The following is a 144179-nucleotide window of genomic DNA, read 5'->3' as shown; positions in this document are numbered from 1 at the left end:
AGAAAGAAAGAGCAAGAGGACGTGAGAGACAGAGGGAAGAGAAAGAGGGAGAGAGACAGAGTTAGGGCATGAAAGGTTAGGTAAACAGTACATGGATGACAGTGTCATGCCCTGACTGAGGCCCATCAATCAGGGTGCATTCCAGAAAACACACCATCCATACACCATCTGGTTTTGCAGCACACACACACACACATACATACATATACACTCTCTCTCTCTCTCTCTCTCTCTCTCGCTCTCTCTCTCTCTCTCTCTCTCTCTTGGAAAGATGTCTGGTTTCACTGACTTACATTAAAAGTAAAGTAAAAGTAAAGTAAAAGTATTTTCCTTCTCCTGTAAAGTTATCATTTTTAAGATACAAGGTTTTAATCTATATATATATATATATATATATATATATATATATATATACACACACACACAGTTCTTTCCTCAAGCCTAACAATCAAAAACCCATGAACATTCTATATTTGTGTCTAAGAACCAGGTGCTGGATTCACAAAAGTGTCTTAAGACAAAAAAAAGTTATGAAAAATTATTATTCTTTAAATTACTTCTTAAGCATTATCTTCTTAGTATTCTTGACAATATTATGTTCTTAAATGTTTTCTTATGATAGCCTCACACTTGTCTTAGGCTATAAGTCTTTAGAAGGTGAGCATCTAAATTCATCATGGACGCTGCCTCTGCTACTCCTGCCCATCCTATTCTATCTCCCCACAATTATCATATTTCCAAGGAGGATTTTTTTCCTGTTGGCAGTTTCTTTCATCATTACCTGTAATTTGTATTTGCTCAATTTTTTAAACACTTGTTTTGATGTTTTTTCTCCATTTTGCTGTCCTCTGAGAGGATTAAACTAATTAACAGACATAACAGTTAATAGTGTATCTTGCATCTTTTATGGTACAGGGTAAAAGGCAACGTAGCATACATAAGAAAACAATGAAGATTTAAAAAAAATTAAGATCATCTCGTGAAAATTTTTGAGAACTTCTTAAGTTTTTCATGAGAATTGCATTTAAAAACATTGGTCATGACTGCACTGTCTGATGGCTGAAACATTAATTTACAATGATTTTGAGAAGGTTTTCTCCTAAAACATATTAGTTTAAATGCATGGAGAGGTGGAGAGGTACATGAAGGGTGTAGTAAGGAAAACAGTCCCCAAAGAAAACCACCATTTTTCCATTATCAACATTACATATAAAACACAGAAGACACATGTTGGCTCACTGGTAGACTCATTGTAGACATCACAAACCCTGGCTCCTCTCACTACCATTGAAAAGAGTCAGTAGGTCTCTCTACAATGCACATGCATTCACATCAGGATTACTTAGATTATATTTCAACAGATATTTATGAAGAAATTGTAAAAATGGTGGAATTCTCCTCAGAACTCAGAGGTTTAGTCCTTGATGGTGTATGTGGACTACAAGTGGTGAAGACAGACCACCCCCACACCATCTCTGCGCTGTAAAAACACAATCACGTGCTCATCCTGCTAATTCAAAATGGCCTTCCTACTCCCACCCGGCTCAATTCGAACCATAAAAAAAAGTTTAGAGATGCATCCATGAAAAAGAGAAAGCAATTCCCACAATCATAAAACTGATTCATTAATCATAGCATAGTTAATTATATCAGAGTGTTTGTTAAATTAATAATGGCATATTGCATCATGAAAGTGTTATGATGGAAACTAGTGAGTTTTCTTTTAATTGTTCAGTGAAAAAAAGTACAGATTTGCAACTGAGATGAAGTGTAGCACTTTAGCAGTACCATGTACAATGCAGTCATGCTGAACGAGGTAAAGCTCTTTAACCGTGCTGTTTCCATTGTCTCTAATAAGTGCTATTGATTATATTTCCTGACTGATGTGAAATAACCAGTACAGTTAATGTTGTAAGGATGATCAACAAGACAAATTGTATTTTGTATTTTGGTATTATATGCACACTGAAGAAGAGCTTGTCATAGCAGACCAAGACTTAGTACAGACTGCAGACTTTGTGTTCTAATACCCTCTGTCCTTCTCTTTACAGCCTTACTCTACCTGCAGGCCTTCAGGATAAATGTGACCATAAAATATAAAATTCCTATAGCTTTATTCTAGAAATATAGCTCTCTGCAATACTGTTGCAGCATTTATCTTTAGAAGCGGAAAATGTGGGACTGAAAAAGCAATAAAATGAGAGCAAAAAGTGAAAATAAAATGGGGTAACATTCCCTAGGTGACTATGCGAGTGCTTCGTGGAGTGGAGGCAGGAGTTTATATGCAGCTCTCATGGCACTGGCTTCAGGGAGAGATGCCTATGTAGCTACACTGAATGACTAGTTCCAACATTCAGTCGTGCCATGGAGAACCTCTAAACAGCTCTGTTTGGACTCAGGACCAAATGAACCGTGAGTGATAGGACAGAGGGACAGACAGACAGACTGACAGAGAAAGAGAGTTGTCTGAAAAAAATAAGCGAGAAGAAGATCGAAGAAAGTCCCTAAGGAACGTTTAATGCTGCAGGCCGGGGGTGTTGTCATGCCAACGGGCCTGTTGTCCTAAAGCGCATCTGCTCTTCCAAGTCTTCAGCTTCTGTCTCAGGTGTGTGTGTGTGTGTGTGTGTGTGTGATTTTGCTTACCTATGATTACCTTTTGCTGTTATGCACATATTTTTAATCAGAACAGCTGCTACTCTAACTATCTTCTGCTTTCTGGTCCACCTGAACCTGTACACTGGGCTCACTTTTTAATATTTTTAAAGTACATATGATGTGTGAAAGTCAGACCATTATTTGTTTATTTAATATCCAGTCAAAAGTGTGTTATTCAATATTCAGCATCAGAAAAAGGCAGAAAACAGAAAAAGATACAGTAGTCTCAACAACTAAGTGCAATTTAAACATTTTCAGTACACTGGCAGCTTTTTTGTTTCACAAATTTCCTTCAATTTTGTCCATTTGCTTTGCTCAGAAACAGCTTCTTGACACCCATACGTTATTTCACATCCATAGCAATGGATAAAAACAGATTTTCTCAGATCTGAAGTAAGCTTGATTTTCTCCTCTCTCTCAAAGCTACTGTTTATCTGATGGTGACAATTTTGATGGTCTACCAGGTCTTGCACTGTTGTTAGGAGCCCCATTTGCTCCATCTTTGGAAACCCCTGTTCACTTATTTTCATTTGACTTTTCTTTTCTCATGCAAATGAATGATCTAATCTCACATCTACTCAACAAACTCTCTTGAAAAATAAATGGCTTGCACTTAATGGCATTTTTGACTAGAAAATAAATAAAGTAAGGGTGGTACTATACATATTTATATTCTATTTAGCTTTGTTTTTAATGCATTCTGCTTTTATTTTCCTGTCTTTGTTCGAACACCAGAACTAATTCCTTGTCTGTGTAAACACACCTGGCTAATAAACTGATTCTGACTGTTTGTGTGAGACTGAGTGAGCAAACTTGTGTGTGTGTGTGTTTTATTTATGTGATACCGAGGGAGCATGAATATATGTGTTGCCACAGCCAAAATTCTTCCTCACCCTTCGGCAGAGATTAGGTGTTATGGGAAGCATAGTCTTCTTCAAATACTAGCAGACCACACCCACTATTGTGCTATAATTACTATGTGTCTCAGTACATGAGGAAGAGGTCATAGAGTCCTGTGATTTAGAATGAGTCACTTCTCCTGCCTCCTGACTGCCAGCCCATCGAAAGCATTCTGGCGGGGGTGACTTGAAAACACGCCCAACTGTCTGCCTCTCATCTCGAACGCACGCACACAAAGCGAGCCCCTGCATGTCTCTTCTTCACTGTGTCTGAACCCAAACCCACCCCCACTGCTATCTCTCTCCCACTGAACCATCTCTCAGCCAAACAAGAGGGATAAGCACTGAGGGATTGGGCAACCCAAACTGCCATATGCTACTGACTAACTGCACTACTGTAACAATGCACTTGTAATCACCTTGCATGTAGCAGCACGGTCTTTGTCATCACATTGACTTGCCAAGTGTGCCATTTCCATAGTTGCCGACTTTTTCTGCTGATACGAGCCGCTTGCAGTGCAGCACAAAGCGCAATTTACATAGAAATGGCTGTATTACTGTGGCCCTGTGCAAACCGAATTATGTGATTACTCAAAGAGACTACTGAATGCACACATGCTTCTGGCACATTAAGTACCTTCAACTTAGAGCATTAAGGCAGTAGCCGGCCAGCCATGATGTGTCGATTCTGTTGCTCGCCATAGCATGTCGATTCAGCAGTTCACAGGCTTTAGCTGAAAGAATACGAAATATCTTATTGTGCCTTGTCTAATCAATCAGGTCTGGATGAAACCAAGATGGAAAAAAAGTGAGGAGAGAGAGAATGGAGAGACATAGAGACACATCCGTGAAACAAGCAGAGCTTCTTCTTTACTGTCATAAGTCATGTATATTACGTTAAGAAGTGGTGAAAAAATCAAAGAAAATCACCCACACACATCATGGTGTTGGACACTTCTGAAAGGACTAAGAGCCTTTCCCTCTTTCTTTGCCCACACCAATACTGTCAAGAGCACGCATCATCATAATTGACTGCTACATGGATTCACTATTAATGTTCTACAAGTCAGTCCTTGATGGTGTATGTGGACTACAAGTGGTGAAGACAGACCACCCCCACACCATCTCTGCGCTGTAAAAACACAATCACGTGCTCATCCTGCTAATTCAAAATGGTCTTCCTACTCCCACCCGGCTCAATTCGAACCATAAATCCACGGCAGGACATTTGCATAGTAATACAAATCGGAAGCCATACTCGAGTCCAGAAAGATAGTTAGACTCATAATTCATAATGACAGATACCATCAGAATCGATTGTTCTTATCTCACTATTTTTTTCTTTTTTCCTCCTCCCACACTACACTCTTAACAAGAAATTCTCCATTTACATTTTGATGAGGCTCATGCAAATGCAGGAAAACTTGACTCATTGCTGGAGATGATTCTCTTAATTCTGTGCAGACAAACCAACAAGCTTCACCCTCAGGAATTACACAAATCCAGTGAGCATGTCAATCAACACAGTTCACTTTCCTAGTCAATCAAGCGAAAGTGAAAGCTGGGAATTCTGGAAGTGAAGATGTTTATAAGAATGATACCTACCTATTTCCAAAAGTATTTGCTTGTCTGCCTTCACACGCATATGAAATTGAGTGAGATCCCATTCTTAACCAATAGGGTTTAATATGATGTCGGCCCACCCTTTGCAGCTATAGCAGCTTCAACTCTTCTGGGAAGGCTTTCCACAAGGTTTAGGAGTGTGTTTATGGGTATTTTTGACCGTTCTTCCAGAAGTGCATTTGTGAGGTCAGACACTGATGTTGGAGGAGAAGGCCTGGATCGCAGTCTCCGCTCTAATTCATCCCAAAGATGTTTTATCGGGTTGAGGTCAGGACTGTGAAGGCCAGTCAAGTTCTTTCATACCAAACTCACTCATTCATGTCTTTATGGACCTTGCTCTGTGCACTGGTGTGCAGTCATGTTGGAACAGGAAAGGGCCATCCCCAAACCATTCCCGCAAAATCAGGAGCATGAAATTGTCCATAATCTATCCTCCCTCCACCAAACTTTATACTTGGCACAATGCAGTCAGACAAGTGCCGTTCTCCTGGCAACTGCCAAACCCAGACTCATCCATCAGATAGCTGGACAAAGAAGCATGATTCGTCACTCCAGAGAACACATCTCTACCACTCCAGAGTCCAGTGGCGGCGCTTTACACCACTGCATTTGACGCTTTGCATTGCGCTTGGTGGTGTAAAGCTTGGATGCAGCTGCTTGGCCTTGGAAACTCATTCCATGAAGTTCTCGTTGCTGTTCTGGAGCTCATCTGATGGCCACATGAAGTTTGGAGGTCTGTAGTGATTGAAAATTTCAGAAAGTTGGTGACCTCTGCACACTATGCACCTCAGCATCCACTGACCCCGCTCTGTCATTTTACATGGCCTACCACTTTGTGGCTGAGTTGATGTCATTCCCAACGCTTCCACTTTGTTATATTATGACTGACAGTTCAAATCATATCAAGTCAAATTTATTTGTATAGCACTTTTTACAACTAATGTTGTCACAAAGCAGCTTCATAGAATTCCACGAAAGACAAAGTTTTGATGTGATTGTAAAAAAAAACCCAGGTGAGCAAGCCAGGGTCTACAGTGGCAAGGAATTACTCCCTCAGAGCTGAGGAAGAAATCTTGAGAGGAACCAAGGCTCACAAAGGAGGACCTATCCTCCTCTGGTCAAACTACCTACAAAATTATTATACTACTACTAATAATAGTAGTAGTAGTATTAGTAGTAATAATAGCCAGGAGTCTATGAAAACGGTGGGCAGCTAGTCCAAGGCAAGTGGCTGTAGCTGGGGTGTGGGCAGCTGGGCTGAAGTGGGTAGCAGGAGAGTTTGACAGTCAATCGTCCCCCAGTGTCCAGCCGGACAGGTGGGAGTTCGTTTACTCTAAAAAATTAAGGGAGATGGAATTTGTTTTGTTCTGTTTGGGTGTATGTAAAACCGAGAATGTGAACATTTCCAGAGTGTGGCTAATGACTTTGGCAGATCTGACTACAACAGCTTAACTAAAAGGAGAGAACCAGAGAGACACACAGACACGGGAACACTCTGAAACAGTTTGGCATCCCTCCGCTCCACCATCCACAAACCTGAGTGACCACGTGCAAGCGGCGGGACGAGCGGCAGTTTACTATAACTTCCTGTGTCCATGGACCCCTGCATCTGCCGCCTTTATCTAAAGTGAGTTTTCAGCCTAGACTTGCGACTGAGTCGGAGTCTCAAACATTTTCTGGAAGATCATTCTGGAGTGGGGGCTTTATAAGAAAAGGCTCTTCCCCCAGCTGCAACCATATGAATTCTAGGAACTATTAAGAAGCCAGCACTCTGTGATCTGAGTAATTGTGGTGGCTCGTAATAGGAAATAATTTCTTGCAGGTACTCAGGAGCGAGCCCATGTAGGGCTTTATACGTCAACAAAAGAATTTTGCAATTGACAAGGAATTTAACAGGCAGCCAATGAAGTGACGATAGAACTGGACTGATATGATCAAATTTTCTAGTTTTAGTGAGGACACTGGCTACAGCATTTTGGACTAGCTGAAGTTTGCTTAAATTCCTGCTGGTGCATCCTGACAGTAGTGCGTTACAATAGTCTAGCCTTGAAGTAATAAAGGCATGTCCTAGTGTTTCTGCGTCACACAGGATAAAGCATTTCTTATCTTGGCAATATTGCGAAGATGTAAAAAAAGCTGTCCTAGTGATGCTGTGATGTGTTGATTGAATCATAAATCTGAATCAATTATGACACCAAGATTTTTTGCTGCTGAGCCAGGTGTAACTGGAAAGTCAGCAAGATTTCAAATTAAATCTGATCATTTATTTCTTGCCAATTTTGGACCCAGAAAGAGAACCTCTGTTTTGTTACTGTTTAGTAGGAAGAAGTTATGCAACATCCAGCCTTTCAAGTCTTTTACACAGTCCTCTATTATCTTTAATCTGTATTTGTCTTCAGGCTTGGTTAATATAATTGCGTATCGTCTGCGTAACAATGAAAGTTAATGCCATGGTTACTTATAACTGTGCCTAACAGTAACATGTATAGTGTAAATAATAATGGTCCTAAAATAGAGCCTTGCAGAATTCCAAATCTTACTTTTGAATAATTGGAAGCACGGTGGCGCGGTGGGTAGCGCTGTTGCCTCACAGCGAGGAGGGCCTGGGTCCTCCGGGTTCTCTGGTTTCCTCCCACAGTCCAAAGACATGCAGTCAGGCCAATTGGACATGTTACATTGCCCCTAGGTGTGAGTGTGTGAGTGACTGTCTGTGTCTGTCTGTCTGCCCTGCAATGGACTGGCGACCTGTCCAGGGTGTATCCTGCCTTCTGCCCGATGGGATAGGCTCCAGCATCCCCCCGCGACCCTGACGGAGAAGCGGCTTAGAAAATGGATGGATGTATAAATTGTTTACAGTGACGAACTGATAACGTTCCATTAAGTAAGATTTGAACCACATAGGGCTGTCCCTGTGACTCCAACTATGTTTTCTAACCTTTCTAGGAGAATATTGTGGTCTATTGTATCGAAAGCTGCGCTGAGGTCAAGTAGCACTAACAGGGATACGTAGCCTTGATCAGAGGCAAGAAGATCATTTGTTCTCTTACTGTGATGTGGCCTAAATCCAGATTGGAATTTTTCATGTGGTTCTTATGTAGATATGAACTAAGTTGTTGGGCCACAGCTTTTTCTAAGATCTTAGATATAAATGGTAGGTTAGAAATAGGCCTGTAATTAGACAATACACTAGATCAAGATTTGGTTTCTTGATCAGAGGTTTGATAACTGCTAGTTTAAAAGCTTTGGGTACATGGCCCAGGCTAAAGGCCAAGTTTACTATAGTTAAAAGAGGATTGATAATAACTGGTAGTCCTTCTTTGAGTAATTTTGAGGGAATTGCATCAAGTGTTCAGGTTGTACAATTTGCAGAGGAGATAATCTTCTCTAGTTCTAGTTGTGGGAGTGGGTAAAAAGTTTCCAGCCTTTCTTCTACAACTATGTTACGTTGTAGAAGCCACATCAGATGACAGCCAAGTTGAATTTAATACTGTGGATTGAATTTGTTGTCTAATATTTTCATGACAGTTGACTGGTGAATATTTAGTAGTGAGGAAATTTCACAAGTGGACTTTTTGCACGTGGCATCCTACCATGGTACCACGATGGAATTCACGGAGCTCCTGAGAGCGACCCATTCTTTCATAAATGTTTGTAGAAGCAGTCTGCATGCCTAGGTGCCTGGTTTTATACAGTTGTGGCCATGAAAGTGATTGGAACACCTGAATTCAATTATTTGAATGGGTTAGTGAATACTTCTGGAAATATAGTGTATGTATAGCATTCATGGTCAACTTGGTGGAAGAGACACCTGAGGGAGATCTAGCACGTGAACAGGAATATACATCAGACAATTTGTGTTATTCTTCTCTCCTTCTGAGGCCATATAACAAGCAAAAAAATAAACATAAGGGTTGAGTGTTGAACTGATTCAGTGTTGTGTGCATTGAGTGCATTGAGAGAGAGAGAGAGAGAGAGAGAGAGAGAGAGAGAGAGAGAGAATGATCAATAAACAAACCGAAAAATAGGTATTAGGAGTGAAGGTGAGGTTAAACTCACTCAACCTGTCAAATAAAGCTTGTGTCTGGTATTGATAAAAGGAATCTCCATGATGTTCTTACAACCCTGTAGCACTGTTTACATCTGACTTTCCAAATTACTCCTTCATCAGCTAGCTTTGCCTTAACCTTTACCAAGTCTACCCTGGCCTTGGACCCAGGACCAACACACATGCTTCGTGTAAGGGTGCTAGATACTTGATTCATAGACCCACAGCAAGTAATGGCATCCTGCCTGCCATGCCATGCTGCACTGGCTCTTGCCCACCCGAGTGTTGCTAAGTGACTTTCCCTCGGCTGTGTTTGTGCCATAATCAAATCACTCACGCATAGAAAGTTTGCAATGTGGCACCCAGAGAATGCCGAACATGCACACACACTGGCCAGGGCACAAGTCAAACACGCACTTTCCCATGGGAGTGTTCTGTACCAGCCTAATTGCTCTGTTTTGTCCTTTATGTGTGACCCCTATTAAAGAGCACTGTACAACAGCAGACAGTGACCTGGGACCTTTCATTTTTTAACAGAATTGCTTTCAATCATATTTTCTCATATTATTGTGGCTAACAATGCTTGTCATATCAGAAACAGAAATTGAATTTTTTCTTGTTCTGATAGCTTTAATACTTGCTTGAAACCTGGCAGAAGGTCTTTCATGTTAAAAAGCTAACTTTTACTATGATGTTGTGAATTGCAAATATTTTGTACTATTGTTTTATCAACCCAGGCATGTTTTGTGATTTTTTTACACTTATATGTGTTGTTGCTATAACAAAATTTTGTTTGTACAAAAATAAATTTTCAAGAGGAAAAAAAGAACATGTTAAGTTTATGAAACAATGTTACACTAAGTAATTATGGATCGCTTTATTACGAAATTTAACACAATATAAGGGCAGCTAGATTTTCAAATAGTGTAACAAAACACAAAAATTGAGTTACAAACTGAACTTAATTTAAACACTACCTTCAATACAGACAAAAACTGCAAAGCCCATGTAACATGGCCATCTGACATGTGTTTGATTAAGATTTGCTTGAACTAACCAGCAAAACTTAATCAAACCCGCACAGAGGTTTTCATACCATTAAATAACCGAAGAAGCCAGATGTGCAGTGCCCTGCTGACAGAGAAGCCCTGGAAAGCAGCTGGGTCTCTGGCACTCTGGGAATCTGTTATTCCAGGGTAAATGTATGCAGAGATCCACCCCAGCTTCCTCTGGAATGTCTGCAATGTGTGTGCCTCCCCCCGAGCCACCAGGCAACAAGAGCAGCCCCTGTGATTACCTGCAGCCTGAGCTGCATCCAGAAAGCTTCACTGATACTGCCCAACATCAGGAACAGGATAGGACAAGTCATGAAATAAGACTGGAGCTATCTGTAACATGAGGCTACCTTTTGCTGCTGACCTGAGAGCACTTTTTAAAATATTCTCAGAAAAGATTTTATGGTTGCAGCGAGGCTCAATGAAGCAGGTCCTAGATCAGTACTAAAAGGCCAGCTTCGCCCCAAGGCTATCCTTAAGCAGACCCAATCATACTGCTGACAGTATGATCAAGCAAAGAGGCCAGTGGGGCCTGCCATTAGAACACACAGCCCAGATGGATTGAATAAAAGCATTGGCCTCTGCAGTGACCGGTGGGGGTAGAATGGTAACCAGGTCATGTCGCACAGCAGGGGGCTTTGGTGAACAGGGACAGGGGGTTCTGCTTGAGGACATTTGTGTGGTTTTGTGACAGGAGGCGAGCAGTAATGAACCCCAGACATTTAGCAGGGGGCACACGTGCCATCAGCAAGACGTAAAAGCCAGAAAAGCAACTATGGCTTTGATTTCAGCCGCCACTGTTATTAAAGCTAGCACGAGAGCTTGTTAAAGGAGGCAGATTGTATTTTTTTTGAAAAGGCAAAAGCAGGGACTCATTAAGAGAGCACAGCTTTCCTTTTCCACTTCGCCAACATGGCACACACACAGGGGCTGATATGAGTGTTTATGGGATTGTGTTAGCATGCGTGTGTAGAAGTTGCTTGTATCTGGCTTAAGCAGGCAGGGCTCAGCTTTGCATTGTTTTTGTAATCCCCAGTGTCTGCAGACTCTCGTAAATCTCTCGCAGCTTCTAGCGACGACAGACGCGCCTCAGAGCGAGACGCCCAGCTGCATGCAATACCAAAGCACAATAACCCATCTTAACCCTGCTGCTGATCCGCACCCTTACTCAGTCTACACACGTATCGATTTCTCAATCCCTATTACCACAAGAGCAGAGAATACACTCCCTATAGCTGCATATACTTGAGCTGAAGCTAGGTATATCATGACACTAAGGGCTAACATAAACCAGAAGCAGAGATGATCAACCTTGAGTTAAAAACTAGCCACAGAATCTGAAGTTCCTCCTTGGCTAATCTTGAACCTTTGATATAGCAGACAGTGCACACCATACAAATCCGCATTTGGGCAGGATGGACTGATGAAAAAGCCCCAAGGGAAATCAACAAAAGGTGTGAGCGTGTCCATCATAATCTGAAACAGATGTGACTACAGACTGTAAAGCTACGCATTAGAGTAGCTTTGATCGTTGATTCCTCGACAGGTTTTGAGGAGCATCTCCCAACCCTCATCCACTAGCAGCTCTGGGTCTGAATTCACAACCCACCTCAGACGTGGGAGTGCTGATCTAGAATCAGTTTTTGGGACCATGACTGTCATAAATCCAGTCCACTAACTCAAGATGGCTTTGCAGCTACTTGAGCTCAAGCCCAAGCAAATCTATAATAAATCCTACATGGGATAAAATAAAAATTTTATTCTGATCACTGATGAGTGAACAAATACGAAAAGAGCTCCGCTTTGCTCGCAGTGTGCATCACAGGGCTTGACCCAGCAGCTAGCAACTCCAATTAACACCACACATTGAGTCATCAATTACAATGGCCTCTCATTCATAAAAACCCAGGCCTTTGAGATTCATTGACTGAAACCACTCATCACAACTTGCGAATGTAAACTTATCTAGGAGTCAGCATGTTAAGTCTCCAGCATAGTTGGTACTAGTGGCCCTGAAATAAAAGAGCACTGCGCACGCAACATCAGAACGATTTTCCAGTGAGCCTGCGCAGAGTGTGATGTGCACTGAAGAAAAGTGTCGTACGAGGTATAAAAAAAAAGCAGTGTGTAAAATGTTACCAGCTGAGAGTGTGAGTGCTTAGGCGTGGCATTCCTATGTAACAATAGCAACACTGTCTAACTCAGAATCTCTTACAGAAGATGTTTTGTTGTTCTGTGCAGGAAAGAAGACTCTAGACCAGCACCAGCACCATTTGGCTTAGTGAAACACTTCAGTTCCACTAGATTTAATGGCATGTAAAAATGACAGGTTGTTGTTGTCGTCCAATAAAAAAAAACAAACAACTGGAATGTTATCACATATTGTGACTTAAATTAGTTAAATAGAGTTCAGAATTCACAAAGCGAAATCCCACAACACATTTTCAAAATCAACAGACATCCCACCACTTCATTAAGGCTAAGAATTGAATTGTAAAGCTGTGCAGGAGTGACAACAAAAGGCGACCATCTTAATTTACTTCTGCAACAGTGTGAATGACCATTAAACTCAGCTCTACAGTGACCCACAGGTGTTCCAAAGTATTTTAAGAATAAAGCATTTGTCAAAACAACGAAGAGCTGTCAGACTCCTTTTAATTCAGCTGTAGCTTTGTTGTTTCCATCAAAAAAACAAAACAGCCTAATACATCACCAAAATGGTGGAAGCAGCAAACCACAACAACTAACCAATGCATCACTGCAGGTAGGCTTTTATTGCATTGCCTAACCGATTAACTCCATCACAAGCAATATGCTCAGTGAGTTTAAAGTTAAGACTTTTCGAAAACAAAACATGTTTTCTTGTCATGGAAACTCATACAAAACAATACGTTACTTTAGACACGTTAAAGGTCTGTCCCTACAAGAGGTAGTCCAGCCAGATGCTGAGAAGTTAAAGAGTTGAACACAGTTCATGAGCTGGATATTGGCATGGTCACCTTCACAACCAGTGGTCCATAGTCATACTCAATTTTGGAAAAGGGTCTGCACATCAGAAAAACTACAGCTGGTTGTACTTCCCTTTACAGTGCAATATGTGCCTGTAGACTCTGTCTACTCTATCCTGTAATATCCTGGCGTGCTCCTCGGACAAAAAGCCCAGCTGTGCAGCCAGGGGTTCACTGTCCCGGTACAGTTCGAAGAGGCGCGCCCGCACGTCCCGATAGCGGTGCAGACCTGCGACCCGCTGGGCCGTCCTCCTCCTGAAAATGCACACGGACCTCAGGACGGAGCTGTGGTACCTCTCCCACATGTCCAGCACGCGGTAGCCGTGCACCAGGCCCGCCTCGTTGTCTATGAAAACCAGAGTGCCATGGGGTGCCTTCAGCAGGTTACTTGTGTCCCGCTCCATGACACGCGAGTCCCACTGCAGACTGAACAGGTTGCTGACCAGCCGGTCAAAGTTGGCCGTCAGGTAGTCAAACACGACCAGGTCGCTCCACTGAGCTAGCTCCAGCAGGTCCGCCTCAGTCTGGTTGCTAAAGTCCGATGAGGGGCGCAGGCCACCGCCATCTGGCCGCAGGGGCGTGGGGGTCACCGTCCCACTCAAGTTGGCGATCCACTCGGTCATGGACACCACAGCTCGGCCAGCCCACTGCAGGCCGTCCACCCTCTTCCTCACGTGTGCCCACTGCTCTGCGCTGGGCTGTGCTAGCACGAGAGGAGGCACGTTGGAGATGCCGAGCAGCCTCGCCAAGTAATAAGCCAGAGTTTCCCCCTGCACCTGCTCGGCGTTAATGCCGTAGCGCACGCACGCTCTGCTGCCGTCCGAGAACGTGGCCAGCTGGTTGGACGTCCTGCCGCAGCCCGGCTCGAGGGAGAGCACACGCTCGGCTCGCGCACGCAGGCTCCAGGCGCGCGCGTGATCCTCGCTGAAACCGGCGGGAAGGCGAGACTCAAGGTTGCGGCTCCAAAACACGCCGTCCTCCAGCGGCTCGACAGTCCTCGGTCCGCCGTCCTCGGGCTCGCCGCTCTCGCTCACGAGCGTCTTGTTTTCATGCCCACTCCCCGTCGTGACGTTAGTCCGAGCGCGAGGAAAATAGCGGGAGGTGGTCCGCGCGGCCGGGACGGCGAGCAGGGCTCGAAAAGTTCTGGCTGTAGACGGCACGAGGTCCCGTTCCCGCCGCTCCAAGCGCTTCTCCAAGCCGCCCCACAGGTGCAGCACGCAGGCGAGAGTGCAGAGAAGCAGCAGCGCCAACGAGTTCAGCGAAACGGCCCTCATGTCCGCTTCTTCACACACTTTCACACCACTTTGTGTTCTCCATCCACGAGGCAGCTCCGCTAACACCAAACACCCACAGGAGACCGCGCGCTTCGTCCTTACCCCTAAGCCGAGGGGGGCGAACACGTTTTCATTTTGCTTTCTCAGTTTTATCTCAGACTCTCCTCTTTACTGACCTTCGTTTTCTCCTCACTCTCGCTAACATGCTCCCCGTTTCCGTCAAGACGCTGAAGCTCCTTCTCTGTCCGGTCGCTGCTCAGCTTTGAGTTGGGCTTCGCTCCGCTCTGAGGGAAAGACGAATGGCCACGTGACCGCGGCGGCGAAGCTGATAGGCTGGCGCTGTCTGTTGTTATTGTTTTCCCCACCCATTCTACGCCAGACCCCGCCCCTCCTGCGCTGTGATTGGCTAGTGGTCCACACTAACTCTGAATGGGCGGTGTGTTTGAATGTGTGAACTACTAGCTAATCATCGCGCAGGAGGAGGCGGGACTTGTATGAATACAGGTGGGAAGAAATAAGGAGCAATGGTCGAAACGGGGAACGGAGGATTAGTTAAATATTTATACATTTATTTCAGACTCATTTCGTTATTTTATTTTATTTCATTACTGGTTTGGCGATGCTGGGATCCAAACATACGTTCCCTCAAAATGCAATTGTCTGTTGTAATGTGAAAGTTTCCTTTAAAAAAGCAAAATATGGGCCAGGGTTTTCTTTCTGAAATCTTACTTACAAAAGATAGTTTTCTATTTAAATTACGTCATACTTTTTAAAAAAGATAAACCTAGTTAAATGGATTTAGGTATCTGGGCAATAAGTGTACACTGATATTAGAATGAATACAATATTCACTCTAATATTCATATATATATATACTGTATACACACACACACACACACACACACTGATCAGACATAAAATTATGACCTCCTTATTTCTACACACGTTGTCCATTTTATCAGCTCCACTTAATACACAGGTGCACTTTGAAGTTGTGATAGTGATAATTGTGTGCAGTCAAGGGTCATAGTTTTTTTTTTTTAGATTTTACACTGTATGTTTTGCAACTAAAAGTACTTTTTATTGAAGTCTTTGAAGAAAAAATTAGGCGCTGTATAAAATGCATGCGTTTTCTCATTGGGTTAGTGGGTGAGGGAGTTAGGGAGACTTTCTGGCAGGCCAAATCAAATCTTTCTCTGGCCAGGCCTGCTCTAGAAAATGCTCAGTGATGGTATAGAACCATGAGCCACCATTTTTAAGCAATCAAAAAGGCCTCTACAGCTTTCATTCTGCTGGTTCAAAGTCTGAGACGTGTTACAGCATGACTTCTCCATGTGTAACCTCGAGATGGAAATCACTGCATAATGACAAGTCTATAACTAACCTCACTTTTACAGCATGGAGAAACCTGACTGAGACCCGAGTCTGATGCCCACTGGAACCCTGATCTGACCTCATTAAAATACAACAGTACAGTTATTAAAAATACATGCAATAAAGTAAAGATGAAAGCTCCCTCGTATAAAAAGGTGCTCCCATGTGAGATGGCCATGGAGCAATGCTTTGAACTGTTATAGGTAGATTAAACACTGCAATTTCTGAAGCTCATTCCAAATCAAACGTGCTTTGAAGTAGAATGCCATCTTTCTAAATTTGGAAGCAACACAGTGTGACAGAACAACAAGAATCTTTTCTGCCTTTCACTTAGAATGTAATGTCATGTTTCAAATGTCTGTACCAAGGTCCTACAGACAAATAGCAGATAGCGCGTCTCTCTGTTGAATGTGAAGCTCATTTGAAAATACAAAGAAATATAAAAACATAAATCATAGTAGCCTGTATGGAAGGAACCAAAGTGAAATGCACAAGTGAATCCTACTTTCATGTACTTTGTCTTTGTTTAGCTAAATGAATTTGAAATAATAATGATATAGGTGCAGGCTTATGTCATCATATCTCATTATTATTTTATTTATTTATTATAACACTTTTCTCTTTCATTTAGTATCTCTTAAAGAGTACAAATGCAAAGATATAAAGATTAATGTGAGTATAAATACAAAGATTTGCAAAGAGTATTTACAGAGAAAGCATCACTATGCTTCTCTTGTCATAAATGATGTAGGACATATCATTAAGTTTATTAATGGTTTCAAGATTTCAGAAAGACAAGAAAATGTGGGTAAACAATTAAGTCCCTAAAAAAAGTAATTCCCTAGAATCAACCAGATAAATAACATTTCCAAGATTATGAAGAGCAAAAACATGACTGGAACAATCTGGAATTCCAGCATCAGGAATATTTCAGAGCTCAGAGTCAGGTAATAAAGTAAAGCGCTATGCGTAGCTACTGTATATCACATCATCATATCTGAGCCAAAGCATCCAAATGTTTTTCCCACAGTAGTCTTATCTGTAATGGTAACGCAGTAGAAGGTGTACTCTCCCAATCCATTTAGATCATTAACAGCTTTAAAAAGGCCAGAAGCTCCACTCAAAAGGATGTTATTGCCATTATTTATTTCTTTTTACAGCATTTAAAAGACCAGCCAGTTACACTGTGTGAATTTCATGGTGAATGGGCCAATAGAAATGGTGAGAAACATTCTTGCAGTAGCATTGCATTGTACTAGAATACATTAAAGCCAAGAGCACTTTTTCATTTTCATAAATTTTCCGTTTTGAAAGCATGCAAATTTTTATGACAGTAAGAAGACAGTGAATAAAAATGACAGTTTGGCAGTTTTAAGTGGTTTGTTATCGTACTGTAGCAGACTTTTACTTTGACCAAATCCTGATTTACATTTTTAGCTTTTATCCATTCTCTGCATCTACTGTACTGGATGAGGTCGGATGCAGGAATAGCTCAGCCTATTTCAACTTAATTGAAATTTGTAGGAACATATAATGAGGCTGAGCCTTCTATCTTAGGCAGCTCCCCAGTTCCATTTTAAAATTCCTGTGCCAGAGAACTGGAATTAATTAGTTCCTTAATTGGCCATTTAATGATACACACGCACACGCACATACACGCGCACACACACACACACACACACACACACACACACACACACACACACACACATTCTTTCTCTTGCTTTATGTCTCTCTGTCTCCCTCTCTCTCTCCCTCACACACAGACCTTGTCCTCTCATCAGGCTCTTCTTAATGCAAGTCTTACTCTCACAGTCAGTCAACTCTGAATTTAAGTTTTTAATCAAATTAATTAGTCCATTTTTACAGTGGAATATGTTGACTCCAGGACAAAATTCTCAATTACCAGATAGAAATAAGAGAGACACGAGACGTGCACAGAGCCTGAAGTGCCTGCAGTCAAAACATAGCCAAATGGCCATGGGGATATTAATATGCCAAACCTCATTCACCTGACCCTCATATCACATGAAGGGGAAAATCTTATAAAGTGAGCAGGGACATTGGAACAGCCTGGCACACACACACACACACACACACACACACACACACACACACACACACACACACAAAACAATGTTCAAAAGAGACCTTCAGTTCAAGTCTAGCTTGTTACATTTTGCAGTTATTAATTTATCATGAGATTAGATGTAAGATAATAAACTTGCTTAATGACGGGGAAAGTGAAAGGAAAATACGTGAAAAACAAACAAAACATCCATTTAATTATCTGGAGAAAATTCCTGAAGACCTGAAAGACCACCAAAACTGCCACCATCAGATAAACAGTTCTTAAAGCTTTTGTCTTTGAGAGAAAAAAAATAAAAAATCCACAGTTGTTTCTGTCCATCCTTCTACTGGGAGAAGACAACTCAACACTGTGAGTCTGAAAGGATGTGTGGCTGTGAAAAGGAAAACAGAAGTGTAAACATTCAAAAGAGAAAAACATTTGCAAATCAAACAAAGAACTTTTCAGAACAATGGACTCACCACCCCAGAGTCCAGGCCTCAACATCACTGAATGTGTTTGGGACTGTTTGAATTGTGAGAAGAAGAAAACGCAACCAACTTTTGAGACTGAACTTTGGAGGTGTGGAAAATATTGCAGAGCATGTCTGAGAGCATGTCTAAAAAATAGAAGCTATAGTAACAGTAAGGGTGGACAACCTGATGCTGAAAACCTTGATGTTAAAATAAGTTGTTGAGGCTTCTGTGTCATTTTTTGCTAAATATGTGTTTTCTATGGAGCCCCGCTGGTGACATCCTGTATAAATAAAAATAATGAATAGCCACGACTTAATAAGGTGTGGGAATGAGATGATTAAGCCGTGGCCACGATTAGTAAGGCATGGGAATGAGATGATTAAGTTGTGGCCACAACTTAGTAAAGCTTGGGAATGAGATCCTAATGCGTGGCCACAGCTTAGTAAGCCACGATCTAGTTCCCATGCCTTACTAAGTCACACATTATTTTTTATTTATACAGGATGTTTTCCGCAGTTTTCTGCTTTTTTCTGATTCTGAAAAATGAATAACTTACATAAGGTTCATTGTTAAATAAATGAAAAGGTGGTCGCTGATTGTACACAGACTCAAAAGCGTCAGACAGGAAACCATCAGAAAAAATCACATAAAGCAGAAAAGACTGTGTATGCCATGAACGGCAAAAAAGAAAAATGGTAAAAAGCAGCTTCTTTATTGTTAGATGCTCAAAAAAGGAACTGTTTTCATTGTGCCACAGTACAAGGATTTATCAGGCCACTTAGAGTGTATTGAAGGTAGAGTGAGTCAGACAGGATCCAACAGAGGCCACAGAGCCATTAGAGTGCATGGTTTGCTATGCTCGAGCACAAATGCTAGCTTCCTCAAATATCAAGCATATCCATTTCCGGCCATGTGTCATCTGCAGGCCATGCATGGATGGAAGTCCCAGCCACATTCTTTACTCACTTTCGCAGTAAAAATGTCACAAGACATGAAGCCATTAAGAATGCCAGCCTGCTCTACTGCCCTCTCCGTACATGATCCGGCTAATGAATGGCTTCAAAATTACTCTATGAGCCAGATCAGATGTGGTGGGGAATACCTTTAGGTTTGCAGTGGGTGCCCAGGACTGGAGTTAAGAACCACTGACTAACCAACTTAACCATATGAATAACAACACATTAATAAATTAAAGGGATAATTCAGCATTCCTCAACCCAGTCTCCATCTGCAGCATGTATAGTTTATGATCTGTTACCACAGAAATGAATTTTAAAGCATTTCCCTGCACTGAGAAAGAACAAGAAACCTACTTACTTGAAAGACACTTATAAAAGACACCAATGGGCACTTGCTGAATTTTATCAGTGAATGTTCAAAATATATGACTATATAGTGTAAAATATAGTGTAAATTTGAAATATTAACTCTCACAAAATAACAATCCAAATGTTAGGATGAGACAGACAAATGAAAAAAATGTGTTACCAAAGATGTTCTTACTGAGCTTTATGCAACTTTGGCTCTGGTATGAGTCTGTGCGAAGACTCCACACACTAGCCATGTTTACATGCAGAGTAAAATCCACTAAGAGTCCCACTAGTAGCTCAGTCAGAGCTGACGCCTTCCTCTCGTGCCATCTTTAATAAGTAAATGTGAAGTACATTTTCCTGTCTGTCATCATTTTAAAGTCATTTAAAACACAAGCACTGTGTTTATTCCTTTATAGTAGTGTTTATAAATATTGGACTGTATAGTAGTCCAAAAAATGGAGTATAGATTTTTCTGTCTGGGCCGCTGTGCTAAGTTGTTTTGTGATTGCTCCATTTCTGTCACTACGATCTGGGGCTGATATCTCCAGTGTCTGCTAAAGCCACAGATGGCCTGCTCACATTCTCTCTGGTGTCTGGGCCAGATCAGTATCCCGACCAACAGAAACCCAATCACCTTGCTCACTATGCAGAGGCTAACACTGCACTGGCTCTAAATCATACGCACACACACTTGCTGACATGCACGCACACACACACACACACACACACACACACACACACACACACACACACACACACACACACACACACACACACACACACACACACACGCATGCGCACATGCATGCACACAGATACACACTCAGCAGCCCTCATCACTAATGTTCGCCTTCACTCCTTCCCTCGCTTGCAGGTTGAATAATGGATGTTCAGGCCTACCATTAGCGCTGAAAGCTGCAATCATTTCACTTCAGCTGACAATAACTCAAACTCAGGGACGGGGGGAGCGAGAGGAGACGGGGAGAGATTCATTCAACACTTGTCCTGTTGCTTTGTGCACAATGACATTCTGGATTGAAGTTCTGTGTGTGTGTGCATGGGTGCATGAATGTGCAAAATGATTACATATCACACATTGCAATAAAGTGGCAAAAAAAAAAAAAGCGATAGTGCCACTGAAAGCTGCAGCAAAGGTTGGGTGATATGAATTCTCAACTCCACATATGGGCGAATGAGTGAGAGAAGGAGAGAGAGGAACGATTGATGTGGGTGCTGTCTGAACGACTTCTGTGCTCATCATCCAGACTGCTGGAGAATTCAAATTCCAAAATACCTGCCTCTGGCTTCATACTCATCTGAGGTGCATTTTTCTCTCCAGCCAGCCCTGCTTTTTCATTCAGACTGATTGCACTCAGCTAAACCCGCCGGAGAGCAATGGCAAATGGATCTAACACACATCTTGATAGGAAGAATATTAAGTCTTTGTCAGCCTGACCATGGCATTGGCATTCCAAACTTGAGAAGAACACTGCATTTGTCAGATTAAACCAAGTGGAAAATGACAGGGGCACCTTTCTGAACCAAGCAATATATCAGCAAGTGCAACCTTTAGACACCTTGAATGTAATGAATAGATATGCATCTGATTGAGAAATATCCAGAGAAATGTTTAGCCCGTTTTATGTCTACATTATACATGGAAATTGGACATTTTATCTACATTTTACTTTGGAAACTGGAAACAAAGGCCCCTGTGAAAGATGGGGTGAAGGTGTCGCGTGCTCTCTGTCAATCACTTTGGTAGTATTACTTATTTTAATGCACGCAGGTTAGCAGTGAAAGGCCCAATCTCCTTAAATGCGGGGCTCATTCTGAGCTGCAGAGATGCACCATTTAGTGCAAGCAGATCAGTGCCATTCTTTGTACTGACTGTCGAATCCAGCCAGCTGGCAAGCCTCATAAACCTCATCACCCCAAAAGGCCAAAGCTGCAGCCACTGTGGGCTGCTCCCTCTCGCTGCAGGGATCCTCTGTACAAACCGGCCTGTGAAATCCCACCATTTTCTATATTTAATGCAGTTTTATTAGCCTGCCTTTGCCAATTTCTCAGAAGCCCTTGGTCTTCCCTGATAAGGCTGCCTGTGCTTTTCAGAAATGATTAATACCACTCAAGCCTGGCACAGAGGCTCTCCTCAGTCAGCCTGGATAATTGTTCTTTCAGCCACAGAAAAGAAAGGTTGCAGAGAAAATGATGGAGAAAACCTGGGTCTTTGGGGCACTTGTCTTCACCTGCAGCAGCTTGTTTTATTTTTATTTTTTTTCCTTTCTCCCTAGTCACTTTCGGTCCTGCTGAACATCAGCACTTTGCGGATGCACTTACTGATCATATCTGATAGTGAGACAAGGAGGTGAATACACACTCAGCTAACCTCATTAGACTAACAAGCCTGCAATCTCCCAGATTATTGGCCATAGACCAGTAGGCCTTAATCCTCTATTAAACAATTTAAGGATCCAATCCTCCCTCACTAACTGGCTTACTGACTTCAGTGGGCTCAAGTATTTTATGAGGGGAATGCCTTCAAATTGGCTAACAAGGGGCTTAAATGAGCTGGCCAGTTTTGCACAAAAGTCAAGGCTCGTTTCAATTTATTTTCTCTCTGATGAAATGTGGCGCTCGCAAGCTGACCCAGGCAAGGCAGTATTTGGGTCACACGGCCCATTAGGATTACCGATTGTGCTCCAACATTCCTCATGTTTTCTCTGAAGATTTAACCAGTGAATGGGTGAGATGAAAGAGCAGCTCCGAGGCTACTAAGCTGCTCGTGCTCACTTGCATCACGTCACACAGGCATGATTGTGCTGTGGTGCGCCGTGGCCTGCCAACCATACGCCAAGATCCTTCAAAGCCAGTTAAGCGAGGTCTGATTAACATGGCTGCATTACAAGTGGATAGATGAGCCCAGCTGTGCCAAATCAGCAAACAGCTCCTCCCTGTAATATCGCACCCATAAAATCGGTACTTTGGGAGCAGAGGGAGTAAAACTGTAATTTCTATCAGTGTTGGGCGATCCATGGACTCAGTAATCTGATTCATCTACCGTGAAACCTCAGGTCAAGCAAAGCCATGCTCCGAGCTGTTGTGGTGAACAATAAAAAACCCACACGTGTAGTAGTCTCTGGCTACCAGTGCACTGCAGAATGGTTAGGGGTCTTTAGGGGTCTCTGAAGTAACTATTATGCTACTCCCCAGGTCAACGCAACAACTGAGCAAGCACTTAGATTAAATATACTGCAATATAAAGTGTTTTCAACTTTTATTTGTTTTATCTGAGGAGGAACTGTTATTTAAGTGATTACTAACCTGATTTTAATCTTAATTTTACAAGGCAAGTAATTGTAGAACTCAGAGTTCAGCAAATAGTAGTACAGTTTGAATGGTTCTTATAGTAATGTTATAACAGCACCAGTTATTAGACTTCATCATGCAGTGTGTCGTTAATGTTACTGTCACCCTTTGTTGTCTAACACTGATGCAAATGCCTAGGATTTTGATTTTTTGTGGGCATTTGGGAAAATTACAAAGATAAATGTCCACCCTTGTGATTTAAAGGCTCCCTTATTGATTCTTTATGCAAGATTTAAACGTCTTTGGCTTTTATCAGGCCGATTTTGACCAATCAGGCCAATTTGTTCTAATCAGCTGGTCAAATGCCTTATCAATTACAATATAAGCCTTATCTGGTAAAAATGAATTCAACTGTTGGAATTTGAAGATACTATTCTGACCCTGTTTAAAATCTGTGTGGTGTTTTTTGACAATAAGATCGATAATAAAATTATGTGGGCCATGTCCTTCCACCACTAAAGGCAGCTCAGTTCTTGCATAATCTGACCCAATCTTCTGGGTCAATGAGTCCTAAAAAGGGTTCAGTGTTAAGCACCATGGCGACCATCCCACATGTCTTAACAACACCCCCCTCATGTTAAAATGGCTAGTGAACCAGAAAGACAGGGTTCAAGTCATGATTCTACCAAATAGTAATTTAAAGGAAAAGTAAATTATATTTTGTATGGGGAGCCCATTATTTTTTTTTTTACCACTGGGGCCCATAATGTTATAACAAATCATACTGAGTCACATGAAACACATTCCACTTTCTTTTTGTAATTCAGATACATTCCGTGTTTATTCCATCATTGATCCTTATTATGTCCAAATGCACACTCAAAGCCACCAGTGTATATGAGCCAATATCATATTTTCACACATTTAGGTTGAAAATTGTCTGCTGCATTCTAACATGCTACCTTAATCATTTCCTCCCTGGCTGTTAGAAACTGTTCCGTAGCCTGTATGTTCTAAATGATAAGTGCCCTGCCAGAGGAGGCAGCATCACCACGCACTGTTCATACATGCATTATACTCTTTAAGCAAGAGTGATCGCGGCCATTAAGAACAAAGGCATCGTAACTGAATTATTTAGCAGACATGGAAAACAGAAATACATACAAGCTTGCAGAGTTATAAAGATTTGTTAGGAACACACACATACACACACATACACATACAGTGTGTTATAAGGTGTTTGTGTTAAGTGCTGTTATAAATTAAACGAGGGCATCAGCTACTTCCTGGAAAGAATGGACAAGGGTTCTAATATATTTATTCTCTTTTTGAAGCTGCCGCAGGCAGTCGTTGGTGAGTAGACGTGATATATTTGAACGGTTCGTCAGACACAACAGCCTCTCCAATCTTTATTTTCAGTTGCAGCGTTCATAGACAGCTCCAAATCCATCACCATAAGCCTATTCATTCTTTCTGTTTCATAAAGAGAAGCATAGTACTTCATATTTCATGGAGAAAGAACAATTCATGCTATGGGCACAAGAGGAACTTTTCCCACTCATTCTAATCCTGATTTTAACATTTCTTAAAGAAATGGCAAAACTGGCCTCAGGCCAGGATGAAAGGGCAAGTTCAACCCAAAAATTCTTCAGAATTTAGGTTATATCGCCCTCTAGAGGCTGTTAGCTCACAACAGCATAAGCTGCCCTTAAGCTTTTGTCTAAATAGTACATTAATCCTGAAGATTGATAAGCTCCATTTAATGAATACTAATGAATGCTTGAGCTGATAACACACACATCTATTTAAACAAGCCTGCATTAGGGCAGAACGCAGCCTCTCAGTACTATTCTTCAATCCTGACCCTGGAAGCAGGGAGAGTAATTATTCTGTAGAGCTTAGGTATACCCTTAGGCCCCTTCACAGCCACAACAACAGGATTTTTTGTGTCTCATTTGCATACTCTGCTACCATTACATTGATGTGTTACGCAAGTTTTTTTCAACTCAGCTACTTTGCTTTCTCTTGGAATGCATTTTAAAAAGGATGAAAAAATATTCAACTGTAAATCAGGTTTTGAATCCTGGGGCACAACACCGCCATAGTTACGGAAGGACATATTTAAATAGTTATCAAATTATCAGATTAAATTGAGAACTGAAATAAAAGCTGTAAACCTAAAATTTCACTAAGACTACAATGCCAAGAGGTCAGTCAGACCTCGCAATTAAATGCATAGGGTCTTGACAAGTTCCATCCAAAGGTTCAACTGACACTAGCATGCCTTAAGCCATGTCTGAATCATGGTTGGTAAGATTCACTAGAACACAGCTATAGCACAATCAGGCTGATTCTAGTTTGTTGGTGAAATAATATGGGTGCAAAAGAATGAGCTCACCTCAGGGTAAACTTCTCTAGCCCCTTTCTGCAGGCCCTCTATTGGCCATTCCACCACTGGAGTGGAAAACAACTCAATTTAAATTAGCATATATATCCTTTTGAAAAACAAGCTCACTATCCCGAGTTTTTCTTAACACAAAACACATTCTGAAAACTAAATATGTTTGTTACAAACAGCTGTTATTGTCTATTGTTTATATTGTACAGCAGAAACAGTCAAATGCCAGTGTTCTCCAGCAGAACCTGATAAATCCATTCAGCACACAGTATTCGGATTATTTGACACAACACTGTTTCAGGCAGAATCTCAAATGGCTTCCTTCTCCCTACAAGGTGCACTACATAGATCTTAAAATAATGGCTACTGCATATAAATAGTGCACAGTGTGTCTAACAAAGAGCCACTTTGGATTCAGCCATATGTGCACAATTCCATACTGGACATAAAGTGCAATATTTGGCTGTGAAACAGTGAGCCATTTAAGATTCAGCCTTAGGATTTTTTAAGGTGTGATCTTATAGATGTTTACTACTGCCTATTAATTGGCTGTTTTTTGTTTCAATTTTCAGCACTTTTTCTGTTAAATAATGCACTTAATAGAAATGTGTATCCATTAAATGGCTTTGTTTAACTCTGAAACATGAAATGAAATGACTGTTGGAATGATCTGTTTTTGCTGAAAGCAAAATGTAAATAATTGTAAATAATATATATATATAGTCGCTGTCAGAGCAAAACCTCATATGTCCATTTTTGTCATTTTTTGGTTTTTGATATCATTTGAAATTATCCATGGTCCTTCATGTTTTACGTAAATTTCACAATGAATGGACCAACAGAAATGACCCAAAATGACTTGGACAAACGTCTGGTTCCATTGACTTCCATTAAAAGTAAGGAATTTTTTTCCTTTTCCTGTAAAGAAAAAAAAAGATATATATATATACACATACATACATACAGCATTGTCTAAGAAAACAAGGTAAACGTACTAGAACACACAGTTAAAAGAGTAACATAGCAAAACGTGAAGGAATGAAATAGGCCACTAAGGAGAATGACACTGGAGGAAGATCCTTGGAGAAAGGTTTGACTGATAGGATGGCTGAAAGACTATACTGACAGCTCTGCATGGGACTTTTCATTGTGTGCTGGGTCTGAGTCATATCAAAGTCAAAGGGAAGCAGAGGTTTCAGCTCTTTTCCAGACAGTTGGACACGTAAACCAGGTTTTAAAGTCACAATTTCTCTGTCTTAAACTGTCACGGCATAGTAGTTTCACTACGCAATTACCCAGTTCTGGGTTCTTGCTGTTTAGAGATGCTTACACACGGTCTTGGTTTGATTACAGCAGTGGTAATAGTGGTTAGTATATAACCACACTATAACCACACAGTAATAGGAAAGATATAATATTAAGCACACACAGTCTTCTAACAGTGGAGGGCGCTTTGCGCTGCAAGGTCTGCTCAGTAAATTTGGAAGTATGTCAGTTTTATTGATGACTGAGTTTTAGAAGTATGTGTCTGTCCCCATACAAAAAAGTTTTGTTTTTGTATTGATGTAAGACTGGTTGTGTTGTGCAAGCTCCTTGTTCATGTGACGCTGGGTGTAGAGCATTACTCTTGATGTTTTCAGTGCTCACTACTGTCCTCACAGGACCCAATCCAAGTGCACACTGAAAAAAAGTCATGCACTGAATTTACTTAATTCACTTGTTCAGATCTTTTCTATATGAATAAATTATGACACACAAACATAACTTTGTCTTTTGGCGCTAATCTTGTTGATGCAACATATTTTATTCATGTGGAAATGATGTACATTGAATCCAGTGAGTAAAATGCATTACTTTTTCAGTGTGGGTAAACATTAACTATCACTGTGCACACCCATAGACACATGCCACAGCACACCCTTTATATCCCTAAATGAGCTTGGGCAACGTACCTGGATCCTGAGTCTTTATTTGGATGCGGGTCATCACCCGGTGCGTGTGGCATGCGCTCGTGGCCAAGTCTGACTCACCCAGTCAGCATGTACATCACATGCAGGATCACCTTCTGTTCACGCAATCAACGAGGCAAATATTTTCTGTGGAAACCACCAACAAAACATTACCAGCAGCAAAGGTATCTGGGAGAGGCGTTTCTGTACACTAAATAACAGCAGTGCAGGGTTGTTATTGTGGTGCTGTAAAAGCTGAGTTTACTCATATGGTCACAAGCCTCTGGCAATGACTCTCGTGCACTTTTACCCACTGTTAAATGTCAACTTTTTTTCCTCACCACATACACATATGCTCATATTCACACAAACACAAAAACAGTTGGAAAAGCACACCTGTACACACATATATTGCTGTAAAAAGTCCCATTTTTTACATTTATTGAATTTTCAGTCAAATTGGCCATTAAGTATAAACTGCCCATTTTTCAGTGTCAGGGAATAAAGCAGAATACATGTTTAACTGAAAATTACACAGAAGATTTTAAAGTGAAATAAAATCTCATTTTTAGTGTGTCCATTCATTGCCTTTAGTACAGCTTCCATTCTTTTCTGATTCACATTTCCATTTTTCTTGCTTAAAGCTTTTGAGTCTGTGTACAGGACTGTGAAAAGTCTGTGGCTACCCTTTCATTTATTTAATATCCAGTCAGAGCATCTGTTATGTACAGGTTGTTCAATTATTCAACATCAGTGAAAAAAAAGTAGAAAACACATACTTAACAAAGAATTACACAGAAACAAATGGAGCAACATTTTCAGTATTTAGTGTGTCCACTCGTTACCTTTATTACAGCTTCCATTCTTTTCAGGAGACTTGCTTTCAGTTTTTCAAAGAAATCTACACCTCCCAATTTCAGTCTTAGACGTTGGTTGCATTTTCTGCTTCTCACAAAGTAACGCCAAACACATTCAGTGATGTTGAGGTCTGGACTCTGAGGTGCAATATTTCCTTTTGCCAGTTGACAGTTAATCATCCTTTCTCGTGTTGAGTTGTCTTCTCACAGTGGATGGATGGACAGAAACACTTGTGGATTTTTTCCGAGCTAAAGCAAACTTGAATTTCTCCTTCTTCTTTAAGTGCTGTTTATCTGAAGGCGACGGTTTTGCTGATCTACCAGGGCCTGCATTCATAAAGTCTCTCAAATCTAATGCTGTCAATAAAGTCGAGGTAAATAAGATAGAAATCTGGTCCTGGATCCACACTCCTTTTCTAAAAGAGGTTTTGTGAACATGAGCCCAAGTCTTAAACAGTTGTTTGGAGTTTAATTCTTTTCTATATTTTATTTGTTTTTGGAACTCCTTTTTTTGGAAGCTCCTGTTTTCCTTTGGTTTCCTTCCTTCCTTACGCAAATGGAATATCCTATATCTAATCTACTTAGAAATAGCGCCTGGAAACTGAATAACTTGTACTTAATGGCCATTTTGACTGGAAATTAAATAAACGATCTTTAGTCTCTGGCTTTTGTATGGTTTTGTACGGGTTAGGTTCTGAGACACAGATTAATCCTAAACCTAGACTAAAAGCAATTTTCAAGTATGACTCACCATTGACACTACAATCTAGTCCAAGACCGGGCTTAACCCATGTTCAGGAAATCAACCCCCTCACTCTCTTTCTCTTTCTCTCTCCCTCACTCACAAGGACACAATTACTTAGGTGCCTTAATTGCAAAACCATAGATTCTGCATGTTCTTTTGCCACTCGGGATTTGCAGTCTGGAACATGGAAACTTTGTTGCTATGGGGAACCAAAACAAACTGTGAGTGTGACGTGTCTGCTTAGCTTGCCTCTGCCAATCTCCCGTGCACCGTTAAACCAACACAAACACACACACACACACACACACACACGCACACACACTCACACACACACACACACACACACACACACACACACACACACACACACACACACACACACACACACACACACACAGTGATGATAAATAAAAACAGTGATGGAGTAACTAAACCATCATAATATTGTAGCTGCTTATGTGTAAGCTGGCACTGGTCTGTTGGTAAGCAGTGGGGTCAAGGCATTTAGAGGCATTGATATGGGATTTGTGAGTGTGCTGTTTATTGTGTTTTGTGTGTACTTGTGAGCGGATTGTGGGTGCTTATGTCTGTGCGGTGGACGGAAAATCTCGAGGCAGCCGTCTGCACTGTGGGCTTTTCCTCTCTGTCTGGTTCCGCCTCTGCACTTTCCATTATCTGACCGATAGTTTCTCTCAGTGTTCCTTGGGCAATCACCAGAGCCGATGAACCTGGCGAAGATCCAATCTGGACCAGCCCCCCTGCATCTACAGCTGGCCTTGGGGTAGTGGATTTTAATAGCCTTAATGGGGGGGCCTGATTTCTTTTTAATGCAAATGGACATATTTGCATTACAGGTTAGGACTAGTGCTAGACTTGTTTTCAGTAGCATTTGTTCATCGGCATTGCTAAATATCTGTTAGACAATTAAATGAAGTACAAGAGCAGGAAATGATCACTGGGACAAGATCATTTTCACTTTCTTTTTTAGGCCAGTGGACAGCTCCTCTCAGGCTTTGTACTTCTTCAGTTTTAACCACATGCTGGTGCTTTCATGGATGTTAACCACCTCTTTCTAACCAAAGCGCAAAGGAATGAGAATCAGAGGTAGACACCAAACATGACCTAGCTGATGAACTATGTTTGGGGCAATTGCAAAATTCTGTACCCACTTAGCTTGGGAGCTAACCTAGATCATAATGTTCAGATACTATTTAGGACACTTTAGCTGTGCACCCATTTAAAAAGAGGACATTTTCATGATGAGCTTGTGAAGACTTCTCAAGACGTTAGTGTTATATTAAGAGCTGAATTAACACCAGTTAACACCAGCAAATCTTTGGGGGAGGGTGTAAATGTCTAGCCTGAAAGCAGAACTGCTCAGTGAACTTATCTTTAAGTCCTTTTAGTCACTGCCTCATTTCATCAGTGTTCCACTTAAGATTTGAGCCAGAAAACATTCCAGGCACTTGCCAGTACTTACTTCTAAGCTAAACGATGGGCTCCAAGGTTCCACAGTGTTAAATCAAAGGAACATGGCCTATTTTATGATATCACAAATTCACAAATCATATTTGGAAGGTGCTGACCAAGTGTGCAAGGTTGCATTAGATAAGGGTGATATAGCTCAGTCCTTCAGGTGATTCAAGGACCGCTCCTCTACATTTATCATGATACACCATGTAATGTGAATTATATTCTGTAATCTTTGCCATAATATGGTTATAGACTGCAGCAGTCTCCTCCATATGGAGCCTTTTAGGTGCAACAATGTTTTCCTGATTGCCATCTCTGTAACTCGAGTTCCAAGTCTTATCTTTCCAGGGACCCATCATCATAGCAGGACTGGTCTGGATGGGAAGCCTGAATGTTAGATTTATAATGTTAGACCTGCACCTTGGTGGCATGAATTATCTAATGTAGCTGAACTCAACCATATGTGTAAGACAAAACTCCATGATCTCACGTACGGGATTGCATTTGTTTTAAATTATTCTTCCTCTCCACCTATCACAGAATTATGGTTGTTGATGGTTCCTTGGCATTACTGTCAACTGGGCTAAACCTGGAGACAGAGATTGCCATCAAACACACCACAGTGTATATATATGTTACTGTCCCATGAAACTTGTGAGAGAAGGAAGCAGATTAGAATTGAAAATGCAGCAAATTCTGGAGTCGAGGTACAGGCACTGAGTTAATTCCTCTTTTGTAGTATGATACTGATATCTCCACACCCTACCATGGTCTAGTTCTCTCCAAAGGGAAGCATTTATTGTGGTGTACAGATGTCACAGGTTCCTTAGCTTAGAACACAGGGCTCAAGAACTACTTTCATAGTCTTCTGTGAGTCAGTGTGTGCAGAGCTTTGGTTTCATTGCACATAAATGTCAGTAATATAAACAAAGTAATTATATATAAAAACATGCTTCTTCAGGTTACAGACCATTTGTGCCTGCATCTGGACCTGGTCTACTTGAGGGAGGTTACACACTTTCAACTTAATTTGGCTTTAGATCAAAGAATTACTGGTACCACTTACATGTTTTAAATATAGTCTACCTTATGAGGTTTATAAGGTTTATGAACATCCAGGGAGATCACTTAAAGGACCCTTCCACACAAAAATGTGTTTTTGAAATGGATAATTCCTACTGGATGACTTAATGAGATTATACAAATTGATGGTTGGGTCAAATGTGTTACAACAATGCAGAGTTCACATTATCCCAATTGAAAACACACTTTGTCAGTACAAAAGTGATAATGATTGATAATCATACTCAGTTTTAGCTCAGTATAACAGAAGTCATTGATCTATATATATAACTGAGTTTGTTTGGCTGGCAAAAGGCAACAAGGACAAGGGAATTATGAAGTGTTGAGGACTTGGTATTGAAATTGAGTGGAACTGCTTTTTAATGAAGATATTACAACTGCTTCAGCTATGCTTTGCTGCAGGCTAGATAGAACCATAACACTGTTGTACCTCCTCTCTCACTCTCTTTTTCTCTACATACTCCTACTCACTCACTCCACCCCTTTCACATACATCACACTGATATCTTTCTTGATGTAATCGCAGCATTAATAAGCACAACTGTATTTCCAAAATAGCTGGGACACTGCAAAATATAAATAAAACCAGAATGCAATGATGTGCAAATCATTTAAACCTCAGATTTAATTGAAAATAGTACAAAAACAATATATCAAATGTGGAAATAGAAATTTTATTTATTTTTTTGAAAAATGAAGACAGGGGCAACAAAAGACTGGTAAAGTTGTGTAATCCTAAAAAACACCTGGAAGAACATCTCACAACTAATTAGGTTAAGTGGCAACAGGTCAGTAACATGGCTGAGCCATGCAGCATTCAAACAACATTTATTTCAGGTAAAGCTTTGTTCATTTCAGCAAGACAATTTCAAAACTACAACAAGTGGTCTCCTTAGTTCCTAAACACATACAGAGTGTTAAAAGAAGAGGTGATGCCATACAGTGGTAAACATGCCTCCTTCCTGGCTGTTTTGAAACGTGTTTGTGGCATCAAATTCAAAATGGGCATGTATTTTTCAAAAAACAATAAAATTTCTTAGTTTTCACACTTGATATGTTGTCTTTGTACTATTTTCAATTAAATGTGGGGTTTAAATGATTTACACTTAATTGCATTCTGTTTTATTTACATTCTGCAAAGCATCACAATTTTTTTTGAAAATGGGTTTGTAGAACTTCTACAGATTATTATGAATTATTGCTCTTACATGTACTTCCTCACCTAAAAAGAAATGTCTTAATTTCTACATCTAGCAATGCAGGAAAAGAATACAGTGTAGCAACAAGTACAACCAAAACAGCAACATAGAACAAGATAGAAGCTCTGATGCACTAACATCTGAAATAGAGTAGAACAGAGTCCCAAACAATTAAGAAACTAATAAGCATGTCCAGTCAATATAAATTAAAGTCTCTGAGCTGTGTAGACACCCGATGTTGGCGGTGAGATATACCAAGGGGGGCAGATGGTAGGCTGACAGGAGCAAAAAGCAAGCCTGGGGGCAGCAAATGACTCTTGGAGGACATTGTTTATTCGTGCAGGAAGGCTATGTAGAAAGGTGCTGGGCAAAATGGGTTGGAATGGGGCAGCTCATAAGCTACAGGTGGTCAAGTGGCTTGACAGGTGGGTCAAGACACAAGGGACAGACCAATGATGTGAGAGTAGATAGAGGATTGGGCAGTGGGAATGGTACAGCCATGCTGTGGGGGTAAGGGACAAAAGGTTTGAGGCAACTGTAATGAAGAACTTTGAGTTTAATATGGACCAGGTCACAAATTTGAAAGTCAACAGGTAAGTCAACTTGCTGATGTAACATAGCATAAGACTTCATAAGAGCCAAACCAACGCAGGGCATGGTTACTGTGTTGGGCTGGGTCATTCACCAAAACCAAGTTGCCAGGTGTATAGGGACAGTAGTAGAGAGGGCACTCATAATACTTTTGCTGGCATTTCTGGGCTTCATCCCTGAAAGCCTTAGCTGATTCATAGGGTTTCCTAGGCTGTGTGCGCATAAACGAAGCATAAGCAGCTTTAGTAGCAGCTGTACCTATTGAGGCAGAATCAGGGGTGCAGAGTAATGTATCCAAGGGACACAGGCATCCCACCAGTGGACAATAAGTAACTCTTGTATTGTCATGGACTATGGTGTCCTAGGCCATGATAACTTACTTGAGGGAGATGATCATCCCACTGTTGGCGTAAGACAAACATATTTAAAATCAAATCATCAAATCAAATTTATTTGTATAGCACTTTTTACAACAGATGTTGTCACAAAACGGCTTCAAAGAATTCCAGAAAAGACAAAGTTTTAACAAGAATGTAAAAAAATGTAAAAACCCCCTGGCGGGCAAGCCAGGGCCAACAGTTCTTCAATACAACTGTAGTGCTCCACTGTGCCATCATGTTGAGCATGGCAGGGCAATGTGTGAAGCTCATGAAGCATCATCAGACTACAAAGATGTTGACACCTGAGTCAAATTGCTATCCCTGAGTGTACTTCAACTACACTGTGCTGAGGAATGTATTGTTCAAAGATGCTGTGTGCCACTGAAACAGTTGTTTGAGTCTGCAGTGTTTAGAGGCTGACAAATTTAGTATACAGATTCATCAGAACCAATATATAATGGTTGCCTTTGGTTGAGAGGTTAAGCTCTGTGATAGCAGGACTAGCAAGGCGAAACTAGGACCAGAGGAGCATGGAGACAGGGCACTGGGCAACACAGAGACTGACAAGCAAGTCAAGTCAAGAGTCTTTTATTGTCCATCTTTTATTGTCCATCTTTATTCCATCTATGTGCAAGTACACAGTGGAGTGAAATTACGTTCCTCCAAGAACAACAAGGTGCAACATGGAACAAAAATTCCAAACGTGCAGACATAAGTGTGCAAACACAAAATTAAACTAGAAACAATACAATAAATACGATAAACAGACAGGACAGTGCAGCGCTGACATAGCACTCATTTCTGGACAGTGCAGATTCCCTTTTCAGTTAGAATGGGTGACCACACTTCTCACCCTCACTCTCAATACAGGCTGTCCACAAGACTTGGTCTTATCATCCATGCTGTACAACCTGTACACCCACAACTGCATTGCCAAACATCACTCCAAAACCATCATCAAGTTTACTGATGACATAAACAGTGGTGGAAACTCCTACCCATCTGGTATGACAGCTCCGCTGCTGCAGAACTTAAGGCTCTGTAAAGGGTGATGAAAACTGTCCAGTCAATAACTGTCCTCCCACCCATGTAAGACATTCATAATAAAAAATATCTGAGGAAAGCCAACAAAATCACCAGAGACCCCCCATCCACCAGCCACTTCCTGCTTCATCTACTGCCAGCTGGGAAGTATTTCAGAATATTCATGCCAGAACCACCAGGTTTGAAGAACAGTTTCTCTCATTAAGCTGTTAAACTGGTCACACCCACAGCAACCACCAGGTCATAAATACAAACTATTCAGACTACATGCACATTGCATTTTAATCTAATTCCATGCTCTCCATGTTACTGCTGATTGTCATCTTATATACTTGGACTAAACACTTGAACAAACATTCATAACATTGTCTGCTGAACACTTAAGTATGATTTACAGACTGGATTTACTTCTGAGAATGCTGCACATATTTTGTACATTTTGCACCTCATTGTACACACTGTCTATGCACTGCTACACTTCTGTGTCTCTAGTTTATTCTGCATTTATTGCCTATTTATTGTTTCTGTACTTATTGTCTGTTATCCCACTAGTACATGTGCACTCAGGTCCCTGTCTTAATGTTTATTCAACAGAGAAGTGGAATGAACATGTTTTGTTATTCTATATCCTGTATATGTATAATGACAGTAAAGTTTAATTAAATAATTGAATTGAACCAGTAGCTGAGGGACAACCACCTGCTCGTGTGAACTTTGCAAAGAAGGGTGTTATACCTGCCTATATAAAGAGGCCACCACATACCTTGAGGCAGATAACTGGGAATACAACTTATGAAGGAATGGGGATGCTGTCTTGAGTTTCCAAAGAGGTGGGTGTTGACCACATTCTAATCAGTCAAACACCAGTGCAATATCAGAGTCATCTTTTCTTGTGCAGGCAGGTCTGAATATGAACTAGGTTTGTAAATGTGCCACATGAGCTTTTCTGCCCTGAATGGCCATCCAGGTCCTGGGACTAGCTGTCTTGGATGATCAGTAGCTCTCCAAGTTGCAGCAAGACATGGCATCTGCACTGAGTTGTTTAGAGCCATTATGGTGCACTCATGTCCAGTTGTGCAGGTCTAGTACAACAGCCCAATGTGTACATCAACCTTGGGGATCCTGATCCAGTGGCCCAACAATGGTTTGTAGTCTGTGATGATGGTAAATGGATGAAAGCCCAAGTAAGGGTAAAAATGATGAACAGACCAAACAGTGGCATATAGTTCACAATCAAATACTGACCACTTCCTTTTCAAAACTGAGAATGTATGAGTGGCATATGTAATGACGTGTTCCTACCAGCTACCTTTTGAAACAGTACACTCCTGATGGCATGAAGGGAGGTTTCATTAGACAGCAGGAAAGGAGCCGACGGATCATTGGCATCTGGAGACCATTGAAAGGTGAAAGGTGATTGAAAGGTTCAGCAATGTGAGAGAAATGGCTAATAAATTGCCTACAATAGGAACAAAGACCTCAGAAGTTTCTCTCTTCTGAGGCTGAAGAAAGTGGAAAGAGAATGACTAGATTCCTTCTCCTGGGGATAACTGGAAGGACAGGAGCCATCTCAGCAGTCCAAGAACTGACAATGTGTGTCAAAATGATGAAGAGAGTGTCAAAGTTGTCGACGTGGGGCCAAGCTGTCATCATAGAAAGAGTAATACTGATCAGTAGAATGGATAGTCCTTTCAGATGATGGAGATCATATTGAGCTGCCACTTTCAGTGCAGCCTCCAAGCTAGCCTCCAAGTCAGGGGCAGTTGAAACATTATGAGGGACTTCAAAACATTTAATGCATAAGCTAAATGGCTGTATTCTGAAGTGAAACTTGTGAGCATGCTGTGTCAGCAGAACCTGCTTTACGCGACCTTGGGTTTGTGAAAGGCGCTATATAAATCAAACTTATTATTATTATTGCGCAATGTTCTTCATCCACAATTTCAGTGTTTAAAACAAATAAAATATAAGCCTCCATAACTCTACAGCCCAAATGTCCACAAAAAACACACAGAAATAAAACATTGCAGTTAGTGTCACCACTTGCTGCGGTCTGAGACCCGGGGCAGTGGGTTAATTTGAATGGCGAAAGGAAGCGAAGACAATGGCTACAAAGAAGGGGAGTACTCAGCATTGAAGTTCAGTGGAACCACTTTTTAATGAAGAAAACCTCTTTCTTCATATGTCTTCACCTCTTTCACATATGTCTCATGGATATCTTTCTTGATTTAACAGCAGTTATAATAACTAGAACATTTACAGATTTTCATAACAATTATTATTTAATACTTAATGTATCATGAGCCAAAAAGACATAAGCTACTGCTGCTGTAATTTAGATGTGAATATCAAAGACAAAATATTTGACATTTGGGGCAGTTGTGGGCTGCAGGTTAGGGAACTGGCCCTGTGACCAGAAGGTTGCTGGTTCGATCCCCAGTGCAGACAGTGCATGACTGAGGTGTCCTTGAGCAAGACACCTAATTGCTCTCCGAGCACCGTGGGTAGGGCTCTGGGCAAGTGTGCTCACTGCCCCCTAGTGCGTGTGTGTATTTACTAGTGTGTATGTGCTGTTTTACTTCACAGGTGGTTAAATGAGGAGGTGGAATTTCCCCGTTTGTGGGGTTAAAAAAGTATCATTTAACCTATACCATGTAAATAGCAATTTCCTCTAGCGTGCCAGAATGTGCAAACATTTGCAAATTCTAAACCCTCTTAACCCTCCTGTTATGTTCATTTGTCAGGAACAGCCATGGTGTTCCCGGGTCAATTTGACCCGGTACATGTTTAATTACCCAAAAGATGTCTGAAACCAAAAAAATCCTAACAAGCAGTGTGAATATTTAATTACTAACTCCATTACTAATTATTCTACCAATATTTAGTGCAATGGTGTTCTTTACCTGTAACAGGTAATGGTTCAATTAGGATAATTCACTCGTTTTTCATTTTAAAAAATGCATGTTCAAACTTTTTTTAATGTTTCACTACTTTATTACTTTTGAAATGCCAACATAAAAAACACAATAGTTTTACATGCATGCACTATGAACCAGAAATGTACTACTATCTACACAGCACACGAGTGACATGTCATCACACTGTGCTTTGTGCAAATGAATTTTGCACATTTCACACAGGTCATGTTTGTCTTGACATCGTCAGATGGCCTGCAGACCTGGCACCAGCCTTTCATCCACTGTGATATTAGGGCTTGGGTTGTAGAGTAGTGGACGTTGCTCTACCCACTTGTCCCACACTGTCCTAATAGCTGCCAGCTTGTCTCTCTGGTCTATCAGCCCTTGTCTCTCGATTATCAAATCGAATTACTCTGGAGAAAATATGAAAAGTCTCCATAGACATTGTGGCTCGAAATATAGCCCTGCCTGTCTCTGCATCCCACAGACCGGCTGTCAATTCATCCTTCGACTTATAGACCCCCTCCTTCCACTTCTCCCCCAAAACACGCCTCCCTTCTAGATTTGCCATTTCCAGAATGATTTTTTTGTATTGAATCTGGCATGACCAGCTCAAAGGCTGACTTGATGTCAGTCACACAACTCAGTGCCATCCTAGTGGGCCCTGGCACTGTCTTTATTATGTTTTCTGCAGACAGTTTTGCCTGACGCACATTTGGGGATGAAGACCACTGTATTTCACCATTTTTTTGACACGTATGTCTTGCTTGGAGGAATAGGAATAACAATTCCCTCATCTGGTTCAAAATCAGAATCATCAGAATCAGAATTTAGCTCAAGATAGTCATCGTCTTCAGACACATCCTCCTCTGTTTCACTGTCATGATCAATGATGACTTCCGGAGCCTCCTGGACTGTCATCCTTTTGCTTCAGCTGCTCATTTTGTAAAGGTCTGGTCTGCTTGACAGAGTGTAATGTTGGGTGTACTCCCATGCAGAGGATTTTATATTTTGCCCCTCCCCTGTTTAGTGTCCACTGAATGTGGGTGTAGTTTACCCACGAGAACATAAATGGTTTCTATAAGGTAAAAGTCATAACATCTGCACCTCTGTGTGTGTGTGTGTGTGTGTGTGTGTGATTGGGGTGAAATATGTCTCACAGTTGCAAAGAAAGAAATACTCTGACATTTTTGACACCCTATTACCTCCAGTTTGACTGCTGGGTCATATTGACCCGAACAGTATCTATGTGATATAAACATGCAGGGGGTGGTTACAAATATGTGAGATGAACCATTTTCATATTATATGTTGATTACACAATTTAAGGCAAGCAGAAGAAGTTTGATGCTGAAAAAATACTTTTAACTATTTTTCCTAGATCTTCAAACCTTGAAACGGGTCAATTTGACCCGTAACATAATAGGAGGGTTAAAAACAGCACTTATAGATCTATGCACATGTGCACATCACAATGTAAAGTTGACAAACACATGAGGGGAAATTAGTAAGTAGCTTCTAAACAGAAGAGTGTTTTCCATGAAAATGTGTTCTGGCATTGAAAATGTTGTTCACTTGGTGTTGCTTGATTTAATAGTTCTATGAACACACCACTACAGATTCCATGAATAGGAGTGTCCATTCTGATTCAGTGTTTATTTATTAAAACCATATGCTCTTACATAACCTTAGTGGCACGGTCATAAACAATCTTATTTCTTCACTGGCACTGCAGGGTTTACCCTCAAATATACACTGATTGTGACTATGTAGACATTTAAGCATAAAACCTATGTGAGCTTGCTGGACATCATATTCCAAAGCCATGGCTATTAATATGGAATTGCCCAGCCCATATCTCTGAAAAGGCTTTCCACAAGATTTTGGATTGTGTCTTTGGTGATTTGTGCCCATTTGGTCAGAACAGCATTTGTGAGGTCAGGCACCAATGTTGGATGAAATGAGCTGGCTGGTAATCAACACCCTAGTTCATCCCAAAGGTGTGTAGTGGGGTTGAAGTCAGGGCTCTGTGCCGGCCACTGGAGTTCCTCTGCACCAAACTTGTCAAAATACATCTTTATGAACCTTGATTTGTGCACAGGGGCACAGTCACGCTGGAATAAAAAAGGGCATTCCTTATACTGTTTTCATAAATGTGGAAGCATAAATTTGTCTTAAAGTACAGATCCAGAAAAAACAGCACCAGATGATTATCCTTCCTCCACCAAACTTTGATTTTGCCTTTATATTACATTTACATTCCAGTAGGTAGCATCCTCCTAGCATTTGCCAAACACACATTCATCAAACTCCGAGATAGTGAAGTGTAATTAATCCTTCCAGTGAACACATTCCCACTGCTCCAGAGTCCAGTTGTAGCACGCTTCACACTACTCCAGTTGACACTGACATTGCACATAGTTATCTTAGACTTGTGTGCAGCAGCTCGGTTATAGAAACCCAGTATATGAAGCTCCTGACACTTGTTCTTGTACTGATGCAGCTTCCAGAGGCAGTTTGAAACTCTGTAATGAGTGAAGCAAGAGAGGAGAGGAGATTTTTACATGCTATGCATTTCAGCACTCAACAGCTCTACTATGTGAGTTTTTGTGGTCTACTGCTTTATGGTGAGCTGTTGTTGCTCCTGAACTTACAGCTGACAGGGACAGACCTAGCAGAGCAGAAATTTCACAAACTGACTTGTGGAAAAGGTGTCAACCTATGACAGTGACACATTTACAGTCACTGAGCATTTAAGTAAGACCCGTTCTACTGCTAAAGTTTGTCTATGGAGACTGCATGGCTATGTGCTTGATTTTTGTAAAACTGTTAGTAATGAGTGTAGTTGAAACACCTGAACTCGATAATTAGAATGGGCATTATTCAAACACTTTTGGGCAGTGTAGCAATCAGGTGTTTGACATAGACACCTATCCAATGTATAAAGATATAGTCACTTTTGCTTAAATCTGCTCTGTAGGCGACCTGGCCTGTATTCATTTAGGGTATCATGTGCTTTCAAAGAGGGGGTATAAGACAATTATTATCGCCCACCGTTAATTCTTTGGTGATACGAAGCTGAAGTCAGCTATTCGCCAGCTTCTTGTTCAAATTTCCCCGTTCCACCTTAAATGGTGCAGCAGTTACATTCGGGCACTGCAGGTGTCAATACTGCAGGACCATTTAAGGTGGAAGGGGTAATTTAGTTAGGTAGCTACCGAGACAACTACTAGCAATTTTTATGCTTGTTTTGAAGAAAAGGACCATAATACATTAAAATGACATTAAACTAAGATAATATAGTGGTAATCGTAATGTTTAAGTATAAGAGAAAATACTTTGTGAGTTCCTTTGGACGCTTGTGCAGTCATCTTGCTGGTTTTTCTTTTTTTTCTCATAACACTCTGTTTGTTGGGCCATGTAGCCCTAAAACGTCGTCCTACCCCTCTATTTAAAAAAAAAAAAACCCTTTGGGACCCCTAACCCTAGACTTCAAGGCACAAAGTATGTGTCACAATAAAATATGCACATACTGCAAATAATATGTATAACAATCTCTTTCTGCTGGCCCTTTTGCAGACCATTCTGCTTATGAAATGGAAATTCACTTGTATATTTTTCTTAATACAAATAAATAAAAGTATTTTTCCCTGTAACTCTGTATCAGATTGATCACTGCTGGCTCTGTCTGTGTGAAATGTGAATCTGTATTGAGATGCTAATGAACAATCACGGGTGGAAGGGGAGGGGTGAGATCTGCCTGTTGTGAAACTGCAGCATTCTTGATATTTTACATATTTCATAGTTCTACTCAGGGACCCCAAAGCAGGCAAGAATGGCTGCTGTGAAAAGGTGTTGAATTCAATCTTACCTATTGCTCTGCTCTTTCCACACTAAGCTCAGTCTGCAGTGTCCTACTGTGCGACTTCCTTTGTTTACACAGTAATGGCTGTTTACTGAGTTATTTACACATACTCGCTACACTCTTATTTTGGCAGCAGCAGCATGTGGGTGCAAAACTACCTCAGAAGAGCAGGGACTGTGAGGATATACTATATGCAAATTAGAGATCATGATTTATGAAGTGAAACATGTAGTTTCAGACTAAGGACGGCATGATGGATGATGCTATAAACACTTTGCCAGGACGCTGCCCTTTAGTTCTTATGGCTACAGTGAACCAGCCATAAGATTAAGATAAATATTTACATTACCAGCGTGCTGGGTCATGCTGGGATACAGAAGTCTTGCTTCCATGGTAAGCTGGTCAGGGATTGTGTTCGTTAGGTGGGATCCACTATGATTCTTAAAATAGATTGTATTTGTCATCTAGATAGGATTAGCACAGTGGCAAATTCCACGTCACGATTGTTTCAAACCTGCCTAGTTTGAATTAGCTACAGGAAGCTAGGTAGTGTAGTATTTTAAACCCTTAAGTGGCCATGAATTACAAACGGGTCCATGCTTCACTTCTGCACTCCTATAATTTAAGAATAACTCAACCAGCTTGCACTGGTACCCATTTATTTAGTGGATTATAATACGCCTGGGAATTGAAGTGGAATCAACATTAAGTAGAAGAAACTGTAGTTGTCTGATGTGAGTTTGTCTTTGATTTTAAAAAATTTACTTTTTTCCTTTAGGTTAAATGAGATATTTGCTAACAATCTGTATCACTTGCATAAGCAAAGTTGTCATTAAAGTACACTTTAAGTGGCCATTGATAGGTCAACTGATTTTTTTAAAGAATCAATCAGGTACACAGTTATGAAGTCCACAACCACTCAGCAACAAAAAGGCTCTGCATGTGTTCTATGTAGGTCATGGATGAGTCCATCAGGAAGGCCTGAGTCGGCCCCAAACCCGCCCAACAGCTCATAATAAACACTTACGCATCTGAGCAAACAGTGTAGAGCCGATGAAAGGTGAATGCATGAGGAGAGGGTGGGATCGGTGCTAAATCCTGTTATTTTTGGAAAAGCTCATTGATATATGATCTCTAGAGTGTTTGGAATACTTGTTTGAATTTGAGCTGCTTATGCTGTATAAGGGATCTTGATCTATATTATGATGTTGCTTTTTCATCATTCCATAACAGATCCCATATAATGGCAAACAAGAACAGAGATCAAGAACTGGAACTGACCTCATGCAAGTCTATTGGTTTCTCTGATGTTGTTTTTTCATTGTCATAGCAATAAACTCTGTTCTTTGTGTTTGAAGAGACTTTCCTAGAAATCATCTGAGATTGTAAAGCAACATGTTTTTTGGAAAGATAGCAATTTGTTGCACAATAGAAGCTTCAGCTACTTTTAATCAGTATCTTAAAGTGGAATCTTGTCAAACTATGGTATTGCACAAAAATCAGAGAACTGGTTTGAATGGCCATTAAGTTCAGGTTATCCATTTTCAGATATGAAAAAATCCACAGTGTGTGGATTCTGTCCATCCTTCCACTGTGAGAAGACAACTCAAGTAGCCAAAAAAGAGAACATGTGCAAATCAAACAAAGAAGCTGCTGGTGTTCTCAGAACAATGGATTGATGCCCCAGAGCCCAGGTTTCACCAATATCGAACAGGTTTGGAGTTACTTGAATTGTGAGAAGCAGAAAATGCAACCAACTTCTAAGACTGAACTTGTGGAAAGATATTTCTTTGAAAAACAGAAAACATCTCCCAAAAAGAATAGAAACTGTAACAAAGATAAGAGCGGGCACAATAAATAATGGCACATGTAACGTTATATGTAGTGTTCTGTGTAATTCTTTTTGTTTTTTTTGACACTGAAAAATGAATGAACTTGTATTTAATGTTTGTTTTTTTTTTTGCTGTAACTTAAATGCTGGTCTCTGACCTTTGCTCAGTACTGTACGTCAGCTGTGTGGAAAGAACAAAGAGACATGGTACTGTAGCGTGTATCTGTTGTGTGGGACCAGTAGTTTTGCATATGGAACCTGGACTCATTCAACAGCAGTGATGTTGCCCAGGGAGCTAAAAGAGAGTTGTTTTTTTAGAGGTCCATCCTACCTAAAAGCAGAGTTCTTTATGCTGTAACATGAAGCCGACAGAGAGAGAGAGAAAGACTGAGTGAGAGACAGGGGAGGGAGAGAGACGGGAAAAGAATGGGAGACAGAAAAAAAAATGAAAGAAGAAGAAAGAATGAAAGACAAAGAATGAGAGTGCCGAGTTAAAGGGAAGAAAGAGGAGAGTGACTCTTTGTGTGGGGGAGAGAGAGAGGGAGAGAGAGAGATGTAAAGAGAGAGAGAGAGAGAGAAGAGAGAGCGAGTGTGTGTGTAAGAGGGAGGGAAAGAAAGAGAGGGAGAGAGAGAGAAGGGTGATGTCAAACCAGCTGAGCTCAGAAAGTAAACAGCGCTCCAGAGAGCAGCATGCCTTCAGCGGCGCGGCTGCAGTGGCAGAGCCAGCGGCCAGGCGGCACGCTTCCTCCCAGCTCCCCGCTGTTCATCAGCCTCCTCATCCTCCTCCTGCCCTCAGGCACAGCCTGGCCATACGGTAAGAGTCTGAATCTCTTTGTCTTTCTCTGAGTCTCTCTTCAAAAGAAGAGTCTCAGCCTTTTGTTCTCTCAAAGCCAGCATCAGCAGGCCTTCACTGACTTTATCTCTTTCTCTCTGTCTCGCTTCCTGTTTCTTTCACTTTCTTTCTTTCTTTCTTTCTTTCTTTCTTTCTTTCTTTCTTTCTTTCTTTCTTTCTTTCTTTCTTTCTTTCTTTCTTTCTTCACTCCCGACATAGAATGATGTTGTTGTTCTACACTGTAAAAAAAAGGAAAAAGGGCAGAATGACTTTGTTTTTCAGACTTGACAAACAACATTGCTTTTGTTCTTCTAAACTGTTAACTTGCTTTACTTCATTTTACTCCAAGTATCTACCTGACTTGAATAAAAGCAGCTACACTGTTTATTACCATGTAATATAGAAATCAGAAGTGTGCTGCTGTGGATGGACTGTTTTGCTGTTGAGGCTCTCTTTGTTTTGAGCTTCAGCGTGCTTCTCCCTGGTGTTGATAAGGAGGAGCTTTAGAGGTTTTTGGTCATTTGTGGCAGCTCCCCGTCATAAGAGGGCTTAGTCACACTTTAATAGTTGGGGCACATTAAATAGCACATGGAAAATATTTATGCAAATCTGTTTCATGACATTCCTGACAAAACTGACCACAGCATCATGAAATGTTCGCCCGATGTTTCTGGCAGCTCTCCCTGACAGTGCTTGAAAGGAGGCACCTCTCTGTTGACTCGTGTTGGCCCTTACAAGGAATTTGTGGTCTGTTGTGAGTTGCACAAATACAACAGAAACACTGGAAACATGCATAGACATGTTATTATTTGGATAATTAAGGTATCCAATGTAAAAATGTGAAGCATTTCCCCTTCGTGCGGATACCTTGTGGTAAAAAAAAAAGAAAAAAAAAGTTGGATCTGAATCCTGATTAGATTTGGATGTATTATAGAATCCTGCCTTCAGGGACATTTGCAGAAATCAAAGTGTGGGTCTAATTCATGGAAGGTCTCTAAGCAATTACATGGGTAAAACAAACAATTATCATCTCACTGCTTGAGTAATTGTTCTCAGGGATGGATGATAAACTTGTTGCAGTAACACAGTCAAGGTTAAGAAACGTGGCTGAGGCTGCTGTTGAAATGGACTGATCTGAGAGCAGCTCTATGGTTTCTCCTATAATGTTTTAGGTTCAGATGTTTTGAAGAGCAGTTGGTCTTAGGCTTCTCTCAGAGGAGAACTTCTACCAGGAGTCCAGCAAGCTGTCAAAACATTATTTTCTGTTGATTTCAGGGATCTCCCCACGCCACAGTCCCCATGGACATCCATCTAGTTTCCGAGATTCCACTAAACGTCTAGGCAGTGCTGTATAATTCATTTTATTTGCGTTGGATCCCCACAGAGTGAGCACTGCCAATGGGTGGTGAACAGCGGGGCCAAGGTCATGTGAGGAGAAACTTTTCATTTGGAAAAAGTGAAAAATGTCACATTTGGGAAAGTCATATTAGTTCATCTGAAAGTTATGGGTTGCCTCACATGCTAATGTGTATGAGACCCGGCGATGGACATATTTCAGATTGTTGTATGACCTACATTCAGAGCACCCTCGGCCAAGCAGAATGAACAAAAGTTGGTATCAGGCTGACAAAGATATCTAATCATCTCTGGGTTTGCTTCAGGAATGGAGGTGGTGTTATATTTAGAGCTTAGTGGGGCTTTTCCAGAGAGATCTAAGTTTGGATGAACACATTGTATGCGTGTGTTTGTGTGTGTGTATGTGTGAGTGTTTGTGTGCGTGCCGTGGTCAAGGCAATGCCCACAGAAACCCAGAGGAGGTTCCTGTTCCATGACTGCTAAATCGCTCAGGCCTCTCAAAGAGCAGACAGCTGCAGCAGACAGTGGAGAGAAGAGCTGCAAAGCCAGCTTTTTTCAGCACAGTCTGCATCACAGCAAGCGCACTTCACTGGCCCGGGCAAGACAATGTGCTAAGGTTTCTTCCTTATAGTGCACGTTTCACTTCTCAGCGGTTTATTCCTTTACTCATTTTATTGAGATCACAAGACCTCAGAACTGGTGCTGCGTTGTTGCTAGGTGGCAAAACTAGGGATATCTTGGTTTTTCTTTTTTGCCCCGATCTAATCTTTCAATATTGAGCATAAACATATTCCCCTTCTGATATTTGTATTTTCACAGAAAACACACACACACGTTGCCCATTTCAAGTACATTCAATGTGTGCAAAATTACATCATTAAGATGTAAACAATCTCATTCAGAACATTTCAATGTGAAATGCCCCATTCTAGAGAAACCCAGTCGAGTTTAATACCTATTTCACAGGACGTTATCATATAAAATAGTTGCAAATACTTTTCCTGATATCTGAGATAAGTTTTGAGATAAGCTCCTGGCCTGAAACATATTTTTAAAAAGCCAGAGGTACATGCACAGCATTGTAAGACATTTTTTTAGATTTACATCCTTATACTTTCCTTATACAGAAATACATCCTTATATGTTCCCAAATCAAAGGAAGCTCCTGGAGAAATGATTAAAAACCAGTTTAATGCTTGTTTTAAGCATTATTATTTCCCATTATTCATTCAAGAGTCACTCGTGGGTGCTTTCTGGTGTTTTGCAGTCATGTTTTTCATATAATGGGAAAAATAAGAAGTGGCCAGGCTCGCCTAAAACAGGCTCTCAGGCTTTAATATTTCAAGTTGCTCTAACATTCTCAGAGTACTAAGCTTGACAATGTTGTTGCTCTTATCACTTAAAGTGTAACAGCTGCTATTTTTACCATGAATCAGTTAAAGGCAGCTAGCATAATCACAGTCATAGCATTACATATGAATTAAAAAAGAAAGAACAGATATAGACACAGAAGATAGTGAAAAAAAACACATAGACCACATACAAAGATACAGCCAGGGAGTCATTTATGTGCCACTTTAAAATTTGAACCAAATAACCTGAGTCACATGTCTGTTTTTAATTTTTAAATGCAAAGAACTTCATAGACCTTGCTTAAGTAACTCTCTCACTCATTCACTCACTCATATTTAGCAGCCTGAAGAGTCTCCTCTTATTACTAAAATAGGTTTTGGTGCATCACATCATGAACCTGTGAATCCTTGTTTGACATAATTTCAAAATGCCAGCCACCCTTTACATTGTGTGACAGTTTCATAATGAAGAGACTGATAGAAATGGTCCACAATTACATAAAATAAAATGACAGTAACTTAAAACAAAAGTTAAGATTGCTTTCCTTTTCCTTTGAAGTTACCGTTTTGGAGTTACAAGGTTTTGTCCCAGTGATAATACACTATATGGACAAAAGTATTGGGACACCTAAACATTACACTCACAAGAGCTTTATGACATAGCATTCTAAATCCATAGGCAAAAATATGGAGTTTGTCCCCCCTTTGCAGCTTCTACTCTTCTGGTACACTGATGTTAGACGAAAGATCCTGGCTCAGAATTTCTATTCTAGCTCATCAAAGGTGTTGGGGTTGAGGTCAGGGCTCTGTGTGGACCAGTGAAGGTCTTCCGCACCAAACTCACCCAGCCATGACTTTATGTACCTTGCTTTGGGCACAGTCATCCTGGAACAGAACAGGGTCTTCCCAAACAGTTCTGTTCAAAGTTGGAAGCATACAATTGTTTGGTAGGATTGTCTTGATATGCTGAAGCATTAAGACCTCCTTTCACTGGAACCAAGGGGCCTAGGCCATGGCATTTTCGCTCCTCCACCAAACTTTACACTTGGTACAATGCAGTCAGGCAGTAATGTCCTCCTGGCATTTGTCAAACCCAGACCCGTCCATCAGACAGCCAGAGACGTGTGATTCATCACTCCACAGAATGCACTTCCAGTGCTCCAGAGTTTGGTGGCAGTGTGCTGTACACCACTAAAACTACATGCCTACAGTTGCAACTTTGTACAACATCTGTGACGCATCCATGCTGAAGGGAGCTTATCATCTATGACATACTGTAAGTACTAGTTTAGTATGCACATTATCCACTTATACTCTGAACCACACGTCAACATTCCAGCATCATCTGCCTTTGTTTGCTTGTCTTCTTGGCATCCTCAGCTATAGTTTCTTGCTCAGTTTTGAGAGAAGGGCAGACTCATTGTGGATCAGCTTGAGCAGCCAGCGGCGAGAGAGACAAAAGAAAATTAGACTAGAGTAGACTGGGGAGATGAAGACGAGCAGCTGCACTGACTGGATGGTTTGGGTGTTATGTCAGAGTTTTGTTAAACAAAGGCACTTGTCTACAGGGTCATGTACAGCAGTGTATTTGGATTCACAGATGTGAATCTGCACCAGACTCAACTGAACAATGACGTTACACTGATGACAAAAGGTTGACTTCTGACCAAGCCACTGGAACTCATGGAGAAATGGAGAAAATATGTTGATGATACCTGCAGATGTTGGTACTGGTCTAAGTGTATCAATCCCAACTGAAACAATAAACTGTGTGAATAGACTCACAATAAAAGTGAAAACTGCAGTTTGTAATGCATTATGATGCTGCAAATGGAAGAAGTTTCTTTTTTAGATAAATGATGAGTAAGCAAGTTCAAACTCCCAGGAGCCAGGAGTCACCAGACACAGATGTCGAAGTTTGATGTTTATGGTCTGCAGTGAGGTTAAAGGTTATATGGTTTAGCTGAGGTCACAGATGACTAGCAACCCTTAGAGAAAGCTTGAGGAGTTTTCCCAGGGCTTTGTTCTCAGGGGTGATGTCATTATCTGGATCCACTTCAAAGCTGAGTCACCACCACAAACCTACAGGGTCTAACTGATAAAACCTGCTTTTGATGGCAGTAGGGGCCTTGGCACAGACACAGAACAGAAGTGTTGGAAGAAAGTGCCCGTTGTCCTGGAGCTCAGATCACTGAGAACAGGAAACACTTAGGCATCGGTTACAGTTAGGACATGGGTTGGAAATGGTGCTGCTTGGCCAATACATGAGGGGAACTTTGGCATGTGGCGTGGAAGGGTGGGTGGGGGGTTCCTCACTGTTTGGGTGAATTCAACAGCTATTTTTGCTCCCCCGTGCTTCTTCAGATGCGTGTCACAGCAAAACATTGTGCACATCTGGGATGGAAAAAGCAGATACCAATTACATAACTCAAGAAAGAAAAAAAAAGTCTGCACTGCTGCACTGGGATCCAAATATCTGGAAAAGAGCTTAATACACTGGTGCTGTCCAGAAATATTTGTGTTTTGATGGTGCAGTGCCAGAAAATCCTTTGTGCGTGGCTAGTAAACTGAGAGTGAGAGAGAGAGAGAGAGAGAGAGAGAGAGAGAGAAAGAGAGCAAGAGAGTGAGAGAGAGAGAGAAGTGATAGATTGCACCCTGCCATAATCCTAAAAGTATGTGTGACACCCCCAAAAACCACTGTAATGACTGGTGTGGTTACGTGTTGCAGAGAATCAATCTATACAATCCATAACAAACAACAGGGTCAGGGCCTGTAATCATGAGTGCTGATTCAGGATCTGTTCCTGTCAATAAGATCATAGTAAATAATAAAGAAATATTCAATCTTAGCACTCTAGCTCTGAGCAGCTTTATGAATACAGGCCCAGTGTGTATGCAAAGGGAAATTCCACCAATATTTCTGAATATTTCAATCATTGAGATGCAAACAACATCATAGCAGTTTGATGTGTAAATGGTGCACTGTGGAGAAACTTACCAACTCTGGATTTCTTTACAGTGGTGGTGACAGGAAGTAGCGATATCTACAACATGAATATAGCCATTTTATTTACGGTCCCAAATGACTAATGAACCTACTTGACTTGTGAGTTTTTATATGTAATACTGATAAGGATAAAATGTGGAAAATGTGGGTTTATTCTCTTTGGGGACTATTTTGTCTTACAACACCCTGCATGCCTATGTGCCATGAACTGGCTAAAAAAACAAGTTTTAGGCCAAAAGCTTCTCAGGCATTGTGTATTCATAAACATTTCATATAATAACTTAAAGTGAGGCACTTTTAGGAGGCGTTAAATGCTGTCTGGTTCATATGACTCTCAAGTTTCCTTAGAATGGAGCATTTCACATCAAAACACTTTAAATAACTGTGTTTACATCTTACTGACTGAATTATGCATTTCTCTTTGACTCTAAATGTGCCAAAATGGGTTTCTCTTCCCTACATGTTGAATTATGGTCAGGACTGTTTAGCCAACATTCTTTTCCAAAGTATTTTCACAGGTTTTGTCTCATCAACACTTTTCCAATTAGGCTGTCAAGTAACACTTTCAACGCACCCCCGTCCCCCTAAAAAAAAAAAATAAAAAATCTCCTTTGAAGATGATTATGGGGAAAATGTATGCACAATAAGTGCAAAGACACACATATCCTTCTGTGTCCATCAAACACTGAGATTCAGAAGCATCCTCTCGGCTTGTAAAATCTGGCAGCAGATTTAAACTCTGCAATCTTTATGCGTTTTGCAGGTGTTGTGTGGATGCCTGGGTGAAGGGGTGTGTGCTGTAAAGGCTCCAGTGGAAGATTTCTTCAACACACAGATCTGAACCTTAACCCAACAAATACCAAACCACAAATCTGGTCTTAGATGATTATGTGTAGGGCTGCGGAGTGACAGGTATGCGTTTGGGGTGGGCAGGGATTGAGTTGCTCTTTAAGTGTAACCAACTTTTAGTCATATTCACTGAGCACAAAGCTTACCACTGATCTAAAAACAGTTCTGCAGTTGTTTATGTCACTCAGAGAGCTTATGTCTTTGGTAAGAAATGCTGATTCTAGATCATAAGGCATGCAAGAGCAGCTTCAACCCAGGACACGTTAGATAACTCTACATGTTTACTCAACTCAGATATGCTTAGAAAGATTGGCCTTCACAAGTTTTAGACCACTAAATGAAGTGGCTCTAAATTAATGACAGATCTTGCATGCATTCTTCTGCATGTCTCTTAAACCCTCAGAATGTAGATTGCAAGACCTTAATGATGCATAGATGTAAATCAAAGTGTTTATACAGCCATTCAACACAAAACTTTCCATATTTGTTACTCCTACACTTGAGAGAGTCTTTTAGTGCCATGCACACCATCATAACAGGTTATTTCAGTACTGTCTGTGCTCTGTCACTGAGACAAATCAATAGGTTCCCAAGAACTCCACAGGATGACTGATGTCTTCTCACAAATTTGATGACTAACCTCAGCTTGCAGTCTGTTTGCCCTCCTCTCCTTGTATCAGCTTCCTGGACACCTTGTAAAATCTGCTAACGCAACAGCCCACACACACACACACACACACACACACACACACACACACACACACACACACACACACACACACACACATATACAGATTCTGTGCAGATCTTCTCCCAGAGTCTTATAAGATCTTCAGAGACAGTCAGCTTCTCTTTAGGTACTTTGCAGCTAAAGGGTGCTCTCTGACTAACATGGGTCTGTATGTACAACAACAACTAATAATGATTTAATAATTAATAATACTATTATTAATAATAATATTAATAATAATTAGTAATACTTAAACTAATGTTTAAAGGCCTGTTCACACACACTATGGATTTAATCAGTGAGGAATAAAAACAGATCTTATGGACATGCATGGCAGCACATTCTTTGCAACAACAATGATTGGTGTTGATTATATAAGTCTTATATTGTCATATGTTGTGTACTTGTGCTTTATTGGCTTTCAGTTTGTCAGCAGCATATCAATCACTGTCTGTATTATATGTCCAACAATAACTAAAGTCTTAGAGTGCCTATCCAACAATAAATTGTGACTGCTTACAGCTTTTGCTACAGTGTGCACAGGCCTTAAATTATGTTCAGTTATTCCCCAGGAGGATTTGACATAGTGCTGTTGATCACATCAATATGCTCAGAGAAGAAGAGCAAGACTTTGTCATGTAACCATAGCTGGTTGACTTACTAAAAGGGGGTCATACCACTCTTTTCTTCAAGTAATAATGTTGCTTGCTGTAACCACTGTGGAACCAATGGCCATGGATGCTTACTGTCTGTTAGATTTCTAACATTGTTAACTCAGTATAGTATGTACAGTTTGTTATATAAGACGGCTTCTTTTTGGACGCTTGTCCTACCATTCAGTGATCTTTTAGGTGTTTCACATACATTATATATAACCAGAGCCTCCACTGTTTATTCTGATATTCTCAAAATGCTCTTCAAAAAAGATTTGTAAATAGGGCATGATCTAAATTTTATATTTTAACATTTTTGGTCTGGCTCGTTTTTGTTTGTTTGTTTGTTTGGGTTTTTAGGAAATTCAGTGCAGGGTGATGTACTGCTGATACATTACTTACATGAAGTAGCTGTATTGTTAATATGTTGCTTCCATTACGCAAAACCTAACCTTACCAAACCTTGCCCCAGACCTAACCCTCACCTTGGCCCAAATCCTAACCCTAACCTTAACCTCAATCCAAAACCTGATCCTAACCTTCATATGTTTCTGACATGTTACTGAGAGATTATTATGCATTGTTTCATTTAAAAAGGACCATTCAAAATAAGTTCCTTGTACTTTTTTCCTGTATTTGAGTTCAGCACCTTGCAATCTGGGAAAAGAGCCCAGAATTTGAGAGAGAACAGCCAGTCTGAAGCAGCCCAAGTATTAATATTCTTCACATCTCTGAAGCATCCTACCGAACCCACAGTACCTTTCAATAAACACCATAAACAAACACATAAGATAGATGAGCTGTGTGGACAGTATAGAACAACTTCTTTTAAACTGAATTTGAAAGGATGTGAAATTACTTTTATGTTCTTGTCAAATGTGTGTTGCTCATTTGAATGTCTCCAGTCCTCTTCAGCCCATAAACAAACACCCACCCATCTTTTTCCCTTTTTATACAACTTTACCAAGTATGCTTGTGGTTTTTGCAGTTTGTCAAGGGAAACCACAAAAATGTACAAAGTGTCTCATTTGGGGGTGAAAGAGACTGACTGAATATAGCATGCACAGCACATGTTCAGAGATTTGTCATAAATTCACAGGAACACATAAATAACGTCATGCACTGTGTTAGAGAATAAATGTTTAGCAAGAACTGAGTCTGTTTGTCTGTCTAGACTGGTGAGTGTGCAACAGGTATTTGACCCATGAAATACCTCATGAAAACTTGAGCCTAATAATATCTGCACACACCATCAATATGACTTCCATGTGTTGTTTTATATTAGTGTACTGTGCTTAATGACTAGGCCTGAAGGTAATCTTAATTTCTTGTAGTCCACTTTTTAACTGCTGTCTGTTACAAAAACAGTAGTTTACGGTCTAAAACAACATCTGGCCATTAAGCTTTATTTGTTGTAAGGGTATGTGTTACATCTTTGTTTACAGCTTCTGAGTACAGTCTTAATCGGGAAGTTCTATTGCTTTTTCTAAGTCTAACATTATAACATATTTGAGAACAGGTTGAAAGAGAATTGCATTTTAGAGAAATGCATTTTAGAGAAATGTACTTGGATTATTTACAATGACAGTGATAGGCACCAGGGCTCACCATGTCTACAACACAAATATTGCCATTTTATTTACTATGCATCCAAAAAATATGTTTTCTTCAGGGATTGTTTTGTCTCACAATATGTTGTGTGTGCAATATCATCCATGTTATGGCCAAACCTTAAAAAAACCTTGTAAAACTATGGTAAAACAACTGTGGCTTTTAGAAGTATTCAAAGCTTTGGATGTCTGGTTTCTCTATATGGAGCATTTCACATCAAACCATTCTGAATAACTTTGTTTACCTCCTTTCCATTTAATCATGTGTCTGAGAAATTGCTGGAATTCCCCTTTAAAAAGTCATTTCTCCTCAGTGCTGCTTATCACATATTTTCCTGCCTTGTAATTCTTTGTTATGTACAACTCAGTTGGATCCAAAAATGTGCTAATCTTCTCTCCCTCGCACAAACCACCTTCCTCTCAGCTGAACGATGACTTCACAAAAACAAAAGCCATCAAGCTGGGATGAATCACATGTATCGCTTTAATTCGTCACTTCACCAGAGGAGGAGTTAAAACAGCTCATAGCTACCACTACCACAACAACAACAACATGTGCTAGGCTGTTACCATGGAGAGATCACCAGGAGCACAGACACTCTCTAATGGAGTTGAGTCAGTAGAGAGGCTGCTCAAGGTTACTCTCTCTGTGTTCTCATTCTGCGTCTGCTCAGCTGAGTTTCCACCTCTCTGAGGACATTAAGCTCCGGGTTATATAACGCAGGCCATGCCGTGCCTCGGCCTACGATGCTCTGCTGTAGCTGGAATTTCACCATCTCGCCATGCTTTGCATAGACAAAACAGTGAACTGCAAAAACATGTCCATGAACAGCTCTTGCTTAAGAACTGCTAAGGTTTAGTTTAATGACCTATCCATCACCAGAGAATAGTTCAGTCTCTGGGAGAAGATCATTTGATCCTTACAAGGTTTTTACATGACGGGACATTTCTTGTTTTTGAAAAACAATTCAATTCAATTTTATTTATTCAGGCTAATTTACAATATATTTTATCCCAAAGCAGCTTCTCTGAAATTTGCTTCCAGACCCCTAATGAGCAAACTGTGGCCGACAGTGGCACAAACCCTCCCCTGGAAGCATGAGGAAAAAAATACTGTGAGGAGCCAAGAGGAGAATCCAAAGAGTACAAAGTCGACACTGGATAATGGAATTACTAAACAAATGGTATGAACAGATGAGTGACATTAAACCTGAACAAAGAAGTGGAGAAACAGAGCTAATGTAGATGCCACCAGACAAGAGTGTTCATTATTGGAGCACAGACAGCAGGAGCTTCAGTCACTGCTCAACTGGCTAGATAAAGTGACATCTGCATTTAGATTGTTTTTGATTTTGTGTGTGAACATGTACATTCAGTGTAAAAGTGCAACGCTTAGGCATTTGTACAATATGGAAGGAAGAGCAACTGTTCCTCAGATGACAATGTAGGATATCATTAGAGTGTGACAGTAAGAACAGGTTGTCTGCAACAACATAAAGAGGGATAGTATAGCACAGGGGTCGACATCCCAAATGTTAAGAAGATCCATTTTGTCCTTTCAGCAAAACTACCTTGGAAGCCACATGTGTCCACTTTACCATCTTGGCTGTAAATATGTCCCAGTATGTGCTAATGTGTTAGTATAGGCTAACAAATTCAATATAAAACGTAAATGCTGGCTTTGCTCTACTTTAAGCTTTAGCTCAACTATAGCCACTTTTCTTGCATCTCTAGCAGGAAACTCCTCCAAAAGTGGATCAGTTTCTTGTGAAATGTCTCCCAACAATCATTTTTTTTACAAGGCTGAGGCAACTTCTCATTTACAACTTCTTGTTTAAAATTTCCCAGTCCACCTGAAATGGTACAGCTTCTTGACTTTTTAGTGTTTGACAGTATCTCATTGCAGATAAAAAATCAGGAAAGGGCGTATTAAAGAAAACTAAGTGCGTATTAAAGAAAACAAGTCCATACGTCTCCATATTATCCATGTTTGTCTAAAATATCTCTCTTTGCTGTTTCATCAGCTTCTAGCTAAGGGAGATTGTTGTCTGGGTGACTGTGTGACCACCAGTCTGCGCACCAGTCTGCAGGGTTAAAGGGTGAATTAGCAGTTATACACTTACTCCAGTGTTTAAGATCATTTACTGTTACAATTGTTAGAACGATCAGCAGAGCTTCACTTTACTGCAAAGGAGGATTATTTTATTTTTACCTAAAAATCTAATTCTGCTGCAACAGGGCAGTAAAAGAGTGATGTTGCCAACACCTGGTATGGTAGATATAAATATAGTAGTGTAGATATAATGTAGTAGTGTAGAAGATATTACATTACAAAGACAAATTTGAAAGTTCAGTTCCACATTTGAATTCAGGTTAAAAACAATACTGGCACTGATCTTCAGAGATGTTGGAAAAGTGATGTGGTCAGATGAGTCATCCTTCACCATATTCTCTACAAGTGAATGCTTGCATGTGTGTCATACACCAAGAGAACAGTACAGGCCTGAATGCTTGACTGCTACAATGAGAGGATCCAGTGGCTCTGTTATGCCATGGGAGGGGGTTATTTTGCTGACATGGTTCGGGTTCGCTTGTTATCTTACAAAGAAGAGTCACTCCAAATCAACACTAAGCTATTCTGACTGATCACCTTTATCCTATGATGAAGCATTTTCATCCTGATTTCCACTTCCACAGGACATGAGGGCTCTGCATGGTTTGATGAGTATGAAAATTATCTAAACCATATGCTACGACCTTATCAGTCACCACATCTCAATCTAAATTAACGTCTATGGAAGATTTTAGACTCTTTTGCTAGACAGAGCTATAGCACTCATGAAATCATGAAAACACCAACTGAGGGAATATCTTTAGGAAGCATGGTGCAGTTCCAGAGACATTTAGAATCTATGCAATCAAGAACTAAAGATGTTCTGCCTTACTAAGACACTTCATCTTTTCCTTTAATTTTCCTTCAACTTGACATCATTCAGTTTTGTCCACTAACCTCAGTGTTAGGTCAGTGAGGTTAGGTTTTAATTACTTTACACGTGCACATTACTACTTTGTTAGTCTACCTGCATTTTCAATGGTACTTACATTTCACTAATCTTCAGGTCTGATGTGAACAGCAGGTATGAGACAAATTAAACCTAATCCTAAACTACAAAAAACAATCAATAGTCCTGGTGTTGCTAGTTGAACTAGATTTTCGGTGGGGAAATTGGAAAATAGTTTCTAGTTTGGATTTTTGTCCAAACTTTAGCCTAATTATAAACAAGCAGCCATCAGTGACTTCAACCCTTGCTATGATCTGGCAGTACAATGCAGGCCTTTACCAAATGTAGTGACTGAGTGAACAGAGTGCAGATTTATATACAGTAATGCATTTTCTTCATCAGACTACAGATTCCTGTATAACTACTGTCCTGGGCCGGAGTGGAATGTGATGTGTAGAGGATGCTGTGAGTACGATGTGATCCGATGTAAATGCCCTCTTCAGGGGACACCAGTTGGCTATGCTGTTCCCTGCTGCAGAAATGCCCGCAACGAATGTGACCCCTGCATTATCCATCCAGGTGAGCCAGTGTTCCAACCTCAGATATACGTTCTATCTTAAACATGCTCTTTTTTGAATACACTTGTGTGCAAATGGTTTGCTGTTTGCCTTCAATTTACATTCTATACGGACAGGTTTGAGTTTGCACTTCCAACTTTTTTCTGCTTCTTTTGATGCCAATCAATGACAAACATGTAGAATTAGAAGAGAATTTAGAACCATGTGTCACTGTGTTTGTACACTGTGAATTTAGATCTCTGCATTTAACCCATCTGTTCAGTGAAACACCCACATACATGCACCCTAGTGAACACACACAGTAGTGGGCAGTGAGCACACTTGCCCGGAGTGGTAGGCAGCCCTATCCCGGAGAGCAATTGGGGTTTAGGTGCCTTGCTTAAGGGCACTTCAGTCATGGACTGTCAGCTGAGGGGATCGAACCGACAATCGGCAATCACAGGGCTGGTTCCCTAACCTCCAGCCCATGACTGCCCGCCTATGTAAAAGATATATGCACAACAGTAACTTCCTTGTACATTCAAACCATAGTAAAATATCTCTTCTGCTCACAAACACAAATGTGATATTAGCTGAAAGTTTACAGGCTGCACTTTCAGTGAAGCATGAGTGAGAGATATTTAATATCAAATTACTCTAAACATTTGTTATTAGAAAGTGTGAGGTTTAAGTGAATTAATTTCACATTCTTGCTTAATAGCTTAGTGGTTTCAATGGGCAAGGTTCTAACACAAAGGTATTTCCAGTCGCCGCAGCCTTCCCTCTAACCACTGATGCTGCGTATTCTCTGTTACACTGTGCTTTTTCAAACTATCCCCATCTGTGTCATCTCCTGTCTAATTTGACCTCTGAAACCTGATAAATTGTGCTTCTCTGTGGCCATGTGTTTCATTTCTTCACCTCTCACAATGTCTTCACTGTTTCCAAATGTGTTTGATTTGGCAATTAAGCCTCACTTGTAACTGTCATATCCCTGAGGACTTGAAGGGAAGGTAAACATTTAGGTCATTAGGTGAGGGAAAATTGATTGTGATAGCTCAGTTTAAAGGCCCATGTGACATAGTCCTACTCTATTACTCTCTCCTGTTGGTTTTGCTCTTTATGCCAGTGAGGGTGTCATGACATATGAAAAACAACATGTTCTAAGTTAATTGTGTGTGTGTGTGTGTGTGTGTGTTCATGTGTTGCAGGGTGAGGGAGAGTGTCTGTTTGTCTGTCTTTGTCTGGCTGTGTGTGCATGAATACCAGATGCTCATAGTTAATTTCATATCTGGGTAAACATTTTACTGTCAAAGTCTTCCAAAAAAATATTTTTTTACAACCAGCCTCATAAATTCATGAGTGCGTTACCCGCAGTGTAGTCATAGAACATCTGTTACTTACAGCCTTATACATGTTCAGGTCCTGCATGAGTTTAAATGTTTCTATTTTTCAGCGTCCTCACTCCATATGTATAATCCATTCCAAATGGCCAGAGCTCTTCAGGGTTCTGTGAACATGTCCATTTCAGGAAGTCAGTATGCACTTATGTTATCTGCTTAGTAAGCTAGAAGCTAACGTCTTTAGATGGTCAGGGGCGCAAGGGGGAGGCTTGTGGAGCCTAGGGGAAAGAAAAGCTCCAAAGCCTTAAAGTTCATATATCCCCTCCATTTATTCACTCCTAACATTTTAAAGCCATATTAACACCTCTTTGCCCAAATAACTTTTTTTCTCTGAACAAAGGGTGCAGCATATTTGAAAACTGCAAGCGCTGCAACAACGGAACGTGGGGTCCCAGAGACGACTTCTTCATTAAGGGCCAGTACTGTGCGGAGTGTCGCCCTGGGTGGTCTGGTGGAGACTGTAGGAGTAAGTTATGCTCATCTCATATCATTTTTCTTATCAACACACTACATAAAATTATATTTCTAAATAGCTAGTGGTGTTCTAGTATTTGGAAGAACTGTTTGTGGGCAACTCAAATGCACTGTGTCAAGTCAAAACTCACTCAATTTGGACTCAAGCTCAGGCCTGGCAGGGATTGAAGACATAAAGTGATGTAAAAATAACTAAATGCAACTTATTATTTTATATAAGAAATGACTTTAATTATAAAGCCCTTTTTAAAATGAACATAAATCTGGATGTTATATAACTGTTGCTGTTGTCAGTATTTGAGTGTTATATTCTGTATTACGAGTTAACTGATGATTGGTGGACAGATAGATGGATAGATGACAATTCAATTATTTGAATTATATTCAATTATTACTCCTAGAGCAACAGGGGGTGGATATATTGATGAGCTGATGAATACATTCCTCACTTTCAGCATGTGGTGGGGTGATCAAGAAGAGGCAAGGTCATCTGGTTTTGGAAAGTTACCCTACCAACGCCCGCTGTGAGTGGACCTTGCAGGTGGACCGGCCTTTCACTATAGAGCTCAGGTAGGTCCTTCACCTTGATGCAGCCAATTGAATCATACATCTGAAATGGCCTGAATTGTTTATGGACCAAATTCCATCAAATTAGTTTAAAATGCAGCCTGCAGTAATAAAAATAAAGGTTAAAAAATATATATATATTATTCAAATCTTAAATATTATGTTAGGATCCATTTAAATACAAGGCATTATTTGAGAATTATTATAATAATTATTATTGAGCATTATTTATGTAAGATATTTTATACTAGGAGATGGCTGTCCCAAATCCTTACCCCTAAATTTCAACCAAAGATATTTATATTGGAATGAATAATTATATGTCCCATAGGCAGGACATGAAACTGCATCCTGCCCTAATGGCCACATGGTGAGCAGCTAGATCCCATTGTTCTGAAGTCAAATTAAATTTTATTTATAGAGTTCTTTTTATAAGTCACAATGCAGCTTTACAGAAAATCCTGCTCCAAGTCCCATTTATTAAGCCAAGGGTGTCAGTGGCAAGGAAACACTCCCTGAGAGCACGAGAAAGAGACCTTCAGAGGAACCAACTTTCAAAAGTGGAAACCCATCCTCCTCTATCAACACCAGAGAGCAAAACAATAACATAACCACAGCACTATGAATAGAGGATAAGATTTTACAATGTACAGTACTGAATATAGAGAAAAAGAAACCAGTCAGTCACTGGTTTTAAGATTAGCCAATGTTAACCAAGAAACAACGAGAAACAGATCTATGAATGTCAGTCACTGTTACCAGTGACAATCAGTCACTGTAGTCTGACAATCAGTGTGTAACATTTAAGAACTGTCACTACCAAAACACATCTTTTCTGCAATGAACGCTTGTGTGGTGTTGGAGTCTGTATGACCCATTTTCAATGTTTACCAATAGAAAAACTCAAACTCAGCCTTTCTGTAAAGAACATACAATAACACATTTTCAATTACCTCACGCTGTACACCCCCCACACATCCATCCATCCATCCATCCATCCATCCATCCATCCATCCATTTTCTAAGCCGCTTCTCCGTCAGGGTCGCGGGGGGGTGCTGGAGCCTATCCCAGCAGTCTTCGGGTGGAAGGCACACCCCCTACACATTTATATTATATATATGGGTTTTGGGTCCATGTGACCTGCAAACATTGGCTGAGTAACAAAAAAAATGGTTAAGTAAACTTTTTTTATGTTTATACAAAAATTTTACGTTTTTAAGTATGTACAACTGTTCAAAGAAGTGTTTTGTTTGAGTTATGCACACATTTAGCTAAAATTGTCACCACCAAAACAGTCACTATCAAACGTTTCAGCAGTGTTATGATTGTTTTATTAGCGACAAAATGGAAAGTACAATCACTTGTTTTAATATCATAAGCATAATTAAGATATATAGTCATTCAAAGCCAAATGATTTTAATCTTGCACCGAAGACAGTTAGTTTGATTGTTTTCTGAACAAATTTGGTAGAATGGTGCACACAGTGCTGCACCACTTTATATCTCAAATTTATATTTGCTTTTACTTTTTAAGTTTGAAAGTTGGATGAAACTGAAATGTAACAGCACCTGTAGAAAAGCCTTGGTGTATGCACTCTACCTCCATTTCTCCTTTACACACCAATCACTACTCCTTTCTTGATGCTCTTTCACCAGCAGCGGTGCTTAGCTACTGATCATTCCATATACAGTATTAACCAGATGGAGAAAAGTGATGGAATATCATTTTCCACTCATGAGCTTTAAAATGCAGGCCAAAACAGTTTACAGGCTCAGTGTGTGTTTGTGTGCACAATTACACACAGTACTGTAAAAATCTTTGATTATGATTATAGTGTGTGACAAAAGCACCATTCTCTTTAATGAAGAACCTCAAAAACATAGCAAAATGGTAAGCTGGCCATCCTACCGTTCACACTGTGAGAAATAAGTAGCTTTTCTTTTTATCCATATTACTTCATTCTGAGCAATGATGATGGATTAATGAAAGGTTATGGCTCCTAGCATGCTCAGACAAAGCCTTGTTGGCAGGGTGTATCACGCATTTACTACTGCTGGCAGTGGCCGATTCCTTAATACTATAATGATTAACCAGTAAGACACAACCAGCAACACACTGTGTGTGAGCACATGAGTGCTGCTGCAAATACCCTCATGTTTTGATCCATTTGGGCTGCTTTCCCAGCTGTACCTCTTTAACCAAAAAGACAGCTCTGCATGTAATGCCTGGCAGTGTTCCAGCATGTGCTTTACAGTATAAGCTCCAGATTTCCATTTTACTGTCTGCTGGCTCAGCCAGGTCAGGTTAACCCTAATAGAGCACATTCTCTTTAAACACCACTCAAGACTTGGAACACAGCTCCACAGCTCACTTACTGTCTGAGGTTTGGTAAATCTTCACTTATGTCTGTATGCCAAGACGTAGAAGTTTCTAAGCAAAATGCCCTATTATATGGGGTGATATGAACATTTCCTTTGATTACAATATCAGTGATCAACGTCATCTTGGTTTTCAGTATTATCACTGCTTAAAAAGGACTAATGCAAACTAGTGCAGCTATTATACTGATTGACTTATTTAACCTTGCATATTTCTTTTACACTAAAAACACAACCACAATTAAATTAAATCTGATAACCATTGTAACTGCTGTTTACTCTTCAGATTATTACTACTGTGTTTTACAAATGTCAGAGACCACCCTTAATTTGTTTTATTCCCATTAAAAATTATCATGAAGTGAAATTTACACTAAAGCCTCAACAACTAAATACAATTATATCATATATGTTTGTATCCGTCTTTAGTGTGGCTACTCTTTACCTTACAGCTTCCATTCTTTTAGGAGGACTTGCATTTAGTTTTTGAAACAAATTTGCAGGCATATGTATCCATCCTTTCAAAGGTCAATCTAGAAGTTGGTTGCATTTTCTGATTCTCTTAATCTAAGCAATGTCAAAAAAGGCCTGGACTCTGGGGTGGTCAGTCCATTGTTCTGAAGACACTAGCAGCTTTTTGGTTTGAGTTGCAAATGTTCTTTTGTCTATTTCCTTTTCTCAGTAACAGCTTCTTGACAGTTGCACATTTTTTAGACTCATAGTGTGGAGTTGTTTTGTCACAGTGGAAGGATGCATAGAAATACCTGTGGATTTTTTCAGCCCTCAAAGCTGAAGCTCTCAAAGATGAAAGCATTTATTGCTGTTTATCTGAAGATGATAGGTTTATTGGTCTACCAGGTCTTGCACAATTTTTTGGAGTCTCATTTTACCTAGATCTTTTAAGGATCCAGAACTACTTTTTCACTTATTTGTCTCAACTTTCCCTTGCTTATGCAAGCAGAATATCTTATATAAATTAGCGTCTCATATCGGTGTTGTCGGACAAAATCTCCAAAATGGTAACTTTACACGTGAAGGAAAAAACCTACTTCACTTTTAATGAAAGTCAATGGAACCAGACTTTTTTTCCCCAAGTAATTTTGAGCCTTTTCTTTTGGTCCATTCATCATGAAATTTATCATGTTAAGTTAAAATACAACAGAGATTTTTAAATTAGGTCAAAACCTGAAAAACAGCAAAACAAAAATGAGATACGAGGTTCAGCAATATCTAGCTTATATATCATCTTAAAATGAATACCTTGTACTCATTGGAAAATAAATAAAACAAGGTCTCCAACATTTGCACGGTACTGTATTTAAATGTGTTCTAATGCATGCTTTACAGTGAGGCTGCAGCAGTGGGCTGTTTACTTCCACCCTGACTGTTTAACAAGATGGTAACTGTAAACAGTGCCTGCTAACTGCTGCATCTTTATAAGACTGAAAAAGGGACTTTTCATGTTTTTATGAAGTTCACCCTCAAATAGATAAAATGAGAGGAAAATGGAGAATGAAGTTGATATTAAAAAGCCTCAGCTAACTCAGAAAACACCACTTGTCATTGTGGCTTAGAATAGCATTCATAAATTATTCAAATCTAATTCTGTGGTCCCTTTAAATGTGTGTGGTGAATGCTTGATTGAAAGCATGTGACCCCTCGCTGTAATAAGCTGCTCACATCGAAAAGCCCAATTAGAAGGCAACAGCTGTCTAGTAATGTGGGTTGAAAAGGACACATGACCCTTAGCTGGCTTTAATAATGGACAACATTCCTTTCAGCATCTGCACTGTATTCACAAAATATATATTTGTTTAAACGCTTCTTTCCTGGTAATTTAAGCCAAATAATATGCATTTCCATACTACACCATCCCAAGGCTTCCCAAGAAGTCTTGGATTTAGCAACATAATGGGTGACCCTGTGAATACAAACATACAAAAAAACATACCACAAAACAAGTTACATATTTCACAACAGGTTCAGACCTGCATAAAATCTGATACCAAGTAAATAGTTGCTAACATGTTGGTCATTGCTAAAATGATCTTATTGTGCTTTTGCAATGCTCATGACCAGTTGTCCCATAAGCACTAGAAACAATTGCAGCCTTGTTCCCTTAAGCTGTGGGCTCTCAGCACAGCCGTGATGTCAACTTCAAATCATGGACTAAAAGCTCGTTTCCACCTTAATGTGTCTTGCAGACAAGGTACAAGCAGAAAAACACACAGTCTCAGGAATGCTGGTTTGATTTTAGAAGGGAACAAGAATTTATGAAACAGTTAATTTCCTGCAACAGAAATAAAAATGCACAATTCTCACCTCCATTAAAACGGGCTGTTCATGGAAAGAGGAGGAACGGCTTGTCTGTGCCATTAACACATTCTGTAACTGGGATGGTAGTTCATTACTAGCCGCTCTGCTGCAGTAAAAAAGAGAGAGAAATAGAAGGAGACCAAAAGAGAAGTTTGAGCATGCCAGGATGGCAAAGCCAGGAAAACTCTGCGCCCTGTTATTGTCAGAAAACAGGGCACACTATTCATCTCCATGGAACTGTAATGCGCTAATATGGGCCAATGATACGCGGAACCTGGTTTTATACCCTGTAACTCAACTTAAATTATTGAACAAAGTACCAATTAGTCGTGGAATTTTAAAGGGCTTCTAAAGAGCGGATACTTTACTGGAGAACAAGAGCAGCCTTTTTAAAGGAGTGGAACAATGATGAGAGTCTGAATGGAATGAGACCGGATATCGTGTCTTCACTGTTAAAGATGGTCTTGGGCTGTTTCATTTAACCTCTCAATTTCTCTCCCTCATCTCTCTCTCTCTCCGAGACAGGTTCATGATGCTAAGTCTGGAATTTGACCACAGCTGTCGCTATGACTTTGTAGAGGTTAGAGATGGTGACAGTATAAACTCTCGGGTAATTGGCCGGTTCTGTGGAAATGATCGCCCACCTCCGATTCAAAGCACCGGCAATTCCCTGCATATACTGTTTGTCTCTGATGGCTACAAGAACTTTGACGGGCTGTTTGCCATCTTTCAGGAGAACTCAGGTAAGAAAGCGTGGCATGTCATTAGGGCTGCCACCTCTCCAGTATTTTCCTGAATCGGCTTGGACCTTGGTTGTCTGTCAGGGGAAAAAAAAATTTAAACTGAATCCAAGCATTTTCACATGTTAACGTTTTTATAACAAGTTTAAACTGCTTCTTTTTATGCAGTCAAACTATTTGTATACCAAGAATGGGTTTTATGGGTTCGTTTACCTTTAATATACAGTTGTTTTGATAAGGTCCACTTTTGGTGACATGTTTAGTGACATGTTTTAAAATCATTTATAAGAAGTTAAAAAAAAATTATAAACTGTGACCAACTGGCCCTTTAAAAAAAGAATAACCAATGAAGCTGGTTTAATGCTGACTAAAGAGACAAAGTAAGAGAAGTAACCCGCAAGATGTGTGGTTTAACAGTATGAATGTGGGCTCACTATTTAATTCCCCTCTATCCTTAAATAATTTTACTGTAGCATTGTGAATAGATCATCACTTCTACATCCACATAACAAAGTGGATAGATTTTACTGATTTAAAGTCCTTGAAATGTGCAGTGTGAGGCTGTATGAGTACTGGAGCTGACTTGGAATCAGCAGATGCTTAATATTAAATGACTCGGGTTGAGGTCATTTAAAAAAAACTGGGACATCTCTAGTCATTCAACATAAAGGTGAACTGAAGTTAAATTCAGGTAACGAAATTACAGAGATAGACTAGATTTTCATTTGATTTCATTTCCAAATGTATGTTCATTCCTTCTGGGCACATCATACGCTTAAATGAATCATTATCAATCATATTGTCCTTTCAGATCAACTCAATTTCAACCATCCATGTCTTTCTGTACTTAGTGTTATAATTTATTTTTCCCCAGTGAAAAACATGTGTTTCTGTGTCTGTGTGTGTGTAGCATGTACCTCCTCCCCATGTCTTCACGATGGCACCTGTATATTAGACTCTTCTCATTCCTATCACTGTGCCTGCTTAGCTGGGTATACGGGCAAGAGATGTGAACATGGTGAGTTACCCATTATCACTGTCACACTTCATCTTAGACCTTATCAAAACAAAGTTAGATCAACTTATCAGGCCTGCACAAGGCAGTTCTGCTAGTGGTAGAGCTGGACTATTTCTGCAGGGACATTTAAACTGATGGTGTGTGCATTTGTTTGTGTGATGCTAATGGAAAACCCACTTTTCTCTCTCACTCTCTGGTTCAGTCTCCCTTCCTTGCTCATATATTTGCTCATATATGTTTGGATTCTGCCATGTGTTTCCAAACCTATTACAACACCCCTGACTCCTGTGAACACATGCTGGCAAATGTTAAATGTTTTGCCTTCTTTCTTATATTTTGGGACTTGTAGTCTCATTTTCATGACTAAATTTGATGCTATAAAGCTAATGGTGAAACAATCCCTCCCCTTAATATGAGCCAGCTTTTTCCATGGCCATAAAATCTGCAGGAGGAATTTCATACTATATTATGAGTACATATTTCTTTAATTCCCATGGGCTATGCTATAGGCTGCCAGGCTGCGTCTAGCTCGGCTTTAAAGCTCCCTGCACTTCGGAAAACATATGGCCTTTAACTCTAACTGCATGAGCGCATTCAGTGTAACTGAGCCTTTCTTTACTCATGTTTGGACCTTCCTGCAGCTAAAAATGGTGACAACCACGGCCAAACATTACATGTTCCACAGCACTTGATTAAGGTAATAAACAGCTAATGACCTTTTACTAATTATAACATCCTCTGCTAGTGTTCTCAGTTGCCACTGTCCAGCATGCTTTGGAGCTCAGTGCAAGCAGTCTGGGGTTAGCCAACCCAGAGTTAGGGTTGAAGCTGGGTTTGGGTTTGGAAGCATAGGGTGTTGGCCTGTGGTTAGGATAGCTTTCATTTTATCACCTCACCACAAAGCCGGCTCCTCTGAGAGTTTAAATAGGGTGGGTTATTCTTCGCCTGGCGTGTGGGGGTCATGCTCTTTGCAAACTGCATATCCAATTCAAATTCTCCCCAATTTGTGGTTTAAGAAGAAGGAAACAAAGGATCATGGAGAGAGCTAAGGGAGGGTACCTTTGGTGTTTTGAGTGTTAGCGTTAAATAATACTGCTGGAAATTTTGTCATGTTCATCCTTCTAAGTTGCACAACAGCATGGAAAGATAACTGCCTTGATCAGGCGCCTACAGTCATTTATCTTCCTCGAATACGCATGTTCTCACCCTTGAAAGGATAGACAAAACCTCTTCAACTCTGTCTCTAAATGTGTGTCTGCTGGACATTATTTAGGAATTACTCAACCCCATTCCATCCTTTATACCTAATCCCCACAACAACCACATAATACCTACGCAGTAAAGAATGCTTTATCCCTACTGAATACAGCTGTTCTCCAAAGGTCTTCCAGTTGTGACTTCTCATTCCTTTCCATGGAAAAGACTTTTCCGTTATTACTGTGCAATCAGAGTCTTCATCAAGTGATTGCTAGCTAATAGGTTGCTTAAATTGGATGTTCTAAATGAATGTTGCTGTAGTGTAATTGTGTTTGTGTCATTTTGTGAGCTGCAATGGGAATTATTGAAGCCTGGAGCTTTAGAAAAGTCTGGAAGGTGTGATTTATATATAGTCACCCCAACAATCCCAACAGACACACAAACAGTTATGTAAGTAGCGCAGGAAGACTTGCTGATAGGAGACAGCAAAGAATGTTGTTGGGAGGATCTCAACAGAGAGCATTCTGAGCAGGCTGAGATGACAGGAAACAGCGTGTGGCGTGCTCCCAGCACATGCAAGTCAGAGTGTGAAGGCCGGCACAGGCAACAGCGGCAGCCAAGTTAAAGTTGACACTGAACTGCTGTGCTGGACTGCTTATTACAAACATTCATTAATAACCGGAAACAGTTATGCAAGACATGGCAATGCAGGCATGTGGTATTCTTCAACTTTACATTCTTGAACACAACTTGCTTTGAAAAAAAGGAACTGCTGAAAAAACATTCCTCCAACTACTTATTTTAAAGTACTGAGCACAGTCTAAGTACTGAACAAAAATATTCTCTTGAGTCGTTGAGGCTTCTGTGTAATTTTCTGCTCACTATGCGGAAAAATAAATGATACTTAATTGCTGTATTGACTAGAAATTACATAAATGATGGGTGGTCTCTGACTTAAGGCACAGTACTGTAGTTTTAAATATATAAATAAATAAATAAATAAATGAATCAATTGATAGGCAAATAGAAATATTAACATAAAATAACAAACAAACAAATAAATAAACATAATAGTTACTTAATAAAATATAAATACTCACTGTTTTTAACAATTTGCTTAATTTGCTAAACTGAGTTCATCAGGAAAAGCAGAAATAAATATGGAACTTAATCAATAAATAGATTTGAAAACAAACAAACGAATAAAAAAAATAACCAACCAAACAAATACATAAAGAAGGAAAAAATATGTACATACAAACATGCATCTGTGTCTGTGTATATGTTTATTTCCATTTCTGTGATTTACATATAGACTATGATAATATCTCATTCTGTTCTAACCCACAGTGTTGGAATGTAAGAGGCCTGCAGTGCCAGAACATGGTTTTATGGAGAGTCTGGATGTCAGAGTGGGAGGCCAGGCTTTGTTTCGTTGTGATCCAGGTTTCACCCTAAAGGGCTCCCGCATGTCGACGTGCCTACTGGACGGCTCATGGAGCATGCAGACTCCTCAGTGTGGTAAGCAAATAGAGAAGTGGTAGAAGCAGGGATTGCCTCTTACATGTCTGTAATTCAAGCAGTGGTGGACTGTGGTGCAAAATTAAAGTAACAACTATGGAAAGAGGAAATAGTGTTTAAAGTCCTTGAAATGTGCAGTGTGAGGCTGTATGAGTACTGGAGCTGACTTGGAATCAGCAGATGCTTAATATTAAATGACTCGGGTTGAGGTCATTTAAAAAAAACTGGGACATCTCTAGTCATTCAACATAAAGGTGAACTGAAGTTAAATTCAGGTAACGAAATTACAGAGATAGACTAGATTTTCATTTGATTTCATTTCCAAATGTATGTTCATTCCTTCTGGGCACATCATACGCTTAAATGAATCATTATCAATCATATTGTCCTTTCAGATCAACTCAATTTCAACCATCCATGTCTTTCTGTACTTAGTGTTATAATTTATTTTTCCCCAGTGAAAAACATGTGTTTGTGTGTCTGTGTGTGTGTAGCATGTACCTCCTCCCCAAAGAGGAAATAGTGTTTGTCACAGTGTTTGCATTGCATTATATGTAACCCAACAAGATAACAGACCTGCTAGTGAGAGAGTCTTTGACGAACTCTCTAATTCTATACTGAAAACTTTCCAACACTGAATTTCTTTTGAGATGGCACATTCTTCTCTGATAATTACACCATGTCTTCTTGTCTTTCCAATGCCAGAAAAGAACTGTGGCATACCTCCTAAGCCAGCATATGGCGACCATTTCCTGGTCTATGGTCCCAATGATGTGCTCATTGCTCTGCAGTACTTGTGCTATAGGCCATACACACTGATTGGGACTCCTCAAAGAACCTGTGTGGCAAACAACACATGGAGTGGAACGGCACCCATCTGTGTCAAAGGTGCACTTTCATTATGGTATCATGATGGACTTTAGTTTTACCTCATCAGAGTGCAGTGGACAGATAGTACTGCAGTAGTCTATATGCGTTATACTTACATGGAACAGTAAATGAAAACAGTTAAATGGTTTCTCAATCACTTTTGAATTCAGTGTCTTAAAAATCTGAACATAACTTTATTGCTGCTTATCAATCATTGTCAAGTATGTTGTTACATTAAGTATAGCTTTGCTTAATCTCTAATTCAGCTCTCCGAAATACTAAAAACACCTCTGTTTCCAGAGGAGGACATCATACCTGTAACGGATACAGACAAAGACATCAAAAAAGGAGAAGACATTGGAAAAGAGAAACAAATAGATGTCATTGATAAGACTGAACAAGAGAAACAACAGACACCTGACAAAACTAGTAGTCTAGAGATACCAACAAGTGAGAAGGACAAGATAGGTCAGGATGCTGAAACTGGTAAAGAGAAAGGACAAGAGGTGGGGAAAGACATAGGAAAGGACCCAGGCAAAGATGTTGGAAAAGAGAAACCCACTGTTGGAAGCAAGGACAAATTGAGCAACAAAGATTCTGACAGCATGAACACAGTCAGAAAGAAGGACTCAGACAATGGAAAACCTGGTCAGAAATACCTAGGCAAAGATGGAGATGTGGATGGGGTAGAAAATGTAGTAAAAGACCCGACTAAAGATCTGGATATGAATATTGTGGATATTGTGTTAATTGATGACAATAAGGGACCATTAATTGAAGAGACCATTAAAGAGACTATGCCAAACATACCAAAAGCCACTGAAAAGGATAAAGAAGAAACAACAACTGATGTACCACAGTACACAATAGTCAGTCTGAAGAAAGATGAGAAAGACAACGTGCTTTATACAATAGACACTTTAGGCCCGGAAAATAACACTGAGCCTGTAGACAGCAATGACATTGAAGGAGGCCAGGAGACGCTGCTGCCAAAGGAATCCCACAAGATTCAGCCGACAGCCACTGAAGATAAAAGCACAGAGATAGCCATTGTTCCAACCTTGAGTCCAGAGACTGGGGGACCAGTTGTCATAGTCAAGCCTGAGGAAACGCAGCAAGGTGTGGATCATGAGAAGAAGACCACTGGACCATCCTCAAAGACACAACCTAGTGAGGAAGCTGAGCCAGATTCAAAAGCTGAAGCAGAGAGCCAAGAGACAGAGCAAGACACTGGAGCAGAGAACCTCAGCATCATTGGTAATCAAGAAGTTGAGCCACCTTCAAGCTATGGTTTGGCCAGAAAAAACAATTTGCACAATTTTTCCTTTACCCCAGATGTAGTCGATCAGCCAAGATATGTTTGCTTTTTTAGCCTGGAGCTATAAGGCTAACGTAACAAACAATTACTAGAAACCTCTAGTCACAAGGTTAGAATAGTGCAAACTGTTTACCTAAATAATCACTTGCTTGAAACCATGTCGAATCAATAAGTAATCTCAAATAGACTTGAGGTTTCGGACACTGTATGATATACTGCTATATATAAAAGCAAACAAAAGTTACATAGCATACCTGTAAACAACAATATCGGACATCTCAATGCTGGAATTTTGTCCACACTTGTCCATTGTTGCAGAAAACAGTATGGCTGACAGTATCAAAAACCACATTAGTGAGTCTATTTGACATTACATAACAACTCAACACACTTTGTGTGCAAGTGTATAATTTAAGCATGTAGTTTGCACAAAGCTTCTATTGCTTGTTAGCTACATTAGCCTTGTGTCCGCAGTTCAAAACTAAAGAAACAATTCTGGAGTAAGGGGAAGATTATGCATGCAGATTATCTATTTGATTGTCACTTTAACTGCTCAGCAGACGTGTATACCACTGAAGGTCCACTCTTGACAAAGTTTCCTTTCTTTCAGAGGCTGAGGGGAGAAAGTGTCCTCCACCACCACGGTTGTACCATGGCTCTTATGACTATGTGGCTGGTCTAGATCCAGAGACTGTGGAGTTTTCCTGCAATCACTCATACGCCCTGAGTGGCAACACCCGCAGGACATGCCAGCCTAACGGCACCTGGAATGGAACACAGCCATTCTGTGTGAGGGGTATGAGCTTCCTCAATACCCTCCTGCCAGAAAGAAACCTAGCCTACTTAGATTTTGAGAAGATAACAGAAAAGTCAAATGGATCCACTGTCTGTCTGATGTTTATGCAAATTTAGAGCATTCTTTGCACATGTGTGCCATTCAAGTGGAGTTAGATAGGATTATGTAACACAAGTGCTTTTGTATCTGTATGCGCAGCATGCCGGGAGCCCAAGGTCTCAGTGCTGGTGAGGCAGAAGGTTCTGTCCCCACAAGTCCCATTCAGGTACATACACTTAATCACTGGACAGTTTAAATGTCTCACAGATTAAGCAATTATGCTGAAAGACAACAATGAACTCTTAGAAGGCAAGACTTTGGTTTTGCAGTACCATTTATGTAGTTCTAAGATAACATGATAAATTAACAAGTTAGAGTCTGTAATTTTAACTTTTATCTTAAAAATGACAGAACAAGGAATTTTCTTCTTTCCACAAAAAGCAGACATTTTTAGCAAATTCAACTCATATTAAAATATCTTCTTTTCTGCGTATAAACAGACTTTTGTGACATGTTTGTTTCAATGTACTATGAATGGGGAATTTTAATATCAAATAACAACATGCTTTTGTTTTTGCAGGTGATGAGTTAATTACCAAACCCATTTTCTATATGTTAAACCCAATTCTACACACTTCTTTTTGAACAAAACAAACCATTAGTGCCCAAAAGAAGCAATGAAAAAAATCACAATATAGCACCACCCTGTAAAAAATTTGTCCAAGACCATCAGAAGCATGGCTTGCAATACGAGCAATTCACATGTGGAAATTCATTTCAGGCCAGTGCTCTCCAGTCCAGGAATGTTTACTACATTTCCTGCTATAACACATTCTCAATTTTCAGCTCATTATCAAATATTTCAAGCAACATAAGGTGAGTTACAGCAGGGAAAATATTAACCTTTGCAGTACTGTGATGGTTCAGGATTAAAGTTGGAGTGTGCTGAAAAAAAGTAACTTATGTGAATTTTAGTATATTTATTTATTTATTTTTTTCAGGAAAACTCCAGTCCATAAGTTTTATTCCTCAACCGGCTTGACGAAGTTCTCCAGCCCTGTGAGTCCCACAAAAGGGCCCCGAACTCTAGCTCCACTCCCCCAGGGTTTCCATCACCTGTATACACATATCGAATACGAGTGTACATCTCCATATTACCACCACACTGGAAGTACCCGCAGAACCTGCCTCAAGACCGGAAAGTGGAGCGGTCGTCATGTCTCCTGTTCACCAGGTGAGGGCACCAGATATCATTTGTCCATGAAACTGAACATAATGCTATATGGCTAAGCACAGGCAAATGATCATGCACATACCAACAAAGAAAGCTTTTCTAACTGAATGAAAAAATAAAACAATTCAGTATAGAAGCAAGGTGATATGCTGTATTCCAGTGAGAATGTTACGTTGAATCAAAGTACAATACACATCCATCTATCAAATTCCATTCAGTGCAGCCCACACCTATGGGAAAGCACAAGAGAAGCCAAGCACAGAGGCACTCCACCTTAGAGACAGACAGGGAGCAAACTAGCTCATTTGCTGTAGTGCTTCTGCATTATGCTTGCCTCTTGCTTTTGTTCTCACCATATGCCTCTTTCTTTTTCTTTGGCTCCCTTTCTGCCTCTCTATGCAAGTGTGTGGCAAGTTGCCAAACTTTGACCCACAGCATCCGGTGGACTCTCACTGGCCATGGCTGGCTGCCATCTATCGCCTGTCTGGGCAGAATGGAGGGGGGAAGCTGGGAAAGGCTGCTACCATGGCCGAAAAACTGGGGAAAAGCTCAGCACTGCTGGATGATGTAGGAGACATGGCTGCAGGGAACTGGCAGCTGGTATGTAGTGGAGCGCTGATAAACCAGCGCAGTGTGGTGGTGGCTGCCCATTGTGTGACCGAGCTGGGGAAACTCTACGCATTAGACGTTGCCAAGGTCCGCGTGGTGCTGGGAAAGCAGTACCGCAGTGACCTGCGAGAGACCAAGGGCCTTCAGCGACTCAGGGTGAGGAAGACATTAGGGAATTGTGATGGCTGCCAGTCAGTGGGCATTCCGTGTTATAAGTGACTGAGGCATTTCTTTTATCATACAATTAGAAATAATCAATAATCATCATCATCATCATCATAATCATAATAATATCTTTATTTATAGAGCACTTTTCATACTGGTGGCAGCTCAGAGTGCTTTACAGACAGGTGATAATGTTTTACAGTAATTAAGACAATGACAGATCAACTTAAAGATAAATAATTAAAAATGAGAACTGAGCTTGACTAATAAAAGGTGGAATTGAGTTCCACAGTTTTAGAAGCATAATAACTGAAACGTGCTTCTGGGTGTTTTTCCATATTTTACAGAAGGTATTTGAGGAAGGCCGGTATCTGCAGATCTAACATCACATAAACAGACAGACATTCTGTGATGTAAGCAGGTGCTAGGTCATTTAAATCACACATGTCAAACATAAGGCAGTGGACCAGGGGCATGGGACTAGCTGCATTTGAGCTGCAGTTCAACCATCAAAAACACTTAAAAACAGTCAGCAGCTCAGAAACTGCCCCCAAGAACGAATGAACTTGCAGCAAAGAAATGATGTCAGGTGCCTAGTTCAAGCAAATACCTCCTGAGTACATTGTTTTTAATATATATTTTTTATTTTAAGGTCAGTGCCAACATTTTGCTGTAGACGTTTTGCTGTATTTTGAATAAACAATGGCCAGTTCAGGTTATAGCAAGATGTTATTGTTGTAGAGTTGTAGAGAATGTATTATTTTCTTAGGAAGTCCAGTATGAAGGGCATTGGAGTAATCTGCCTGTAACAAATGAATTAACAGGTTTCTCTGCATCACTCTGAGATAGAAATGGCTGAACTTTAGCGATATTTCTCAAATGCTGAAAACTTTTGTGACTGCATTTACATGCAGGATAAAACACAGGTTATAGTCTAAGATTACACTCAAGTTTCATACTTCAGGTTTGGTATATGAAGCCAAAGAACCGAGCTTTGAGTTTTAGTACCAAGTATCAAAATTTCAGTTTTTCACTATTAAGTTGTATGAAATTTTTATGACGTCCACTGAGAAAATGTTTCCTAATGACATCATTTATTCTTTAATGAAAGATTTTAAGGGCAATAATTTGCTAATGTAATTTCCCAAATGTATTCAGTCATCCAAGACAAATTTAGAGTCCTACATTTGTTTTTTAGTTTTTTTGTACTGGAGCTACAAGTGTAATGTAGCTAACAGTCAATAAAAGCTTACACCCACAGTGCAAACTGCAGGCCTAAATCATCACACACCTCAAACAATGCTGAGTGGCTAAGTAATCTCACACTGTAAAAATAGTTTCTGACACTAGATGACTTTCTTTCATTTATTAAAATGGACTCTTTTGGACCTTTTTGGTTAAAAGATCACTTTTATGACAGGTTTAGGGAATTTAAGTTGTTTGATTGTATTTTACAGCTCTTTCAGCTCTTCAGATCTGACTTTGTCCCTTTCAAATTTTTTATCTCATCTATGATTAAACAGATATCCTCCATCACCGTGCACCCCAACTATGACCCCCTGGTACTGGACTCCGACCTAGCAGTACTGAAGCTGCTGGACAAAGCTCGTATCGGGGATTTTGTGCTACCCATCTGCCTTCCGAATGCCCAGGATGCTGCGGACGACTCTCTTCCCATGTGGGGCATGGTGACGGGCTGGTCCCTGATCCCTGACCCCAGGGCTGGCGAGAGCGAGCGGGCCCGTGTTGGCACAGTCACGCTGGGTGACGTGGTTCACTGTGAACAGCAGTATGAACATTACGGTGTTCCGATCAGTGTGTCAGAGAACATGCTTTGTGGACGCCAGGGTCCCGGTGCCAGTCCTTCCAACATCTGCCCAGCTGAGACAGGTGGAGTCCTTATCCTCCCACCCACTTCCTCCCATGACCCGGCCTCCACACTCTTACCAAATCCCACACAGGAGTGGAAGCTTCTGGGATTGGTCAGTTTCGGGTATGACTCACTAGACTGCAACCCAGAACTTTATACTGTATACACGCACATTGCTAACTTCATCGACTTTTTAGAGGGGAACATGAAATAGTAAGATGTTTGTGCATTCTGGTTCCTCTTTCACTCCCAACCCAGGCCATACCTCACTTATCCTTTTTGCCCTCATAATCCTTTTATATGTAGCTTACAGGCTGAACTAACACTGGACTATGCAATGCGCTGCCATGAGAAGACAGCATTAGTTAGAAAGGGCATGAAAACCCTAATCCAGGTAGAACATACTCTGTGCTGTACTAGGACCAGCTTCTCCCAACTATATATTTGGCTTCTATATGTAATAAAGAGACCACAAAACTGATCTTAGAATAGCATCAAAGGGAAACTTCTACCAACATTGACCCTTCTCTTTAACAATGTGTGGGTCCTCAGGTAATCGGTGCTGTAGAATTGACCAGGAAGCCAAATGTCCTGTGATGTCTGATGTCAGTGATATTTGGTCTTCTGAATGTTTGTAATGTACATATATTGTAATGTATTATTCTACAATTGTAAACATGACTGAAAGGATGTATATATTGTATAAAATTACTGTGAGCTTCTATTAAATAAACCAAAGTCGTGGTTGTGTTCTAAAGGATGTTCTTGGGTTCATCAATTCCACATTATGAAATAAAGGAAGCTGTGGTGTTGTAGCCACACATGTCAGGGGTGAAAAGCAACACATTCCAGTATTGTAATTAGTGTTTCATGTAACGAAGTATAGTAACACATTTTATTACAGTTTATCCATTTAATTATTTCTACTGGCCAGTTTCTAGGCTTTCAATTTGCACCAGCATCATAATTACTCATAAATAACTGGCTGTGTCTTGTTCAGAGTAAAGGTAGATGTAGTGATGTGCCTTAAAAATGATGTCGACTACGTTGGGCTATTTTTTCTAAATAACATACTGAAAGAATTACTGTTTTTTTTGTACTTTCTACTATGGGTTTCAGAGAATAACTTAAAAATAAAGTCATGATTAGAGAGATCATGGAGGAATAAGTAATGGTGTGCCAATACAGTTCAAGAGAGGTATTTATTAGTAGATAAGGAAAGTATTATTCATAATGTATTACTTTTGTGAGTAACTGTTCCAACAATGGTGTCACAGTACTGTATTTTGTTTCATTAAAGTGCCTAGAGCTGAGTGAGATATTTGAAGCATTTTGTCCTGGGAGTTGCATTTCTAAAAAACTGCCACTAGATGGCAGAAATAACACGCATTCATATCAGACAAATCTGGCACTGTTCACTTAATGGGCAGTCTGTGACTCTACTACTACACTTCTGGCCCAGAAACAGCAACATGAAAGTAAATACACAAATACATACATACATATATACATACATACATACATGCAGACATACATACATACATACATACAGACATACATACATCCATGCAGACATACATACATACATACATACATACATACACACATACATGCAGACATACAGACATACATACATACAGACATACACACATACATACATACATACATACACACATACATGCAGACATACAGACATACATACATACAGACATACACACATACATGCAGACATACAGACATACAGACATACATACATACAGACATACATACATCCATGCAGACATACATACATACATACATACATGCAGACATACAGACATACATACATACAGACATACACACATACATACACACATACATACATACATACATACACACATACATGCAGACATACAGACATACACACATACATACATACATACATACACACATACATGCAGACATACATACATACAGACATACATACATACAGACATACACACATACATGCATACATACATACATACATACATACATACATACATACATACACACATACCTACATACATACATACATACATACATACATACGTACAGACATACACACATACATACATGCATACATACGTACAGACATACACACATATATGCAGACATACAGACATACAGACATACATACATATTTACATTTACATTTATGCCATTTAGCAGACGCTCTTATCCAGAGCGACTTACAAAAGTGCTTGTCATTACTTCAGAATATCTCATGTTAATAAAGGTCGACATAATTTTAAAGAGCTTTGCTCTAAATTGCTACCTGAAGTTATCTATGCATTGAGACCTAAAACAAATACAACAAGTAGAAAAAATACCTACAACTCAACACAGAGTCTACACAACACTAAACCTGCTGAAAAAAAGTTTGTAATAAAATACAGTGAACAATAAAAGAGGTGAAGATCTTACATACACACATACATGCAGAAATAACACGCATTAATATCAGACAAATCTGGCACTGTTCACTTAATGGGCAGTCTGTGACTCTACTACTACACTTCTGGCCCAGAAACAGCAACATGAAAGTAAATACACAAATACATACATACATACATACATACATACATACATACATACAGACATACAGACATACATGCAGACATACATACATACATACATACATACATACATACATGCATACATACAGGCATACATACATACATGCAGACATACATACATACATACATACATACATACACGCATACATGCAGACATACAGACATACATACATACATGCGGACATACATACATACATACATACATACATACATACATACATGCATACATACAGACATACATACATACATGCAGACATACATACATACATACATACACAAATACATGCAGACATACAGACATACATACATACAGACATACACACATACATACATACAGACATACACACATACATGCAGACATACAGACATACAGACATACATACATACAGACATACACACATACATGCAGACATACAGACATACAGACATACATACATACAGACATACACACATACATACATGCAGACATACATACATGCAGACATACAGACATACATACATACATGCAGACATACATACATACATACATGCAGACATACAGACATACATACATGCAGACATACATACATACATACATGCATACATACAGACATACATACATACATACATGCAGACATACATACATACATACATACATACATACACGCATACAAGCAGACATACAGACATACATACATACATACACACATACATACATGCATACATACGTACAGACATACACACATATATGCAGACATACAGACATACAGACATACATACATATTTACATTTACATTTATGCCATTTAGCAGACGCTCTTATCCAGAGCGACTTACAAAAGTGCTTGTCATTACTTCAGAATATCTCATGTTAATAAAGGTCGACATAATTTTAAAGAGCTTTGCTCTAAATTGCTACCTGAAGTTATCTATGCATTGAGACCTAAAACAAATACAACAAGTAGAAAAAATACCTACAACTCAACACAGAGTCTACACAACACTAAACCTGCTGAAAAAAAGTTTGTAATAAAATACAGTGAACAATAAAAGAGGTGAAGATCTTACATACACACATACATGCAGAAATAACACGCATTAATATCAGACAAATCTGGCACTGTTCACTTAATGGGCAGTCTGTGACTCTACTACTACACTTCTGGCCCAGAAACAGCAACATGAAAGTAAATACACAAATACATACATACATACATACATACATACATACATACATACAGACATACAGACATACATGCAGACATACATACATACATACATACATACATACATACATGCATACATACAGGCATACATACATACATGCAGACATACATACATACATACATACATACATACACGCATACATGCAGACATACAGACATACATACATACATGCGGACATACATACATACATACATACATACATACATACATACATGCATACATACAGACATACATACATACATGCAGACATACATACATACATACATACACAAATACATGCAGACATACAGACATACATACATACAGACATACACACATACATACATACAGACATACACACATACATGCAGACATACAGACATACAGACATACATACATACATACATACACACATACATGCAGACATACAGACATACAGACATACATACATACAGACATACACACATACATACATGCAGACATACATACATGCAGACATACAGACATACATACATACATGCAGACATACATACATACATACATGCAGACATACAGACATACATACATGCAGACATACATACATACATACATGCATACATACAGACATACATACATACATACATGCAGACATACATACATACATACATACATACATACACGCATACAAGCAGACATACAGACATACATACATACATACATACATACATACATGCATACATACATACATACATACATACATGCAGACATACATACATACATACATACATACATACATACATACATGCATACATGCAGACATACATACATACAGACATACAGACATACACACATACATACATACATACATACACACATACATGCAGACATACAGACATACATACATACAGACATACATACATACATACATACACACATACATGCAGACATACAGACATACAGACATACATACATACAGACATACACACATACATGCAGACATACATACATACATACATACATACATACATACATACATACATGCATACATGCAGACATACATACATACAGACATACAGACATACACACATACATACATACATACAGACATACAGACATACACACATACATACATACATACATACACACATACATGCAGACATACAGACATACATACATACAGACATACATACATACATACATACACACATACATGCAGACATACAGACATACGTACATACATACGTACAGACATACACACATACATGCAGACATACATGCATGCATACATACAGACATACATGCATACATATATGAATAAATTTCCATTAATTAAAACATAGTGACTTGCGTGGAACGCTATAATATACATTTTGACAAAATTAAAAAAATTAACAAACTAGTCTGAACAACTCTTTCTGTCTTTATCCAGTGATAAATCAGTCACGTTATTAGATACTGATTATGGTGTTTCTAATCAAGACATTGCTGTTGTCTGTGGAGCTGAGTGGCTTTTACAGGTAAACTATGTCATGCCTCCAATCACTAAGTGCAGCACTTGCAGTATTGACTCTGAACAGAAATGGCTTGTCAGAGAACACACACACACACACACACACACACACACACACACACACACACACACACACACACATTTTCTAAGCCGCTTCTCCCTCAGGGTCACGGGAGTTGTCAGAGAACAGCCCACCAATTTCAATCAACAGATCTATGAGGACATAAATGAGACCCACAGGATGGTACTCACAACAAGCACGCACACATCCCTCAACCTCAGATACTGAAGGATTAGCTTCATTTGCAGTGAACCCTCTCTAGAAAGATGCAAACAGAGAGGAAAGGCTCTCACTATGAGATAATTCTGTGTATGTATATGAGCTATGGATGGGGCCCTTTGTCACTTCACTTCACTGGGGCACACACCCTTCCCCCCACTTATAGAACACACACGCACAGTGACGTATGATTCTCGGCATCTAGCATTTGTTTGAACATGCCCATGCTCTATTTAATATGCAGAGAAAGTCCTCATGGGCATTTGGTTTGAGAGATTTTCCCATCCATCTACACTAAAAGACTTGTGAAGATGTCCTGTTGGAGGTAATTTCACTTGGGAGCCCTCTTCCCCCAGCGAGGGCCATGTTTATGAAAGGGCTCTTGTTGTGGTACCTCTTTATTTTACTAGAAATTCTACAGAATTGTTCATCTTCCCAGAGGAAGTGAAAAAGAGCTTTTCCATTTAGTTGGAACACAGCTTCTTCTCATGCTCCTTTAGCTCATAGGGCTTTATCAATGATTGGACAGAAACTAACTTCTCAAACCCATGATTGGCTAAGAGCTAGCAGTTGACCTTGTCGTCAATGAGAGCAAGTGCACTGAGAATAGGAAGCATAAGGACTATAGGATTCCCTTGAGATAAACAAGAGCCATTCTCTTCACCTAGCTGCTTGGCTGATCGTCTTATGAGAGCTTGTTAACCTAACAAAGTCACAAACAGCATACATGCACATGTCAATAGATAAAGGAAAGGACACTATAAGCTGCTTCAAAGAATGCACGTAATGTTCATATTAACTACGAAACTCTTTCACAATCAAATCAGTCGGTTAAACTAGAAATGAACCAAATGGATAGACAGCTTTATGGTGACACTATGAGAAGGGGGAAGGGTCTACACTCGGCAATCTGCTGTTTCCAGGGAAACCTCATTACCATTTTTTTTACCTTCCAGCTAGTCTTGTGCTCTCTTCCTTTCATTATGCAATCACATGGCAATGGGTGACTTAGGGCACTTGAAGAAAGGCCTAATTCTCCTCCGAGGTCCACGGAGGTTGATGTTTTAAACAAAAAAATTAGCACATGTAAGTTATTATGATTAACACATAACCAGTAATAAAATCCCCCTCAGCTGTTATGATTTCTACACACCAGTCAAAGGGAGTTTTCCAGCAATTTATTAATGCGCTAATAATATATTCTGATTTTATTTGCACTTCATTGTCACACAAAGGTAAAATGTGCATTTCCACTGGACTGTGCATAATGCTTACACTATGTGTGTGTGTGTGTCACTTTGCCCTCGTTCACGAGAAGCTTGTTGATGGGGACTTAATGGCGAGCTGGTTGACAACATGATTTAGAGGGTTATATTTGCCTGCTACAGTCCAAGACAGCAGTGCTTTGGATTGCGAGGCTAGCAACCACAGCCAAATCATATGTCCAAGACATAATGCCACACTCCAGATCCCATGACTGACATGTTTAACCCCAGACGTTTTAGCATGGAACCAGTGCACCAAGCATTTGATACTTCACAGCTGTATATTTACCCTAATTTATATTTATAAGTCATAAACACCGTGCATCATTCATAATGTGTAATTACAAGCTGCTCTACTCTACACATTGCATGCACACTTTCCAGGCTCTAATGACGAACCAATACCACGTGTAAGGCAAGCAGACATTTTTCCTCCACTGTTATCCGAACCTTAAAGTGATGGCTCAATCTCTTAGCCTGTTGCCCTTCCCCCATAGCTGCGGTCTTGCTCCCTTGAGAGGCCTTGGACACCGTTTGGAGCTGCTGCTTTCTAGATTAACCCTCAAAGGGCAGCACCAGAGGAATGACCTCTCACCTTATTACACCATAGTCAAGACTGTACATATCTCAAAAAATCTGCCTCTCTCTTGCACACACTGGGGGATTGTATGTAAGGACTGATAGGAAAGAAAGTCAAGGGGAGAGCATGCTAAGCCTCATCGGGTCACCAAGCAGGTGTGACCAGCCTTCATTTCAAAATGAAGAGCTTTGCTAGATGAGACTGTTCAAACAAATCTATCATTTGAATCTTTTCTTTAAATCAACTGAATTCAACTTTATTTGTGTCATACTTTTTCAACCAACATTGTCACAAAGCACCTACAGACCTCTTGCTAGCAACAAAAAGAGTAAAAAGAATTAGGAGGTATTTTCATGCAGCAACATACCATTTTTGAAATGATGGAAATGTTCAATATTGACATATTTATTTGTGATATTTGTGAAATGAAAACTATATGAGGATGGGCTCCTTTAACTGTCTCTTTTAACTGTGATACCCAGTACATATTGCAGTTGACTGCTTTTAGCAGCATTACTTAGACTCCAAACATTGTTAACATAACATGCACAAAATGTTTCTGAGACAGAATGTAGACGCATCGCTACAGCTGGTGGAGGGGCTTCAGCTGCACACCTCAGTGCGGGGTGTTGCAGAATGAGCAGGCACTACCTCAGAAAGCCAACATGTCAAGAACCATTTCATTAACAGAATGACACATAGTGAATTTGCGCAAACACTTCAACCTATATTTAACCTGGCCAGGCTAAGAATCTTAAATAACTCTGACTTAAGCTAGAGTCTAAATTAGCAGTTGCACAGAGAGCTAACACGCCGATGCTGAAGCAGTCAGGTGCAGTACTCTTCCTAGAATATAGGAGCGTGTGGCACACAAGGAAAAGAGCAGATTTCACAGAGCCTCCCACTACGTGCTGAGATCTGTCCTAGCTGTACCTAATGCGCTACATTTTAAGCACAAATCCACAATATATACATTTTACCATAACAAATCGCTAACCCTTCATATGCTTAAAAGCTGACAGAAGAAATGGAATATATGCTTCTCTTCTTATGTTCTAAGACTGAGCTCCAGATGAAAAAAAAAGCACTGCTACATAAACTGAGGACATAAAAATTGAACCTCTAATCACTTTGTGAAAACCATCACTGTTTGTAATCAGCAGAGGACTCCACGTCTCTTAGACATTGGTTCAGGTTGGTGTAATGGAGACAAATCTACAAATTTGAGAGCAATTTCTAGAATTTCACTGTCACAATATTGGCAGTCTTACAACAGTAATTCCCTTTTAAAATCATATACACTGTCGTATGTGTTTGTATATACAAATCTATATATAAATTCACTGTTGCATAAGTGTTCTTCTTTTTCAGAGTACACTAAATGCTTCATTAAACAATTATCTGCTGATATGAAGTGACTGATATTGAAAATCTACTGCCGTCATGTAGCTATCCTAAATAACAGCCTGTGCAGCAAATCCAAATTGAAAGTCTAGACGGAGCTTATTGTTCAATCACAAGTTTACAAATGCAGCGTAAATCAGCATGAAAAGATCAGATTGTATGTCTTTAGACTTCAAGCGAAAGATCAGATACTGCAGAATATGTAAAAAAAGAGAGGTCTGACAGTCTAAGTTGAGCGTGTATTCATGGCTCCATATACATGCATCCCACGCTACCTGTCACCACTGCTGTGATCTGCCAGCAAGCCAGCAAAGATGGTTGACTTTTTTGTGAGAGAATCTCTAATAGAATCCAGTCCCTGTGATGTTAGAGCGAGAGCCGTTGTGCAGGCTGTCTGTTCTTGCTATTAATGGCAAATGGCCATTCTCAGCTTTCCCTTTATTCTTTTCATGTTTTTCTGTCTGAAAAAAAAGAGTAATCCCAATGGTTTCCTGATTTCTTCCAAATAAAGCAGGGGGTATTTATTCATTGCTTATCACTGCATAGTCTAAAAATGGAGCAGTTTTTAACCCATTTTGCTGACCAGCTTCTGTTTACACAACTCAAAATATGGCTTGTCATGACATCGGATTAGAAACCAACCTGCATGTTAAGACTCCTATGAAAACATCCTACACAACTGAATGTGTACTTATTCCTTGTGTTGCCCAGCGTTCATTTAATACACAGCAACATTCCCAGTGTTGAATGAACACCTACAGCGTTTACATCTATTGGGGGTGGGAATCTCTAGGCACCTCACAATTCGATTTGATTACGATTCAGAGGCTGCGATGCGATTATAAAACGATAAAACGATTATCAATGCATCTCCATGCATCTTTTTTTTTCTATACAGGATATCTATTTTCTTACTGTCTGAGGACTTGGTACTTTTAAAGCAAAGTATTTGTAATGATCTTTAATCAATTTACTTCCAATATCTTTTATTAATAAACCAAATGTAAATGATGTGGCAAGTGAACTGGAAGGCTCTCATTCACTGCTATTGCTTGGAGCACATGAGATGCTGCTGCCGCTCAGCTGCGATAAAATGCGCAGTTAGGGTGAAATAAGTGGTGGATGTCCATGCAGCTCGTTACAGCCGTCCTGCCCGCTTTCTTTAGTGATTTTATAACTAAGGTTTTGGTCTCATTGTAGAGAATGGGGGGTGTCAGTATAATATCTTCGACATGGCGCGAAAGCCCTGTTTCGTAACAACTGAGACTCAGACTGCAGGTCACCTAGCAATGATTCACATTCATAAGCGGCGCAGTTGGTTTCCTGGTATGTTAAATCTGCCTCGGACGTCGAACGTCAAACATTGAGAGACATTTTACAATAAGCTGCTTTACTTTAGAGGAAACGTTTTCTGGCAGAGACGGGAGGAAAGTGGCTATAGCTAAAGCTTAAAGCAGAGCAAAGTAAGTTTGTGTTTTCGTTTATATTTTTAACCTCTAGGACATTATCACACACTGAGACAGACTGGACATAAATATTGTGGCTGCCAAGGTGGTTTGATTTTTGTTGAAAGGACAAAATGGCTCTTCTTAACATTTGGGTTGTGACTCCTTACTGAACCTAGCTTTTAATGCAGAGGGAGGTGGTCGGATTTTCGGATTTCTGGTGGCGTTTTTGTTATGTGCACCTCACAGACCTCTGGGTGCTGCACTTCCGCACTTCCAGGTTCGGCCTTTTGCGTTCCTTCAACATTACGGTATAAATTATATATTTAGAAAATCGATTTTTGAATCGATTCAGAATTGATTCAAAATCGTTCACGTCCGCATCACGATGCATCTAAGAGTCGATTTTTTCCCACACCCCTAACATCTATAGTACATAAGTCCAACTGGTCTTATGTACTATAGACACAATATATTAGGTACTTGATGTAACATAAAGAAAGAAAGTCATTATTTTACATACTTTCAGATGACAAATCCATTAAAATGTTGCACTGTGATGAAGATGAATCTTCAGTGAGCTGCCCTTCCTTGACCTACAGAGAGAGAGAGAAAGAGAGAGAGAGAGAGACGGAAAGAGAGGAGTGAGTGGAGGGGGGAGAGAGAGAGAGAGAGTGAGAGAGAGAGAGGAGTGAGCGGAGGGGGAGACAGACCGACAGCAGACAGAGAGAGAAAGAGAGAGAGAGAGAGAGAGAGAGAGAGAGAGAGAGAGAGAGAGAGAGGAGTGAGCGGAGGGGGAGACAGACCGACAGCAGAGAGAGAGAGAGAGAGAGAGAGAGAGAGTGAGAGAGAGAGGAGTGAGTGGAGGGGGGAGAGAGAGAGAGAGAGAGAGAGAGAGAGAGAGAGAGAGAGAGAGAGAGAGAGGAGTGAGCGGAGGGGGAGACAGACCGACAGCAGAGAGAGAGAGAGAGAGAGAGAGAGAGAGAGAGAGAGAGAGAGAGAGGAGTGAGTGGAGGGTGAGACGGGGGAGAGAGAGGTTTTAAAAGTGATCTGGAGCGTGCGCTGAGGGCTGGTCTTCACTGAGAGAGGAGTAGAGGAGGGAGTGACTCCTCGGTGCAGCAGTGGGACTGCTGAGTGAGCGAAGCTCCGCGGATTTTACCTCAGCAGTAAAGGCAGAGAAGGGCCCGTCTGCTCTCGGCGCCTCCACACTGCAGCCCTGACTCTCTCTCTCTCTAGTGGATGCGAGAATCCAAACCAGCACCAGCCACCAAACAGCACCTGACTTGATTCCTCGGGTTTCCTCCCAGGTTCACTGAGGTGAGTCTCTCTCTCCCTTTCTGTTTACATGTACACACAGAGCAGCACGGGTCAGAAATCACGAGCTCCTTCACAGCAGTCAATTAGCTGCCTGCCCACAGTAACGGGAGTCACAGCGCGGTGCATTCACCCATCCAGTGAAGTGAGACACATTCAGTATCCACAAACTTGTTTTCAGGTGAGTCTCAGATCACACCCAGTATCAGCGTTCGGCATCTGATTCTGTGTGCACACGGAGCAACTCCGGGCACTGAGAATACAAGAAAGCCTGGAGCTCCTCGAGAGCAGCGAGTTTTATGTTGCCTTATGTGTCATTTATTATGATTAGCCTTCTACTATACTGAGTCACAGTCACTACTCACAAAACAAGCGTAACATAAAGAAGCACTGCAAAGAACGACTAAAGAACGACTATATGCATAATGTATACGAGCAAATCCCCTGAATGAGTCTAGCACAAGTTTTCCACAGAAGCCTGTGTGCGAAACACCTGTGAGGAGCAATACTGTTCGGTCCGAGTGACTAGGTGTCCTGTCGCTTCTCCTGGTTTGGCTGCACATGCAACGCAAAACTGTGTGTACGTGTGACTGAGGCTGTGAATGACCGGCAGGACGAACCTGTGAGGAAGCGAACAGTGACCGTTACTCGCCGCGCGCGCGACAGCGGCTGTTACTACGATAGTCTCAGCACCAGACTCTGAAATAACACCACACGGCGCTGACAGATAAACCACACCTTTAACCACAGCTTTGACGGTTAAACAAAAACACCAAACGTCGTATATTAATCGTGTGTCCGTCAGGAGCAGAGCGAGTGTGTCTGAAACCTCCGCAGGATTTTGGTTAAGGTGCTCTAAAACACGCAGCGGGGCTGCACCTCACCTGACTGTCTGCTCACAGGGCGGAATCCCAAACGGCTCCCTAATAGAAATACGTCGCACTCATTTGCCCGATAGTACATGAGCGGCGTAGCGCACTATGTAGGGAGCAGGGATCCGTTTGAGACAGAGCCAAACTCCTCAGAGTTATTTCACCGCCTATCACCTGAGAGGCTGTCCTGCTCAGGTCCTGCTTAGAGGGGCTGTTTCACGCACGGTCACTGAGGTAAAACTAAACGGCTTCTTGGCGTGAATACACTGATATAGTTGAATAATTGCATACAAAGTAAATTATGAAATAGCAGTGTTATTTGAATAAAGCACATGATATGTGGGAGCAATGTGTGTGTAGCCCAGTAACTAACTGAAGGGTGTTTGTCGATGCTGATCAGGTTTGAAATGTTTTTTTACTGTTCGGTCTGTTCACTATATCTATGGATAGGCTATGTATGTATGTGTGTATGTGTGTGTATAGATAGATAGATAGATAGATAGATAGATAGATAGATAGATAGATAGATAGATAGATAGATAGACAGATATTGGATACACTTTTCTACTACTAAAAATCCATATCCAATTCATGTCCAAATATAAGCAATTTCCTTCAGCTCTTCAGGCAGTTTATTAACTATATAGCTCGAGTGAGCCAGATCTGTTTTGTTCCCGGTAATCCCTGCGGGAGGTGTGAGCCCGGGGTGAATTCTGCCCTCTGGCTCATATCTGATGGAATGCCGGCTATATGTGATTATGGATGAAATCTGAAAGAGGCGGAGTATCCATGCAGATAATCAATTCTGCCCTGTGCCCAGAGGCCCCTCTTACAGACACACATTACTTTCCTTACACCACACAATGAGCTGGGGTTATTTATGGCTTTGTAAAAATGGCCAAATCCACAGAGAGCTTGTGTGCTTGTAGAAGACAATTATTGTGCATGGACACACGTTTCCCCATCACACTGTCCGTAGTGCATCAGTGCTTGTAAACAACAGGCATGTCTTAATCTGTATGTGTGCTGTGAATAGAGCTGCACAGTATATTGCTTGTTAATCGTTATTAAATAGCCTACTGGTCTTTGCAATACTGATATCACATTAGAGTGCATTGTGCAAGTGATCCTCAAATTTCGAACACATTTTGTTTTGTGTTGTGAACATCCTGAACAATCACAGCTAATCCAAATGAGTTTCGGTTGGGGGGGGGGGGGGGGGGGGGGGGGGGGGGGTTGTTGGCCAGGGTGGATCAAGAGATTTGCATGATCTATTAAACCATAATTCCTTAATTCCAGCTGGTCTTTAATTACATGACGGATTCATCACTGTGAATTGTTGCAATGTAATCACACTGTCACTTCATCTATACTGTACAAGCCAAGATATGAGGTGTTTTTTGAGCTCAATATATATATTTGGATGATGTAGCATAGCATAGAGTACTACGGCAGTGGCTTTTGAGTAGGAGGCGCAAATGCTTTTCTTCTCCTTGCTGAACTATTGAAACTCCATTACAGACATGTTTTGTTAATCTGGAAAAAATAGCTTTTTTTCTTTCTATCTGGTTTGCATATGTATATGCATGCATGCACAGAGGGGCCAGGAGCAATGGTGTTTTTTTTTCTCCAATGGAAGTGGAGCATGCCGAGAAAACATCTTTTTTGTTAACATAAGTGGACGTCTGTTACGTTAATTAGAGTATATGTCAGTCAGCGTGACTTGGGATTGGCTTTATGGCACATTTGGCATGAATTGCCCTAAGATCCTTTTTTGAACATGGAGGTTTACAATTTGGACAAAGCAAAAGCTACACAGTACATGAGACAATAAAGCGTGGTTAAGATAAGAGAATGACGTTTGTTCATGAGAGAGTGTTAGCACATTCTGAGTCACTCAGCGATAAAAAAGACATCTCCCTTGTATTTTTCTGTTGATCTGTGGTGATAAATTCATGTACAATCGCTGGACAATGAATGCCCACACCATTAAAAGAGCTTTACTCAAATTAAGCTCAGGATTACAAAGGGTAGAAAAGATTGGAAATAGCGATCTTATCAGACCTGAAAACAACAGGGCAATGTTGTGCTTTGATACTTTTGATACCAATGGAAAGATCTGGTGTCGTAAAATGATATGTATCAAATCAAATACTTATGTAGAGCAGACCTTTTGGCCTATTGCTGCAGACTGAGATCAGATGTCATCACAGGCTTGCCTTTTCAGCGAGCAACAAAACAGCATGAAGAGGAGGCAAAAGACACTGCTGGTGTGCTGGCAGAAGTGTAGAGAGGAGAGCATTTGAGATGCAGGGAACACAGTGGTCTATCCACTAGGTCTGTCTTTACGGGAGAAAGGAGAGAAATAGAGGGAGAAAAGATGAGAGACAGTGGAGCTCTGTTTGTGAAGGGAACTGTGGGGGTTTTGGGATGGGGTGATGAAGAACGAGGGGAGGGGGTGGACAGGCAATGGATTGTGGCAGTGCCTAACGCTTAGGGGCATCTCAACCTGGCAATGGAGTCCTTATAAAGCCTTAAGTGTGGACCACTCATTAGAGAAACTGGAGATTTTTAATGAAGAACTAGAGATGCACCGTTATTGGAATCCAATGTGCCGATTTCAGGTTTTTCTTTTTTGTTTTTCCAAGTTTATATCTGTAGATGTAGATACTGATGTTAATTAGTGATGGGTGACATGAAAAAAAATATAACATTGCAATACTTAAAAACATATCACAATATTTTGACACACAGACACAATTCACCAGTAGTGCCACTTTTAAAACCTGCCATTAAAAACCTGAACATTTCACACACTGCACTGCATTAAATCTAATGAAACAGGACTAATCATGCCCTCTTTGTGATGAGGTTTGCCGTTGATCATTGTTCTTTATCCTAAACTTTATCACAATAATGATAAAATATATTCATATTGCTCACTTCCAGTGCTAATTCATATGCATTTTGTAGAACATAACTATTTGGCCTACATCCACCTGCATTAGCATTATGCAGAAATGTAAGATTTATTTGAACAAGGTAACAAAAGCAGTAAAATGAATAAAATACACTCTAGCACTGTAACCCAATGTGCCCTAAACATTCTGCTCTCTCAGAACACAACACTGATTGCACACTGATTGACTGTAAGCATTGATCTATTTACTTTAAACAATCCATCTGATCTTGATATTATTGTGCATCCCTAGAGAACATAGACAGAGAGATGTGGATTAGCCATAAAATTAAAGTGGAAGAACAGGCAAAAGGAGAAAAGAATGGGAATAAATGAATGGAAATGGAATAGAGAGCTTCAAAGCAGAAAAGAATAAGAAGTTTGTGTGCGTATGCGTGAGTGTTCATGTCCATTCATCCTATTCAGAGCTTGTGGACAGGCTGGCATTGGGCGGCATCTACTGTAGCACTTGAGTAATCCTCCTGGGAACATGCGAGCACTGCCAAAGTGCCATCCAATTCCTTTTCCCTCTCTCTCTCTATCTCTCCTGTTCATCACTCCTCCATGTCTGTGTCCATCTGTTTTGGTCCATATCTCTCCCTCTCTCCTCCCCCGTTCATGTTCTCTGCGGCCTGTATGGACTTCAAAATGAATTGGAAGGCAGTGGCAGGGTTAGTCACTTGCTCTTTCCGCTGTCATCTCCCTCGCCGTCTGAAGTGCTGAAATCTGCAGCGAGCTGTGAGAGAGCGCATTCCCATGAGCAGCACTTAACAAAGGACGCCAGCGTGCAGAACACACACTTGCCTCTGAGAGAGGCTCAGCACGGCTCTATGATAGATCTGCATCTTTAAGGCGGATCTTTCAAGCTTGTTTAGTTTAGCCTACCTGTTACTTTACACCACTGCAGGCTTCACAAAGACTTTGGACAGTTTAATGATGCGCAGCATGTGGAGGCATGTAAAAGGGAAAGAGAGCAACAGAGAGAGAAAGGGAGAAAGAGCATGACAGGGAGAGTGTGAGAGAGAAAAACGGAGAGAGCGGCAGACAGAGAGAGACAAAAAGAGTGGGAGAAAGAAAGGGAAAGGAGTACAATTGAATATCAAGAATGAAAGAGAAGGTTGGAGAAAGTGAGAGAATGAGAAAGGGAGAGAGACTGATGCTGTGTTCAGACTGCAGGCAAATCAGATTTTCAAATCAGAGCTTTTGAGACGACTGCCCACACTGTTATTTGCAAATGATCAGACCAAATTTGTGTGTCCAGAAGTCACCAGCCTATGAGTTGCCTTGGTAACAATGTATGGGTCAGTAATTATGTAGCTATGCTGGTGACACAGATTTCAAACATGGTTGCAGTAGAGAATTCTTCAGAAACCTGAATCTTTGGCTTTCTTCTTGAATCCCAGCACTTCCCTCACTCTGGATTTGACATCATTGTCGTTGGTCGTGTTGCGAGTGACTCAAAAGACACTTTGAAATCGGATTTTAGCAACCAGAGCATCCAGACTCAGAATCGGATTGGAATCGCATTTCAAATCATCCACAAATGTGGTTCAGATCGGATTTGCAAAAAAATCAGATTCCATTTTTTGCTGTCCATATTATCAAAAACCAATCTGGTTGCAATCTGGATGTGCCAAAATCAGATTTGGGCTGGCAGTCTGAATAAGATATCAATACAGACAAAGAGAGAAAGCAAGAGAGACAGTAAAAGAGAGAGAAAATGGAAACTAAGAGAAATCGTTTGGTTTAAGGCAATGAGAAAGAGAAAGAGAGAAAGGTATGAAGAGATGGAGAGAGATACAGACAGAAAAAGCGAAAGACAACGAGACAGAAAGAGAGAGACAGATAGTAAGATATATATAGGGAGAGAAAGGAAATATAGAGAGAGGGAGACAGAGAAATCTTTTGGTTGGTCTACAAGATGACAACTATGAAGTATCTGTCTCTTTTTTTCTAACTAAAAATATTTTTTAAAATTTTTTATAAATATACTATTTATAGTCTTTCAAGTCTTTCTTTTTTAACTAAAAGTAGAAGAAATGTAGCTTGCAGTAGTTGGTTGAAGCAGGCTATAGCCTAGCTTGGGGAGTCTGACAATTCTTTCATAGACTTCTGTTCACTGATAATGTGTTAAATATATTTTGAATAAAGAGCTGAAGTTCATGCCATTAACGCTCTTACAAATAAAGGTGATGAACCACAGGTTTCTAGCCCTGGTCCTGGAGTTTTAGTGTTTGCCTGCTCTAAAATACCCATTTCAAGCAAGCTGCTTCCTTAGTTAAGTCCAGGATAAAAGTTGACTGCCATTTTTGGTCTCCTCCAGATCCTTTCAGTGGAAGGTTCTTTAAAGAAAGAACCATTTTTGTAAATGACACGTGAGTGCAAAGAACCTTTTTAAAGTTTAAAGAACCTTTGCCATTTTTCCCCTGTGTTTGTTGTGAACCTCCAAGCAAGGGACTTTTTTGTTACTGTTTATCTTAGTGTCAGCAGATATATTAGAAACATCCTGTTAACATTGCCAAGTATGGATAAAAGTTACAGACAGTTGAATGCAAACTGAGAAATGGATCATTTGTTCAGTGAATGGATGCCAAGCACCTACTGAAAGCTTTCCAACTGCAAACATGGATCAAGACAAGTGACTGAAATTTATACTCTCATCTGCTCCCGGTTTAACTTCTCAGGCAGTAACTCTGTGCTGTTCAATTGTGCTAGAACAATAGACATAATCTGAGTGTGTTGATGAGAACGTGTACATGTAGAGATATGATCAGAGACAGTACACACCGTACTGAGGTATTATTTTGTGTCAAGAATGGCACCAGTAGTCCCAGATTACATCTGATTTTTGACCTTATCTAATGTGTTTAGTGTTTAATTTGTTTGCTTATGTGTCTTTGTTTCGTAGACGTGATTTGCCCAGAATAAAACTGATGGTCATATGGTTGGATGTTTTGAAAGTGGAAGAGAATGATTATAGCAGTGACATGGCTGTCTGTTAGGAGTAGACACATGTTTTTCTTATTTAATTACTGTAGTTGTAGATATAGTAGTGATTGCTATCATCTTGCACAGCAGTGACAGTCATGCAGGCCTGATCTTCCAAACCACCTAGTGTCCCTCTGGCACTGGCCTGTGCCAAATTAAGGTCAGCATCGGGGAGGCACGAACAGGCCCACCAATAGAACATCAGATGTGGGGGGGGTCTCATTTTTGTTCTTTTTTTTGGCACTTGAAACTTTACAGTCTGCGAACAATCCCTCATTGTTTCAAGAGAAGCAAATGAGAATTAAAGCAAATTGTCTTACAACAAAGCGGAAGAGCTCATCTGAAAAATCAGAGCTAATACACAATATGTCAGATTTAGAAAGATGGTCACGTGGCCACAACCAGTGTCACCTGCACTCAGCCTGCCAAAACATGATAATATGATCAAGACAAGCTCCGCATATTAGTGCAGTACAACTGTACAACTGTGCATTAGTGCAGTAAAATTGTTAATTCAAGATATTTATTTATTATTTAAGTTTAAATTGTAAATACAATGCTAAGTTATCTAATCAGTGGTCAGTTGATTAAATCAGTTTGAGTGAGTTCTCGAAGTAGGCATCTAGCAAAATAATGAATCATTTTTGGGGCAAATCTATCCAAATTCTATGTCTTAATTCTCTAAACCACTCAAAGAGCAGATGTTCATAAAGCTAAACTGATAATACAGAGTCCATTAGATGTTTTGACATCTGTGAGCTACCAAGTTAAGCAGCTAACAAAATGTTAATGTACACCAATGAATAGTTAAGTATTTGGGGTAAATCCAATTCTGTATTTTCACAAACTGGTGATCATCTTCTGCACATTCTAAGTCCATGAAGAGTAACTTTTACCCACATATCTCTCACTGCAAATCAGAAATTCTCTTCAGGTTTCTGAAAGTCTTAATGACAACATTTCTTCCTAAATGTTGTCGTTTCTTTCCAAAGTTGGAAAAAAGAGAGAGAGAGAGAGAGAGAGAGAGAGAGAGAGCAGGTGCTGAATAGTGCTTTTGGAGTAGAGACTCAAGAGTTAGGGGAAAAATCTGTTCTCACCTTGGACCCCTCTCAAGACCTATGGACAAACCTCGACACCTCTCTGCATTCATCTTCTTTTTTCTTTCCTCTATCCTTTCCCCCCTTCTGCTAATTTTCAGCTAAAGTCCCTAATGGGCTTTTGAGGAAGCTTTGTGTGCATCTTTGTGCCAGGGCCGGAGGATTGCGGGGCATTAATTCCACTCTTGAGTATGTAAATAGCCAGAGCTGTGGGAGCGGAGAGCCGAGCTGCCACTTACTCACTTAATCTCAGAGCGCTTCATTACTTTTACGCGCTCTTAACGGGAACGCATGAGAAGCCCAATGCCACACACACAATGGCAGCTCCCCGAGGGGGGCACCATGGCACCCTATGTCCACCGCCTTCTTCTTCCGGAGGGCCCCTATTCCTCCTCCTCTGCCTGTGCTTCGCCCACCCCTTCCCAGCAACCCCTGCCTGAGCTGCGGAGGCACACACACAGGACCGTCTCTGTTTACCTCCGGCCACGGCCAGCGGAACACTAAACAATCCCCTTCACTGCCTGTTTGTCAGGCCCGCTTTTGAAAGGCAGGGCAGAGAGAAAGATGAGGAAACAATTAAAAACCCCTCCTGAACCTTTGCGCTAACAGTTTCCCAGCGCAGGGAGCCTGTGAACGGGCGCTGAGCCCTCTAAACTGCCCCATTATTCCACTGCACTTGGCGTGTTCCAAGAGCGGTTCGCCTCAATGGCCATCCCAACACAGTGGACTTTTTGTGGGGGACTTGGCTCACCACACCATGCACTGGTTAATTAGGAATTGCATTCATTTATCTATCTATCCCTCCATCTGTCTGTCCACCTACCTATGGCCTCTCTTTTGGGCTCCATAGTGACAACACATTGGTCATTTCAGCGTGGCATTCTCCGCACTGTATGTAGTGTCAGAAGAGGCAGTGATCAGATGTTTACATCTGAGGATTTCCAGGGGGCCTATCTGTGATTTTAGCTCCACAGGGCACCATAATCCATAATGGTTCATGATTCTAGATTGAATAATAAATATTTGCCCAAATAATTATTGTTTGTAAGGAGAAATACCCAGATTTCTGAATGTTTATGTCCTACTTCTACTATTAATACAGTGTTAAAAGTGCCGAAAAAACCTTACAGTGGGTTTCATGAGAGAATGATTCTGATAAATCCAAAGTATGACTGAAGAAGCTTTTTTTGAAGACTTCAAATAACATATACACCAGAAAAGCACCAGACCTATTGTAAATTGGAGCAACCAACCCCCCCTGTAGTAACCTTTATTTTTATGAGTATTGTCGCTACTATAAGTATTCAACCGATGTATATTAATTCCTATTTACACTTCAAAATATATGTGCCCAGTGGTGTCCAAATAAGAGATGCAGGCCTCTACCTGTCATCATTTCACGTAAGCAGACACAGCCCTTTCACCGCCATTGTAAAGGTAGATTGTGTCTGGGTTCAGAACGTCTTCAGAACTTCTTCAGTGTGATATCAGTTACTTACATTGTCATATAGAGTTCAGGTTTCATCAGGTTTGCATTTGAGTGGATTTGTGCTGGTGTCATTTGAAAGTTAAGAGAGTTGAGAATTAGCAGGTTTGTGTGCTCATTATTATGAAATAAAGCACGTCTGACGGACCCTGCTAGAAACAAATATCATAATTGAATATAAAGAATTGCACAACTGCCTAATTAAATAGATAAAAGTGCCTCTGTGCTGCCTCACCCCATGGCAATCCAATCAATTGCTGGAGAGATATTTGCATAGTTTTAGAGAGTACACAGTGAATAATGATGTGGATAGAAAACATAACCCCCGAGAGAGCCCAGCCCAGGATAATTCACATTATACTACATCTCTGTAACCATGATCTTTCTCCATTTGATATCTTTCACCTCCCTCTCTTTCATATACTTATAAAGATGAATGATGTGCTCTTTTGCTAGTCTGTTTGCTGTTAATTGTAATGTTAAGACTTATGAGCCATGAGTTACAAAGCTCTCTGTCATAGCCGGTTTTGGGCTTTGTGGACCTGAAAAGATGAAGAGTGATTGCATATTTCTGCATATTCTGGAAAAAAACTAATCAAAGAGCATTCATGAATTCTCTCAAACTAAGTCTTAGGTTAACTGTGCACTGAGCACACACTGCTCTATTAAATGAGCATACGCAGTATCCTACGTGTAGTTGCATTCCTCTCATCTACATTATACGCCCAAACATGCACACAAGGAATACAAAAGCCCTTATCTTTTCACGGGTACATGAGTTCCCCCTGAACAGTTCACATACTCAAAACACCTCCTGGAGATTCACTGCAATGAACTTGCCTTTACATGTTTTATTCAGATAGATAAAATGGAAATATAACGAATCTGTTATATATAAACGTTATATATAAATTTCCTCAGAAATCTGTGAAAGTCAAAACACCATGTCCTATTCACTAATTGTTTTGTTATTTCCTGTGGTATGTATTAATTATCTGTAACTTGGCTGTTTAATCAGATCAGAATACATTTATAGAATTTATTTTTAATTTCCATTTACCAATGAAATGGATCTTTATTATATTGTAGATTACAGAATCAGTACCAGTAATCTGGGAAAACATAGTAAAGTCTACCAACACTTTCAGGCAGCAAGTTCAGGCAGTTCATACTTTGCAATGTTCAGAGACAGATAACTGATAACAGAAACGGTCATTCTTTGACTAGGCCTGTACATGATCCACCCACAGATGCATTCTTTCATAGCGATTGCAGCACGATTGGACAAACTCTTGTCAGCACTCTGTCAAATCCATCATAGCATTTTAAACAGGAAACTCAATGTTATGTAGGCGCTCTAAATAAAGACTGCTACAGTTTCCCCTGTATTGAACAGGATTTTTGCCAGCGTTGTGTAAAGCTGGTCCAAGCTCTCAATAGTAATTCTCTTTCTCATGAGAATTTAGCCAATTACATTCCTGGGGACCCCCCTGGCACAGGCAGTACTGGGCATGGCTAGGACCTGATGCCAGCAGTCAGGGGCACCTCTGCAGTACAGAGTCTGAGACAAACATTTGTCAGTGTATAAATGATGAATCTACACTACAATGTCACCAGTCAGTTAAGGCACATATATATGCACACACACATCTTCTAAGCCTCTTCTCTTTCTGGGTCGTGAGAGCCTATCCCAGTGGTCATCGGGTGGAAAGCAGGATACACCTTGGACAGGTCGCCAGTCCATTGCAGGGCAGACAAACAGACACATTCACTCACACCTAGGGGCAATTTAGCATGTCTTTGGACTGTGGGAGGAAACCGGAGTACACGGGGGAAACCAACGCAGACACAGGGAAAACATGAAAACTCCACACAGAAAGGACCCTGGTCGCCCAGCCGAGGAATCGAACCCAGGCCCTTCTTGCTGTGAGGTGACACTGCTACCCACCATGCCACCATGCCGCCCCAGGCACATGTATGTTACTTAAAAAAATATATAATAACAACTTCTATGAAACTAAAAATTACTAATTACAGATGGGATGCACAATAATGATGGAATCATATCACTATTGACAGATAATTGCTTAAAACACTTATCAGCAATGGACAGATGTTTAGATTTGACCAATATTTGATCGTACGCTATGTTACATTGTGCTAAAATGTCTGCATTTTATTCATTTTACTGCATTGGTAACCCTAAAGAGATACATGTTATCTGCAGTGCTTTGTTTCACAAATACTTATGTGTTGTTCTGGCATCTACATCAGTCTGCAATTATGAGTGCATCCCTAAATTGCAGCTTGATCATGTAATTTGCAACCAAAAGGTTTTTGCCCAACAGTGGTAATATCTCACTGGGTATTCCTGAAAGATGATTTTTATCCAAATTGACATGGTGGGAGGACCATTTTCCACCTGGTTGGTCAAGCTTTGTTCTGTGGAATCTGCTGTCTTTAGTAAAGCAGACACAGGGCAAGAGCGATGTGTTAACTGTGACCTCTCTGGTTTAGATCGATGTGTGTGAAGTGGTGAAAGACCAACAATCTTGTTGCCTGTTTTTTTTTATATTCACACATTTACCATTTTGCTTCATTTCTCTATCCCTGCTTCTCTGTTCTGTGTGTGTCTATGTGTGAATATATATGTGTGTATGCACATGTGGGTGAAGTGAGTGTAGGTGTGTGCATTGGGTTAGTGATAGGCTGTGTCCCAATCATATCATTCCCTCACCCTGTCATTCCCCATTTTCACTCCAGTCAGATACCTTGACACTTCCACTCTCCTCCCCTTTCTATCTCTGTGTTATTCTCTGTGTCCCTGTGTTTTTCCTCTGTATGTGTGAGCAGTGGAGCAGGTGGTTGTGGTGGGGGGGGGGTGGCTGGTCCAGGCCCGGTTAATGAGATCCTCAGGGGGTTTGAGATGAGGCGATCAAAGGCAGCACACCACCAAAAGCAGTCTTTAAACAGCCATGCTGACACTAATGATAAAGCCTAGTCTGGCAAGGCTGCCATGCATACTGAAGCCATAGTCCTCCTCCAGCCTCTGCCAAAGGCTGAGGGAGATTCCAGTTTTGTTTTAGTCTGTGTTAATCAATAAAGGGCTGCATGTGAGATCTCCAGAAGACAGACACAAAGCAGTAGGGGTGCCAGCACATTTGCTTAATAAAAATATCGTCATTGAGCAATAAATTTAAACTTAAAATGTGATTGATATTTTGAGCAGATATTTAATGGCGCAATTATTGGGCTCTGGAAGAGCAGAATGTTTAGGTGATGTTTGGCTACTGTGCTAAAATGTCAACATTTTATTATAATGCTACAGAAATGTTGCCATATTGTCGTGTCCCTACAGAATAATGAAGATTCTTTAGAGGAATAGTTTAATTGATTTTCCACTTACCCTAAAGTCAGCCAAGCCATATTTTGTTTCCAAAAATATCCTTTTTTTAAAACTAATTTAGTTTAGTCAAACATTTCTAAGAAAAACTGGACCTCTCTGAAACCATTTCTATAATTACATATCCTGATGATAAAGTAGCTTATATGAATAAATAAGTCTATGCTATTTGACAAAATAATTTTTATAACATATTTACTTAGCTTATTAATGTAAATTGAAATAGATATATGAAGATTTTGGCATGTATTTGTGGAAGCAATTAGGGTGACTACTGACTTCCAATGTTTTTTAGCACTAGCAGCTCCAATATTAAATCATAGAAGCAAACTTTTGACACAAACCATGTCGTAGCTGATTGACTGCATTTGTGGTAAGTGGAAAATTATCTAAATTTGGTTTCTGAAATTGCCTTATAAGGGCATTAACCCTCACAAGCATAGAGCTATAGCAGGAAAGGTGTGTGAACAAAAGAAGGGAGAAAGGCAGATTGTGAAGGAAGTAAGAGAAACGGGGGAAAGAGAAAGTGAGAAAGAGGTGGGTGAGGAGAATTAGAAGGAAATAAAGGGAAAAAGACACAGGAAAAAAGACCGACAGTGAGGGGTTTCCCATCCTCCATCCCTAAGGTCCACTCTTATGCCAGCCCACTCATTTACTATTTACTTGATGAATGAGTATCATCAAGTGTGGCCTGGCTACCACTCCTAGCATAATGGCTCTGTTAGCACATAATTGTAGTGGAGTTGGTCACATCTGAAAGCCCTGTGCACACAGTGGCATCACGATTTCCCATAATTCCCTAATCACCAACTCATTACAGCAAGAATGAGGTCGCCACAAACAAAGTGAATCGCTCCGCTCATGCTGATGGAGCTGCATGTAAGAGTCAGTCATGCGTTTTGTGGAGACCCTGCTGCTCTTAGTGAAAACGGGTAGGCAAATAGTGATCATGGCTCAGTAACTGGACACAAATCTCAGGTGAAAATAGGTATTTCATTCTCTTTTTATTCACTACTGCCAAAGGGTCACTGATGGAAAATGACTCTTGAAAGTGACCGTTATCCGCCATGTAAGCATTTTATACAGGAACACAAAATCAGGCTTTAGCACACTGAATCCAGCGTATCAGACTCTAGACGTTAAGGTTTATTGATAGAGAGCATTTTATAGAAGCCTATTGTCAGATAGCAGATAGATATATAGATTGATTTGTCTATATTGGCCTACAAATAAGCTATACCTACACTATATCTGTATTAGGCATTTAACGATTCAGAGCTCAAACTAGTCCTTCACTGGAAAACCCGATTACAGATTATGGAATCAAAGCAAAGCATAATGGGAGTACAGTGGGACTGGACCTCTTAATGTAATCAGTGCAGTTTTGGAATTGCCTGGAAGCCAGCCATGCCAAAGCTATTTCTTGATTGACACCAATTATAAATTTGAGTCATATTGTCCTCTCAAAACAGCAATTTGGCTAAAGGGCATTTTCTTAATTAGGGAGAATATGGTGACAGATGACCACAGAACTCGCAAATGTGCATTCTTCTTTGTAATGAGGCGTTTATGCACTATAACCCCACTATAATATCTCTCTCTCTATGTAGTCTTGGATGGACTGTTCTAGATGACACAGTCTGACCATGTCCAGCCTTGACATAGTCAATTCTGAGTAACAGTTACTCTTCACACTAATTCATGAGCATCACAGTCATTGAATGTGGCTTTAGATCACAATTTCAGATCCTATTTGTTGATGTCGCTCTCATAGATCTAAATGCAGATGTCACTTTAGTCTGTGTTCCTACTGAAACACTAGCCAGTTGAGCAGTGTTTGTGACTGAAGCTCCTGCCATCTGTGCCCCAAATATGAACTCTATTTCAATGTCACTTAGATTTCTTCCTCTTGCCATATTGATCCAAAATCAAGGTGAACTCAAGGGTTCAGCATTTTGTACACATCACAGAACATAGTAGGATGTTAATTGTATTATTATATGATACAAAAATTAAAAACCAACATAAAGAAAATAGTATTACAATGTTTTGATATGACAGCAGCAATATATATATATATTTACTATTACTATTACTATATACTATTTTCTTTACTTTATGTTGGTTTTTATTTTTTGTATATATATTATATATATATATATATATATATATATATATATATATATATATATATATGTATGTGTGTGTGTGTGTGTGTGTGTGTATGTGTGTGTGTGTGTGTGTGTGTATGTGAGAGAGAGAATAAATGAATGATTTTAAGGTCAAGATTTGAATCCATTTTCAATATATTATGTCTTGTAATTGTAATTATGTACTGCATAAACTGATTTGGCTCATGTGGTATTTTGTATTCTATATTTTATTCTATGCAATATTGTATTTCAAAACAAAATATTGCAAAGTCATGTGTCCTTGTGATCTCATGAAACATCTGCCCTGTATAAACCTTATACAGTATGTCTCCATTCACTGCTGTCTAAAATTCAAATAACAAATATTCAAATGCTCACATAAAGCATTAACTATAATTTTCTGTTTCAATGTTTTTTTGGTAATCTATATACACAGTTAGTATGTCTTGTGTGTAGCTAAACATAATGCTACTGCTCATGAAACACACACACACACACACACACACACACACACACAAACTGATTTTATGTGCGCGTGTGTACATTCAGTTAAGTATGTGTGTATCCAGCAGCAATAATTTGACCTTTGTCTGGACCTGCAGATTCTGAATGTCCCTTGGCTCTGATGTCAGACCCTGTGTGTATATATGTGTGCCCTGCAGGCTGGATTGAGATAGTTGAAACTTTTTTTTGTTTGTTTGTTGTTTTTAAAAAATATTCTGCTGGCCAGTGGTGTCAGCTTACACGTTGCATGGTTTTGCCTTGACCAGCAACTAGTTGTGATGCCTAACATTAAATAATAACTGCAAATAGGATGACAATGTGAGAGAAAGAGAGAATTAAAAAGGTCATATCTGTCAGTAATAAACTGCTGACCTCAAAGTGCCAGAGTTCCACAGTAAGAGAGAACAGTTTTCAGCTTCTGATTTAACCAGTCTAAAACATTAAAGCAACTGATTTTAAGTCAGTGGTTTAATTACATTTCAATTGGCTTAATATACACATATGAATAATCGAGAGAACCTCATAATTCAAACAACAGGTCCAATGCTTGGCTAACCATTTCAGGTTTTTAGTGTTCAGATGCTAAAATCAGTTTCACAGAGAGTCAGAGAAAATATTGTCACTGTCCATAAACTACATTCCTCCATTTTTTCCATTTTTATTTTTCTACATCATTTGAACACAGCAGCTCTCCTTTACATTGTGTCAAAGTTTCATTATGATTGGGCCAAAAGAAACACTCTAAAATTACTTAAGAAAAGGTCACGTTGTATTTACTTACATTAAAAGTAAAAATATTTTATCTCCTTCTTATATCTTCTTTTTTGTGATAGGTAAAGAAAAAAAAGACAGCTTATTGTGTTTCTGTCAATATTAAGCTTTTCCTGTACATTCTCTGTTTCTCTTAACTGTTTTTGAAAGCTGCAAGTTTTCATTCAATCAAGCAGAAGTGTGACGGCACTTGCTCGACTTACTCCTGTTTTTTTGGGATGACAACCTGAGATAAGATAAGCAGGAAAGCAGATAGGACTTGACATGTGTGTGAGTACATTATTTTTAATAATTTTATAATACTCTGATATCGTCCAAAGTCTTTTTTCCCTATGGTTAATCGTATTATTGAAGACTCTAAATTCAAAATTTGTCAGAATGCACTTGCGTAATCTCTTTAGATATTCACAGCAAAGCCCAGTATATTAGGGAATAGTAAGCACTCTAGTTAGTCTAGTTGAGGTTTTTTTTTTTTTCACGTTTTTTGGCCAAGGTCCAACACCTTGGATTTGTGAGTGTGAGGCCCAAAGGAACACCACGTATCCAGAGTGTTGGAGAGCAGCCAGCCTGCTGGCTATGCCCAGGCCAAAAGGATGAGCCCCCATACAGAGAGAATGGGAAAAGAATCCACCCAGTGTAAAGCTTCGTGGAGAGAGCATGCCAGACATGCTAAGTTTGGTGTTTTAAGCAGGTAGTTATAAGTTATAATTGGCAATTTGGCATTAATGTCAGTTACGCCTGCTGATAGTGTGTTAGTATACATATCATCACTGTTGTGTTGCTCTGAAATGGTAACTTCATAGGAGAATAATGTTCTTGACTTTAATGTTAGGAGTCATGAGTTCAGAAGTTCAGCATGAAATGTTCACATCAGCTGTGAAAAGAGCAGCTCTTTCAATATTATTTTTGAATAATGTAAGAATTAAAAAAGCTGAAAAAAGAGAGTGACATGGTTTTAATGTGACAGTGACATTCTTCTTTTTAATTTTTGTTTGTCTTGTGACATTTTATTCATACTTTATACTGACTTGAGCTAGGGTAGAGGGAGGTCCCCCCCAACCCTCCCTTCCCTTTCTTTTCTCTGAGCTCTGCCCGAGTTGCTAAGACAACCTGCGAGGGCCGTCACTGCCTTGCATCCTCTGTGAAAGCAAAGAGGAGAGCGAGAGGGAGAAAGAAGGAGAGAGAGCGACCCCTCGCTCCGGGAAGGCAGCATAAAATTGGGATAATCGCTGTCGATTATGCCGCACAATGGGCTGCGGTTTCTGAAAGATTCATTCATCCTCGAAGAGAGGGAGCTGGAGAGAGGCGAGAAAGGGCTTTCCATCGTCCTCCAAGCCCCTCCACAGCTCTCCCACGGTGGGCACAGGCATGACATCAGCGGCCTGAATGGAGCTGGCATTGGGCTCATGCCCACCCTTCCTCCCTCTCCCATGCAAATTTGGAGCCCGGGCCTGGCTGCTGAGGCTGGGCAGCAGCGGGGTGGGGGGTGATGGGGGGTTATGGGGTAGCAGGGGCCACTGCCACTGTTTGCGTGAGGGACAAAGAGCCCTCAGATGAGGAGAAGGCTAGCAGGGGAACTTCACATGGCCTTAGCCAAGAGAGAGAGACAGAGAGAGAGAGAGGGAGGGAGAGAGCGCGCGAGAGAGAGAGTGCGAGAGAGAGAGAGAGAGAGAGAGAGAGAGAGAGAGAGAGAGAGAGATTTAATATGCCTTTCACTGGCCCCTTTTGGCCAGTTAGTGTGAGACTCACATCAACACACACACATACAAATCTCCACATTCCCTATACATTCCCCATGCGTCCACTTTTCCTACAGACACTGAAAGAACAGGGCGTCCCTGTCAAATTTCAACAGGAGAGAGGATCTCATGACAAATTCTGTAGAGACTGATGGGATTCCCATGGCTGTTACCTTGGAGCTGTCTTTCACTTTTGCCTTTATGCGTCTACAGCTTTTAATGTTCATCCTGGCTTTTAATTGACCTGTTGCTTTCTACGTTGTGTCTGAAACTGAAAGGGAAAACTTTTGGGCTGCCTTCTCTCTTGTTTTTATCAGGTTCTTTGCTTTGGTAGCAGCGCGACATGTGCAAAGCCTTTCAAGATTCATCCCTTTCCCAGTGTGAACACTCTCACTATTGTCATGAACTGTTGCATAATAGGCTCACAGCCAAATGTTTCTGTTGTAAAATAATGAGTTAACATGCGATTCATGTAAGACTAGGGATCACGGTTACAGTGTGGATTTGTCTCATTGTGTTACACTGTAAAAGAGTCGGGAAGCAATGCCAATTGTGGGCGGATGGCCCTGAACTGAGAAAATGTAGGGACAAAGCAACTGAGAATTATAAATACACTGTATAAATAACATACACAACCTTGCCTTCCTTTATTCACAGAAGTAAAACATTTGACATTTGCCTTTCGGAAAGACGTTGATAGCTATGAACATGTCTTTTCCTGGTTGTGGAAGTTTTTTTCCCTATGGGCCATTTGATCTGAAATTGTTGTGCATAGAGACTGACTGATTTCAAGAGTGGGTGAACATGTTTTCTGGGGGGATTAAGGAAAGAAGAGAGAGAGAGGGAGAGAGAAAAGGGGTCCCCAGGGGATTTTCAGTGCTTACATTTAATCTGGGTTAGAGACTCCTCCCTCTGTTACCTCCACTGCTGCTGCTCCAGTGTTTCAGAGCATCTCAGCCTCACTCTGTCTCTCTGGGACTGACTCGCTCTGGCTGTTCAGGATCTGGGCTTAGAGCTTTGCTGTTGGCCCTCATAGCGAGAAGAAGTTGCTTTCACTGTGGGCTGAATTGAGTGATCTCTGGTGGCCTGGACTTGAAGCAGCAGGACTGCCCCACATCTCAAAGGCTGGAAGCCACAGAGTTGTGATTAGCAAGAAGCTTGGTGGCTCTTTGCTGTCTTGCTGTATTAGCTCATGCTCATGGCTGAAGACTGAGGCCAGTCTGTGTATCACTGAACCAAGTAGCCAGAGATGACGTAAGTTCATACCCATTTATGACTTATTAGAAATAAAATCATGAGTAAAATATTTTTTCTCATTTAAGGTCTACTTTATGGTCTTTGTATATTGTTGCTGTCATATCCAAATTTTGTACAGATGTTTTTTTTTTTTTAACATTGTGTGAAGATTCCTGGAGGAAAGGATTAAAAAGCTTGAAAGTTGATTTTATTCCTTCTCCTATAAAGTTACCATTTCTGAGACATAAGGGTTTGTTATGGTAGTGACAGTAAAGCCTATATTCAATATAGTCTATAGACAATGTCGTTTGTTATTGTACTTGCATTTAATCATTTTCTTATGCTCCTCTTGTTAGGTTTATTGGTTTATCCTTAACACAAGGCTCATTATTCTATAACTAGACGAAAGACAATGCAAATGATTAAGATATTAATTTATAAGACTGAGCAAATTCTAAATCCACCAACATGACTGGAGTTTAAGGGCTTAATCATCTCTCATCTACTTCTTTGACCCAATTAAGTATTATTTGGTTCCTCAAACAAAGTGCATCTGTCACTACATTGCATTGTCTATGGTTTTGAACCATGACCTCAGCAGCTCAGTGCTGGAGGCGCTTGTCTAGTGAGCATGCCCTGTTTTTGTGCGTCCGAGTGCTGTGCTGAATGTAATAAGGATGAGAGGAACAGCCTTGGAATATTTAATATCATGAATCAGTGTGTTCTCTATGTCAGCAATTGGCTGGGGTGAGACGATGCCTGGAGCCGTCCTTCGCTGCACATTAGCCCAGCAGTGTTGTTGAGGCTGCAGGTGACAAATCCGGCTTGTTGTTTGCCTGACCTTTTTTTTGTTGGGTGGAAGGTCACCATACGCAGTTGGAATAGCGAATTGATCTCTCTCTCTCTCTCTCTATATCTCTCTCTCTCTCTCTCTCTCTCTCTCTCTCGTTCTCCCCCTGACACTCATACACTGCCACACACTGTCAAAGAGTGATTGTGTCCATTGAACTTAAGTAACCTTCAGTACAGAGGCTAGAGACTAAGAAAGCCAGTCATATTTTTGTCTATCTGAGTTGGTTTTCTGGGAGCTTGACACTTCACTGACCTTATCATTACTGTAAAAAATGGAAAAGTTGTATTATTTAGTCACTTCATTAAAGGCAAGACTAAGATAACGATGAATGAAGGGCTGGGAGAGAACTGCTTGAGAGAAGGCGAGAGAAAGCGGCCTTAGGCCTTGAAATGTGACATTTTAACCAATGATGAAAGCAGATGGTGCAGAAACATCAAGATGATTGGCACCTTAAGTAAAAACTTGTTAACCTTTTCTCAAGGCAGCCCTGAAAGCTTTTGTCCAAGAGCTGGGCCATAGTTTTTTCTTCTCAATCTGTTCATTTGTCAATCTTTACTGCTGGACAATTCAATTACTTCTCCAGCAAGCGCTAACTCCTTGTCAAGGCCAGATAAGGTCGCATTAAAGAAGGAGAGATGTGTTTCAGACATGCTGTACTTTAGCTCACTTGCTGATACAGTTTAATCTGAAGAAAAAAAAAACAGAACTAAAATTACTTAAAAGCTCATTTGTTTCATTACACATGCTTATGTGTTGTGGTACCTAGCAGCTATTTCATCCATATTGCAACATGTACAGTGATGATTTTATAAAGTAATAACAACTTTTAGTTTCATGCAGGCTACTTCAACTTACCTAAGCACTGAAAGAAGAATAACTGGGCATATTATGCATGTATAGTTTATATAGGAGATCTGAGGTTCCAAATAATTTGTGGCCTACACGATTTGGGTCTGCTCCATTATAATTTAACCAGTTGAGCCTATTAATACATACTAGCCTGAACAAAATTTTAAATTCAACACATGATTACATGTAACTGAAATGTTTTGCTCCAAAATAGATTATAGATCACTTTCAAAAATTTTGCCTTTTTCATAACATATACTGTATAACACATATGAGAAATATCAATATCTAGATCATGATTTATACTACTTTAATTGGAGAAATAGCAGTGTATTTTTCATCAAATGCCAGCTATTATTCTTTTAAAAACATATATCCAAAATTCTTGGATGGATAATTGGGTATATAGCATTTTGGAAGGAAACACTTCCATTGTAGGTAATGTAATATATCATTTCATGTCAGTAAAATATCTACAAAGTAAAGATAGCTAGGAAGCACATTATTTAGACCAAGCTGCTTTAGGCTTGCATGTCAATATTTGCATAAAATGAACAAAAAGGCAAAGAAATTGTTAATTGCATTCATTTTTATGAGAATTAAGCATGAGTGAAATTTTCAGGATTGTGAGGTGCCTAATGAGAAGCCTTAGGGTCATCCATTACAGTAATCCAATAGCACCCAGACATAACAGAGCTAACAAATGTCCACCTTCGTGCTGTGTTGGCTTTGTTAGAATAGTATGGAAATGTGTGAGAAGTCTGAAAATTTACTGGGAGTTTTTTTTTTATACTAAAATGCCAGAATTACATTATTAAATACAAACAATTCAGAGACTCCATCTGTGTGCCCTACAGCTGACCAGCTGCTTTACCTATAGGGACTATGTAAGTACCTCATTAGGACAGAAGCATCATGGCTCCATCAGCACACCTGACATATCCAATTAATGATACTCAATTATGTAAGAACATGCATGAGAAACAAACGTGTTAAAACTTTGGGTAAACTGAGGAGCATCACAGGTCAACCTAATGAACACAATTATACAACACACACAGAATTTGTGCGTTCATTTCTTTGCAATCTCACTTGCAATATACTAAAGGCAAGGCTCAGTTATCTCCAGAATGTCCATTCACCAAGGCTTAGGTCAATTTGCCTTTAAAGGGCTTGCAAACAGTTCTAAAACGTGAAGCATGACCACAGAGAGATTCATGATTAGATTGTTTTGATTCCTTTCTGGTACATTCACCCATAATATACCTGGACTAATGCCTTCCAGTTTGAGATCCATATGGTAGCTGTAACAGGAAACTACCCTGAGTCCTTTATGAGTTTTCTCCACACTGTCATCTGTCTGAGGGATGAAGCCAGTAGGTTCTCTTGTTCTTCTTTCACACCTGTCTGTGACACACACACACACACACACACGCACACAAACACGCACACAGAGCTGCCTCTCTCCTCACTAATTAACAAATCTAACAGCCAGTCTGAAATAGAGCTGCTTCTCAGCTTTCCGAGCTGCTTGAAACGTGTGAGTCTTTGGAGGCAGCAGGCAAGATGAAAGTCTCTGTATAGTCTTTGTATTGAATAAAGGCTTATATGTTAGCACAGTAGCGTTTGGCTGTAGGACTGTTTATTTGTAACTCAAAAAATGGTTCTCTATCACCTCTCTATCTGCCTTTCATCCCTTTCTTGTTTTTTTCAAAGGCATCTCACCTTATTTTGGATTGCGCTTGTTACCTTTGGGATGAAAATGGGAAATCAAGTAAAATCAATTCAACCTCAGCAGCAAAAGTACAAATGTTTTGTCTCCTCCATATATGAGAGTTGTCAGATGAGTATGGACTATTGGAAAAATAAGAGAATTGATGGCATCGTCATAATGCATAGCCTGCATCACAGTACTTCATCTTTCTGAGGTTTGTGGCAAGTTGGAATTGGAAAAAATGCACCAGCAAAGCATTAGTGCCGTGTTTCAAATGCTCTGAAAAGGCTATGAATTTATTTAAATTCATTAAAAGCACTTGCAGAAATATACAGTTTAACCCATCAAGATGGAATGATTGGTAAAAATAAATTGTTAATAAAATAAAAGTAGGGTTTAATGCACTTCCAGTCAGTTTCTTGTTACTTTACGGTTTATGTAGTTACTGCACATGGGTTGTTCTTCTTGTTGATGTTTACCGGCTCTCTATAATTGGTCTATAATTAAATCATTAATATTGTTTATGAGATTTTCACTTATTCAGTGTTTTGGGAATACTGACAATAACCATGAAAAGCATACTGTGGTGGAATTTATTACAATACCAATGACACATTGTCATGCTTGCTGTCAGGGCAAGGACACTGATTCTGCAGAGGAAGCAAAATTCAGTATGTCAAGCATAACACTACAGTAGTTATATGCAGAAATGAAAGTACTACTGTCTTCATGTCTTGGACATATCCAGGGCTTACTATAGCCGTGGTATTAGTTTCAGCCACAAATTGGATGCCTTTTGGTTGTGTGTTATGTATGAAACTAGTGCACAAGTCTAAATGCGCAATTTAAATGCATATGTAAAATCGTAAATTGTGTTTCTCCTCCTCATGCATATGCATTTGAAGGAGGATTGCACAAGACATGGGAGGATTGTGCAGAGAGTGAATGGAGCAAATGATAAGCTGTAGTAGTAAATCGAATGTTAAATTAAGGCGTATTGTTAGCACTTATTGTGTTGGCAACAAGGTCTATATATCCCACAAAGTTGACACATCAAAAACATCTTGTTTGTTTCCCTTTGCAAGTAGACATTCTTTTGTTACACCACTCTCTGATAAAATAATAAATGCTATCTCATTGACAAGCACAACGCCTGGTTTCACATAATTTCACTTTTGAAGTGTTAGTCTTTGTAACATGAGCTTATCAACAACAGTGCTAAGCAAAAATGCAACATCTGTTCCTCCTTAACAGCTCAGAGTGTGTTTCAAAGACTGCTACTGACAAAATCTGCTTTTTTTTGCTTTTAATCATGAGCAGACGACAGTGACTCCAGTCATGTCCCATCTGTTCCTCTCCCTGAGTAACTCTGGACCACACTATCATGAGAAAAAGACATTGCTGTGTTTTTTAGAGGTCAGTAAGGGCATATACTTGCTTAAGGTTACTTTGGTTTGACTGCCATTCGGATCATCATGTGCGTAAACCTGCTTTGGCATGTCAGCCTCTTCTAAATCTGATAGCAACAGAAATGAAGGGCTCACATAAAGCATCTGTGGGCACAACACTCTTAAAAGCAAAGTTTCATAAAAAATTCTAACAATTTCTCTTTCTCTCTCTCTCTCTCTCTCTCTATCTCTCTCTCTCTCTCTCCCTCTCTCTCTCCCTCTCTCTCTCTCTCTCTCTTTGTTTCTCTTTCCCTATCTGTACAGAGCTAACAGCATGCCTAAGCAAGTGGAGGTGCGGATGCACGAGAGCCACCTGGAGCCCATTGAGGCCACTCCACGCTCCAAATGTGCCCTCCTCTGCCAGAAGATGCGCAAGAACCTGCTCCTCACGCTCACTGTTCTGGGTGAGTATCAGCTATCAGATTCCCCTTAAGAGCTTCGCTCTAACTGACTTCAATCTAAATTCAAGCTTCAAGTTTCTTCATACTGAGGAACTTTTAGCAGTCTAAATTTATCACTGTTATTTTGCTATACATTCAACACAATTAATTTAATGCAATTATGGGATTATTTAATTAATTGTATAGCAAGTTATGTAATTAATAACATTTACATTTCATCTACATTCTTTATTGATAGGTTTGAGCAAGCAGTTTTGTTGTTTCCAAATAATGACAAAATCTTGGCAGAAATATGAAGCATGGTTTTTCTTCATGCAAAACAAGAATGTGTGCATAAAAGTACATTTCTGTCAAATTCAGGTAATAATAATAATAATAATAATAATAACAAAAAAAAACTTCTCTTGTACAAACAAACACAAATATGGCATCGATTAGTTCAAATAAAAGCATTTAGGTTTAGAATAGAATAGTTTTTAAACAAAATTTCAAGACATACAGGCATATCCAAAACTTTGAACACCCTTAGGCAAATTACAAATTTAACTGATTTTCTAAGTGAAAATAAGAAAAAAAAAAAAATAATAAATAAATTATATATTTATATATATATATATATATATATATATATATATATATATATATATATATATATATATATATATATATATATATAACATCTATGCCATTTTCTCTGAGTTTTAGTGTATATATGTAAAATTCAGTGTACATACATGGACTACATCCACTACATGGACTACAATGCAAACATTCATCGCAGTCATTTTAAAGTTATAGGTGTATAAAAATGTCTGACCAGCAGGTTCTGGTTATTTAAATTATATTACATAACTGTTATATCTGTAGGATCTTTGCAAAGAAGCAGACAGAGAGAGAACATGTTTTTACATGGATGATCATATAGATGATTAGCCTGATGAATGATGAAGTAAACAGAAAATAGTATTGTCACCAACAAATGCACTTTACTGTATGAGAATATTAATATATGTGCCTTTACCTGCGTGAATCTCTGGTGCATCTGTAAAACTTTTTATGTGCAAGAAAAAGGAGAAAATAGTGAAATCTCTGTCATCTTTAAGGTTGTACAGGGTGAGCAAGCAGAGTGGGGCTAATCATATATCATTATGATTCAGTCATGTGTGGTGTGTATATCACATGTGACGCCATGCTTTAAACACACACTGTAAACACATGCAGCTAGATGTGTGTATGTGTGTGTTTTAGAGCATACATAAAAGGCACATAGCACTCAGCTGTTTACTCGCATTGATGTGAGATTATAGTCCCAGCAGATAATCTGCTCAGATGCATTAAAGCTCTATAATACAATAAAAATATGGTTTGTGAATTGAAAAAAAAGTCTTTATATGTTGCTCCTGGTAGCTTTAGAAGCAAGTGCTCCTGATTAGATGAGGGTTTTCCTCTTAAAGGTAATGCTTGCTAGGGGGCACAGTAGTGTTTAATAACAGAGTGCATTATTGAGCAGCTTTACTGGATTGTAATCCTTGGCATGAATACAAAGGAAATGTCTTTTCTAGGGAAGTCATGCTGCTGTTCTAAGTCAGTGTCTGGCTGTGAGGGCTCCAGACTGCCCGGTCACTGGACAGCAGAGAGGCCATCAGTACAGAGAGGCTGGTCAGTTTTCTCTGGGGAAATTATTCTTAGAGGCCAAGACTCTCATCATGGCTCCTGATTTAGCCCCAGATCTTTGCGGCACCAGGTTGTGTTCCTGCCCACTATCAAAGCGATTGTTAGAAATCCTGCTTCCCCCCCGCTGGGGAATACAGATGGTTATCTCGTCATGCATTCCAAGAGTCTGTCCCTGACACTGATGAGATGACACTTTTTTTCTATTCTCTCACTTCACACTTCTTTTTTTCCCAGCACATGATTCAGTGCCTCCCCAACACAGATTCACATAAATATGCACTACCAGATCTGCCAAGATCTAGAAATGTGTTTGTTTGGAATTAGACTATACTATTTGATATTCTACAAGACTTTCGGTTTTTGGAATATTTAAGCGAACTACATGCCGAATAAGATAAATAATAAATGAGCCAGAAAAAAATGAATATATTTATTTCTTTCTCACAGTTGACCCTCTGTAACCTGCCAAACCAACCTTCACCCCTCTCTCTCTCTCTCTCTCTCTCTCTCTCTCTCTCTCTCACAGGTGTGATATTAGGAGCAGTATCTGGTATGCTTCTGCGTGTAGCCTCTCCGATCGATGACAACATTGTCATGGTTATTGCATTCCCTGGAGACATTCTGATGCGGATGCTAAAGATGCTCATCCTTCCTCTCATCATATCCAGTTTAATCACAGGTAACTGCTAATCCAGTCTACTTCGTGAAAGACTTTATCATGCACCGCTCACAAATGAATTGTTTACAGAAAAAGTGTGGACACCACTGGTCAGATTACATGTTTTCTTGAAAAAGTTAACGCATCCTCTACAGGGAAATTTTCTCTGAAAATGTCTGTACAATTTCTATTATTTTGTTCATTTTAACATATTTGAAAGAGGTAAAATGTAAAATGTGCCATAACTTTTACACAAGCAACATTTCATGTTTTATTTTCCTAATATATTAAAATCAGCAAATAAGCATCAAATATCTAAAAGTACTCTGTTGTTTGTAGAGGATGATTTGTTAACCTGTTTCCATGCAGAAAATAAACAAAACATACAGTAGCATTTGACCCAGGGCACTCAACTTTTGCAAATAGCTGTAGTTTGACATTACTGCAAAAAAAGAAACCACAGAAATATGTTGCCATTGATTTTATCAGTAATGTCAAGCTACTGTAGTGATGGATGAAAAGATGAGACAAATCTTTAGTGTCCAACGAAAATGACAAGCCACAAGTCTCTGTTAGTTGGGAGTGGCTGCAGTTTTGGGTATGTGGCCTTAAGGCAGAGTGAGACAAACATTATTAAAAATAGTGGTTCTATTTGTTATCTTAATGCTTTGACCTTTCACATGCATACACAAACAATATGATTTGAAATGAATAACTCGCATTATGTATTTTGACAGAAACTGAATTGTTCAGTACAATTTCTTATAAGGTTAAATGAGATTTTTGTCAGCATCATGTAAAGCTTGTCCAACCTCACATCAGTAGCAGTAGGCATTTGTGGGCAGAGAAAGGATAGGTCAGTTTCATTTAGCATCTAAAGTGATGTTATGCAGATGTGCTGTGTATTTGCATCTATTTAGATAAATAAAGTGCGTACTAATCATCTCAGGGCTAATAATACATAAAGCACTGACTTCCATATATCGTCAACCCAGGTCTTGCAGGTCTGGATGCTAAGTCTAGCGGCCGTCTGGGTACCAGAGCAATGGTTTATTACATGACCACTACTGTAATTGCTGCCATTCTGGGAGTAATACTTGTGCTGATCATCCACCCCGGTAACCCCAAACTAAAGGAAAACCTCGGGGAAGGACTCAAGAATGACGAAGTCTCCAGTCTTGATGCCTTCTTTGATCTCATCAGGAATCTCTTCCCTGAGAACTTGGTGCAGGCCTGCTTCCAGCAGGTTAGTGTTTAAATATTTTGGTTGGTTGGTTATCACACTTTGCTGATATGGCAAGTTGAATGGTTTAGGCTGATTTGTTCTATGTTCTTAGATCCAGACTGTTGTGAAGAAAGTTGAGGTTCAGCCAGATTTTGAAGACACCAACAGTACCATGGATGACTTTCTCTCTGGTGCCACTAAGCCTCCTCCCATATTCAAGGATAAGAAATCCCTGCAGTTCAAGAGTGGAATGAACGTTTTGGGTAGGAGGTCAAAACATCAGGCAGAATACAATCTTATATGAATTTGTTTAGGGTTTCTCTGCAATTTAAATCTTGGCTTTGCAATCTCTTGCAGGTCTGATTGGATTCTTTATTGCCTTCGGTATCTGCATGGGGAAGATGGGAGAGAAGGCAAGGCTCATGATTGAATTCTTCAACATCCTGAATGAGATTGTGATGAGGCTGGTCATCATGATCATGTGGTCAGTGATGATATTACAGTTGATTTGGCTCAATGTCATTGAAATCTGTTTTCTAAACAACACTAAAGATTTACAGTTTAGTGTCTCATAGAACTAGTTTACATAAGATATTATTGGTCTATGGGCAGTTTTATAAAGACAGGGGGGGGTGCCAGATTCAGCAGGTTGTCCACTAAGAACTTCCATGCAAGTGAACCCAGTTGCGACTTTGCCATTAACATATGACCAGCTATAACAAGCTATAACATGTTTTGGCTCATGTGTTTTTTTGTATGAAAGTCTCCTCCAGGTGGAAGAAAATAAGACATTTATCCATCTGTTTCAGGTTCAAACTGTGACTCAACAGTCATTTACAAAAGAAAAACTGGCAAATCAGTTATGATATACAATATCAATAAAATACACCCAAAGTTTGTGGAAATAGCAGTTTAACATTTACATTGCATTTCACTTAACCCCTTAAAATCCCTGACTTATTACAAGATAAGGCTTATTATTCAGTAACTGCAGGTACTTTGATGCAAATTGTAATAAAACTTTGAGCCCACTGGAGGGCCCTGGCCATTTAAGGCATTGAGCTGTTTGGTTTTAGTTTCTTTTACTTCCTTTATTACATTAAAAACAATGATGCAGTGACATGGCAGCTATTTACAAGATTTTTTGTGCCATGAAAACCAAATAAATTCTTTTTAAAGTCTTTTAAAAACTCTTTTTCTCCTTTCTCTGAGCACTGACAATGGCAGTCATGTTAGCACTAAAGATAAGACAAGCTTTTCACAGCCATTATATAGCACAAAGTCAGTATGTCCTATCAGCCTTGGCCAATCAGAATAGGAGGAACAAAAGTCTAGTATCTCTAAAATGGTGACTTACAGGAGAAGGAAAAAAAGATGCATTACTTTTAACACAAGTCAATGTAACCAGATGTTTTTCCAAGTCAGATTGGGTTATATATACATAATGTAAAGGATAACAAGCACTTTCAATTTATATCAAAAACGGAATGGAGTCACAAGCTCTTGTTCCAACAGCAGTTTTATGCAATGATGTAAAAGAGCAAAAGAGCAGTGACTACCCCTTTGGTGTTATTATATGCGATAAATGGCCATTGCACCCATTTAATAAATCACAGTAGACACTTTTTAAGCTTGCAATGGTGAAGTACATTAGTAAATCTGCCCATTAGAGTATGTGGTCAAACAAAGGTTAGATTAAAAGTCCTCACATATTATATCTTTACTTCTAGGTATTCTCCCTTCGGTATTGCTTGCCTGATCTGTGGCAAGATTATCTCCATCAAAGATCTGGAGGTGGTAGCCAGACAGCTGGGGATGTATATGATCACGGTCATCATCGGACTCATCATTCATGGAGCCATATTCCTCCCTTGCATTTATTTTGCCATTGTGAGGAAGAATCCCTTCAGCTTCTTCATGGGCATCTTCCAAGCCTGGATTACTGCCCTGGGAACAGCCTCAAGGTGTGACAGACCACTCATAACTTCTTTTTAATGTAATCACACACAAAAATTCCAGTAGTTTGTAATAGTTTTAGATACAATAATAAGTATATACTGCCTGCACTGTCTGCAAAGCATTCATGTGACTGTTGTTAGCTGCAACAAAGGCTCTTGATAAGAATCTTCCTCTGCAAATGGATTATAAATAGTTCACGATTGTTTAGTTATGACAACAGATGTAGTGTCAAGCTTTGGCGAACCTGTGTGAACCTTTGGATTTATTCATTCCTGAATGATGGGGCTCTTTGAACGAATTACCTTGACTGTGTGCAAATATCATAGTTCAGAAATAATTCAATGATCTTTTTAACTCTGCACCTTCCTACAGTGCTGGAACACTGCCAGTCACTTTCCGCTGTCTGGAGGAGAACCTGGGCATTGACAAGAGAGTAACCCGCTTTGTACTGCCTGTTGGTGCAACAATTAACATGGATGGTACTGCTCTTTATGAAGCTGTAGCTGCTATCTTCATTGCTCAGATGAATGGTGTCAACCTGGACCCTGGTCAAATTGTCACAGTCAGGTGAGCCCTACTTGCTAATGATTGTATAATCAACAGTGCTGGTCATTTGTGGTGTTACTACAATGCATATCTGTATAACTTTTTCGTTTTGTTTCACATGGTCTGTCAGAAGCCTCTGAAAATTGTCTTGCATTATAATAATTATTTTTAGACTCTCAAATGTGTAAATTATTTTTTGGGTTGTCAGTCTTACAGCTACACTGGCCAGTGTTGGAGCAGCTAGTATCCCCAGTGCAGGACTGGTCACCATGTTACTCATTCTGACAGCCGTGGGACTGCCCACTCAGGATATCAGTCTACTTGTAGCTGTTGACTGGCTTCTGTGAGTAATTTGTTCATCATTTTATTTCAGTTCATCATCTCTGTCAGTTTTGCATCAATAAATTAAGCCCATTGTAATGCCTTCATTTTGTTTCACTTCAAAACATGAATGAAAATGCTACCCCAATACGAATTTTTGTTGAAGGAAAGTGATTTTTGGTGCTGTAATGTCAACACATTAGAATTTTAAATAAACATTTCTTGGAAGTGCACACTAATTCTGATCGCTGATGTTTTCTTATTTGATCTCTAGGGATCGTTTCCGCACTTCAGTCAATGTGGTGGGCGACTCATATGGGGCTGGCATCGTTTATCACCTTTCAAAGGCAGAGCTGGATGCCCTGGACGCCCAGCATGGAAAATCTGATGACATTGAGATGATGACCAAGACGCAGTCCTATTACGATGACCTCAAGAACCACCATGAAAACAACTCCAACCAGTGCGTCTATGCTGCTCACAATTCAGTCTTGGTAGATGAATGCAAGGTACAACTCACGCTTACGGACATAGAGACTTGTATATAGCGCATCCCTGCTGCATGTTTGCTCTGCATTTCTTTCTTTATTAATTTCTACATGTTTGTACGCTGTATACCAATGTGAATACATACACAACTATTCTGAAAATAATGGTGTATATATTTTATTGGGCATTATCTTCAAGCGGCATTTTTTGTCATCTACATTCATTTAGAATGTAAGACAGAAACTGGACTGAAATGGCGAATTAAAAACTTTAGGGCAGAACAGATTAGCAGTTAAATCATGTCTCACCCTCAAGTTACACACACTACAGAACTGTTGGAAGGAATAAGCAGCCATTCATGTTTTGTTCAAATGCAGTGACAGCACACTTAATTATCACTGCATAATGCCATTGTGCATGTTAGGCTGAATGCATTCAAATTTACTTGCCATGGAAAAGGCTGTTCTGAAGCTCAGAATAATATGTAGGCTTAGAGTAGCTTTGGTCTAAAATTTATTTTCAAGTATGCTAACTTTGAGCACTATACTTTGGAAGCCCGTTCCTGCTAGTTAGAGGAGACAAAAATGACCTATGTTTTTTTTCTCTCTCCTTCTCTGTTTCTAGCAGCAGTATGTCAAAATATTTACTTAATATTTCAGCAGGATCACTTATTTTCTTCTTCGTACCTCAGAATAGTTATTTACTATATTCTGAGATATCAATGTGTTGATGTAATCTGAAGAAAGTTGGCAGTTATTTCAGATAATGTGTCAATAGAACAAGACAAAATCAAAAAAGTCAAATGTTGTTGCTATTATATCTCTATCTATATCCATGATTATAAAGAGACATGACCTAAAATTTCATTTGGAACTAAGTACACAGTGGATGACAGAAAAGCTGCTGCTCTGCTCCTGTTTTTTGTGCTTGCATGATTTTGATGTCAGTTTACTAAATTAACTCAAACTAACCTAATTTACCCAAAGATGCAAACCATTGTAGCCGCCTTGCAAAATAACACTGTATAGGCTTAATACTGCCACTTACATTCATTTATAATTTGTTATCTCCTTTTATATGTTGTTTTTGTATGAATTATGTTTTTGTGGTTTTAATTTGTGTTTTGTTATGTATGATAAGATATACCAAACTGTGAATGTTGAAGTAATGTTTAATGTGGGTTACGCATGACAGTGCATGCCTTAACATTACAGAGCTAATGGAAAATGTCAGTGTTGCTTTTAAGCAACTTGTGGCTCTGCTGTGTTGGTTATCTCTTGAGCACATAACAGTATAGGAAGATGGGGGGAAGAAGTCCCCTTAAAAACAATGGACAGCTAAATCATATTTGAGCATGAGTTTAGTGTGTACAGGAAAGTAATGCATAAACACATAGTTTGAGAAAAAAATGGAATAGCAGTCAATTTCATTTTATGGTACAAAATAAACATGATAAAAGGTCATCTTACCCCACCGCCCTACCTGGAGTAAGAAGCCCCCAAGGGAAATTTTGAATGTATAATTTATATATCAAATCATATCTTATCCTTCCATTCTAACATATTTAATATTTCTATTCATATTTAATACAGTTGTTTCAGATATGTGCTCAGACAAGCTCAAAGAAGATATGGACCTAAGGAAATTGAACACAGCATTTAAGTCTCAAAACCAAACCAGCAAGAGGCTAAAACTTTCAGATTTACATATCTCAGTTTTACCTAAATTTCTTTATGCACCCATGAATTCCATGAAGAGATGTTCACAATTTGGTTCAACAAGCATTAAAGTGCCAGGAAGAATTACTTCATATCTTGTAAATCAAGCAGATAATTGAAATAAAAATATATATATAATTGTTATAAAGAAAGGAATTAGAGAGAGTGCTGTATTGGCCATCTGATCTTATTTAGCTTTATAAAAAGTAACCTGCTGGATTGTTTTATATTGTTTCATGGATGTGTAAAGTTGGTTGTTCAGACGTTGTTGATGATAACTGTTTTCAGGTAACCTCGGCAGCCACGAATGGCTCAACTGCAGAGTACACACTTGTTGAAGAGGAACCACGGAAAAGTGATTAACGCAAGCACACAGACACCCTGTGTCCGAGCCCCCAAGCTTTCTTATCTGGTGAAAAAAAAAAAAGAGAGAAAAAAAAATCACTAAAATAATGCACATGGAACAAATGATGGGTTTTGTAGTTTAGGCTTCAATTATTCCCATTACAGTTTGTTTAACAACCTGTTTGAGTGTCTGAAATAACATGTACTAATGCTAAAAGGGTTAGAACCACACTGTCCGATAGTGCACTAACGTGCCTATGAGCTAACACTTGCGCAGCGGATAGCAAGGCTTTGGAGGGTGAAAGGAGAAATAATATACAATGCAAATTAAATTATTTCTGATGGTAATATATATACTGTATGCACGCTGTTTCTGTCAAATATATGGTATGTAGTTTACGGTGGGGGGGGGGGGGGGGGGGAGTGGGGGGACTCTATGAATGCAGTTAGTGGTGTATGAACTGGCTCTTCAGAATGTAGGGAGAGAATACACAGATAACCCAGCAGTTCAACTGGAACTAAATACTGCACTAAGCCTGTGCAGAGCCAATATCCTTACAGTTCATATTCTCTTTAGAGCAATAGTGATCTACTCGGTAACCTCTGCCCTGTTTTACCTCAGTCCATGAGCTCTGACCTACCTGGAAACACTTTGGAGTGTGTCTGCAATCCTCAGTGATCTGCAGGGAATTCTGTTGTTACTAGGCTACGCAAGTGGGGTAGCGGCCACTGCACATGCTCATAGGTACTAAAAGCACAAGCCATGTTGAGACTGAATGCCTCCCCCTCCAGAATCTTTCGACCACTGTCCCTTTTCTCTAAGGGTCCGGTGGGCTTCTTTTTTCTTTTTTTGGATGGGCAGTGCTCATGATTGTTTTGATGTCTCTGTGGCACTGAGGCATATACGCGCATCAGAGAATGGACTGAACAAGCAGCAGCCTGCAGCTTCATTGACATTCACTGAAATTGACTTGATTAGTGAAAACTATTTTTAGCCAATTCAAAGCACACAAAGCCAGAGCCTAATGAAATACCACTCACTACTGATAATTAATAATTCAGATAAATGATGCTTATTATCTCAGTATTTCAAAGGCACTGAGCCTTTTTTTAGAGAATCGATTTGCTTTGTTGGAAAGTTAATTATTCACATTTAAGTTATGCATTTGACTCGCTTGAGGGGAACACTGCAAGTATCGAAGAATTAATACGCGTAAACTTCACCGGCCCAAGACGTCTTCAGATGAAACTTCCTCACAAGCTCATTTCTTCTCTAATCTGTAGACTGTAGAATGTTAGATACTCAGGCAAATGAAAATGCACTCATTGTTGTCAGGGAAGACACATTCCTAATGCAGGCAGTTGAAATATTTTATATAAAGCCCTCTTAGCATGCTGGAGAGTTACTGTTTACCTGTTTACAAATTCACAGTGGGTTTACAGATTGCCAAATGCCTATTGCCTTTATATTTGTAAAAGCTTGCACTGTTTTATATTGGCTTTCTCGCACTGCTTATCACTTATCCACATTGAAAAATTGTGTTTGTTTTTTTGTTTTTATGCTTATGAAAGCAAGCATACCCCCAAGAAATCATTTCAACCATTTGAAAAGCACATTTTAAGGAACAATGTTAAGGCTGGCATTCCTATTCAAATTACCTTAGCTTGTTTCCTTCTTTAAAAGCACAGAGGACAGTGCAGTCACGAAGAAATAATAAAACAATAATAATAAAATGTCCCGACATATAAGGAAAGAAAGGATATGGAAGAGAACAAGAGTGCACAAGTGAGTCCATAGCACAACTAGTGATAATGTCTTCGAGCCAGTGTGAGTGTATTAGTGTCAACAGCTGCTCTCCTTATCTGCCCTAGTGGTCTCTGTTTATATGATGTTCCTCCTCAGAAGCACATGACTGTTCTGGCAGCCCCAGTATGCTGCAGTACTTACCTACACCTGACTGTCAAGACTGACCAATGGCAGGACATACCTCCAAGAATTATAGTCACTGTCATCAGGAATGCTGAGGACTGTCTTGGAACCAAAAGAAATGGCATTAAAACTGATATTCATGCATGCCCACACAGCCATGATAAGATGCAAGATTGGATGGATGTCAGGAATTCTCTTGTTGACCTCCTTTAAACTCAGCCTTGTCTCTAAAGCGTTAACCAGTGCGTCTCGTGAGTTCGCCTGTTCTGAAAAGCTTGTTAAAGTGTTTAGAAAGTTTAGAAAGCTTATCACTCACATTCATAGTTCTGTCCTGTTTTAAAATGTTATTTCACCTTTTTTCACATTTTTATCCCCTGACTTTATAATAAAAATGCCGCTTTGTGAAGAGCACTAGCTTATGGAGAAAACGCACAGCTCATTGATCTTTCGCCCAACTTTTTCTGTGCCAAGAGAATCATCATCACACCCCTGCATTGCGTTTTGATTGGAAGTTTCCACATGCAGAAAATTTCAGTGGGTATCTAATGTGACTGGGCACGAAATCTGATGTTGTTGATCCGATGATGTTCGGGATCCAGATGCACTGTTACGGAAGGACTGCCATCAACTGCAACGTTTTGAGCTCACTTTTACAGCATGGACGTTTCATTCTTTTTGCACCAGTTTCTAAAAAGCATGAATTGAAAGTGCCTCCTTGCACTTTTTGTAAATATTGTAGGTAACAGATTTTGTTTTCTTTTATTTTTCAATGGGGAAATGTAGTGCTTAATTGTGAGAGCTTTTTTGTAATCTAATAGAAATGTATCCTCTATGTAATGCATAAAAAGACTAGATTAGATTAGAGAACGTATAGAGACAAGTGTAATAAATTGCTTGTTTTTAAGCTTAAATAGCTGTACTTAGCTGTCTCACATAAATGTTCCATATCCAATATATATCCTTTTTTGTATCTAATGTAAGTTTGGAATGTTTGTTCACTACATAAAAAAAAAGTCATGTGCATTAATTTTCATTGTACATAAATATAAATATATATATGATTTACTCTGTGAAATTGCAATGCAGAATGTTCCAGATGTTACATTGACTCTTGCTTATGAAATCATGAAGGTGGGGCTATAACTGTAATATTGTGAGAATGTGGTTTTGGTCTGGTACGCCCCTGATCTATAAGTGGATATTATGGCATGCAACGGTTGTATGACTTTTTTAAAGAACAAATTACCGAATTTGAGAAATCTCAAGCAACTTAGAGGTGAAGAGGAATTTCTTGGTAAAAATGAGGAAGATAAATAAATTAAGAAGCTAAATAAATTAAGGATCTGAAACTTAGCTTGCAACAGATAAAGAGTGGTCATGTTGAGCAAACTGACTGCGTCCCCATCACACACTTCCTGCTGGATAAGATTAAACTCAGATGTCCAATAGAGATGCTGCTTGTAATAAAACTCTAAGTCCAAGGACTGCTGGTCCCTTGTAATGGGAAAAGAGATGTAGCTCCAACCTCACTCCTCAGAATAGGCACATAATGTTCATGAACATGATTCATATTATCCAGCTAACCCCTTTTCTTGATAAACAAGGTTCTGAGACATGCACACCCAGTCTCGTAGTACAAGTACTGCAGGATTATCCATCTTATTTTGTTCAGTATAAATGATGTTTGTTTTTTTGGGGTTTTTTTTTAAGTTTAAAACATGATTAATAGATTGAATAACCTATCTCACCTTTCACTTCTGGACCCATCTGTTCTGTTCCTAAATTCCTCTCATGCTTTTTTGTGATGTTTCTTTTGTTTCAAGGTTTCAAAACAAAAAAGGAGAGTGAAAAAAATAATCAAAGGATTGAAGAAAAATAAATACCTGTGGAAGAAAAGTATGCTCATACATATCAATAAGTGTTGTACCATTGGTGTACATACAATTATGATAACTAATAAATGTTGATTCATAACTAATTCTGGTCTTTCTTTGTTTCTCACAACAGAATAGTGGACAATGGAAAATAACAGGTCATTACAGAAAAACAGGACACTACAATCGTTTAAAATGAGCCGTTACGCAATCAGCACATACGTGTGGAGATTGCAGAGAGATGCCAGGTAGTTAGAAGCTAATTGCTGTGAAGTGATCTTTACAATAAAGCAAAAAAAAAACGAATGCCCCCTGTTAAAGAAATAAGGCAGGAGAGGCCAACAAATCAAATAGTTGCTTTTTTCAAAAAGCCAAGAAATTTAAAAACTTCCAAAATAGTAACACTATTATTGCTATTGGAAATAGGCTGTTAAATATTGCCAATAATTAAAGCTAATTACACAATATATACACCAAGTTTATATATATACCGAGTGACTTCACTTAATTTTAATCAGGTCAGCACCAAATGCAGTGATAAAGGGGCACACATGAGATTAAACCATCCTTAATTTTGATTTGCCTAAATTTTGAGACGCTGCAGATTGTAGTCACATGATAAATATCTGTAGTTTACATCAAGTAACATCAGGTCTGTAGCTTAACAAATGATTACAGCTGACTGATGTTTCAACATATTTTACCATCAGCCTATCACACATAATGAAACTCAGGGAAAGTCAGAGTGATGTATTGAGAAAATCATTACTGCAGTCAGAATTCTTTGAAAATGGATCACTTTCATTTCTTTGAAACTGAACCCAGGGTTCATTGGAAGAAGTAGGAAGTTTCGTTGTTCCTGATTTCATGAGGCAAAAGTTGGCTTTAGATGCAGCAGCTTCTTTATCCACTTTTCTGTCCCACAGGAAATTTTGCAGCACTTGCCACTTTCCATGACTAGAGCTCATGTTATGCCTTTTAAACATTGAATTAAACTTCTACTTGCTGTAGTAAACTGAGCATGAAGATATTTATTATAATTCAGTCAAACACTTAATTCACATTTTGCTTGCTGTAGTTAGTTACAATAACAGGGAACCCTTTAATCTATTACGTGGACCCTTCAGTAAAGAATCTATAGAATTTTCTGTTTATAAAATATTAATTATAACTCAACCCAACACTTAATTCACATTTTGCTTGCTGTAGTTAATTAGTAGAATAGGCAACTCTTCAATACATTTGATTTGACAAATTTATGTGTTTCAATAAAGAAGCCATTGAATTTTTGTGTGTACAATATTAATTATATTTCAACCCAACGGTTAATTTAAACTCTGCATTTGAATTACAGTTTTAACCCCCACATTTATCTTCTGTATGTTTAATTATTAAAACATTGATCAATATTCAACTCAAGGCTCTATTCAAATTCCAGTTTCTGTAGTAAGTTGTAGGCATTGAGCACTACAGCGTTAACCAGTGTGTCTCGTGAGTTCGCCTGTTCTGAAAAGCTTGTTAAAGTGTTTAGAAAGTTTAGAAAGCTTATCACTCACATTCATAGTTCTGTCCTGTTTTAAAATGTTATTTCACCTTTTTTCACATTTTTATCCCCTGACTTTATAATAAAAATGCCGCTTTGTGAAGAGCACTAGCTTATGGAGAAAACGCACAGCTCATTGATCTTTCGCCCAACTTTTTCTGTGCCAAGAGAATCATCATCACACCCTTGCATTGCGTTTTGATTGGAAGTTTCCACATGCAGAAAATTTCAGTGGGTATCTAATGTGACTGGGCACGAAATCTGATGTTGTTGATCCGATGATGTTCGGGATCCAGATGCACTGTTACGGAAGGACTGCCATCAACTGCAACGTTTTGAGCTCACTTTTACAGCATGGACGTTTCATTCTTTTTGCACCAGTTTCTAAAAAGCATGAATTGAAAGTGCCTCCTTGCACTTTTTGTAAATATTGTAGGTAACAGATTTTGTTTTCTTTTATTTTTCAATGGGGAAATGTAGTGCTTAATTGTGAGAGCTTTTTTGTAATCTAATAGAAATGTATCCTCTATGTAATGCATGAAAAAACTAGATTAGATTAGAGAACGTATAGAGACAAGTGTAATAAATTGCTTGTTTTTAAGCTTAAATAGCTGTACTTAGCTGTCTCACATAAATGTTCCATATCCAATATATATCCTTTTTTGTATCTAATGAAAGTTTGGAATGTTTGTTCACTACATAAAAAAAAAAGTCATGTGCATTCATTTTCATTGTACATAAATATAAATATATATATGATTTACTCTGTGAAATTGCAATGCAGAATGTTCCAGATGTTACATTGACTCTTGCTTATGAAATCATGAAGGTGGGGCTATAACTGTAATATTGTGAGAATGTGGTTTTGGTCTGGTACGCCCCTGATCTATAAGTGGATATTATGGCATGCAACGGTTGTATGACTTTTTTAAAGAACAAATTACCGAATTTGAGAAATCTCAAGCAACTTAGAGGTGAAGAGGAATTTCTTGGTAAAAATGAGGAAGATAAATAAATTAAGAAGCTAAATAAATTAAGGATCTGAAACTTAGCTTGCAACAGATAAAGAGTGGTCATGTTGAGCAAACTGACTGCGTCCCCATCACACACTTCCTGCTGGATAAGATTAAACTCAGATGTCCAATAGAGATGCTGCTTGTAATAAAACTCTAAGTCCAAGGACTGCTGGTCCCTTGTAATGGGAAAAGAGATGTAGCTCCAACCTCACTCCTCAGAATAGGCACATAATGTTCATGAACATGATTCATATTATCCAGCTAACCCCTTTTTCTTGATAAACAAGGTTCTGAGACATGCACACCCAGTCTCGTAGTACAAGTACTGCAGGATTATCCATCTTATTTTGTTCAGTCCTCTCCATGGATCACCACCTTATCGTGGTGGAGAGGTTTGTGTGCTTGAATGATCCTAGGAGCTATGTTGTCTGGAGCAAAAGCTCCTGGTAGGGTCTCCCATGGCAAACTGGTCCTAGGTGACAGGCCAGACAAAGTGTGATCCATAATCACCCCTATGAAAACAAGGAAGCAGGACTTGTGTACCCTGCCCGGATCAGGGTTACCGGGGCCCCACCCTAGAGCCAGGCCTGGGGGAGGGGTTCGCCAGCGAGCGTCTGGTGGCCGGGCATTCACTCATGGTGCCCGGCCGGGCCCAGCCCGAAGGAGCTACATGAGTCCCCCCTCCCATCGACCCACCATCGATGGGAGGGGCAGTAGTAGGGGTTCGGTGCATTGTGGATCGGGCAGTGTCCGAAGGCGTGGGCCTTGGCGTTCTGATCCTCGGTTGGTGAAACTGGCTTTTGGAACTTGGAACGTTACCTCACTGGCGGGGAAGGAGCCTGAGTTGGTGCGCGAGGTTGAGAGATATAGTCGGGCTCACCTCAACACACAGCTTGGGCTCTGGGTCCAATCTCCTTGAGAGGGGCTGGACTTTTTTCTTTTCTGGAGTTGCCCATGGTGAGAGGCAGCGGGCAGGTGTGGGCTTTCTCATAGCCCCTCGACTCGGCGCCTGTATGTTGGGGTTTTCCCTGGTGGACGAGAGGGTAGCTTCCCTACGCCTTCGGGTTGGGGAATGGGTCCTGACTGTTGTCTGTGCTTATGCACCGAACAGCAGTTCAGAGTACCCAGCCTTCCTAGAGTCCTTGGGAGGGGTGCTTGAAAGTGCTCCTCCTGGAGACTCGATTGTCCTACTGGGGGACTTCAACGCTCATGTAGGCAATGACAGTAAGACCTGGAGGGGTGTGATTGGGAGGAATGGCCTCTCTGATCTGAACCCGAGTGGTGTTCAGTTTTTGGACTTCTGTGCAAACCACAGTTTGTCCATAACAAACACCATGTTTGAACACAAGGATGTCCATAAGTGCACATGGCACCAGGACACCCTAGGCTGCAGTTCAATGATTGACTTTGTAGTCGTGTCATCGGACTTGCGGCCATGTGTATTGGACACTTGGGTAAAGAGAGGAGCTGAGCTGTCAACTGATCACCACCTGGTGGTGAGTTGGATTAGGTGGTGGGGGAAGATGCCGTTCAGACCAGGCAAACCCAAACGTATAGTGAGGGTTTGCTGGGAACATCTGGCAGAAGAACCTGTCAGATTGATCTTCAACTCACACCTCCGTCAGAACTTTGACCAGATATCGGGGGAGGTGAGGGACATTGACTCAGAATGGGCCATGTTCCACTCCTCCATTGTTGAAGCGGCTGACTGTAGCTGTGGTCGCAAGGTAGTTGGTGCCTGTCGGGGCGGTAATCCTCGAACCCGGTGGTGGACACCCCAGGTGAGAGATGCCGTCAAGCTGAAGAAGGAGTCCTACCGGGCATGGTTGGCCTGTAGGACACCAGAGGCAGCTGGCAGGTATTGACAGGCCAAGCGATCTGCGGCTTCAGTCGTTGCCAAGGCAAAAACCCGGGTGTGGGAAGAGTTCGGTGAGGCCTTGGAAAGTGACTTTAAGTTGGCTCCGAAAAAATTCTGGCAAACCATCAGGTGACTCAGAAGGGGAAAGCAGTGTGCCACTAGCACTGTATATAGTGGAGATGGTGTGCTGCTGACTTCGACTGAAGACGTCATTGGGCGGTGGAAGGAATACTTTGAGGACCTTCTCAATCCCACCAACACGTTCTCCAGTGAGGAGGTAGAGTCTGGGGACACGGGAATAGGCTTGTCCATTACTGAGGCCGAAGTCTACTACAGGGGAATCACACTCCTCAGCTTCCCTGGTAAGGTCTATGCAGGGGTACTGGAAAAGAGAGTCTGGCTTATAGTCGAACCTCGGATTCAAGAGGAGCAGTGCGGGTTCCGCCCTGGTCGTGGAACACTGGACCAACTCTTTACCCTCTCCAGGATTCTGGAGGGTTCATGGGAGTTTGCCCAACCAGTCCACATGTGCTTTGTGGATTTGGAGAAGGCATTCGACTGTGTTCCCCGGGGTATTCTGTGGGAGGTGCTTCGGGAGTACGGGGTACATGGCTCTTTGCTACGAGCCATTCAGGCCCTGTACAAACAAAGCAGGAGTTTGGTTCGCATGGCCGGCAGTAAGTCAGACTTGTTCCCAGTGAGAGTTGGACTCTGTCAGGGCTGCCCTTTGTCACCGATTCTATTCATATTTTTTATGGATAGAATTTCTAGGCGCAGTCAGGGGATGGAGGGTGTCTGGTTTGGTGACCTCAGGGTCACATCGCTGCTGTTTGCAGATGATGTGGTCCTATTGGGGACATCAGGCCGTGAACTTCAGCTGTCACTGGATCGGTTTGCAGCCGAGTGTGAAACGGCCAGGATGAGGATCAGTACCTCCAAATCCGAGGCCATGGTTCTCACGCGGGAAAGGGTGGAGAGCCCTCTCTGGGTCGGGGATGAGCTCTTGCCTCAAGTGGAGGAGTTTAAGTATCTCGGGGTCTTGTTCACGAGTGATGGTACAAGGGAGCGGGAGATTGACAGGCGGATTGGTGCTGGGCCAGCTCTTTACTGGTCTGTTGTGGTAAAGAAAGAGCTGAGCCATAAGGCAAGGCTCTCGATTTACTGGTCGATCTACGTTCCCACCCTCACCTATGGTCATGAGCTTTGGGTAATGACCGAAAGAACGAGATCGCGAATACAAGCGGCCGAAATGAGTTTCCTCCGTAGGGTGGCTGGACTCTCCCTTAGAGATAGGATGAGAAGTTCGGTCATCCGGGAGGGACTCAAAGTAGAGCCGCTGCTTCTCCACGTTGAGAGAAGCCAGTTGAGGTGGCTCGGGAATCTTGTTAGGATGCCTCCTGGATGCCTCCCTTGGGAGGTGTCATAGGCAAGTCCACCGGGGAGGAGACCCTGAGGAAGACCCAGGACACGCTGGCGTGACTATATCGCCCAGCTGGCCTGGGAGCGCCTCGGAATCCCTCCCAGGGAGCTAGTGGAAGTGGCTGGGGAAAGGGAGGTCTGGGCCTCATTGCTCAGGATGCTGCCCCCACGACCCAAACCCTGGAGAAGCGGAAGATGATGGATGGATGGATGGATGGATGGATTTTGTTCAGTATAAATGATGTTTGTTTTTTTGTTTTTTTAAGTTTAAAACATGATTAATAGATTGAATAACCTATCTCACCTTTCACCTCTGGACCCATCTGTTCTGTTCCTAAATTCCTCTCATGCTTTTTTGTGATGTTTCTTTTGTTTCAAGGTTTCAAAACAAAAAAGGAGAGTGAAAAAATAATCAAAGAATTGAAGAAAAATAAATACCTGTGGAAGAAAAGTATGCTCATACATATCAATAAGTGTTGTACCATTGGTGTACATACAATTATGATAACTAATAAATGTTGATTCATAACTAATTCTGATCTTTCTTTGTTTCTCACAACAGAATAGTGGACAATGGAAAATAACAGGTCATTACAGAAAAACAGGACACTAGCATCGTTTAAACTGAGCCGTTATGCAATCAGCACATACGTGTGGAGATTGCAGAGAGATGCCAGGTAGTTAGAAGCTAATTGCTGTAAAGTGATCTTTACAATAAAGCAATAAAAAAATGAATGCCCCCTGTTAAAGAAATAAGGCAGGAGAGGCCAACAAATCAAATAGTTGTTTTTTTCAAAAAGCCAAGAAATTTAAAAACTTCCAAAATAGTAACACTATTATTGCTATTGGAAATAGTCTGTTAAATGTTGCCAATAATTAAAGCTAATTACATAATATCTACACCAGTTTTATATATATATATACCAAGTGACTTCACTTAATTTCAACCAAGACAGCACCAAATGCAGTGATAAAGGGGCACACATGAGATTAAACCATCCTTAATTTTGATTTGCCTAAATTTTGAGATGCTGCAGATTGTAGTCACATGATAAATATCTGTAGATTATATCAAGTAACATCAGGTCTGTAGCTTAACAAATGATTACAGCTGACTGATGTTTCAACATATTTTACCATCAGCCTATCACACATAATGAAACTCAGGGAAGGTCAGAGTGATGTATTGAGAAAATCATTACTGCAGTCAGAATTCTTTGAAAATGGATCACTTTCATTTCTTTGAAACCGGACCCAGTGTTCATGGGAAGAAGTAGGAAGTTTTGTTGTTCCTGTTTTCTTTTTTTAATGTGTTGGAAAGTTGAATCATGTTGAAGCTGTTATTTTGTGTGGTCTCGTGTTCAAAGCTACTGCTCTTCTGTTTAATAGCATCGATTTCATGTTCAGGAATAGCTGAGTGAAGTTGAGTAATAACTCTTTTTTCTCAACAGTCTGTAAGAGCACGTGATTCCATCTAAAAAAAATAAAAGTCCACACTGTGTAACTACAGCTAAACTAGAACAAACAAGGCATGTTAGTGGTCATGGAAAGTTTAACTTTTACTTTCATGTTACATAAGTACATAGACAGCAAAAGGACAGAACGACAACAGCTGCATTGTTCTCATCTGAAGCTCTTTACTCAGAGGGTCATTTACAAAAGATGTCCGACTTTGTTGTTGATCTTGTTGGGGAAAAGAAGAGGATTGCAGAGGAAGCAAAAAAGGCTGCATCTGAAATAGTGCAGGATGCGATTGATAAACAGTGTTATGGCTTTCCAGTCAGCTTCTACTACACTTGTTCAGAGCCAGTCGACTCCTACACTTTCTGCTGCATTCCCACCGAAGAGTTTCTGCAGGAACTTCTAACAAAGCTTAATGGAGTAAGTTTCAAAGAGGACACAGACCCTGAAATGAGAGAAACCTTCGCCTATGTCACTCCATATGAAAAGGATCATACAGTTTATTTGTGTAAGATGTTCTGGAGTGCACCCGACATACTGCACATAGACTCAAAGCCTGGAACATTAATCCATGAGGTTTCTCATCTGCTGGGCACTATCGATGTCTCCTATGAACACCTGACTGTAGAGTTATATGAAGCCTATGGGACACTGCTGGGCAAGTCACAGTGTGTAAAAGATGACGATGGAAAAGGGTACTGTAGAGAAGAAGTGTTCCAGGTGAATGCCAACTGCCTTGAGCATGAGTTTGAGACCATCATCAATCATGAGCAAGAGTACTCTAATGGAAGATACCAGTGCTGTGGAGAAACTAAGAAACATTCAGTCTGCAAACATCGCTCAACAGACCATTACTCTCTACATAAAAGATTTGGTGAGGTTTCTGCATATACTGTATACATACCAGCGGTCTTTTACATTGAGCAAATGCATTGTATGAAATCTATAGCGCTTCAGTAACAACAACATTCATTGCATTCTCCAGAAGGGCAAAGGGCTGAGATGGAGCGTAAGCTGGCCAAGTTCTGGGAAGGGAGAAAAGATCACGCAACCACTGAGGGAAAGAGGGTAAGATATGTGAAGAGGAAGAACAAAGCCTGTGAAGTGATTCCTGTTTCTGGGCCCTGAAAGCTTCCAGAGAACAATCGTGATACTACATATTAAATGATAATGTACCATATAACCATGTCACATGATATAATCTTAAGTGATTGATTTCAAACAGGACATTATGTAAAAATTAGAGTAATGTTGCTTATTGCTGTTGAGTTAGATTACCTAGCTAGTTAGCTGGCTAGCTAATATTAATGTTCACATGAAGGCTCCTTGTCCCAGTGTTTGTTCTGCCATGGTGCCTTGCTTTAGTGATCTACTTATTCATGTTACTCTCTTGACATAAATATAATACATATTTAACACATCTCAGATTTTATATGATTTTATATAAGCATAATAATACAAGAATATTACTAGTGATCTTGCTAGTTAGAAGAACAATTAATGTTGCAGACCACTTTGTTTATTTTTGAATTGCTTTGTGTAACTTAACTCTAAGTTGCATGAAACTTTTGCTGCATGTTACTCTCAACCTGTAACTATTTGCATAAAACTTTGACCATGTAAAGCCAGCCATAAAACCATATTGCTTTATGCTTGACTTTGTTCTGGAATGTTCTACAATAAAAACTTTTTATAGTCTGGGTCTGTGTCACACCTTGTATGGACTCTCCTAGTCTTATGGATTACATTTCTCAAGACACATCATGGACTACATTACCCAGGAGTCAAGCGGTGATCATGTGATCAGTGACGATCAGCCTTGCACCTATCGGTGCTCTCAGTCACCAGAATATTGAATGGTCTCACCTGTCATAAGACTAGTTTAGTGTAGTATATAAGCCTGGGCTTTAGAAAGGGTTCTTTAGAAAGGGTTCTCGTGGTATTGCTTCTTTAGAGAACTTAATGAGCATTTATTCTGATTGCTATACTCTGTTTGTTGATGCTGATTTCGACTCTGCTTTTTGACTGACCCTTTTTGTACCTTTGTTGGGTTATGGATTGGTAATTTTGAACCGTGTGGCTTGCTATTTCGACCTTGTCTTTTGTATTGCACTCTGGATATTGTTTGCCTTGTGATATGATGACATTTGTGATCATCTATCAATCCTGGTTTTGACCTACACCTGTACTTGGACTATGACTCTGCCTTGTGTTAATAAAGCCACTATTCTCAGTTTTATCCGCACAATTTCTGAACCTTGCTGACTGGTTACAGTCTGAATACAGGCTCTTGCCTCAAATGTCTGTGGTTTATGCTTAGTAATCAGAATATAATCAGTTATCTGGTTTAACCTTCCTACTATATTGAAATATGATCATTTCCTATGGTAACAGTATCTAAGGACACTATATGTCCATAGGTTTGCAGACACCTGCTCATCCAACATTTCTTTATATGCAGTAACAGACTATTCTATAAACATTGCTGTGAGACTTGATTGCATTTAGCCACAAAAGCTTTAGTGAGACCACATACTGATGTCTGATGATTCGTTCTGAATCACAAACAGTATTGCAACTTACCTTAAAGGTATTCAATGGAGCACCATGGCTCCAGAAAACACATTTCCACTGCTTCACAAGCTAATGCTGGGGGCTTTATACCCCTCTAGCCAATGCTTAGCACTAAGCACTAAGCACCTTAGGCTACTCCACAGTGTCTCATTCTATTGGAGATGATTTTCAATGGAAATTAATTCAATTCAATTCAATTTATTGTAATTATACCAATACAGGGTTGTACAGTAAAATGAAACACTGTCTGGTGCAGTGATTAACAAAAAAACAACAATGGCCCAAACACAATAAGCAAAAACACTATTTACACAAGCTGTATAATCAGTAGGGCAGTCTGGATATTTTTAGACATAAATCTATATCACACCACTTAATGATAAATTCCTGGCATATTTAAAAACAGTCTTTTCCAAGGAGGTCTAATCACAACTTGATTTTAAATCTTGGGGAAATAATTTGAAATTGATCAGAGTAAAAGACATTAAGCTGGGCATTTTAAAAACAGGCCTGTACAGGTTAAGTGCAAAACACACACACATTTTCTAAGCCGCTTCTCTCTCAGGGTCGCGAGGGGGCAGCTGGAACCCATCCCAGAGGCCACCGGGCGGAAGGCAAGACATACCCTGGACAGGTCGCCAGCCCATCGCAGGGCAGACAGTCAGACATACACAATCACACACACATACACAGGGAGAACATACAAACTCCACACAGGAAGGACCCTGGTTGCCTGGCCGAATCGACCCAGGCCCTTCTTGCTGTGAGGCAACAGTGCTACCTACCTATTCATTATGTTTGATTTTTTTCACATCCCTTCATTCTTCCATTTACTACCATCATGACTGAAACCAGCTTTAAGAATACCGAGGTATGGACCTCAATTCACAAGCTTTAAGTTTGATTTTTTCTCCCATGCATGAGACTTAATATGTAAACAGCACCAATCTGATAATGCAGCAGCTTACTTAGGGTCATAGTCATAGGCATCACAGGCCTACCCCAATCAGACAGGGATGGAATGTTCATCAAGCAGCATTTTTTAAGTTGATTTGTTTCCTATGACTGCTGTCACTGTATTATGGCCAATCAAAATCATTGTGCTCTCTGCCAAGATCCACCCTATTTTCTCAGCTCTCCAATCAGAACTTAGCAACTGTTGCTGTGTCATTGCCTCATTTTTATTTTATTTGCACCAGTCATAAAGTTGCTAGCTAGATCAGCATGTTTTAGCCTAATGTTGGTTCCAGGACCCTGCTCTTTTTGGGCTATAGGCTTCTTAATTGGTAATTAGATAAGAAGTTAAAAGTGGTATTGTGTTACCTACTCACAGTCTAGAATGAGCATGAGGATGTTCCCTGTTAAAGTAATTAGGAAATCAACAGATACTTCGGGCTGTATTTTGTCTCATTAACTATATGAGCAGACTACCTTGCTGTTAGCTGGGGTTCTGTAGAGACAGCATTTTGCAATGTGTTTTTAACATTTGCTTTTTCATCCATCAGTGAGGACCAAAATGTAAAATAGAAAAAGAGGCAAACACTCACAGAGAAACATAAATATTCTAAGTTTCAACATATATTTCAGCTGAAAATAAACATGTAAATGAATAATTAAATAACAAATTAAATAAAATGCATTTAAATTTTGCCAAATTATTAAATCAGTTTATGGAACAGTAACAGCAGTTCATGGAAGAATGGAAAGATGAGAGAGTAGTGATGCATGTCTGGCATGCAAATTCTGCCTCTAAAGTGGACTCCCTGACTTCACTTAATTTCAACCAGGTCAGCACCAAATGCAGTGATAAAGAGGCACACATGAGATTAAACCATCCTTAATTTTGATTTGCCTAAATTTTGAGACGCTGCAGATTGTAGTCACATGATAAATATCTGTAGTTTACATCAAGTAACATCAGGTCTGTAGCTTAACAAATGATTACAGCTGACTGATGTTTCAACATATTTTACCATCAGCCTATCACACATAATGAAACTCAGGGAAAGTCAGAATGATGTATTGAGAAAATCATTACTGCAGTCAGAATTCTTTGAAAATGGATCACTTTCATTTCTTTGAAACCGAACCCAGTGTTCATTGGAAGAAGTAGGAAGTTTCGTTGTTCCTGTTTTCATGAGGCAAAAGTTGGCTTTAGATGCAGCAGCTTCTTTATCCACTTTTCTGTCCCACAGGAAATTTTGCAGCACTTGCCACTTTCCATGACTAGAGCTCATGTTATGCCTTTTAAACATTGAATTAAACTTCTACTTGCTGTAGTAAACTGAGCATGAAGATATTTATTATAATTCAGTCAAACATTTAATTCACATTTTGCTTGCTGTAGTTAGTTACAATAACAGGGAACCCTTTAATCTATTACGTGGACCCTTCAGTAAAGAATCTATAGAATTTTCTGTTTATAAAATATTAATTATAACTCAACCCAACACTTAATTCACATTTTGCTTGCTGTAGTTAGTTAGTAGAATAGACAACTCTTCAATACATTTGATTTGAGAAATTTATTTGTTTCAATAAAGAAGCCATTGAATTTTTGTGTGTACAATATTAATTATATTTCAACCCAACGGTTAATTTAAACTCTGCGTTTGAATTACAGTTTTAACCCCCACATTTATCTTCTGTATGTTTAATTATTAAAACATTGATCAATATTCAACTCAAGGCTCTATTCAAATTCCAGTTTCTGTAGTAAGTTGTAGTCATCGGGCACCCTTTAATGCATTTGGATTTATTTTTTTGGTTTCTACTTTAAAGAAGCTATTTAATTTTTTGGTCTATACAATTTAAATTAAGATTTAGTAAATCACTTCATTTGAATTTGAATGAATGACAAAAGAAATGTAAGACTGTATTAAAGTGTATAACTAATGTATTAAAGTTGTATTAATGACAAAAAAAATTTGTAAAATATTAATTTTAAATCAAGCGCCACAGAGCAAAGAAGCAAATGATCTTTTTTAAGACATTAATCAGAATTCAACCCAACACTTAATTCAAGTTCTGCTAGCTGTGTTTAGTTACTATGATATGGAACTCAGGGCATTTCATTTGACAAATTTAGGGTCTTTAAAGAAAAAGCTATTGAATTTTCTTAATATTATTTATTAATTTAAAGTTCACCCAACATTTGATCAGAATTACAAATGTCACACAAACTTTACTATCCAAGATTATTTCATTGTGTGAGTTTTTGTGCAAAGCTGTTTCAGACATTTGGGGTGAGGCCATGATATCTGTGTTTAATTATCCGGATGCTCAAGGGTAGAAAAGCTTGGGCTTGGGAGTGATGCAGCTGTCTAAGCGTTGTCTCTATTGTCAGGAGATTGCAAGTTTAATCCCTGGTGATGCTACAGCCATCTGTAGCTGGGAGCGCAACTGGGCTCGCTTTGGGTAGGATGGCCCTGCTTTTCTCCCCATTGCTTAGCTCAGTGCTAATGCTGGTGTCTGTTAACTGAACTGGCAGTTAGTGTTCTCCTCCAAGAGTATGGAGCTGTCCATTGACATTGTGCTAGCTGGCTTCATACGACTTGCAGGAAGCATGTAGTAGCCTTCACCCTCCTAGCACTGGCAGTATCATGTGACGTATCATGTGAGCATGAGTAACTGTGGAATCTGCTGCACTGGGGGGAAAAATTAAAAAAAAAAAAAAATTAAATGTAGGAGAGTTGAAATATGACATAGTTACTGACACACAAAGCTTGTTCTGATGTCTTAAATTAGTCCTGATGTCTGAAACTTGATGCTAAGATCTGATCTTCAAGTAATCTGTTTGTAAATATTTCAAGTTTAAGCCTAACTTAGAGGGGCTTGTTGGCCTTTAGCAATCTGCCAAACAATCTGCCTACTATATGTAGTATAGTTTTTGGTCTTTTACACTGAATACTAAGATTTGTATATTTATATATTTGAATAACAAGGCCCATTGTGTACATGTAGTATTTTGAAGTTCCCGCCCACACAGCGGAGTGAAAAACCGCTCGTTTAAGTTCATTGCTCTGTATAAAACATTTGGCCAAATTATTTTGAGAAGCAACTGTGCTGAATCTAACGGCAGAAATAGACATTAGCAACAGCTTGAGCAGACAGTAAGGAAGGGTAGAGAGGTTAAACCTCCCACAGCAGCATGTATAAAAACGTGCTTGTGCTTGCTGACTCACTGTGCTAGCTCAAAGACCTCAGAGGAACAGTCCTACTAGAAACACAGCTGAGTGAGTATATATTTTATTTACATTGCACTGAGAGTGTAGATTTCCAGCAGCCTCTGTGACGCGTGTGAAATGAACTGTTTCAGAAGTTGTTGTACATGTTGCAGTGTATAACTGTGCAGTGTTCCTGTTCACTTTTTATGTTGTTTTTGCATGCATCATCTTACAGCTATATTTCTGAAGATTGTAGAAGTTCAGATGTAATTAACAGATGTTTGAGGATGGTATTTGTAGAATAGTGTGCACAGTACATTTTTCAGTTGTAAAATTAAAACTGATGCCCAGTATGAGCTTACAGCTACAGGAGAAGATGTGGGGAAGAACACGGTGTATTTATTCTAAAGCTAAACCATATTTCTGCATGACTTTTGTAGCCCCAACTGTCGTCTGATTTTTATAGAATGCATAATTTACAACCCCAATTCCAATGCAGTTGGGACGTTTTTCAGTCTGTCCCAACTTCTCTGGAACGTGTTGCAGGCATCAAATTCAAAATGAGTGAATATTTGCAAAAAACAATAAAGTTTATCCGTTCGAACATTAAATATCTTGTCTTTGTAGTGTATTCAATTGAATATAGGTTGAAAAGGATTTGCAAATCATTGTATTCTGTTTTTATTTATGTTTTACACAACGTCCCAACTTCATTGGAATTGGGGTTGTATATGTTAAATTATTGTTATTGTAGCATTCATCAAAAACTGTTATTATTTCAAAGTACAACACTACATTTAAAAAATATATGAAAAATCACAGTAAAATTTAAACCTTTTCTTAAATTGAAAAGGAGCTAAAACAGCTCAGTTAATGATAAAAGTAATGGAAATAGCAAAAAAATGACTAAATAAGCAAACACAAATTTAGACTGATTAAAGAGATATATGTTTTAGACCAACCATTTTCCAACCAGGTAATACACAAGCACACACACCTACACACCTACACACACACACACACACACACACTCACACACAGAGATAGGAGTAGAAAGAAAATCCCTGAAGCAGTCAATGAAAAGACATGAGCATCAGAGTGAGGAAATGGACAGAATTTGAAATGAACATGTGACAGTCTGTGTAAGTGCCTTAACTAAAACGTGTCTTGAGTAAAGCTAAACTAGAATATCCAAAGCTTACATCAGTGAATACATTGAGAGCACAAACCTACATGTGTTCATGGAAGGTTTCACTTTCACTTTCCTTTTCATGTTACATAAAGGAACATTCACAAAGGCAGGGACAGCCAAAGTACAGAAGGCCAACACCTACATTATTCTCATTGTAACCTCTTTATTCAGAAGATCCTTTCAAAAAGATGTCAAACTTTGTTGTTGATCTGGATGGGGAAAAGAAGAGGATTGCAGAACAAGCAAGAAGGGCTACATCTGAGTGCAGGATGCTGTTGATAACCAGTTCTAGGTTACCAACAGGAGAACTAAGGAGAACACTAAGGAGAACACAGACCCTGAAGAGAGAGAAACCTTCACCTATGTCATTCCGAATGATAAGGATAATATAGTTTATTTGTGTAAGATGTTCTGGAGTGCACCTGACGTATCCATGATTAATCAATCCATGATTAGTTTCTCAGCTGCTGGGCACTATTGACATCACCTATGAACACCTGACTGTAGCGTTATATGAGCAGTATGAGACTCTAGTGGGCAGGTCAGAGCCTTTTGAGGATGATGATGAAAATGTATAGTATAGAGAAGAAGTAGCGCAGGTGAATGCTAACTCTCTAGAGCATATGTTTGAGACCATCATCAATCAAGAGGAAACATACACTAGTGGTAGATATTCATGCTGTGGAGAATCCAGGAAAACTGCAAATGTCACTCAACAAGCCGTTACCATCTACATGAAAGATTTGGTGAGTATTTGGTGACCATCATTTATTTATTTAATTTCTAGTCAAAACAACTATTAAATACAAATGATAAATGTTTCAGTAAAATAAAAATAAAAAAACAGAAAACATATTTAACAGTTTTTCAGTATTTAGCATGTCCACCCTTTGCCATTATTACAGTTATCATTCTTTTCAGGAAACTTATAGGGATATTTTTCCACACTTCAAAACTTCAGCCTTGGATGTTGGTTGCAATTTCTGGTTCTCACAATACAAAGTTAGACATTACCATCCAAGAGCACCTCTGCATGTTTGTGGATAGGGGTGCTTTGCCTGTACTTGGATGGTGTGTCTGGGGGCATGGTGCCCCAGGAAAAATTTAGTTTAATGACCCCAAAATGTCTGTTCACTGTGAACTTTGGGAGTAGGAATAGCTAGAAAATGTATGAAAAATTGCTATTTGGTCAAACTGGCATACAGTGATCTGCCTCTTTGTAGTTTGTATTAAATACAGAGCTAGTATGACATAAGCACTATACTTACAACAGGCAAAGATCAAGCAAAGGTACTGAAGTCAAATATATTGTAGCACTTACTGCTATTAAGAGTCACAGCTTTTGCACAAGTCGGGTGCTTTATTTTCATGCTGTACAGAGTTTTTGCTGTGTGACTCAGCTTACATCTCTCTCCCTGCTCTCACTCAGATCATGCACAATCACACACACCCTAGAGCAGGTCCCAGATCTGCTGTCTCCAATAAGAGCATCATGAAAAATAAACCCAGTGAACAAATGCAGAAAAACACAGAACCTAAAACCGAACTATGTCACAAACACTTCTTCAACATGCTAAAATACAACAACATGCTCTGTAGGCATGTTAAATAAGCTAGGTTACAGAATTGCATTATGATAGTGCAGCTTTGCTGTGGAGTAACATACAGGGGAGATGCATGATTGATGACATCAGCACGAGATGTGCTTTTTATTGAACACCAGAGTAGAAAGTCACATTCAGATGCATGAACTCACAGGGTAGGTCAACACTAGTCTTACACTGCACCATCAACACAAAACAACACAGAACAACACATACAACAACACTCGCTTTATTTTTCATCACTAACCTCCATAGGATCTGCTCCTTCAGTTTCTTTCTCTTCCTCTCTTCCTGTGTTTAGTCATATATACATTTTATGAAACTCAACCTTACAAAAGAAAAACTTAGGAAATAATGAAAAATCAAGAAATTACATTTTTTTTTGTTTTAACTGGTAAAAATCTCATTTGACAGGCCTTCGGCAGCAGCTCTTATTTGCATCTATAAGTTGAGGATTTGAGTAATATTATAAACGTGTTTTTGGCAACACTTTATTTTGATGGTCCACTGTAGATGCTCAGTCAGACTTGGAGTAACATTCAACTAAACATCTATTAAATGCAACTGAACTTGAAGTTGAATGTGATAGAATCTATTACATCAAACCCTAAAGTGAGTTAACCCTAACTTCAGCATAAAACCTCCTCCTATTTCTAAACCTAAATAATGTTGTTCATAATTAACCAAGTATTACCAGAATGTTTGTTAATAATTGAAGTATCTGTAGATCTTCTATAAGGGACCATCCAAATAAAATGTGACCATGTTTTTAGATTATATAAATTTCAGATTTTCTTTACATAAAACCATAATTAGCTACATAACAAGCACACAAGCAAAAAAACTGATAACTAGCTATACTTACTATAATTTACCTCAAATTCATACAGTAGGTGGGTATCTTCACTCTGTAACTATCTTTTGTTTGTTTTAGTGAGCTTTTAGCCAAAGTTCTGTGTTCAGTTTCTGCAGTTTCAGAGCAAGTAAAAGCAGCCTCCCCAGGTCTGATATGACTGGTTTATACCTTACTAGGTCTGATATGATTTGCTTCCACCTTGATTCCACTTTTCACATGACATTAGTAAATCTCTGGTAGCACAGCAGAGGCAGCTCAGTGTTAGAGCAGCAGTAGAGCCTCACCCAGGTCACATCCTGCTATTACAGTATGTTGTGAAGGAGAGTAAAGTACAGAACATTTGAAGTATTGATGCATTTATTTGTGAAGGAGTGGCTAAATAGCATTTAGAGGGGCTAAAATAAAACTGGCCTTTAGCATCGCCCATTTACAGTTCATAAAAATATTTATAATTTTCTTCCAGTCTTGTCTATAATTTTCTCCTCTCAAAGTTTCATTTGACTTTCTCCTTCCTGATTTTATCTCTAATAGCCCCAGAAAAAAATCTCTGAAGATTTTTTTTTAGTGGCCCTTTGGATATGGTCTTTATCAAAGGTTTCCTGTTTTCTGCTGATATAAGTGAAACCTAATGCCTGGTGAGAAGACAGGGCTTCAGTTAAAAATAACCATGACCAGTAACTTTTTGATCTCTCACCCACCAAAAAATATTGTGTGCAAGTAGACACGTCCATTGTTTGTGGATTTGGACCATAGTACTGTTTTAGCAGCTCCAGGCTGGACTTCAACTACTCAAAATTTGAATCTACATTAATGAAGGAAAAATAAATTAAAACAGTTCTCAAAGAAGTATGTTTATTGCTTTCTCCAGATTTGGAAAAAGATAAGATGGAGCATAGGGTGGTCAACTTCTGGGAGGAGATTAATGGCCGTATAAGCATTGAGGCAAGGGTGAGATATGTGAAGAGAAAGAACAAACCACCAAGTGAGGTGGTTCCTGTTTCTGGGCCCTGAAAGCTTCTAGACAGATGTCCACAATCACCTCAGACTAACCATGGTGGAACATTCCGTCACATTTGTTCAAACTGCAGACTCACAGTATAAAAAAAAAAAAAAAAAAGTATTCAGGCCTTAAATATATAGAAGGATTATGATCTGTTATAAGATCTGTTTAACCCAAGGCATTAATTGAGATAGTAAGAAGGTAAATATTTATAAAATCATCATTTACAGGTTATTTTCTATTGGGAGGTGCCTGTCCTTAACCCTAACCCCTACACATTTAAACCTCTACATTTTTAGTCGTTTTTTAATTCAATTTTTTTTTTGCATATTATCAATTTTTTATATCTTCTAAACTTCTTCTGAAGTGATGTTGAAAAATGTTGATTTGTCATGAGTTTAATTAAAAAAAAAGTAGAAAGTGAACTGCATTACTGTCCATCGTGGCCACATGGTGAGTAAATAGATCCCATTGTTCCCAGTGTCACAAAGTCTGAAAATCAGTGTGTAATATAAGAATTGTCACTACCAAAACACACATTTTCTGAATTAAACTTTTTTAATAAAAAAATTAGATTTATGCACTGTTCAAACTGGTTAAATTGTTTATTATTTATTGTTACTTTTGGGAGTTAACTGGGACCTTGAGTACACTATTTCGTTCCACCTCATGTACCATGTGTGATGCGAATGACAACAAAGCCTCATCTTATCTTATAGCTGTGCTTGGTAGTAATGTACTGGCTAGCACGTTTGAGTTAAAGCTCCCCATTACTGTAAGGAAAAATAACATAATAGTCAGTTGTTTTTGTCAGTGTCTGCAG

General features: G+C 39.8%; 4 protein-coding genes across 7 annotated transcripts; 3 read left to right on the top strand and 1 right to left on the bottom strand.

Annotated features, from left to right (window-relative positions):
* Positions 1-12546: 12546 nt before the first annotated feature.
* Positions 12547-14852, bottom strand: LOC108428752 (four-jointed box kinase 1). Its single transcript, XM_017700007.2, has one exon. The coding sequence runs from the start codon at positions 14557-14559 to the stop codon at positions 13339-13341; it is 1221 nt and encodes a 406-aa protein (XP_017555496.1). The 5' UTR covers positions 14560-14852; the 3' UTR covers positions 12547-13338.
* Positions 14853-44078: 29226 nt separating this feature from the next.
* pamr1 (peptidase domain containing associated with muscle regeneration 1) lies at positions 44079-76654 on the top strand. 2 transcript variants are annotated; one of them, XM_037542826.1, is made up of 14 exons: positions 44079-44246; positions 57226-57402; positions 59124-59249; positions 59713-59827; positions 65046-65263; positions 66171-66278; positions 68826-68996; positions 69702-69884; positions 70167-71123; positions 71795-71980; positions 72179-72245; positions 73021-73253; positions 73657-74018; positions 75551-76654. In XM_037542826.1, the coding sequence occupies exons 1-14, from the start codon at positions 44123-44125 to the stop codon at positions 76109-76111; spliced, it is 3588 nt and encodes a 1195-aa protein (XP_037398723.1). In that variant the 5' UTR covers positions 44079-44122; the 3' UTR covers positions 76112-76654. The 2 variants fall into 2 exon arrangements, with proteins under 2 accessions (XP_037398723.1, XP_017555478.1); XM_017699989.2 differs by lacking the exon at positions 66171-66278.
* Positions 76655-87185: 10531 nt separating this feature from the next.
* slc1a2b (solute carrier family 1 member 2b) lies at positions 87186-121213 on the top strand. Of its 3 annotated transcripts, none has more exons than XM_017700085.2 (11): positions 87186-87458; positions 111792-111931; positions 114129-114281; positions 115256-115506; positions 115598-115748; positions 115843-115969; positions 117216-117449; positions 117817-118011; positions 118199-118333; positions 118586-118820; positions 120807-120987. In XM_017700085.2, the coding sequence occupies exons 2-11, from the start codon at positions 111802-111804 to the stop codon at positions 120879-120881; spliced, it is 1686 nt and encodes a 561-aa protein (XP_017555574.1). In that variant the 5' UTR covers positions 87186-87458; positions 111792-111801; the 3' UTR covers positions 120882-120987. The 3 variants fall into 3 exon arrangements, with proteins under 3 accessions (XP_017555574.1, XP_017555573.1, XP_017555575.1); XM_017700084.2 differs by lacking the exon at positions 87186-87458 and adding an exon at positions 106383-106681; XM_017700086.2 differs by lacking the exon at positions 87186-87458 and adding an exon at positions 106385-106681 and having other exon boundaries at positions 118586-118774; positions 120807-121213.
* Positions 121214-130726: 9513 nt separating this feature from the next.
* LOC108428754 lies at positions 130727-134197 on the top strand. The gene is made up of 2 exons (XM_017700008.2): positions 130727-132838; positions 132950-134197. Exons 1-2 carry the CDS (start codon positions 132166-132168, stop codon positions 133090-133092), a joined length of 816 nt encoding a protein of 271 aa, XP_017555497.1. The 5' UTR covers positions 130727-132165; the 3' UTR covers positions 133093-134197.
* Positions 134198-144179: the final 9982 nt, after the last annotated feature.

This window comes from Pygocentrus nattereri, chromosome 11, assembly GCF_015220715.1.
Source record: "Pygocentrus nattereri isolate fPygNat1 chromosome 11, fPygNat1.pri, whole genome shotgun sequence".
Lineage (NCBI taxonomy): Eukaryota > Metazoa > Chordata > Actinopteri > Characiformes > Serrasalmidae > Pygocentrus > Pygocentrus nattereri.
This window is presented reverse-complemented; position numbering and strand designations above follow the sequence as displayed.

Excerpts from the sequence above, each read along its gene's own strand:
- pamr1 (XM_037542826.1), top strand. The coding sequence starts at position 44,123 with ATGCCTTCAGCGGCGCGGCTGCAGTGGCAGAGCCAGCGGCCAGGCGGC. Across the intron at positions 59,828-65,045 it reads CCTTTCACTATAGAGCTCAG|GTTCATGATGCTAAGTCTGG; the intron begins GTAGGTCCTTCA and ends TCTCCGAGACAG. Across the intron at positions 72,246-73,020 it reads TCCCCACAAGTCCCATTCAG|GAAAACTCCAGTCCATAAGT; the intron begins GTACATACACTT and ends TATTTTTTTCAG.
- LOC108428754 (XM_017700008.2), top strand. The coding sequence starts at position 132,166 with ATGTCCGACTTTGTTGTTGATCTTGTTGGGGAAAAGAAGAGGATTGCA. Across the intron at positions 132,839-132,949 it reads CTCTCTACATAAAAGATTTG|AAGGGCAAAGGGCTGAGATG; the intron begins GTGAGGTTTCTG and ends TGCATTCTCCAG.
- slc1a2b (XM_017700084.2), top strand. Across the intron at positions 114,282-115,255 it reads CATATCCAGTTTAATCACAG|GTCTTGCAGGTCTGGATGCT; the intron begins GTAACTGCTAAT and ends TCGTCAACCCAG. Across the intron at positions 115,507-115,597 it reads TGCAGGCCTGCTTCCAGCAG|ATCCAGACTGTTGTGAAGAA; the intron begins GTTAGTGTTTAA and ends CTATGTTCTTAG.
- LOC108428752 (XM_017700007.2), bottom strand. The coding sequence starts at position 14,559 with ATGAGGGCCGTTTCGCTGAACTCGTTGGCGCTGCTGCTTCTCTGCACT.